The sequence below is a fragment of the Equus przewalskii genome, chromosome X (genome assembly GCF_037783145.1).
Source record: "Equus przewalskii isolate Varuska chromosome X, EquPr2, whole genome shotgun sequence".
NCBI lineage: Eukaryota > Metazoa > Chordata > Mammalia > Perissodactyla > Equidae > Equus > Equus przewalskii.
The window spans coordinates 18,942,014-19,086,192 of NC_091863.1; the positions used below are offsets into that span (position 1 = coordinate 18,942,014).

Consider the following 144,179-nt stretch of genomic DNA (forward strand, 5'->3'; position numbering starts at 1 on the left):
TCTCCCTATCTGTCATCTCTCTGGTCATTTTCTCTCTCCTCCACTTCTGAATGTTGAGTTCCTTGGGGCATGGACGTGGGTGGTGGCATTAATCCCAAGAGCGGTTGAGTCCCGTTCTTCTCCCAACACTCCTGGGCCACATAAGGCCCAGAGCAGGACTCTAAGCCACTGGCTGCCACAAGCCCAGCCCCTTTATGTGGGAAGGTTTCTGAGGCAATGGGTTTCTGCCCTTTCCCCGTCCCATTGTGTTTCTGGCAGCAGCGCTGGCAGGTACGCGCTCTACTGCGACTTCTCGGTCACAGACTCGTCGCAAAGCCCGCGGGGAGAGCAACAGCTCTGCAGGATCCCAGGAACCCCTGCTGCTCAGAACAGGGCGTCGGCCTCGCCTGGGAGCCTGTTGGAAATGCAGAGTCTCAGGCTCCATCCTGGACCCACCGCACCCGAAGGAACTTTTTCACAACATCCTGGGGGGATTTGTGTGTTCGTTAACGTTTGAGAAGCTCCGTTCCAGAGCGCAGGCTCAGTTTAACCTTTTTATTCATAATCCATTTTAAAAATCTGCCCGTGAAGTCATTCTTTACAGCAAAAATTCCCCAGATCCTCACCAGACCAGATCATGTAACGCTCTGACTCTCTTTACTACCCACTTCACTTTCCTGTGCATTTTCCCCTTAGTATAATAGTATGACCATAAGGTGGGGGCTCCATTGCCAGGGCACCCAGGAGTCTTACATCCATGATTCACACTTTAGTTAAAACTTAATTTTACTTGTTCAGATTCCTGCTGTGTCCTTGGCTTGCCTCACCTTTGGGAGAATTACGAAACTTTCCACATTTCTGCCAGCTGCTTCTTCCTGTTTTGTTCTCAATTTGGGGTGTTTGTTTCTATTTGCTTGATGTCTGTATGCAAAAACAAGCAAAAAATATTTGTGCTTCTTGTAAACACAGAGCACAATTCAAATTTGTTCCATATGAAATTCTCTGATGAGGAATTCTTACGTCCTGTATTTGGTGAGAATATTTTTGCTTTAAACTGTAGTGTTGAATTATCACTTCTTTTAGCATATTCATTTAACATATTTTGGGGTAAAAAGTCATTACGTCATTGAAAAGAAGTCTTTGTTCACAACGTGGTAGATTTTTCAAGAGCTCCTTTAGCAAATATTGCTAACTGAAAGGTCATTCTGTAAGGTAGTTATGTTCTTGGCAAAAATGAAAAAGTATGAGCACATCAGGAGTTGGCCAAGGAATGGGGAATTGGGAATTCTCTTCTTCTGCTGGAGGAATGTATATTAGTATAGTCATTTTGGAGAGGAATATTGAAAATGTGCCATATCCAGCAATTTTACTTCTTTATACTGCAAGAGAAACTCTTATAAATGTGGGCAAAGATGCATTGGCCAGGATGTACTAATATTTCTTAAAGTATCATTGGTGTGTGGCCCACTCGTATCGCCTGGGCTCCTAGTTAAACTGCAGATTCCTCAGCCCTATCCCATCCCTACTAAAAATCAGAATTTCTAGGAGGTGAGGCTCAGGAATCCACATCTTTAGCAAGGTGTTCCCTTGCAAATTGAAAACCATTGCTGCTTCTTAATCATAAGTGGTCTAGTTTTATTTATTTCATTGCTTAATTATGCTAATTGTTTTATTTTTTTTTTAAAGGTTGGCACCTGAGCTAACATCTGTTCCCAATCTTTTTTTTTCTTCTCCCCAAAGCCCCCCAGTATATAGTTGTATATTCTAGTTGTCGGGTCCTTCTGGTTGTGCTATGTGGGACGCCGCCTCAGCATGGCTTGATGAGTGGTGCTAGGTCCGCGCCCAGGATCTGATCCAGTAAAACCCTGCGATGCTGAAGCGGAGCGCTCCTGGGGCCGGCTCCTATGCTAATTGTTTTGAAAATAAGTGGTGTATGGTCCACAGAAAAGTGAGAAAGGAAACCACTAGTATCTGTAATGCTTGCCCCACTCCAAAGATTCTTTGAAATTTGAAGGCAATTTTTTCTTTGTATGTTTATTTATTTTTTATTTTTTTGGTTTTTGAACTTGTTAAGGAAAATTTCTAACGTATACCCAAAGAGAATAATAAATCAAATCCTCATGTACCCATCATCCAGCTTCAACAACTGTCTGCTCATGGCCAATCTTGTTTTATTTATATCCCCCACCCTCTTCACCCTCAACCCCTGTTCCGCCCTCACCCTTCTGTTTTGAAGGCCATCTCTGAGAGTGTATTATTTTATCTGTAAATATTTTGATAATATATCTCTAAAAGATAAGGACTCTTTTTAAGGTATAACCACGTCATCATGGCACCTAAACCAAATTAACAATAATTTGTTTATGTCAGCATATATCCAGTTAGTGTTGACAACAATCTGGTCAGTGTTCACATTTCTCCAGTTGTCTCATCATTTTTTTATGCTTGTTTGTTTGAATCAAGATTGAAACAAAGTTCATACACTGCAATTGATTGATATGTCTTTTAACTCTTTTCTCATCTATTGGCTTCCCCTCTGATTTTTTTTCCTATAATTTATTTGTTGAAAGAAGCAGGTCCCATAGGGTTTCCCACCATCTGGATTTTGTCGATTGCATCCCTGTGGTATCATTGATATGTTTCTCTGTCCCCTGTATTTCCTGTCATTTGGCAATTAGAGTTAGAGGGTTGATCAGGTTCAGTTTTGGTTTTCTTGGCTAGTGGCACTGTGTATTTCCATCATGAGACATGTCTGGTTGTCACTCTGGTTAGCAGTCATTGATGATAATTGCCTAGATCCATTCACTCATTAGAGGTTGCAAACTGGTGATATTCTAATTCTATCAAGCCTTCTTCATGTATTAGTAGGAACACTTCTATTAAAAGAAAATTCCCTTCATGAGCTATTTGTTTAGCCTAAGGAACAGTTCATACAGGATAAGTGCCTGATCTTTCCCTTTACTAGTTTTCAAAATAATGAGTTGATTCTCTAATATTCTCCAAGGGTGATTACTTTTTAAAAATCAAGATATAATTCAGATGCTATAAAATTTACCCTTTTAAAGTATACAATTCACTAGTTTCTAGTATATTCATAAAGCTGTGCAACCATCACCACTAGTCAATCATTTTTAAAAGTCTAATTATAAACTCATGAACATACTTGATGTGTTTCAATGCATAGCAATTATTCTTTTTGACATTCAAATTTTTCATCTTTAGCCAACTGGAGCCTCTTTAAGCTGGCTCCTGAGACCTTTTGACACACCCCTAGTAAGCTTTGACACTTTCTTTTCGTGCTTTCTGTTATAAGGAGATATTCCTGGTTCATCTTGTACTTTTCTGCTCCAGCCCAGGAATCAGTCATTTCTCCCAGAAATCTTGGTTCCTTTAGTGGAAAATTGTATATATAGAGGGCCCAGTCTGGGCAGCCGGGGTGCTCCTTATTGTTAATCACTGTTTCCAGTCCTCACATATTGATTTTTACCTCTTTTAGGAGCTAGTTTGTTTGCTGTGTCCTGTGATTCATAATCCACGAGGCAGAATTTGGCTATTGGTGATTTTCAGGAATTAAACAATGTCTTATTCAACTAATGACCCATGTGAAAAATACTGTTTGAAAATCACCTATTTGTCAGTTATTGTTAATTTTAAAATTATTTCCCTTGGGGAGGGTGTGTGGCTTAAAGACTCAGATTAAAGATTCTTACTCGGCCTTAATTACAGCCTGCTGAAGTCCAACATGATGCAATTTGCTCATGTTACAATAAGTATGAGATAACTTAAGTATCAAATATCAGATAAATGGTTAATTTTTATACGGTGTACGTAGTTCAATAAAACTAGGGCCTTTCTAGGGGAAAGTAAATATTTTGTAACCTTTGGGATATAAAATAATGAATTACCACAACTTTATTCAAAAAGGTCTATATTTTCTCATAAGCCAATAATTTATTGTTTCCTATTTGGATTTCCATCAGTCAGTGATGTGGAGTGAAAAATCAACAGTTTCTTTTCTTTTCTTCTTCTTCCGTTTTCTTTTCTTCCTTTTTGTTTTTAACAGCTTGTTTTCGGACTAATCTTTCTCTGGAAAAATGATCGAAAGGCCTTGCATTATTTCTGGCTCAAGGACCTATAAACATGTCAGAGATCTTTAGTTAAGTTACTACAACACTGTCAAAACCTTGAGTAGATGCTTTTAACTATCTGTAATAGCTCTGAAGGAACAAATAAATTTTAACACATAACCAAAATCCCTTTGACTGCTTTGAAACCATCTATTTTGTATTCACAGCATATGCCTTTGAAATGTTCTGCTCTCAATCTCCTTAAATAAAATTTCCGTTTATTGTGTGTTTATTTAAGTGAGAAATGAAAGCACTTAAGAATGTTGTTATTCTGCCATAGACAGACAGCCTACTTATTCAGTTCCCCAAGGCCAAGCACATCTTTTTACTCCCTGTGCCCAGAATTCTGTAAGTCCCTGACACTAAAACGATGAACGAAAGTATCAATGCAAGATAGGCTGTAGTAGGTCATTTAAGGGCCAGGTGTCGGGTGCTTAATCACCCAGTGCTTGATTACCAAACGCTTTCAGTGATCTTAGGTGTTCTCAAGGTCCTATCATGAAGCTTTTCATAAACTGTATTTTGTATTTTATTATAACATTTAATGATTTCTGATCTCTGCTCTTCACACTTCCTTTGCACCTTCACTTTATCATGAGTATTTTATATTGTGTGCTTCTAGTAAAATGATTTTTATCATACTGTTTTTTACGGCCTTCCATAAATGGATTTGAAGTACAACTTAACTTTCCCTTTTGTGAAAACTCAAAGAAAAGTATAGTTGACCTCATCTGTACAATCATCTATAGAATAATCTTTTTTGGACTTCAGTAAAGTTTTATCCAAAATAATTAATAGAACTAGGCCATCCTTTCCTTGTTTCCCATCAAAGTTAACAGTCTCTTTATGTATGAAAAGCAATGGCAAAGGGCTCTTTAAAAATATCAATCCCTAAACGACTCCTGGTCTTTTAAATTGAAGAAACATCTTTTTTGCTTATGCTTCTTGACACGCTTTTCTTAAGTGCTTTATACTGGTGGACTTAGAAGTATTTGTTGGTAATTATGGAAGAACTAACAAGAACGCTGACATTAGGTTTTTGTGTTCATGCTGTTTACAGTTGCATGGATGATGAGACTCCATTCCTGACATACCATAGCATTAAACCGAGGCCCTTGGAAAGTACTTAAAACGCTGGTCATCAAATTTTAAAAATTATATTAGTGTGGGTATGCAAACTATTTTTCATTTTTTTTACTTGAATAAATATTAGTTTTATTTACCTTTCTGTGAATACAGTCTACATCACAGCCCAATGGAACTTTCTATAAACAAGGAAGACATGTTGTCATTTGTCATTTTTGAAAGGAAATTTAATCGCTTGAAAAAAACAATCAAAGCTAAAACCTTGAGAGAAAAATTACCATCCAGTACATTCTCAGGGATTTCTTCTTGCTATACCTTTGTTTTTCCTTTTTGAAAGCATTTTATAATTGTAAGATGTCTGAGGAAAAGGACAGCTTGCATTCTGGGAGTTTTAAAAGTTATGACAGGAAACTAAAATACACGTCCTCTGTATTTAAAGGCATTTCACACCAATATGCTATTTGTTTTATAACTTTCGTGTTTTTTACTGTCTAAAAATGTCTTTAACATTTAGTGAACTGAAGAAATAAAGCGTCAGAGTCCAGATTAATGTAAAGACTACACTATTTAACGTTTAACTAGGAACTTTTAAACATAGTTTGGGTCCCAAGTTCAGTATGGAAAGAGCTTAAAAATTTAAACTAATGAAAACGCAAAATACACATTTTTGGAGTTGATAAACGCTTTGTTTAATCAAATAGCTATTTTTCCTTCTCTCCTAAGTCTTTTTAAACTTTAAAAGGATTAAGTAGTTTGTAAAAAAGAATCCACACCCCATTCTGCTACCTCTCTCTATATTTATTAATGTGAAAAAAATCATTATGAAACAATTACACAAGACCTACATTTCATAGGCTCCTAAACTCTGAAACACAGATATATAGAAAATATATCAAAAATTCCTGCTTATTGCAATGTGCGAAACGAGTTTCAAAATGTAACCCTCTTCCTCATTTTTCCCCGCAAACTAATAAAATCAGTTAGGTTCTCTGACTGAACGCTTATTAAAAAAAAATCCAAAAACCTGTTTGGTAGTTGCTGCAGGATAACCCTTCTCCCCCTTCTCTCGCCCATACACCCATTTAGACTGGCAAGCCTATTTTCATTTTATTTCAAAGTTTTTTTTTTTTTTTTTTTTTTTAAAGCAAAGGCAGGGGACGGCGGGGGTTGCTAAATTTATCTTCTTCTCCAGCCACCGGGATGAAGAAAACACATTTACTGCGGGCGGGGGTCTGAGGGCCTGCAAACAACTCGAGCAGGCGCCTCGGCCAGGACCGGCGCGGAGAGGCGGTAGATCGCCGGGGAGGGCCCGGGGGGCGGCCGCGGCCCACGGGAGATGGTGGGGGGCGGCCGGGCCGGGGCTGGGAAGGGCCGCCTGCCTCTCCGCGGGGTCGCCGGACCGCGGCCCCGCGCAGCCTTTACGGCCGAAGCGGCGGCAGAGGCGCGTGTGTAGCGGCGGCGGCGGCGGGCGGGAGCGCGGAGGAGGTGGAAAGAAGGGGGGCGCTGTCACGGAGACTCCGGCCGCCGGAGACCCCGCCGCAGCGAGGCCACTGGGCTCCCCGGTCGCGGGCGGGAGCGGTGCCGAGCCGGGGCTCCAGGGGTACACACCGGGCGGAGGAGGGGGCCTATCTACCCTTCCGCATTTTCCTGGGTCTCTCTCCCGGGCGGTGACGTGACGTGCTGACGGCGGGCCCGTGCCGGGGAGCTGGGCCGCTTTTTGTCAGCTCCGAGCTCGGCCCCTCCTCCCTCCCTCCTCCCGCCCCACCAGCCGGAGCCCGGCCCAGTGCTCCAGAGAAAGGCCGGCCTGCAGCACCCGCCACCGTCGCCGACCGCCCGCACGCCCGTCCGGTGAGTTTCGGGCGCCGCCGCGGCCGCGGGGCCTAGCGCGCGCGCAGCGGCCTGGTCCCGGCCTGGTCGGCGGCCCGCAAGGCGCCCTTCCGCGCTAGGCCGGGCGGTGTGGCGCGCGGCGCCGAGCAGGCCCCGAGGAGGCCGCAGTTAGGCCCGGGGAGGAGCCCGGCTGCCCCGAGCAGCGGCGGAGGCGCGCTCCGTAAACGGGCGGGGGTTGGGGGAGGGTCGCCCGGTGGCCCGGGAGGCGGCTGAGGGGCCCTAGGTCGGCGCCGCGGCCGGCCCGGGGCACCGCGCGGGGGCGAGGCCTGGCAGGGAGGCGAAGGCTGCAGGCGTGAGGTGAAGGCCGCAGGCCGGCCGGGCCGATTTTCGCTATGTAAATATCAGCGAGGGGGGGAGGGACGGGGGACAAGATGGCGGCGGCTCGGCGCCTGCTGCAGGGGACGACTGAGGGGTTGCCGGGAGGGGGAGCCGCCATCTTGAAGGCGGCGTCTGAAGAGAAAATTCCGCTACAGTCCGTGAGGGGGGGTCGGAGAGCGGGCGGCGGCGGCGGCGGCTCCGGTGACGGGCCCCGGAGGCCCGGCGCGGCAGCGTGTGCGCGCGGAGGGGCGTGCTCGCTCCCCACGGCGGCCATTGCCCTCGCCGCCATGATGGGCGCTCGGGCTGCAGGCGCTCGGCGGCAGCGCCACCTTCCTGCCCTGCCTTCCGCAGCCCCGTGACTGGCTGCAGCTGCTTCCGCTGGAGTGGAACTCAGCTGCCGCAGGCGGCCATTGCTGCCGCCCGGCGCCGGGGACGTCTGGCCCCTCAGCGCCTCTGGCCCGCGCCTTCCCTCTGCGCTTGCAGCCGATGGGGGCCGGCTGGGCGGGTGGCAGCCCGGGCTGCTGGGCTCCTCACGGCAGATGGGACCCTGAGACGTGTTATTTTTACTCACGCCAAGTCATACGTGGCTATTAGGGTGCTTTCGATGCGGTGGTTTTCCAACAATCACTGCGTTCCCAAGCATCTGAATAAAGAAAGAAAAATGAAATTTGATGCGAAGGTTCTCACCACTCTGTTATCCAATAGGGGAAAAAGCGCAAGTTGCACAACACAAAAACCGAGGGATAAAATTTGGAAGGCTTCTCAGCTCGTTTATTTGGAAACACCTTTTTTGAAAAGCTGTTTTGAGGCTATTAGTGATGTTTTGGTAGTGTTTCCTTTTTTTCGAAGAGTAAAGAAAGCGCAGAAAGTTTTTTATCTCCTTACTGAAGGACAACGTCATGTGATGCAGTATTTTTTGTTCCTGTACTTCTCATGGTTATTTAGAAGCCCCTGTTTGATTTGAAAAATTCTAAGGTGGAATTGCATCCCTTAAGGTAGTTGTGATTGCCTGCCGTACAACTCGCCTGTAATCTCGCAGCCCCTTGTTGGCGAGGCACTGCGCTGGGTGCTAAGAAAGATTCGAAAGGTTCTTGTAATGCAGACGGTGGCTGCGAGAAGTTGTTGGTCAGAGGCAGATGAGACAAGGTGAAATGCACTTAAAGTGCTGCGGGAAAGGCACAGGCAATTACTGGGGCTTCGGAGGACCGCAAGGTTTCCATTTGGAGCGTCAGGAGAGGGTTCCTGAAATAGGTGACATTTTGAGAAGGTTACTGAAGGATGGGTAGGACTTTGTTAGGCAGAGGTGGGGGTGGGGAAAGGGCATTTCAAGGGTGAGGCTCCTTCAGAAAACAGCCAGTGGTTACACTTTGACTGGAGAAGATGGGGTCGGTAGGGGAGTGGTGGGAATTCTGGCTAGAAAAGGTAGATGGTGGAAGAGCTTGCTGGCCAGGTGGGGAGGCTTATGCTTATGGGGGAGGGCAAGGAAGCCCTGAGATGGCACGGTGATGACACACCTGAGCCGGGCTTTATATTCACTTAGCAGTTACATTGGATTAAGAAAAGTTTCAAAGTTGAGAAATAATGAGAGTAGCAAGTTGATCAGTGTTCCCACTACCGGAGTGATGATCAAGAATGTTGAGAAGTTAAGCCAATTTGGCTACTTTTTGCTTGGTCCATCTCCACTAGACAGCTGCTCCTTTTTTCTAGCCGAACTTCTCACTCCAAATCACCTTTTGCTCAGATGTAGTAAACAAATAGGGAGGGGTTTCTAATTTTTACCATGGTTGAAAATTACAGGACTAGTGCTGTGGGTTTCTTTACGAAAATGAGGAATGAAGCTGTAGGTATTCCCACGGTAATTTAAGAAGTCAGTTTTGAAAAGTGGATTAGAAGAGTAATTACTAAAAAGGCAGTGGCCTTCAGATGGCCTTTTGCAATCCCTGTTCTTCCTGGTGAGAGTAACCATCTCTTTGTTTGAGAAGGTAACTAAAGCTGTTTGCTAAGCCAGGCCTTCTCATGTTTTGATTAATATTTGACTATCCTAGATGCACATTTGGGGAATGTGTTTCCTAGAATTTTAAGATAGAAATCTGTAGGTAGCGTTAACTATTCTTTAGAAACTTGTTTTTCCATTTTCTTAGACTGCCACAGGTCAGAGCAGTCATGCTCCAGGTGACGGTGGGAGGGAACTGGAGGTTCTCATGTTTATCATAAAGGGCCATGGTTACAAAAAGTTTGAGAAACAGTTCATTGTAGGAGGCCCAAGTTGCTAAGGCGGGCTGTGGTTGTTGAGGTGGTAAAGGTAAACATAAACTCAGAAGAACCAGTCGCTTTATATATCTTGATAGCTGGGAAAGACATGGAAGAGTTAAAAAGAAAAAAGAGAATTGTATTGCTGCACGCGCAGTACAGCAGCGGTAGATGTTCTAGAACGGCAAGAGTGAATGTGCAAGATAGATTGTTAGACTCAAGTTGTATAATTAAGAAGAGAGATAAGTGTATAGTTTAGAAGGATTTCTATCCAAAACAGTTAAATATACAATGCTTTTTGCCTGAAGGGTAGACCTTGATGCTCTGGAAAACTGACTGGTGGAGCACCTTATTACCCAACCATCCTGGATTAATGAAGCGTTAGTTTTTAATTTATGCATATGTTTCAGATAGATGTAAGTTTCTTTTTTTAAAAACCAGCTCACAGTGCATTAAAAAAATTTTTTTTTCCACATTGCTTTTTGTAAATGCTTCCTCTCCAAGCACATCTGGACTTGTCAGTGATGACCTTGTTTGTATTATTTGTGTTTACGCACACTGGTGATTCCAGACTTTCTTTTTCACTCTTAAACTCCTCAACCTGTCCTTGAAACTCCTCAGCCTCAGCAGAGATGGCCTAATCTTTTACGAAAACCAGAAAGACCACCATCTGATCTAAGCCATTGAGTTTCCCTCCTTCCACTTCATGTTCTTCCTCCCTCTGCCTAGGCTTTCCTCCTGTTCTCTCACTGCAGGAAGAATTGGCCTCCTTGAGGCCCAGCTGCTCTGCCTGTGTGCTGCTCCCGTCCCAAAGGACAGCGCTCTGTCAGTGATTCTGCCGCTTGCATCATTCCCTCTAATCTGCTGGTGTCTTTCGCTCTCCTTGTAAACATCTCTAGATTTGCTCATCTTACAAAAACCTCACCTCTTCTCTCTCCTTTCACCAGTACTTTTCTTTCTTTTCATCCTACTTATTCCTAAATCCAGTATTTCCCAAACTGGGAAACTGTTCCACAGCATGTCAGCAGTGTGTCATATAAAAGTGTTCTGTTTCAGAAACTCTCTGTGCCTTCTCTGTCTTCTACCATGGGATTTCACTCAAGGTCAATCCTCTGTTGTTTTTTCTCGAATCTTCTCCGCTGATGTTGGTGTCCTTTAACGTGCCCACCCTCTCTTCTAGTTTCTCGTCTAGCATTTCCAGTGGCCTACTGACCATCTCCACCCAGGTGTCCTCTGTCTGAACATGGCTGAAACTAAATTTATCTGGCACATAGTAGATGCCTAGTATATTTATTGAAAATCTTTTTTTTTGGTAACCCACAGCCTCTAAACCAGCTAGCTTTCTTTCTGTTAATAGCACCATCATTTTTCCGGGCTCATTGTTTCTTCTCTGTCTCGTGTAACAATGTGGACATCTTTAATTTAGCATTTAACCTATTATGTTTTAACTGTGTGTTTATATTTTTGTCATCTTTTCAAAACGCTGTAGAGACAGGTTCTCATTTGTTCTTATCTCTGAGCAGTACCTGGCACATGGTCATTATCTCTAAAAACAATTATCTCAATTATTGGGTGGAGAGAATTTTATGTAGTTAGATAGTTTTCAACTGTTCGAGCCTGTGTCCTTTGACCAAGGGGTGTACGTATTAAGGCACACCACCTGAGCTGAGTGACCCCCACCCCACCTCCACTGCTTAACTCACTGAAGTTAATGTTGCCAGTCTATTCTTACTCCAGTCAAATTATTTTTCCAAGCAACTTTTTATAAAATCCAGGTATCTTGTAACTATATTTTACTCAAAGGGAGGTACACTTTAAGGAAACTAAGTGGCTTGAAGTATACAGCCATTAGGATTTTAAAAAATATATATTTAAAATTTTTAATTTGTGAACTATTTCAGAATTACTGAAAAGCGAGTATTACCCAGATTTAACAAGTCTCAATATTTTATTACGTATTTGCTTCATAACTTGTTTGTTTAAAGAAAGAAAACCTCACAAATCCAGTTAAAGTGTGCTCACCTATCCCTTTCCTGTCTCGTCTTTGCCACAAGTAACCACTGTCCTAATATGTATGTACCAAACACAATATCAAGTATGGCTCTCTGTGTTTTAACTTTACGGAAATGGTATCCTACTGTGTGTGTCATTTTGTATGTATTTTTTCACTTAGCAGTGTGTTTTTGAGATTTATCCGTGTTGTATGTGGATCTAGTTCAGTGGTTTCTCAGAGTATGCTCCAGGATTTCCCAGAGATCCCTGAGATTCTTCCGGCTGTGTTCTTCTGTACGCTGCTTGAGTACTGTACAGAGGTCACACGGCACATGATGTCATAAGAGATTGAAGCAGTTCTGGGAATCCAGCTGTCCTCTATTAAGCCTGTCTTTAAAGAGAGTTGCAAAAATGTAAAACAATGCTACCCTTTCACTAGTTGTTTTTTTGTTTTGAAAAAGTTATTTTAAAATAAATGTTATTTGTGTTTATATACAGTGGGTTTATAATTTTTTATGAATTAATAAATATTTTGTAAATGTTTCAGATTTAATTTTTAATATAAATATCTATAGCTAGAACCCACGTAAACAAAAACTCTTTGGCGTCCTCAACTTTTAAAAATGCAAAGGGGTCCTGAGACCGAGAAGTTTGAAAACTGTTGATGGAGTTCATTCATTTTACTTGTATTTCAAAGTATAAATATACTGTGGTTTATTTATCTCTTCTTACGGAGGGGCCATTAGGTTGTTTGCAGTTTTCTGCAATTTCAAATAATGCTACTGTGGACATCCTTATACAGGGTTCTTCTCTCTTGGGATTATAGAAATAGAATTGCTACATTCAAGAGTCTGTACCTTTGTCAGCTTTACTGGGACTTGCCACATTGTCAAATTGTATTCCATTTGACACTCCCACCAGCTGTGTATGAGCCTCTCTTTCTCCAGACCACTGCCAAAAGATTAGACTTTGCAATTTTTTCGAATCTGTTGGATATAAACGATATCTCATTACTGTTTTCCTTTTGCATTTCTTAGATTACTAGTGAGGTTGAGCTTTTTTTCCCACGTATTCGTTGGCCGTTTGAATTTTTTGTAACTTGCTTGTGCCTATCATTGGTCCATTTTTCTATTGGATTGTTGCCTTTTTCTCATTGGTTTATGGATATTTTTATATTCTGAACACTAATTGATTTGTAATTATACACACTGAAAATACCATTCCCTGGTCTGTGGCTTATCTTTTAGCTTTGTTTATGGAATATTTTTTGTGTAGAACTTCTTAATATGAAAGGAATCAGTTTTGTCAGGGTTTTTTTTTTCACTTATGGCTTAGGTTTTCTTGTGTCTGCAAGAAATTCTTCCCTTACCCCAAGATCATAATGATACTGTGCCTTTTCATATTTAGGTCATGAATTCATCTGGAATTTTTTTTCTCTATTGTGTGATGTAGGGATCTAATTTTATCTTTTTAATGTGGCTTTGCCAAGTAGTTCAGCCTTTCTCCCCACTGATTAATAATGCAACTCTTGAGGTTTATCATTTTCTCACATATACACATCTGTTTCTAGTTTCTTGCTTTTTGTTTCATTGGTCTGACTATACTACTCTGATTTAATAATGATGCCTTTATAATTCAGTCTTAATGTATGTTCTTTTTCTTCAGGATTCTTAAAGCTATTTTCCTCCCTTTGTTTATTTTTGGGTCAGTTTGTCAATTTCTATGGAAAACTGTTGGATTTTTATTATATTTGCATCAAATTTATAGAATAAATATATAGATACATATCATAGACGTATGCTAAGTAGTGGAGCTGCGATTTGAATCTGGCCATGCTCTATTGCTTTTCATAACATTCTTGCACAAACTTTTGTTAGATTTTTTTGCTAGATATTGTGTAAGTTTTGTTAATAGAATTTTCTTTTAGTAGTTATTTCTATTTAGTTATTGCTGATGTATAGGGAACACTGTGGACTTACATGTATTGATCATGTAACCTTGCTGAACTCTCATATGACCATATTTCATAGATTCTGAGATGCACTTTTCCCCCCTACATTTTAACATCTCTGAAATCAAAACAGATCTTCAATTGATGGTGTCCTATAATCACCGTTGTCTTGGCAGCAGTCATGATATAGTTATCATTGCCTGCACAGGCACAAACTTGGTCAAGACTTTTCATTTTGTCATCACTTAAATGAGTATGTGTATCGTTGTGTTGTTATTTCATGCCAAACAATACAACTGAAGGCAAAAGAAATTGCAAAGTGTGTGTCTGACTGGAAAGCAAATCCCATAGATAATAATGGAGCATTTTAAGGAATGCTGTATCACGGACACTCTTGTCGGCAGAGGACAATATTGTTGGGCAAAGATTGGATAGCATTGGGTAGAAAAGCAATCCATAGTAGGACCCTGAATATCTAGTTTTAGGGGTACCCTACCAGTTTCTTTTGCTTTTATTTTTTCTTTTTGTATATGCACAAGATATGATAAAAATATGTCTAAGTCTGAAAGAATTGTCTCTAAATCTAAAATGAAAATTCTAGATAATAAAATATGGCATCAGTGTAATTGGCAATTTTTTTTTTAGTTGTATGTGAAATAAGGATACATCTTACAATTGGTATCTTTAGATTCAATGAAATGTGGGAGTAGTAACAGTTTATAATTTTTTTTTGTATTTTCTAAGTAGTTGTGTGTCAATAATGAAGTTTTATTTCTTCTTTTCGATTCCTTTTTGCCTCATGTTTGTTTCTTTCTTTCTTTCCCCCTACATTGACTAATGCCTCTAGCACAGTGTTGAATAGAAGCATTGATAATGGGCATCCTTGCCTAGGTACTTCAGTGGAATGCTTCTAATATTTTATCATTAAGTATGGTATTGTAGTGGGGTTTTTTTAGAGGGCATACATATTATTTATCAGTTTATGTTCTCTTCTACTTATCATTTTAGAGTTTTCATCATGAACAAAAGTTGATTTTGTAATGCTTTTGCCACATCTATTGGTGTGATGCATTCATAGATTTTCTGTTTTAAACTGTCTTTGGATTCCCTGGATGTTTGCATCCCTTTGTTATTGCCATGTACTTTGCCTTTCTCATGTAGTCTTTGTCTTGTTTTGATAACAAGGTTATGCTGACTTCGTGAGATGGGCTGGGAATATTTCTTTTTTGAAACACGTTGTATTTAATAGAGATAATCCGTTTCTTGAAAGTTAGATAGAATTCATCTGTGAAACTGCCTGGTGTCTTGTCTGTGAGTTGGTTTTTGATTTATTAATAGTTTCTTTCATGGTTATAAGTCTTTTTGGCTTTCCGTGAGTTTTTAAAATTTATACAAAATGAACGATATTCTAGAAAAATACAAATTTTCTAACATTGGTATAAAATAGAAGTTTCTCTAATGACTAAATTGTCTAATTTCATTAATTTGTTCCCTTTTTTCTGATGAGTACTGCCAGTAGCTTGCTTGTATTAAGACTTTTCAAATTGTTCTTTTTATTGACCTTTCTGTTTCTGCTCATATGGTTAATATTCTTTCCTTCTACTTTATTTGCATTTATTCTGACATTTAAAAAATTTAAGTTGGAGATTTAGCTCATGCGTATTTAATCTTTCTCTTATAATATATGCTTTTAAAACTATAAATTTTCCTCAGAGCTATAACTAGATGCCGTGATTTTGACATGAATTGATTTTTATTGTTTAGTTCTAAATATATTGTGATTTTCATAGTTTTCCTATTGCCCATTAAATTATTTAGAACTTTGTTTTCACATTTATGATATATATATATATTTTTTGCTGTTACTATCTGTGACATTTATTTCTAATTTTATTGCATTATAGTTGGGGAACATTGATTGATATGTAAAAATCAAATGTATTTCTCTACACTAACAACAGACAATTTGAAAATCAAATTTAAAAGTTGGTACAGGAGCCGGCCCCATAGCATAGTGGTTAAGTTTGTGTGCTCTGCTTCGGCAGCCCGTGGTTCACAGGTTTGGATCCCAGGTCCGGGCCTAGCACTGCTTGACAAGCCACACTGTGGTGGCATCCCACATAAAATGGAGGAAGATTGGCACAGATGTTAGCTCAGCGACAATCTTCCCCAAGCGAAAAGAGGAGGATTGGCAACAGATGTTAGCTCAGGGCCAATCTTCCTCACAAAGAAACAAAATGAAATAAAAAAATAAGAATAAATAAAGCTACTAGAATTAAAAAAATAAATTTAAAAAAAGCCAGTACAATTTATAATAAGGTCAGAGAACGTCTAATACCTTGAAATGGATTCAACAAAGCATTCTAAGACCTTTAGAAAAAGCCTTACTAAGAGAAATGAAAGAAGAACTAAATTAATGGGGAGAGATACGTTGTTCATGGATTGGAAGTGTCAATATTATAAAGATGTCAGTTCTGATATAAAGAGATTCAATGCAACTTCAATCAAAACCCCAACAGGAATTTTTTTTTGATAGATCAGTTCTCAAATTTATATGGAAACGTGAAGGGCCAGGAATAGCAAAGGCAGTCTTGAAAGAAAAATGGGAAGACTTACACTACCATTATATCAAAGCTTATTATAAAGTTATAGTGATTAAAACAGTGGGCACAAAGCCAGATCAATGGAACAGAATAGAGTCCAAAAGCAGACCTAGATGTATAAGGTCAGTTGATTTACAACAAAAGTGTACTGGGATTTGGGCTGAATGTAGAGGGTAATTAAGGGAGAATTGATACTACTGATCCAACAGCAAAATTGATTTCTCTACATATTTGTCTTTTTTTGTAATTCCATTTAGTAGAGTTTTCAATTATTCTTATCAATAGGATTTCCCATTCTTAAGTGTTATGTAAGAAAGTTTTTGTCTTCAAGTATATTAATTTTGTACCAGCACACTGGTACATACTGATTAATTTTTCAGTTTATTCTCTTGGATTTCCTAAATAGATCATATATAAATAAGTACAATTTCTTTCAAGTAATAATAATTATATCTTACGTTTCATTATCTTACCTAACTGCATTGGCTATCAATTCCCATACAATCTTAAATAATAATAGTGTTAATGGGCATCCTTGTCTTGATTTTGACTTTGGAAGGAATACTTTTAGTGTTTTACCTTAGTTTTATTACGTCTTTTTGTAATACTTTTTGTGATACTGACATCATTCTCCCATCCAAAAACACATGTTGTAACATGAACTAGTTTAAGATTTGCATATACTTGGGTATTTTATAACAGCTTTATTCAGATATAAAATGAACCCTTTAAAATGTACAGTTCAGTGGTTTTTAGTAGATTCAGAGTTGTGCAGCCATCACCACTAATTTTAGAACATTTTATCGCCCCCAAGAGAAACCTTGTGCCCATTAGCAATCGTTCTTCCCCCAGCCCCGCCCCTGGCAACCACTAATCTGCTTTCGTCTGTATAGATTTGCCTATTCTTGACATTTCATATAAATGGAATCCTATAATATGTGGTCTTTTGTTTCTGGCTTCTTGCACTTAGCATAATGTTTTGAAGGGTCATCCATGTTGTAGCAGTATTAGTATTTCATTCCTATTTATTGTCTTTTTTTTTTTAACAGTTAAGAAAATATCCTTCTATTCCAATTTGAGTAGTTTGTTGTAGATAAAAAATAAATGTTGAATTTCAACTTTTCAACATCTATTAAAATCAGGATTTTCCTTTTTTGATCTGTTAATTTGGGCCATTACTTGGCTCCATCCTTGAATTCTAAAATAATCATACTTTGTCAAGGTCTATGTATATACATGTGTATATATGTTTTTACATGATGGATCACATTTGCGAAGACTTGACTTGGGGATTCATAATTAACCAAGTTTGTAGTTTAGTTCTGTTATTTTTGTTAGGTTTTTAAAAAATGGTAAATTAGTTTTGTAAGAGGAATTGAGAAAGCTTTCCTTCTCTGTGCTCTGGCATAGTTCGGATTGCTTTGGGGAAAGCCTGGAGCTTTTTGAAAGGGTAATAGACAACTTTCTTTTTTTCCCCCCAATTTCATCGTGATTGGGTTTTCTATCTCTTACTGAGTTAATACTGATAACTTGCATTTGCCCTCAATGTACTAGCATAGAATTATGGACTATTTTCTTACAAGTTTTTTCATTTTTTTCTGTATTTTTTTTCTTTATCATTTCAAGTTATGTATGTTTGTGCTTTTCCCCAGTTTCCCCTCCTCTTCTAGCTTATTATCTAGTGGTATTTTACTATCTCTCCAAACCCCTGAAAAAGGCCAGGTTTGGGGTTCTGGGGGGGGGGAGATATGAATTAGCTGCTTCCCTAGCTATGCTCCAGGGAATGATCATGGAATTACTGCTGCTGCTACTCAGCCTGGAGCTCATATTCAATGAGCGTGCCCATTGTTGGTCATGTTAGGAGCAGGTATATTGCAAACCAGCCCCTGCATTGTCCAGCCTGTTCTTTTTTTTTTTTTTTTAGTGATTAAAGGATTTATTAAGTTATAGTACAAAACATACTGCTAATTGCATTAGCAAAAGATCACTGTGAAAACACTCCATAATTCTGCAACTGTCAACTTAAAAATTAAAAAATTTGTTATAGTTGTTGAAAAGCCTGATGATATATTCTTGCTGGTGTTTAAGATGTACAGAGAACATTGTTAGTGTCAGCACTGAGTTTACAGAACCTCACAGACCCAATGTAATGTATTTAGGAAAAGCAATAACAGGAAGCATGTGTTCCTGTAGGTGAGGGAAAGAGTAGGGTCAGTATTAGTCACGTTGGTGATCTGGCAAGACAGTAATTTTAAGAAGTTTTGTAGTTTAAGAATATTTAAAGTAGTTTAAAAACTGTAAAGCTGTAACACATGGTTTTTACAACTAGTTACTAGGAAACTAAGGAAAGTACTTATTAGCTTGAATAAAAGTAACATGAAAGCAAGAATGCTTTAATTAAAAAAAAAACCACCCCAAATTCTAATGCATTATCGGAAAGTTTTTCTAATACAAGGAGGCATATTGCTCATTGAGAAGGAGTTTGATGAGAAAAGCACTTACTAAATTAACAACTATGAGATGACCAGTTCAGGGATGAAGTAAATGCCCAATTTTGGGAAAGATGGCAGGTGCAAGAAAAAGGAAAAGGATAAGAAAACAGTTTCGGATAATACCGACCCTTCTTCATCATGTATTGCATTTGACAGAAATTAACCTTTTAAAAAGTTTTCCCAGACAGTTTTACTTACTTTAACTATTCTGTGTATAATGTAGTTTAAATTAATCTCCACTTGATGTTATGTCAAAACACTGCCTTCATCCTTTGATCACGTTAAGTGTTTCACACGCTCCACACCAGTACACGTGCAACTAAAGGTAGAAGACTTCATGAGAATAGATTTCTGTTCAAAATCTCAGCAGAAGCTAATAAACTATTTTTTAAAAATTTCACTACAAAATCAAAAAGAGTGATCCAAAGAGATGAGTTGTACATTATGATATACAGTAGAGTGTTGTGTAATAAACATGGGTTGATAAATGATTGAGTGCATTAAGTAGCAATATTTCATTAAGGAGGCTGTACTGCGTTACATATCGAAATCTAGTTAGAAAGTGTATGCATTTCCTAACATTGAGCTACAGTCTTAAAGACAAAGGCACTTCAAAAGTGTAGTGCTTAGTGTTCGCAGCACATCAGTACAGCTGAACTCAGAGGGTATTTTGGCAACTCTTAATCTGAGCTTGAATAGGGGCTTTAGAAAAATAAGGCTTTAAGCAGGCTTGTCATTTTAGGACCAAATTAAATAGATTTTGAAAGTTTGAACTCTTAGACTTTAAACAGAACCTCGAACTTATTGATTGGCTAAAAATGGTTTTATGGAAAAAACTAATCTGTAACAAAAACTTGGCATTGAATTTTTAAGCAACGTGTACAAAAGTTTTAAGTAGGACAGGGCAAGAAGGGATGGGGCTCTGACATTTACCACAGCAAGCATTTTTCTCCTCTTCTTGATGCGGGGGGGGGCAAGGTTGTTTGAAAATAAAATATTATTTTCTTAGGGAATGGAATTTGAATTAAAACTATTAGATTAATATTAATTATGTATATATATATCTCTTTCCTTATTTTTTGAGTATTTGATCTGTCAAGTATTGACGAGTTGTAACCTTTCACTACACTATTGATTTTTTAAATTTCTGTCTCATAGTTTTTTTGTTTTTACATATTTCCATGCTGATTTATTTGATACATACAAATTCATAATGACTTCAAATTCAAGATAGACTAGAGAACACACACATTTACTTTTCCTTCCTTTTGAAATCACTTTGAGGAAGAAATATAAAAATGATAAAAGTAAATCCAGAGAAACAAGAAAACCCAAGAGATATGCCACCTGAAGACCAGAATAGGATGAATTTCTGGTTGAATAAAGCAATTGGGAATCACTTAATGGCAAAACCCTGGAAAGCTTAGTAACCCTGTGGCCCTATTCAGAAAGTTGGGAGGACCATCCAAAAATTGTCATTCTGCGTTATCCCCAATGTCAAAAGTAAGGATATTCTCAGAGAACATCCTAGAGCAAACCATGGGCACAGCCAGATAATTAAAGTTATGGAAAGCTAAGCTACTTACCTATCAGTATAGATGTTTCTAGTGGTTTTCCTTCTGAGGTAATGCCAGAAATTTGGCTCTCTGAATTGCAAATTCGTCCATAGGAAATTCCAAAGTGGATACCACGGGGAGAAAGGTAGAGGCAGTGCTTAGGTAGCTTGTAGCTATCCTGAAGAATATTGAACCTCCAGTACCTGGAAGATGTGATGCTCATCCACCGTTAAAGGAAGCGTGGCTGGTTACGTGGTTTCTTTCCTTCCCATGGACTCATTCTAGACAAGACCCCTGGTCAGAACTTAGGTTCATTGCTAGGCAAACAGGGATTCTCACTTGGGCTGAGGAAATACACCCCAGCTATCAGAATGTAACTCTAGCCTAGACCCTCATCTACAAGTATGAATGGACAACCTAGAGGAATCATGCTTTTGAGGAAAACGAGCACTCTGAACGAGAGGCACCAAATTCAACCAACTGAATAATGAAATGGCAGAGGAGACAGTTTAATATAGGGTACAGAATAAACTTTAAATCCTCAGAGATATTTGGGGATATATTATATCCACCAAAAAAAAAAAAAAAAACCCAGAAAAGATTGCTGTGAAAAAGAAAGTTAAGTTTATTTAGTATTAAAATATCTTTTAAATAAAAATTGGGTAGATGGAGTGAAGATCAAATTAGCTAGCTTAGAATAAAGAGTTTAGGGGTTCTGAGAATGTAGTAGAAAGACAAAGATAGAAAATATGGGAGGAAAGTTAAAGCTATATGGAGGCTAGATTTAGGAATCCTTACGTCCTATAATAGAAATTCTAGTAAGACTGAACAGAGAAAATGGAAGAAATTATAGAAACAACAGAAGAAAATGTCTGAGAGCTCAAGTCTTGATTGGAAGGGCCCGCAGCGCTCTGGATGTAAGACAACCAGAGCTTATTAGAGCGGTAGCAGTGAAAATAAAGAGGACATGATGAATTTAAGAGTTGCTGGCTTTGAGACAAATTTAATTTAAGGGCTGCATTGGTAAGACAAGTGAAATATAATTCCAGATTTGAAAATTAGATCTCTGAAGAAATGATGGCTAACATTGAACAACATAGAAAAAAAAAATTGGGAAAGAAATGTAGCTTAAGGGGGAAGATATTAATTAGCCTTGAAATGTACATTTTCACCAGTTACAATTACCCTCTAAGAAAAATTCTGTTGTAGACAGATCTGCTTTTGTTTGCCTTTCCTGCAGCTTGAGCAATTCCGTCTACCATGTATAATACAATTTGGTTTTCTGAGTGTGACTTAGGGAGAGGACCTAGAGTTGAGTCATAAAATTAAAAAGCGTTGAGTTTTTGAGAGACCAAAAGCAGAAAAGTGATTCTTTTAGGTATATTAGCTGCAAAAAGCAAAGTGAATATATAGGCACCCTGTTAACTTCCCAAGAGGGAGATGATGAAAATGTCTAGGCATCAGGAGATAGAAAACAGAAATAAATTATATTCATTATCTCTAAGATAGATAAAATGTCATTGCTATGCCTATTTATTTGCTCTGGTATTTTTATTGCTTTATTTTAAGAAATGGAAGAAAATTTTTATGAGTTTCCCGAGTTTCTCTCAATCCATTATTTCTCTTAAAACTGTATGTTTTTCTATTGTGAATTCTTCCACAGTATTTTCAGGATCATGATTCCTGCAACCAAGAAGAGAATATTTTACTGAGCTTGAGGTGGGAGTGGGGTCCCAGAAGTGTTGTGAGGGCATTTGATAATCAGACTAAACGTTACTGTGTGTTAACCCAAATTGTTAGAGTCTTGGTTCTCTGCACCATTCTGCTTATTTGTCTTCAGATTCAACTGGTCTCTAGGCTTGGTTCCTGCAGCAAAGGTGACTTTCAGTCACCATGTCAGCGCCTGTTCCCTGTCCTTACTTTTTATCGCAATCCTGAGAACTCTTCTTAATAGGTTCAATTCCAAGAACATCGGCATCATTTTGATTGCCAGAGAGATTTACTTCTAACTCCACAAAGGTTACAAAGTTAAGTGTAGGCATCTCTGCCTGGAAGTACGAAACATAGTTTTCCCCGATTTGAGTTTTTATAATGATGAAATAGAAGGAAAAATAACCAGTCAAAACTGTTGAACAGTTACTTCTCACTTAAGTCAAAATAAGGTGAGTGGACACCCTTCATTTGGGCCAGAATATCTGTTAGGAAATGGATATGATGTAAAATGATGGGAATAATAGCACATAAGTCTGATATGGTAGTTTGGTTTAATATTTTTGAGCACCCTGACTTGGGAGCTGCTGAAACTTTCTGAGCAGGGGAGCACCGTGATCAGCAGAGGCTTAGTCTGTCGGCCACAGGCTGAGGGAGGGAGTGCCTCAATATTTGGCAGCAGCCCTTACTTGTAATAGGGTTCCTGGTCTTGTTGTGGGAGTAGCAGAAAGGGACAAAAGGCCAGTTGAGAGGCTATTTTCGTTTCCCCAGGGATCAGGAAATATGAAGCTAAGAGTGAATGGTGACAGTGGGAATAAAAAGAAAGGGATAGATTCCTGAGAAGTTGTGGAGAAGGAATAGACAAGGTCTGACAACCTGACTGAATATAAGCAGGGAAGAAGGAAAAGGCCATAGCAGTCATGTCAGGAGAAAGTTTTTTATCCCGATGAGGATATTCAGTCTGGTGGAGGTGTTAGGTGCTACCCTGAGTATGTGGATTTGGGGAATCATCTTTGTGTAAATGGTAGTTGAAACCATGGAATAAAGAGAAAGCAGAAGAGGACCGAGTCCGCCCCTGGGCAAAGCTGCAGTAATGGTTGAGGGGAGGCAGAGTAAACAACAGTTGGGAAGGCGAGAGGAGATCTCGGGTGTCACTTAAAGAAACTGAGGAAGGAGAGAATTTCAGAATCGAGGGGATTGATTATCTGTCAAACTCTAATAGAAAAGCTGAGGAGGATGAATGCTGAAAAGAGGAGTTATTGTGTAGGGTGAAAATTTTTAGAGCTGATGGGATCGGGTTTATGTAGGGAAATTGAGGAGAGGGGCCTTAAACACCTTAATTAAACCCATTTATTGCCTTCTAATTGGCTTAATTTCATAGAGTAGTATGTCATTATGCTTAGAAGATTAATTTACGTTTATCATTTTGTAATTACATTTTTAAAGAGGGAAAAAGAATAACGGCCAGAGGTGATTTTTGTGGGGAGAGAGCGGTGAGAACTTATGCAGAGTAGGTACACTTTCCATTTTTTGAAGTTGAAAATTTTTTTGTTTGTTGAGCCTTTTAATTTGAAGCAGTTTGAATAAATAACATGAAACATGTTCTTTCTTGAAAATGAATAGGATATATCTCAGAGTTGACATGTTGAAAATCCATTTATTAAGGTTAATTCTCATGGATATTTCTTTAAGGAATATATATATAAGTTTAGCATCTGAAAGTAGGACATATAAATAACCATAATTTATAGCAAAAAAGCACAATTAGAGAAAAAAGAAAAAGTGCTGTGCAAATTCAGAGAAGGGAGAGATCATTTTCAGCTCTTTGTTTGTAGGCAAGGGGATTTGGGGGAAAGGTCCAAGCAGAGATGAGAGGGGAAACGTGTTCCAAGTAGAAGAAACCCTGAGCCAAATATAGAGTTGGGGTCTTAGGGGTCATTGGGCATTTTTGTTTGGCTGTGTGCGGTGGTGGGAGGAGGCACTTGAAGGAAAGTTAGGGGAGATAACTGATGGAAAGATAGTTTGGTGCCGGAACTTAGAAGATGATAGGAATTTGAGCTTCATCTGGAGGTAGCAGGGAGCCCTTAAACATTTTGAACAGTGGAATGACATCACCTAGTTTATGCTTTAGAAAAATGACTGTTTCTGTTGTTTGAAATTTTAATAAGAAGCATGCAGCACTTATATAAATGCAGCACAAATAAAAAATAAAAAGAATCCCATGAATGTGCTGAGAAACAGAGTAGAGGGAGCAGGGAGGGGAGCAAAAAATGATAAAGGTAAAAGGAAGATGTATATAATTTAATCCATTTAAGTTGGATTAGAAAGTGAGAAAGTAGAGATAAGGAACCTATGAGGAAGGAGGTTTATGCAATACTTACAACATGAGAAAACCACGGTCCCTGATGTCTGCTCTTTTGAAACTGTGATTACTATTAAGTAGTCTATTATTTAATTGCTGAAGTTCTTTTTGTTGTAAATTTTTGGCTTACATAGAAAAGGGAGTGTTAAGGTTATTGGGATGTCTTGCAAAAACCCAAGGTAGATAAAGTTCTGTAGCTGGACCTCAGAAAGGTCTAGAAGCAGGAGCTAAAAAGCTATTGGTAAGCCTCCCCTCCCTGCTCCCTCTACTCTGTTTCTCAGCACATTCATGGGATTCTTTTTATTTTTTATTTGTAAACTTTATCTCACTAGTCTAAGCCGAAGTTGGAAAAAGGCCTTCCTCAGCTCCTATCTTCCAGCCACCAGAAGAGAGAGAGACTGAGATTGACTGACCCTTGCTCATGGTTTCAGATTCTCAAGGATAGGACTTTGATTTTATTGTGCTCAAAGATGAACTTAGTTTTACCATTTTATAGCTAGTGCCAATCAGCTATGTCCAGGAGAGTATAAATACACTGTGGGAATTTGCTTCTCTAGATTGGAGGGTTAGTTAAGAGAGGTCATTGTGAGTTAGGCAGAAATCCCAAAGGATGTTTACTACAATTATGAACTTCATATTTTTACTGTTGCTTAATGTATTGGTTAAAAGATAGCAGACTACATTAAATTTAGAGAAGTAATATGAAAATCATACAGAAATTTCCACCCAGTAAGCTACAGAGTGTGTTTAAATTGAACGCTTATAAAACCAGTTATCCTTGTGGGAGTGTCGGGTGTACAGACTGAGAGGAGACGAGAGTACTGGGGTGCTGGAAATGTTCTGTATCTTGATCTGGGTAGTATAGTGGTTACGCAGGTTTATGTGTGTGTCAAAATTCATCAAGATGTGTGCCCTTGATGTTTGTAAGCAGTATCTCAATTAAACAAAGTCTAGGCAAAGGTGACTTGTTTGATTTATCTGCCTTCCTTTGTCATATAGATAGATGCCCATATATCATTTTGATAGATGTTCTTCTGTCATATAATTTTGAGTGTTTCAGAAATCTAAATATCATGATGACATTTTGTTTGTTTCATTTTTTTTGTTGAGTTCATAATAGTTTACATCAATGTGAGATTTCAGTTGTACGTTATTTCTTGACTGTCACCACGTAAGTGCTCCCCTTCACCCCCAGTGCCCCCCCAACCCCCCTTCCCCTAGTAACCACTGAACTGTTTTCTTTTTCCCAGTACTTATTTATATTCCACATATGAGTGAAATCATATGGTGTTTGTCCTTCTCAGACTGGCTTATTTTGCTTTTCATAATTCCCTCTAGGTCCTTCCATGTTATTGCAAATGGGATGAATTTGTCTTTTTTTCTGGCTGAGTAGTATTCCATTGTGTGTGTGTGTGTGTGTGTGTGTGTGTACACACACACATCTTTAATCATCGGTCGATGGGCACTTGGATTGTTTCCATGTCTTGGCCATTGTGAATAGTGCTGCCCTGAACATAGGGGTGCATATGTTACTTTGGATTGTTGATTTCAAGTTATTTGCTTAGATACCCAGTAGTGGGATAGCTGGGTCATATGGTATTTCTATTTTTAGTTTTTTGGGGAATTTCCATACTGTTTTCCATAGTGATTGCACCAGTTTGCATTCCCACCAGCAGTGTGTGAGGGTTCCCTTCTCTCCACACCCTCTCCAACATTTGTTATTTTTGGTCTTAGTGATTATAGCCATTTTAACAGGTGTAAGGTGGCATCTTAGTGTAGTTTTGATTTGCATTTCCCTGATGATTAGTGATGTTGAACATCTTTTCATGTGTTTATTGGCCATCTGTATATCTTCTTTGGAAAAATGTCTGTTCATCTTCTCTGCCCACTTTTTGATCGAGTTGTTTGCTTTTTTATTGTTCATTTTTGTGAGTTCCTTATATATTATGGAGATTAATCCCTTGTCAGATATATGACTTGCAAATATTTTCTCCCAGTTGGTGGGTTGTCTCTTTGTTTTGATCCTAGTTTCTTTTGTGTTGCAGAAGCTCTTTAGTCTGATGAATTCCCACTTGTTTATTTTTTCTTTTGTTTCCCTTGTCTGAGAGGACATGGTATTTGAAAAGATCCTTTTTAGTTCGACGTCAAAGATGTACTACCAATATTATCTTCCAAGAGTTATATAGTTTCAGGACGTATCTTCAAGTCTTTGATCCATTTTGAGTTTATTTTTGTGTATGTTGTGAGATAATGGTCTACTTTCATTCTTTGCATGTGGCTGTCCAGTTTTCCCAACACCATTTATTGAAGAGACTATCTTTTCTCCGCTGTATGTTCTTGGCACCTTTGTCGAAGATTAGCTGTCCGTAGATGTGTGGTTTTATTTCTGGGGTTTCAGTTCTGTTCCATTGATCTGTGTGCCTGTTTTTGTACCAGTACCATGCCGTTTTGGTCACTATGGCTTTATAGTACATTTTGAAGTCAGGGATTGTGATCCCTCTTGCTTTGTTCTTTTTTTCTGAGGATTGCCTTAGCAATTCGGGGTCTTTGATTGCCCCATGTGAATTTTAGTATTCTTTGCTCTATTTCCGTGAAAAATGTCATTGGGATTCTGATAGGGATTGCATTGAATCTATAGATTGCTTTGGGTAGTATGGACATTTTAACTATGTTTATTCTTCCAATCCATGAGCAAGGAATCTCTTTCCATCTCTTTAAGTCATTATCAATTTCTCTCAGTAATGTCTTATAGTTTTCATTGTATAAGTCCTTCACCTCCTCGGTTAAATTTATTCCTAGGTACTTAATTTTTTTAGTTGCGATTGCAAATGGAATGATATTTTTGAGTTCTCTTTCTGTGAGTTCGTTATTGGAGTATAGAAAAGCAACTGATTTTTTGTAAGTTGACTCTGTACCCTGCAACTTTACTGTAGTTGTTAATTATTTCTATTAGTTTTCCAATGGATTTTTTGGGGTTTTCTATATATAAGATCATGTCTGCAAGCAGTGAGAGTTTCACTTCTTCACTCCCTATTTGGATTCCTTTTATTCCTTCCTCTTGCCTAATTGCTCTGGCCAAAACCTCCAGTACTATGTTGAATAGGAGTGGTGATAGTGGGCATCCTTGTCTTGTTCCTGTTTTCAGGGGGATGGCGCTCAGTTTTTGCCCATTGAGTATGATGTTGGCTGTGGGTTTGTCATATATGGCCTTTATTATGTTGAGGTAATTTCCTTCTATCCCCATTTTGTTAAGAGTTTTTATCATAAATGGCTGTTGGATCTTGTCAAACCCTTTCTCTGTATCTCTTGAGATGATCATGTGGTTTTTATTCCACAATTTGTTGATGTGGTGTATCATGTTGATTGATTTGTGGATGTTGAACCATCCCTGTGTCCCTGGTGTGAATCCCACTTGATCGTGATGTATGATCCTTTTGATGTATTGCCGAATTCGAGTTGCCAAAATTTTGTTGAGACTTTTTGCACATGACGTTTTTAATATATGATATAAAAAAAGTAATACTTGCTTTACTTTTTTCCCTAATTTAGGAGCTGTGACTGATGAGAATTAAAGGCCATGGATGAAGATGGACTTGAATTACAACCACAAGAGCCAAACTCATTTTTTGATGCAACAGGTATAACTACTTGGGTTGTTCCACTTCCCACCTACCACATTTGGAGTTGTTTATCAAGTGGACAAATTGTAGACTCTTGCATTGATATACACATTTAGTATCTTGTTATCCTGTCGAGTGTACAAATGTTAAAGTGAGCACATTATTATTCCCCTCCTTAGAAATTTGACTCTCTCACAACCAACTCTCATATTCTTGTCAGTAACAGCAGCAGTATCGAAACCTTAATGTTATCTTCAGTTATCTCATCTTGCCTAGTTATAGCATTAAGTCCTGTTAGTCCTCCCTTTGAAAATGTTCCTTGCTTACATCTCTTCATTCTACTTGCTACCACATTGACAGGCTCCGTCATCTCATTCTTAGTCTGCAATAACTTTTAAATTATTTTCCTTGCCCTTAGTCTCTTTTATCTAGCCCCCAGTCAGAGTACTCATTGTGAAATAACACATGGATCGTGTCATTTCTCTGTTTTCCATTACCCAGCAAGTAAAATATAAACCTAAGGCCCTCCACGTTCTGACCCCATCCTACTTTTACAACTCTGTCTTTCACAAGTTGACAAAAGGAGCCTTTTGCTTCAGGAAGATGGAGCCTTACTTTACTCCCCAAACCATACAAGGAAAATTAAATTCATGTAGTTCTGAAAATAGAAAAAAAAAATTATTCACAATTTTGGATTATTGATGGTTCCAATTATATAACATCATAAAGTGATTATGCTAGGTTTTATAATGTAAAATGGTTTTATATCACAGTAACTAGCTACCCTTATAAATAAAATGTTAACGAGTTTTCCAGTGGACTTGAAATGATTATATTGCAGTATATTAAGGAAACAGCATTAACTTTATCAGGAAATTAAATATTAGTGATTTTTAATTTTAACTTTTCTTCAGTCTCTAAATCCAGTGGGGATATGTTTATTTTTCTTAACAATTTGGGATAATCTTGACTCATACTAGGTAATTTCAGTTTGATAATGATAAATGCAAAGTTATAATTCTTTCTTCATTAGAACATTAAGTATAATTAATGTGCTTGAAAGAGAGACTAAGCTCTTTGGAGAAAAGCGCACAGTATTTGCTAGCTTAATCTTGCCACAAGCAAGCCTTGGTCATGGGCTAAGTGGTAGATTGAAGGGCTATTGCATTTTAGCCCTGATTGTTAACACTTATGGTGTTTGTTTATCTTTGAGCAAGTCACTTAATCTGCCAGGGCCTCCGTTTTCATATGTCCTAATAATAATGATACCTCTCATTACAGTTTTTCAGAACACTTCCCATACATTCCCATTTGATCATCACAACAGTCCTGTGAGGTATGCATGGCAGATACTACTATCCTCATTTTACTGATGAGGAAACCGAAACTCAGAGGTTAAATGACTTGCCCAAGGTCACAAAACTAATAAGTGTCCCAACTCTGCTCTCTGATTTAGATTTTGTAACCAGTGCTCTTGCCACTAAATGCTTTCATCTTCACGTCTGCAAAATGGAGATTAGTGATTTATTGCTTGTTGTTAATATTGAGAATATTGAAAAGAAATAAATATAAAGCATTTTGTAGAAGTTCTATGGAAATTAAAGCAAACACACTCTTTTTATTATTTCTAGATGTAGTTAAAATGGCTTTAAAATTTCCTACATTTTTTAAGGTTCTTTGGCCTTTATTGATCATTTGTGTTTGTTGAACAAAGCCATGTGTCTTTCTGAGGGCCTGGCTAGTGACACACCGTTGATGAGTTAGGGAACTGCTTGATCTCAGTCTGGTCTGAGTCACATCCAGAAGCACTAAGTGACTGAATAGCTTATTTTTAGGTAAGACTTTTATAAAACTTCGTTTTCTTTTCTCTGGACCAGGAGCCAAGATACTGGATTTGTTTTCTTTTATGTTGTGTTACATTATGTTTTTAGCAAGGATATCTGATTTCGATTTTGATTTGTGGCATTCGTTCAGAGTAATAATTAGCGAGCACCATAATCTGTGCAAACTGTGTGATCTTGGTGAAGTCATTTAATCTCACTGGGCTTCAATTGATTCCAACCCTCTACCTTCATTCCTTAACTGCAGAGTGGACTAGAGTAGGGTTTCTTATGTTCTGAGGAACCTCCTGGGGGATTGGGGTCTGGGGGCTGGGAGGAGGCCAGATGGAGGTAGAGTACCCTGTGAAGTTGGGGCGGACCCTGCTCCAGCTAACCTCTCCCTCCACCGCTCCAGAGCAGCTGCTCTTTTATTCATTTTATCTATCCACAGAGACTCCTTAACCAGTTGTCTTTCCTCCTTAACTGTGGCCTTCTAGCCCTTTTTTCATTTATGCCCTGATCCTTTTATATCCTAGATTCAGAGGATTAATTTCTAAATTTCCATAGTCATAAATGGAGGATATTGTATCAGAACAAAGGGGCAGAAAACAACAAGAATGGAAGGGAAGTAAAATAAATACATGGGAGAGATGGAAGGGAGAAAAATGAGTTGAGGAAAGATGGAGCAAGAAGGAAAAGAAATGAGAAACACATATAATGGAAAATGGTATATTTGCCACCTGAAGTTGCTTTACTTATTCATTTTTATAATCATCCCTTCTTATGTATATGGGTTTAATTTTAGTGAGCGGAGAATTCTATTTTCATGAATATTTTTCTTTTATGACTGCCTCAATTGCTTTGTTTTTCTGTTATTTCCTCATCTATTAATTGATGTGGGATGAATACAAAACTTCTGTTTCTGATATGATTCAAAAATAGATTCCCTCTTTATTTCTTTATCTATCTTAATGTTTGAGAAAACTGAGGAGCTAGTCTGTTTTCTTGGCAGAAATTAAATCACATTTACATTAATTGAGGTCGTCATGCATACCTACTTGAAATTTGTGATTTTAATTTTTTTTTTTTTTAAGGAGCTGATGCTACACACATGGATGGTGATCAAATTGTTGTGGAAGTACAAGAAACTGTTTTTGTTTCAGATGTCGTGGATTCAGACATAACTGTGCATAACTTTGTTCCTGATGACCCAGACTCAGTTGTAATCCAAGATGTTATCGAGGACGTTGTTATAGAAGATGTTCAGTGCCCAGATATCATGGAAGAAGCAGATGTATCTGAAACGGTCATCATTCCTGAGCAAGTGCTGGACTCAGATGTAACTGAAGAAGTTTCTTTAGCACATTGCACAGTCCCAGATGATGTTTTAGCTTCTGATATTACTTCAGCCTCAATGTCTATGCCAGAACATGTCTTGACGAGTGAATCTATACATGTGTCTGATGTTGGACATGTTGAACATGTGGTTCATGATAGTGTAGTAGAGGCAGAAATCGTCACTGATCCTCTGACAACCGACGTAGTTTCCGAAGAAGTACTGGTAGCAGATTGTGCCTCTGAAGCAGTCATAGATGCCAATGGGATCCCTGTGGACCAGCAAGATGATGACAAAAGCAACTGTGAGGACTACCTTATGATTTCCTGTAAGTCTTGGGGTACGGTGATTGTCAAAGAAATTTTTGAAGGCTGTCTTTCCTAACTTAATTTCAGGGGTGAAATTTTCTTGACTTTCATAAAATTAAAGTAAATCTCATAGACCTGCATTGTTGTTTCAGTTTGGAGCCTGTAAGATAACTCAAAGTTAAGAAAAGTGAAATGGTGCAGAGTAAAGAGCTGCTTCTCTATAAGGACGCAATAGAAAGATGAGATGTCTTCAGTCTAGAAAGACAAAGACGGAAAGGAATAGAACTGAACTTTGTGAAATCGTGAAGGATGTCATTAGGCTGTTACCAGCCTTTATTAGAATTAGGAACCCTCTTGAAACTTAAAAGGAGTTTAACTTGGAAAAAAGTGTATAACCGAACTACTTATATTCTTGTATATGGATGTACGCTACTATTTATGTAATACTTATATACTCACTCTACTTATATAATATATAAAATGCTATTTATATAACAGATAGCATGGAAAAGAGCTCTGGAACAGGATTGAAACATAAATGATTCCAAAGCATGATTTCAAGTATGATGGACTCATATTAAGTTATTGAAGAAAAGTAAGGTGTTTTGGAACATACGTTAGTCTGAGAGGGCAGCTGTGTCTTCTTGTGACATATTTTCTTGGTATCACTTTCAGAGATAAAATCGTCAGTTGGATAGACCACAGTTTTGACCCAGTATGGAGATTCTTATGCCTTTAGGAACTAAACTTCAGACAAATAAAGACTTACAGACCATTTGCTTAGATAAATTCACAAGACTATTTGCTTTGCTTGAATACCCATTATAATACAGGAATTTAATATAACATATAGTAGAGTCCACCAGCACTTTAGGAAATACCTTTTAAAAGTTCTTGAGGTTTTAGAAATCAATGAATTCTTTGTGTAAAGAGGAAGAAAACACCTTCATTCAATGCATCTTTATTGGGCCCTTACTATGTGTCAGACATTGTTCTAGGTAGTGCAGAAATGGATTTGTGCTAAATAAAAAAAGTACCTGAAACCATTATCCTTGGAGAGCTTACAGTCTACTGCTGGAGAAAAAGATAGGTTACGCTGTGATGCAGAGGTGTGACTAAATTACTGAGGAGACAGGAGGGAGTTGCTGACCTTTGAACTCAAGGATGAGTTCTGGTTTTACAAGTTAAAAAAGAGCATGGGTGGGAGGGAGACATTCCTGGCAAATGGTATAGTATGTAAAAACGGTCCTGGCCTCTGCTGGGAATGGTGGGAACTTTAGGATGTACTTGTATATCTTTGTGCACTTTGTTTAATTCCTTAGAATAAATTTCTAGAAATAGAATTGCTGGATCAAAGGGTGTACACGTTTACAAGTCTGGTTATATTGTCTCAATATTTATTTTATTTTTTTGGTGAGGAAGATTGGCCCTGAGCTAACATCTGTTGTAACTCCTCCTCTTTTTGCTTGAGGAACATTGTTCTTGAGCTAACATCTGTGCCAGTCTTCCTGTATTTTGTATGTGGGATGCCGCTACAGCATGGCTTGGTGAGTGGTGTGTAGGTCCGTGCCCAGGATCCTAATCCATGAACCCTGGGCTGCCGAAGTGGGGCACGTGAACTTAACCACTACACCACTGGGCCTTGCCTCAATATTTTTCCTAATATAACTCCTTTCACCAACTTTATGAGATTGTCTGTTTCCCTACACTCTGACCAACACGGAGTATTATTTTCATTTTTAGTTTTTGCCAATCTGACAGGGGAAAATATGGTATCCTGTTTCAAGTTTGAATTTATTTTAGGAAGATAATCCTGGTAGTAATATGGAATAAGAATAAGCATAGGTGAAGGAGAGATTAGTGGCAGAGAGTAGTTGAAATGGTTCGTGTATGAGATAAAGAAGATCCTAAGTACCTTCATAGTAATGGGGACAGAGAGAGGGAGCTGGATTCAAGAGAGATTAGGAAGTAAAGTGGATGAGGTTTGGTAACAGATAGAATAGGGGTGGGGATTTGAGGGAGAAAGACTTCAAGGAAGACCCTAAGACTTCTACCTTGGGAAATTGGGTACCTGGTCATGCCATTACCTGAGAGGAGGAATAGATTTAGTGAAAAGACAATGATTTAGGCCCTGTTAAAAGTTTGAGTTGCTTGCTGGGGACAATCTGGTGGATGTTTTCTCTAGGCAATTGAAAACATGAATTTGGTGCTTTTGAGAGAGTTTGTGGCTAAAGGAAGAAATTTGGGACAACAGAATATAGGTATTATCCTATGTGGAAATGGATGGTGGTCCCCAGAGAGTGCTTGTAGAGTAAGAGTCAAGTATGGATCCTTTGGGTATTTAAGGAGTAGGGAGAGGAGAAAAACCTGTGAAAATCAGGAGGTTTTGGGAATAGGAGGAGGCGAAAAACCTTTAAAGAGTGTTTTTAACACTGTAAGAGAGAAACAATTTCTAGAAGTGTCGGTCATTCAGGAGAGTGGGCTTTTTCGTTGGGCAATTAGGAGGTCATTGGTATCTTAATTAGAATAGTTTCCATAAAGCATGGGCTGATGAAGGGGAGATAGAAGAGATGAGCCGTAATGGATTGAGAAGTTGGCAGAGGTGGAGTACGTGAAGTGGTTTGTATAGATTGCCGTTTTGATCAGTGAAGGGATAGAAGAGGCAAGAGTACAACTTTTGGTGGTTGGCTGGATGGTGAACATGTGTTGAGCACATTTATAGGCTTATGGGTGCAGAACACAAACCATTGGATAGAGACGGACTGAAGATAAAGGAGGGGCTAAGAGATGGAGCAGGTTCCAGAGAAGAGGAAGGAGGACTGACATGTGAGTCCTAGGGAGGACGAGTGAATCCTCCTCTCGAGACAGGAAGGCAGTTAAGGATGGGGCCCCTATCCATAAAATTGGAGAGCCAGGGATGGAAAGTAAAAGGAGTGGTTGAGTGTTGGGAGCTATTTTCTCTGTGCAGCAAATTCACCTGCTAATGTAGAAGGACCTGCAGAGGTTGGGTGGAAACTGAAGGATAGTGGCGAAGGGTTGAAAAGCCTTTGCCTTATGGGGATGAGCTGGGGCAGGAAGCTAAGAACTTATAAGATAGATGGCTGAACTTTATTGAGGGGCCAGCTGAGATTGGGAGTCTTAAGTTTGTATGTAAGACACACTGTTTAGTATGAAAATGTTATTTTTAAACACCACTGCCAGATTTTCAATCACAAGACCAGGCAACCCAGGACAAGGCTGGAGAAAATAGGGAGTTGGCTTCGTCATGCTTTGTGAGGGGAAGAGGAGTTGGTGAAACACTTAAGAGAAAGCAGTCTCTGTTCTCTTTGATTTCTCTTTTTGTTTTCTGCCTTCTTCTGTCTTAAACTTGTTTGCTAAGGAGTAAAATGCATGGCATTGGTTTGACTTTTAGCTGCACACTATCTTTTGCCTTTATTACTGTTTTAGGAAGTTCACCCCTCCCAGAAAGTCATTAAAAAACCCTGAAGTTGCTTTAGTAACAGTTGACGTAGTATACTAGATTCCTGTATTACAGAGTCCAGACTTGTAAAATTTTCACTGAAAATCTTATAATCATCTTTCTTTTAGGCCCTGGGTTTCTGCTAATTTACATAGATTTTAACGTTCCTGAAAAAAGTAAATATGGATGAACACAAACTGCTATTGTAGTATATTTTAGTATATTTTATATATGTATATATAATATATAGTTTAATAATACAATGATAATTTATTCCTTTCCTTTTAAGATAGAATGTCACATCCAAGCTTGAAGAATACAAGAAACACACACACGAGTTATCTTACTCTATTTTACTATAATGAAATAGTTCGGTTGGTTTTAAATTGGGTTTAGAGATGGTGACTTTTGGTAATATCTTTTGTTTTCTCTATTATACAGGCACTTTGTCACTGTTTTTTCCTCCCCTCCACACCATCATTCCTTTTCCCTTCAAAGTAATGATCATGGTATAACATTTAATTTACTGTTGGCTTTGGAATGAAACCAATTGAAAGCCTTGGAATTAATTAGCATTTTTCTTGTTTCAACCTCCCAGTAAAGATACTTCTTTTATCCTGCATTTTAGCTTACACAATATATTGATTTCACAAGTTTGGGATTGACAGAGGCTTTGTGGTAAGTGTATAGAGGAACTGTGGCCCGATTTTATCTGAGATAGAGAGTGCTGAGATGCCATTATTAGCGGTCAACTTGAATGCTTTTCATAATATGAGAGATGATGGTGTCTCTGAATTCCTATGATATTTATTCATCACTTCATAAGTCAAAGAAGAAAATGAACAGAAGTCCAAATACTCTTTAAAAATTTCAGTAAGTCGTTGAATCTGAGAGCCTAATAAGCAGCTTTTATAAAGTTTTTAGTGTCTATCTTGGCAGATTTCTTCCCTCTGAAGGTCTCATTTAAAATGATAAAGTATCAGTCCTCATTCTTTATAGTGTCATGGTAGTGTATATTGACACAAATGCTCGTTGTCACAGTATGGCTGCCTTTGAGGTCAATTCATCTAGTCTTTGCAGTCTAGATTATGATTCTTTCTAAATTGATTGTATGTTTCTTGAAGACAGGAACTGTCTAATGCATCTTAGTCACTTATGTGTCTTCCCCATGAAACTCTATACATATTAGGTGTGAAATATTCGTTGAATAAACGAATATACGAATACTGTAGCTGAAAGTCTAGATATCATGCCTCATCCAAGGTATTAATGATATATTTCTTCCCTGCTACTGGTTCTTACTTATTCTGGTCAGGCTAGATATCGTGTTACTGCTTTGTGGCACTTAGGAATTTTCTGGCGCTCTGAGAGGTGGAGTGTTTGAGTCATCCACTTGTTACTCAAGTTATTTCTTAGTTCTCCTTTAATCTGAGACAGCTGCCAGACATCCCTAATTTCTTTGCAGTGGTCTTCAGCCTCCTGGAGTTTCACTTTGCAGCTGTATAATCAAGATGCTATTTTGTGAAACATCAGTTTGTACAATGGGGAAAGTTGGAGGAGATCTGGTGATGATGAGTCAGGCACTGCCTTAGAACAGCTGCAGGAAACAAAATATTCTTTGGGTGCCTCTGATATTAACATGATTAATGAGATGTCCCTCTAGATCTTGTTGACATTGCCTATCTTTTAATTAAAACAGTTAGGTAGAAGATGAGTGAGAGTTAGGTGTTCCTTTCTAATCCTATATTCAACTTAAGTGTTGACATAAAGGTTTTTTGGGTAACAGCTTTATACATGTACCGTACAATTCATCCATTTAAAGTGTGCAATTCGATGGTTTGTAGTGTATTCACAAACTTGTGAATCATCACAATCTTAGAAAATTTTTGTTACCCCAAGGAGAAACTCCATACCCTTTAGTTATCACTGCCATCCACCCTCTCCATCCCCTCCAACGAAGCAACCCCTACTGTACTTTCTGTCTTGATAGATTTGTTGATTTTGGACATTTCATATAAATGGAATCCTGTAATATGCGGTCTTTTGTGACTGGCTTCTTTCATTTAGAATAATGTTTTCAACGTTCATCCATGTTGTAGCATCCATCAGTACTTCATCCTTTTTTATTAATGAATAACGTTCCGTTGTATGGGTATACATTTTAGTCCATTCATCAGTTGATGGACATTTGGGTCGTTTCCACTTTTTGGCTGTTATGACTATAATATCAACATTTGTGTACAAGTTTTTGTGGACATATGTTTTCATTTCTCTTGGGTATATATATGAGAGTGGAATTGCTGGGTCATATGGTAATCCTATGTTTAGCCTTTTGAGGAACTGCCAGACTGTTTTCCAAAGCAGCTGCACCATTTTACATTTCTACCAGCAGTATGTGAGGGTTCTAATTTCTCCACATTCTCTCCAGCACTTGTTAATACTGTCCTTTTGATCGTAGTCATCCTAGTGGATGTGAAATGGTATCCTGTTGTGGTTTTGATTTACATTTCCCTAATGGCTAATGATGTTGAGCATCTTTTCATTTGCTTATTGACCATTTGTATATATTTGGAGAAATGTCTGTTCACATCCTTCGCCCATTTTTAAATTGAATTTTCTTTTTATTATTTAGTTGAAAGAATTCTTTATATATTCTAGATACAAGTCCTTTATGAGATATATAATTTGCAGATATTTTCTCCCATTCTGTTGGTTGTCTCCAGTCTCTCTCTCTTTTTTTTTCTGCTTTATCTCCCCAAATCCCCCCAGTACACAGTTGTATATCTTAGTTGTACATCCTTCTAGTTGTTTCATGTGGGACACCGCCTCAATATGTCCTGACGAGCAGTGCCATGTACACGCCCAGGATCCGAACCAGTGAAACCCTGGGCTGCCGCAGCAGAACACATGGACTTAACGGCTTGGCCATGGGGCTGGCCCCTCCAGTTTCTTGATAGTGTCCTTTGATACAAAAAAGTTTTAAATTTTGATGAAGTCCAATTTATCTCTATTTTTTTTCTTGCTTGTGCTTTTGGTGTCATATTTAAGAAATTATTGCCTAAGCCAAGGTCATGAGGAGTTACACCTGTGTTTCCTTCTGAGAGTTTTATGGTTTTAGCTCTTACATTTAGGCCCTTGATCCATTTTGAGTTTATTTTTGTACATGGTGTGAGGTAGGGAGCTAACTTCATTCTTTGACATGTGTATATTTGGTTGTCCTAGCACCATTTGTTGAGAAGACTATTCTTTCCCCATTGGATGTTCTTGGCATCCTTGTTGAAAATAATTGACTGTAAATGTGAGGGGTTTATTTCTGGACTCTTTAATTCTCTTCCATTCATCTATATGTTTGTCCTTATACTAGTTTCATGCTGTCAGGAGTGGGTAGTGAATTTGCAAAATTTACTACCCTAAATATTAAAGACTAAATTTTAAAGTCCAGGCAAAAATGCATAATTCAGTTTTAAAGGTTTAGCAAAATTAATAAGTGATGGTGACATAATACATTCTTATGGAAAGCAAGGGTCCCTGGATATGTGTGCATACTACCTTTTTTAGTAACATCAAAGGAAAAAACTAATATGCCTCTTGAGCATGGGGTCATTCCTGCCAAAAACTGAACACTTGGCTAGAGAGTCTCTATTTTGTTTTTTTGAGGAAGATTAGCCCTGAGCTAACATCCGCTGCCAATCCTCCTCTTTTTGCTGAGGAAGACTGGCCCTGAGCTAACATCCGTGCCCATCTTCCTCTACTTTATATGTGAGATGCCTGCCACAGCATGGCTTGCCAGGTGGTGCCATGTCTGCACACGGGATCTGAACTGGCGAACCCCGGGACGCTGAAGTGGAATGTGCCAACTTAACCGCTGCGCCATCGGGCTGGCCCCCAAGAGTCTCTATTCTAATGTAAACATATATGATGCTTCATTTCTAATCCACATTTTAGTAAAATATGTGCTTTCAGTTATTTTAAGGAGTTTTAAAAGAGATTAATAAAAATTATAGCAAATAATTTAAGTTTAGAACCCTTTAAACTAGTTTGGATAAGTGAAAATATCACCATTTTCAACATGTTGATTATAAAATTGGAAATTTTATTTTGTCCAGACCATAACTTTATTAAAACTTTGATGACAGCAAGTGTGGAGTAGTAGTATAGCTGTCTTCTCTCCATTTAGTTATTTTTATATTTTAAGGCCAAAGAGTTTTTCATGAAGATAAAGTTGTATCTGAAGCCCTATTTTTCTACAGTATGCAAATGCTTTTATAAAAGCTGAATGTTAATAAGTCGTTAGATTGATTAATTCTTAACTAATGCTTATTGAACTCTTTTGGTCTGCTGGCATATATATATAATTTAAGTCCATTTGAATTAATATTTCAAGGAAGAGCTCAGGTGCTAACGTGTGCAAAATGCCTTCAGACTCATCAAACCCGTCTTCTAATGAGCTTTGTATCAATTGGCATTTCCATCTGAAGACGTAATGAAGTTTGTTTGGTGAGGGGAAAAAACGTTTTGGATTGTATTTGTGGTTTGATTGCTATCAAGTCAATGTAGACAAGTTAAAATTTTTTTTAAAACTTAAGCTTTTTTATACCAAGAAAGATTATTTAGTTGGAGATTTGTAACAGGTTGGTAACAGTAAAAATAGGTAACAGTAAACCTTCAATAAATAGTATCTGTGTGCCAGAACTTAATATACATTATTGTTTTTATAACAACCTTATAAAGTTGGTGTTATCATCATTTTACAGATTGAGTAACTGGGGCTCAGTTTAACTTGTCCAAGGTAACATAGCCACCTAGCATTAGGGCGAAGATTTGAAATCAAGTGTATTTTATTCCAAAGTGTCCGCTCTCATATTGCCTTTCTTTGTGTGTGTGTGTGTGTGTGTGTCTGTGTATGTGTGTATAAAGTTAATACTACAAAGCAATAAAGTTTGGGATAAGTAGTGCTTATTGGTGGATGGAGGAGGTAAAGAATTCCAGTGATTACTAAAATTTACAATATTATTGAATGCCCAATTTCAACAATGTTAGGAAATAATGGGGGGGGGGCGCTTAAATATTTTCTTAGTTAACTTGTTATAGCAGAAGGCCCCCAGACAGTTTCCAAGCCCTATGCCATTGTTTTTCTACCTAAAAAATGTTATTTTCTTTCAAATTTGTTTACATGAGGAAAAGGAGTCATATATAAACTATTATTTCTACTCTTGCCCATGTTTCCTCTTCTTCTGTCTTCATTCAAAAACATTTATTGATCAGCCGCGATAATCTAGGAACCTTACTAGCTGTTAATCAGTGAAAGTATCTGACTTTTTAGAGTTCACAGTCCTGGAGAGAAGACAAACAGAAACAGGTAATTACAGTTGAGTGTGAAAAGATATATAACTGGCTACACAAAGTATTTTGGAAGCACTAAGGGAGGAAATGGTGGGAAATTTTGGGTACACTTGAGTGAGCTAAATGCTATGAAAGCGTTATAAACCAAAGTTCTGTGGAAGCTTCGTTGAAGATATGACTCAATTTATTTCATCTCTACTCCTATCCATTTCCCTCCCTCCTGTATGGTTTGGAAGCAAATTCCACGTATCATTTTGTTCATAAGTATTTCAGTATATAGTTCTCAAAGACAAGGATTTTTTTTTTTTAAGATTGGCACCTGAGATAACATCCATTGCCAATCTTTTTTTTCCCTCTTCTCCCCAAAGCCCCCCAGTACATAGTTGTATATTCTAGTTGTGAGTGCCTCTGGTTGTGCTGTGTGGGACGCCACCTCAGCATGGCCTGATGAGCAGTGCTATGTCCGCACCCAGGATCTGAACCAGCGAAACCCTGGGCCGCCAAAGCAGAGTGTGTGAACTTAACCACTCGGCCACGGGACCAGCCCCCAGACAGGGATTTTTAGAAAAATGAAACAATAATGCCATTATCACATCTTTAAAAAAAATAATTTGGGGTGAACTCAATTTGAAGGACGAATAAAAGTTTCACTGTGTGGCTGAAGAGGGAGGAATGGCAGAGAGGAGAGTATGTTTAAAGGCAGGGAGATGTGAAAGATCTTTGAGTGTTCAGAGACTTTTTCTTTGGTGTGCAAGTAATGTCTTTGGTCAGGAGAACGGAAGAAATGGTGAGAAATAAGAGTGGCGAAATAGGCAGGGCCCAAATCATAAAGGCCCTTGAATACACTAAGAAGCCTCTTTGTCTTTTTGATGTGGAGAGCTGTTAAAGGTTGTATGCAGATTAATAACAACATACTTAGATTTATAGTTTAGAAAGGTAATCTTAATGGCAGTGTTGAGAGCGCATAAGGTAAGAAGAAAATCAGAAACAAAAAGTCCACTATGGGAGGTTGTTGTAGTAGTCCAGGTAAGAAACAGATGATGATGGTTTGAAATAAGGTTCTATCAGTAGAGTTTGGCCGATACTGCTTCATGACATGTTTAAGAAGTAGAACTTGGATTAAATTTAGGTTTGAGGAAGAGGGAGAGTTTGAAGCTCCCTGCCTGGTTTCTGGCTTGTGCAGCCTGGCAGATGGCAAAACCATTATTAGAGGAAGAGCACATTTAGATGTGCTGAAGATCTGTCTACAGGGTTGCTGCACATAGCTGTCCACTGTACAGCTACCGTGTAAATGGCACCCCTGCGGACATGGAGCCTGGTGGCCCTTGCCTTCTAGTTTACACGTTTTGGCCGGTTGGTCTGATATTAGTTCCTAATTAAGCACAACTTTGGTCATAGTAGACATCCAATAAAAAGTGGTTCAGGGAATGAATGAATATATAAATCCAAACCCCTGTGTTTAATGCAAAAACTCTGAGGATCCATACAATCTGATGATTTATCTATTGATTCTAGGGGCTATTAGCACAGGAGACATGGTAAAATATTTGTTTATTTCTTTGTTCTGTGGGCTGATTGTTGGATGTGTATGTATCTTACCATTATTTTTATATATGTGCTTTATCAGTTTTGTTTCTTAAACCATTTGGTAAACCAAAGAATAACATTTTAGAATTTTAAAAATGCGTGTCTACATGGGACTATTTCTGAAATGAGAAAAGTCTTATTTACTGAACTAAGAATATTTTAGAGATATGTTGATCAAACTTTAAGCTTGTACTGATAAAATTCAAAAAGGTTTCTGTTAATCCATCTAAAATTCTTGTGTCTTTATTGTAGGTACTCTGAGATTTATTTAGAAATCAACACTAAAAGAATTAAGACTTTTCATTTAATGTTCAATCTGGATATCAGATTTATGCCAAGAATAAAGTGCTCAAATAAGGCAAAGATGTTGTAGTCCTCCCCTGCCCCCACCACAACAAAGACTGGCTAAAAGGTCTTAAATCTTGAAAGCCTTAGAAGTAACTGGAGCTTCAGATTGGCCTTATGACTCATAGTTACTGTTTATCTGCTTGAGACCTAGACAGAATCGTCGGACAGCTTGTCCTTTGCACAGATCTGTGATTACTTTGTGGGATAATGGGAGTGGGGGAGGGGAAAGAGAGAGGAGGAAAGAGGGAGAAAGAGTACATGCCTCTCCTTTCGGGGTCTTAGAGAAGCAACACGGTTTGTGGAAACAGCACCTGCAGCTTAGAGTCAGCCAGCCTTCCATTTGGATACCAGCCCGCCTGCTCACTAGCTGTACGAATTTGAGCAAGTTATTGACTTCTCTTTGGCCTTGGTTCCCTTATTTGTGAAATGGCAGTAATACTACCTGCAGCATGGTTGTGAGAAGTAGAGATCATGTGCACCAGGTATCCATCACAGAACATGCCCGTCAGTAACTGCTAGCCATTGTTATTGTCCACACAGTCTTTCTGTTGGTGGCATCCACTGGGCTAGCAAGACTAACTCTGGACTAGCTTCACTTAAGACCTTCCTATTATCTGTCCCATCAGGGAATTCTTGAGTAAAGATAGTCACTCCTTTCCTTTTCCCCTGCATTTATAGTATTAAGAAATCAGTTCTTGGTTAACTAGGTTTAGTTAACTATGTTTTAGACCAATTCAGTGCAATTCGGCAAATGCTTTTTGTTAATTATATCTCTGACATGCCAGAGATCACTGTAACTTAGGACAGGCACTTGAATGGCTCTGATCCTTTAATTCCCTGTCTACAGAATGAAGCTAATTTCAACAATTTTTTTAACTTCTTCAAGAAAGTTTCAGGGATTAAAGGAAATCAGATTATAACCAGTTCTTTGAAATCTTTTATAGGCTATATGGTAAAAATAAGATGGAATTTTAACCCCAGAAAAGAGGGTTCCTGAAGAGGAAGGTAAGAGAGGGAGGTCTAAACGTGAAATTTTAAGTCTCTTTATCTGCTGGAACATTTGCTGCATGAGCAGAATGCTTCCTGCAGCTTACTGAGTCTTTTAGGTGCTCTGGTTTCACATCTACAAAGAGGAAACAAAACACCTAAGTCGTGGGATTGTTGTCGTTGATTTCATGGTAAAATATAGGGAAACCGCTTACAGTGTCTGCAACGTAACAATTTCTCATGAGCCCAGGTGTCCTTTTAGGAGGAACTATCCGTCCATGGTGTATCATCACTATTAAATAGCCACCCGCCTACACAGGAACCCTTAGGATGTTGAATACTATCAAGTTTTTATCCTGCAGTTTTTCTTTTGGTTGGATTTTGGGTTTAGAGGTTAAAAAAGATTGAAGTGATTAGGTAGTGAGACTTTTGAACTTGCCGGAGTAAGTTAGAACAGGCTCTTGGTTCAGAGAACTGAATTCTCTCTGACAGCAATACTGAGGTATGGTCTTAGGAAAAGGACTGGTTTCCCTCCCTGCCCTCAATCCTAACACTCACTTTAGAAAAGATTTGCATATTCAGACTGTCCCTTGAAGTAACTTATTTAGGAAGTAAAATCGTCTTTATTTTTCTTTCCAATTAATCTGTTTCAAGATCTATCAGGTAGCTTCCGGGTCTGGGAAGGCTGGGATTTAGGGACTCAATCCTTGTGGGTACTGGTCATAGGTTTATAGATTTCAAGTTTAATTAAACTTTGAGGAGCCAGACCCGTGGCCGAGTGGTTAAGTTCACGCGCTCCACTTCGGTGGCCCAGGGTTTCACCTGTTCGGATCCTGGGCGCAGACATGGCACCGCTCATCAGTCCCTGCTGAGGCGGCGTCCCACATGCCACAACTAGAAGGACCCACAACTAAGAATACACAACTATGTACCGGGGGGCTTTGGGGAGAAAAAGGAAAAAAAAAATCTTTAAACTTTGTCTTTGAGACTGATTCTATCCTCATAGTGCAGGTTTTCCTTAATTGTTTATGCCGTCTAAGAAACATATCCTCAAGTTTGACTGACTTCTCTGTCCAATTAGGTTTTTCTGTGAGCGCTCCTTTTCCTGGTGACTCGCCTCTTGAAGCTTCCTATCCTGATCCGTTCTGGAGTAGTTGCTTTCTAGGCTTACTGTAATACAGACATCTTTCTGAAATTTTCCTTCTCTCATTTCATGAGATTAATTCACTGTTTTCTGGATCCTTGCGTGACTTTCTTAATTTACTCCCTTATTTTATGGGCCTACATATTGAAATAACTTCCTAAGGAGTATAGATTTGTATACTAAAAATATTTTTATTCTGCCCTTAAACTTGATTGATAATTTGGTTTAACAACAGAATTGTAGGTTGAAATGAATTTTCCCTGAGAATTTGTGTTGGCATGTTTTATCATCATCCAGCATTCAGTGTTACAGTTTAGGAGCCTGATGCCATTTTGATTTTAATTCCTTTGTGGGTGTTTCTTTTTCTTTCAAAAGCTTTAAAGATCTTCTCTTTATCCCTAGTGGTCTGAAATATCATAAGGTTGTGCTTAGTTAAGTGTGGGTCTTTTTTCATGTGTTGTGTTTTCATGCATGGTGAGCGCTTTGAATCTGAAGATTCATTTTCTTCAGCTCTCTGAATTTTATTTAATATATTGCAAGAAGAATTTCTTAAACAGAGCAAGAGTTTATTCCAACAATTGTCTAAACTTGTGTGTTCCAATAGAGTAGTCATTAGCCGCATGTGGCTAATTAGAGTTTAAATGAATTAAAAGTAAATAAGATTTGTCTAGTTCCTAAGATGCACCAGCTACGTTTCAAGTGCTCAGTAGTCACATGTGGCTAGTGCAGATATAGACCATTTCCATCATCACAGAAAGTTTTATTGGTTAGCACTGGCCTATAGGCTCAGCAAAATTGCAAACATCATGTTCTCTTTTTTAAAGATTTTTTATTTTCCTTTTTCTTCCCGAAGCCCCCAGTACATAGTTGTATATTTTTTTAGTTGTGGGTCCTTCTAGTAGTGGCATGTGGGATGCCACCTCAGCATGGCTTGATGAGTGGTGCCATATCTGCGCCCAGGACCCAAACCGGCGAAACCCTGGGCCACCAAAGCAGAACGCACAAACTTAACCACTCAGCCACAGGGCCGGCCCCAATGTTCTCTTTTTTAAAAATCAAAGAAGAGATACAGAGGTTCAAAGGATATGTTATAAGACATTAGAGGCAAATAGAAAGTAAACTGACAGAATTCAGAAAGAAGCTGAAGAGAAAAATAAAAATATGATCAAGATAAAAGCTACTATAGAAGCAACTGTAAGAATAAATATGCCTCAGTATATAACTGGGGGCAGAAGGACTGGGCTTTAGGAAATCACAAAAATGAAATGATAAAAAAAAGTAAAGATACAAAAGTGATAATGGAGATGGATAGACATGGGAGACAGGTAAAGGAGACAAACACATAAGTATAATTCCTGAAGAAAGGAATAACCAATGAACTATAAAAATATTTACTTATTAATTTTTTTGGTGAGGAAGATTGTCACTGAGCTAAACATCTGTGCCAATCTTCCTCTATTTTTTTCTTCTTTGTATGTGGGGTGCTGCCACAGCATGGCTTGATGAGCGGTATGTAGGCCTACACTCGGGATCCAAACCCATGAACCCCAGGCCGCCAAAGCAGAGTGCGTGAGCTTGACCACTATGCCATTGGGCCAGCCCCCTAGAGAAACATTTGTAATGCAAGAAATTTTCCTGAAATAGCGATTGAATCTTTCTTGTTTCAAGAGATTGACAAAATGATAAAACCACCATTATTCCACCATCACTATTAAAATCATAGTGATGTTTAATGAACTTTAAGGATAAAGAATTATAGGGACATCCGCACAGAAATACTCAGTGCTAGAAGACAGTGGAACAGTGTCTACGAAGTTTTGAGAAAATATAACCCAAGAATTTTATACCTAGACAATTTGTTCTTCAAGTAAGGGTCATGGACTAACATTTTCAGGTATTCAGGAACTCAGAGACTGTAGCACCCTTTTAACCCTTCTTGACAGCCCTGTTTGGTAATGAATCTGTCAAACCAAAGGATCAATCAATAGAAAGAACTCTAGAATGGAGAAACTGTGGTAAAAGGATTGGTAGTGAGTATTGAATTCACTTAATATAAAACTAACTATAAAATGTTTGGGAAGGAGAGGTGTATAAATATGTTAATTTGTACATCTTTCCTAGTAGGGTGACAGTAGATACTAGCTTTAAAATTGATTCATATTATAAGCAAAAGATGACATTGTTTTTATAATATTAATTTTTTCTATCTTTAGAGGGTTAAGAACTAATGACTAAACGTTTACTTTAAGATCAGCATTCGTATATTTAACAAATGAATGTTGCATGCTGACCTTGTGTCAGGCAGTATCATAGGCACTTGGGATACATCAGTGAACAAAATGGATGACAGTGTCTTTCCCTCGTGGAGATTATATTCTAGCAGAGGTACCCAGACATAAATAAGTGATGTAGTGTAAGTGATATGTGCTTGGGGAGGAAAAAAGAGGGAATATAAAGAAAATTTTGAGTTGCAAACGTAGTCAGAGTTTGCTGAGAAGATGACATTTGAGCAGACACTTAATTTTGCGATGTCTGATAGACATCAAAGACAAGTACAAATCTGAGTTCAGGAAACAGGACTAGAATGGCAGTGCGAAATTGAGAGTTGTTAGCATATAAATGAAATTTAAGCTGTAGGACAGAGTGAGATCACCGAAGGAGTGATTGTAGATAAACCCAGCCCAAGGACTAAGCCCTGCGGTTTGCAACATTGAGAGAGAGGAGGAGACTCCTCCAAGGACTGGGAGGTGTGGCCAGTGAGGGAGGAGGAACCTGAGAGCTTGGGGCCGGGAAGCCAAGTGAGGAAAGTGAATCACAGAGAGTGCTGCTGCGGGGTAAGTCAAATGAGTGCTGAGAATGGGCGACCTTGTTGAACAGTTTGGTGAAGTCACGGGCCTTCTTGAAGTGAGTTTAGGGGATATGGAATGACAAGAATTGGAGGTGGTGGAGAAATGGGATCAAGAGTTTTTGTTTTAAAGGGGGCAGAGAATAGCTTGTTTGTATGCTTATGAAAATGATCCAGTAGAGGTGTGGGGGGAGAGAGAGGCGAGGTGCTGGAACACTAAAGAAGGGGCAGGCTTTAGCTAGGAACACAGATGTTTTGTCTATGGTAACAGGCCAGGTTTAGTTGCTGGTAAGTGAGTAGGTGTGGTAGTCAGTGGATCATCTCTTATCTGATTGTTTCAGTTGTTCTCAGTGAAGTAAGAAGTGAGATCACCTGAGAACGAGGATGGGAAGGTGATATTAGAGATTTGAGGAGAGAGGAGAATGTGGAAAATAGGAGAGCGGGAAAGTAGCAGAAAAGGCCCACTTCAGGTTCGGGGTCATGAATTTAAAGTGAAACAGTCAGCGGGGGTGGGTATGTGTGTTTCCAACCTGATTTAGCTGTATAGGTGCTGGTGCAGAGGCGAAGCGGAAAATTGCATTTAAGCCAAGTTTGTGGTTCTGCCAGGCCAGTATGATGAAATGAAAAGAGGGCTAGGGCCAGGGAATGAGAGTGACTCTGGGATGAAAGTTGTTTTTTTGTTGAGTTCAAGTAAATTCTAATGTAACCATTTTTGTTTAAAAGCATGCTATAATATCTAATTTTCATTAAAAAAAACTCTGTTCATTCTTTCTTCCGTCCTTTTATTTATAAATATGCCTAGAGAAATGTCTGAATAATTATCTGTAAATTCTACTGATGCTTCCAGGTGGTAGGATTTTGAGCATATTTTAATTTCTTTTTTATACTTTAAAAATACTTAACAAATCTGTATAATTTCTGCAACAAGCAATATATATGTATTTAAAGCAAAGTTGAAAAAGCATAAAAGAATGGAAATAAAAACATGTTTAAGTTCAGGGCACATGGCGTAGTCTGGGGGCTGCTGGGGGAGACAAGACTGAAGGGAGAAGGCAGTTTGGTCAGAGGTTGGTTGCTATACTGTGAAATGTGTATTTTACTGGGTAGGAAATGGGGCACCATTCTGTGCTAGAGATTAAGGTGACTGGATCTTTGTTTTAGGAAAGCTAACTGAGGGCATCGTGGAGGGGTGTTTGGTGGGAAACCTGGGGAGAGAGATCAAATGGTAAAGATGTCTCTCTTTATGATGTTAATTTAGACAAATTCATTTCCACTGCAATCCAATACCATATATTTTTCTATTTTGGCAAAAATTATAATGAACTTTGTCTAGAAGCTTAGAGAGGTGAGAATAACAAAACAATATTACTTATTTCATAAGGTTGTTGTGAGGAGTAAACGGTACATTTTAAGGGCTTAGCATCATGCTTGGCGTATGGTATGTGGTCAGTAAATGTTTGTTGTTATCATTATCTATCACAACCACCATCATTCCTTATTATATGGGTTCTCCGTGAAATGTTAGATCAGCATTCTTTTAACAGACCCTTGTAGTGGTGGCACCACTGCCCCCAGTAATTTTTCTTTTTCAGGAACTACTGGGCTTTCTGAAATCTTAATGAACTATGTTTTTCGACACGATAGTATTTATTAGCATTGCAGATAACCATCCCCTGGTTTTCAGTCTTCATGGGGTTTTACTGAAGCTCCCTTGAAGCAGGATAAAGTACACCTATATTTTGCTATTACTAATGAGATCGTTGATAAGTCAAATTTTTCTTCAGTTTTGAAATTTAAAATGCTGAATGAGATGTACAGATTATTATTATATATGGCTTGAGGAAACTGATGCCAATTTTATTTAGAAAAACCACATAAACTGGGAAGGAAATTTACTAACATAATGATGGAATCTCTGGTTGGTGGAACTATTAGTGATTTAAAAAAAAATACTAAATTTTATACAGTGAGCATACATTTCTTAAAAAAAATCAGAAGATGAAAATAAAGGTCTGGGTTCTAAATACAGGCATCTCCTCACTCTCCCACCCCTCATTTAGTAGTTCACTGACTTTGGGCAAGTCACATACCATCTCAGAGCCTTTATTTCTTTATCTGGAAAAGGTGAGACTCAAATGAAATAAAAGTGCATAGAAATGCTAAGGAAATTGCAAAATGCCATGCAAATGGTAGTTATTATTAGAAGTAGTCTTAATTTCCAGAAATTATGCTCTTCTATTTTGGAAAGGCCTTATTCGAAAGCTCTAGTCCTTCATTACATCAGAAAAAGGCATTTATGCAGACATCATACATATGATGACTCAGTTTTATTGAAGCCTTCTTTGTTTTTAGACATTCATTTTTAATGGTAGCTTTAAAATCAGTGAAATTTTGAGTCCTTAACGGGAACATCACAGTGGCTTTTTTTTCTTAAATCTCTTCTGTACTATTTCATATTCGGACTAATTTCATAGGTTGAGTTAGTGAGGCAAATTCTCAAGGTGAAAATCTGAAGGTGAATTCTACTTTTGTTTAACAGTGGAATACCTTTGCTCGCCTCTGGTAAGCCTGTATATTTGAAACGTGTTTCCCCTCACATTTATGAAAGCAAACAGAAAGATCTTGTACTCCAAGTTACAGGTAAATACGTGACATTTTGCAAGCTCTAAAATGATTAGATTTTCTAGTCATCAAAGGTTTTATCTTAATGAGTACTGACATACTAACGTACGCAAAAACAGTTACCCTGACCTTTTTCTCTGTAAACACAAGGACATTTGATTTTCCAGTACCTGTTAGAATCAGTTTTGACAAAGCTTGCCAAAAGAGGCCATGTTTCATCAACAATATCAAACTGTTCAGAGATGAGTTAATGTAGCAGATTTATTCAGCACTCTCTTGCTAGTTTGGTGAGATCTTCGTCCTTCTCATACGACCTCAGTTTGAAATTCAAAACCCACCTTTAAGAAAATAACATTGGCGTAGTCAGCTGAGTATGTCATAGAAATATTTAGCTTTGAAAAGCATAAGTACAAATCAGGCCAGAAATAAGGATATAGTGCCAATTCTTTCCCCCTACAAACCATTTTTATAAAGCATAGTCAAGATACTTGAATTTGGGTAGTTATGTTCAGGGTTCAGGGAACCTCTCTTTTTGTAAACTACGAAGAGTTTAACCAGCTGATCTCTTGGAACCTTCATTTTGTTAAGCTTGTCTTACTTCAGCTCATTTTTTCTAGCATCTCAAGCTCTTAGCCCAGTCTGCCATTCTCTCACTGGTAACCAAAGCCCTTGCCTCCTATTTCATAGCCCCGGCTGGAGCCACCAGCCATGAACTCCTCCGATGTTCTGCATTACAGCCTTCTCCCCTTCCCTAAACACAGTGTAGCTTCATTCTCATCCATGTTTACCCCCTCAAGTCTCAGAAGAATAGTGTATTTCTCCTACTGAAGGAAAATTCCTTCAGCGTTGTGCCTACTTTTGTCTTCCCCCTTTTCTTCTGACATCTTGATCCAGAAATTTCACCATGTTCTTTGGCTTCAGCCTTGCACTTTCTATTTTCTCTCACAGACTGAGCTTGCGTGAGTATTTTTATCAATTAAACAGAAAACTCCTTGACCCTACAACCCATTCTAGTTACTGCCCCTTTGTTCTCCATCTTAAAATTAGATTGAAGAAATTCACAGCTTCCATTAAATCCTCAACCCACCTTAATCTGACCCCATACAGCCTTCACTACAACTGCTTTTCACTGGGAACATCAGTGACTTCCAGGTTACTACGGTCAGTACAGACATTCCTCCTTGACTTGTGTTCATGCTGCATTATTGCCAGCATGGTGTAGCAAAAATGACCATCTGAGCTTGTCACTGCTCTGCTTAAAAGTCTCCCAGCACCTCCAACAGAGGTTCTCAAAACTCTGATCAGGATCCTTGGGCAAGGTACCTCTAAATCTGTCTGTATTATCAGATCCCAGCCCTGCAGATTCTGATTCTCTAGTACTGGTGGGTTGGGGCCTGTGTTTTTAGATTCCCTAAGAGATTTTTGATACCTGACCAGATTGAGAAACCTCCAGCCTACCAGGATCAAGTCTCTGAGCCCCTCTGCCTGGTTGCACAAGGCCTTCTGTGACCTGACTTTGGCTTAGCAGTCAGCCATATTTCCCACCATACCCTGCATGTCTGCTTGTCTAGGCAAAATCATCCAATTTTATGTGAATCAAGTTAGAGATGATATTTGTAAAAAGGGCTTTTGAAAATGGTAACATTTATTTAAGTATCTGCTATTATTATTTGTAATGTGTTTCCTGCCTTTTTAGTGGATGATGCTGGTAAAATAGAACACGACGGTTCCTCTGGAATGACCATGGATGCAGAGTCGGAAATCGATCCTTGTAAAGTAGATGGCACTTGCCCTGAAGTCATCAAGGTGTACATTTTTAAAGCTGACCCTGGAGAAGATGACTTAGGTAAGAGGAAACCTTCGGTATGTTATACATCCTGATCCAAGCACTTCAACCTGATTACTTTTGGGTGGTTTAAATTGAGAACATTTGAAATCTTTTCTGAAGATAACTTTTAAACAAGGATTCCAATGTAGCAATAGAAAAGTATGTGAGATGTAATAAGTGAAACAGTTGGAAATGAAATTTTTACATAAATCCTTGGATATGTCATCTTCTCTGATAGGCGGCACCGTAGACATTGTGGAGAGTGAGCCTGAGAATGATCATGGAGTTGAACTACTTGATCAGAATAGCAGTATTCGTGTGCCAAGGGAAAAGATGGTTTATATGACTGTCAACGACTCTCAGCAAGAAGATGAAGATTTAAGTAAGTAGGTGGCCTTTTTGTGGGAGAAAATTTTATGTTCCTGTAGCTTTTTTTTTTTTTTTTTAATATGGCCAGTATTTGAGGGAAACAAGTAGCGTTATTGTAGAGATGATTATGCTGGGATATTCCCAGTGACCCGTTATGTATACTTAGAATGTTGTTTTAGAAACAAATTATGGTGAAAGCCAAGAAATGATTCATTCAACAAATATTTATTGAACGCTTACTGCGTGAAAGCTGTGTTCTAGGTATATAATATTTGAACCTTCTTTCTACTTGTTTATTAACTGAATTCAAATGAAAATATCTTTCCTGTGATCTCTGTAAACCTAGTCACAAAAATTTATGTAATTTTCTACCTAGACGTTGCTGAGATTGCTGATGAAGTTTATATGGAAGTGATTGTAGGAGAGGAGGATGCTGCTGCAGCAGCAGCAGCTGCTGCCGTGCATGAACAGCAAATCGATGACAATGAAATCAAGACCTTCATGCCAATAGCATGGGCAGCCGCTTACGGTGAGTCACAGAGCAGCTCTTAGGATTGAGTTGGTTCTTGATCATGAATTCATGATAGGAAAACAGTTTCTGTGGTCTTAGGTTTAAGAAATCTGAAATACCAGTAACCCTGGAAGGGTTATTTGATTTGAACAAGAGTAGAGGAAGATTATAAAGTCTACTTTTTGTCTTTATTTTTAACAGGAATTTCCTTCATGTGTTTATTACGTAGAAGGAAGTACTGCAAGAAGTACACAGGCTTTCAAGCTGAAACTTTTCATCTTGATTATATCTGGCCCAGGACTTTACAATTTTGGGAAACAACAAGGGAGTCCATGGGGCAAAACGCTGACATGTGTTTTTTAGATTTGGAAGCTAGGCATTTCCTACAGTCATGCTATAATAAATGTCATAAACCCATTACCTAGAATGGGGAATTTCTGTCATTCATGAGTATCATGGCTTACTTTTCGTTGTTATAGTTAGTAAACAATCCCTAATTCATTATAATTTATAATACTGTATAATTTTGTTTTTTAATGCGCATTGTTAGGTAATAATTCTGATGGAATTGAAAACCGGAATGGCACTGCAAGTGCCCTCTTGCACATAGATGAGTCTGCTGGGCTCGGCAGACTGGCTAAACAAAAACCAAAGAAAAGGAGAAGACCTGATTCCAGGCAGTACCAAACAGGTGAGGGCGCACGAGTCCACAGCGCAGCGTGCTTTTCGAGCTCTCAGATGAAACTCTAGTATGTATCCACAGAGGTGTTGGGATGGCATTTTAGCTGCTAGACCACGTGTAGCTTTTGTGTATTGAATTTGAAAATATAATTTTAAGAATTCAGTGATATTCATGAATGATTTCCTTGGATAAAAAGAAACAGGAAATGGATCAAACATGGATGAAAAAAATTCAAAATTCAGGTGATTTTTATGTGGAAATGAAAAGAAATCCCTCAAATATGTTGCAATATTAACTTTTTTAAACTAAATCATATATTTAAGAATCTGATTATGTCAGCATAAAGCAGGCATAATTTACAGAGCAGCAGGACAAGTATTTCAGTTCATGTGACATATTCCTGTCTATTCTTGTATACTGATTTGCATATTAAAATTTAAGCTTTACTATAAATTGACATAAATTATGGTTTTTGGAATAACCAAAGCAGAAATTGTGATCACAAAACTATGAATAAAGTTTCCAGACGAAGTTCTCTTTATGATGAGGTTGCTATTTCTCTTATGTTGAAAAATGGTAAAAGGAATGTTAAGTAGCAAATAGCCTAACTTAGGAGTACTTGCTCAGTAATGTCCAGAACACACACTTTAAATTCTTGAAGAAACCAAAACAGAACTTGATTTGATCACTCATGCTCCTTTCTTTTCCTTTCTTAGCAATAATTATTGGCCCTGATGGACATCCCTTAACTGTCTATCCTTGTATGATTTGTGGGAAAAAGTTTAAATCGAGAGGTTTTTTGAAAAGGCACATGAAAAACCATCCTGAACACCTTACCAAGAAGAAGTACCGCTGTACTGACTGTGACTACACCACCAACAAGAAGATAAGTTTACACAACCACCTGGAGAGCCACAAGCTGACCAGCAAGGCAGAGAAGGCCATCGAGTGTGATGAGTGTGGGAAGCATTTCTCTCATGCTGGGGCTTTGTTTACTCACAAAATGGTGCATAAGGAAAAAGGAGCCAACAAAATGCACAAGTGTAAATTCTGTGAATATGAGACAGCTGAACAAGGGTTATTGAATCGCCACCTTTTGGCAGTCCACAGCAAGAACTTCCCTCATATTTGCGTAGAATGCGGTAAAGGTTTTCGGCACCCGTCAGAGCTCAAAAAGCACATGCGAATCCACACTGGGGAGAAGCCGTACCAATGCCAGTACTGCGAATATAGGTCTGCAGACTCTTCTAACTTGAAAACGCATGTAAAAACTAAGCATAGTAAAGAGATGCCATTCAAGTGTGACATCTGTCTTCTGACTTTCTCAGATACCAAAGAGGTGCAGCAACATGCTCTTATCCACCAAGAAAGCAAAACACACCAGTGTTTGCATTGCGACCACAAGAGTTCGAACTCAAGTGATTTGAAACGACACATAATTTCAGTTCACACAAAGGACTACCCCCATAAGTGTGACATGTGTGATAAAGGCTTTCACAGGCCTTCGGAACTCAAGAAACATGTGGCTGCCCACAAGGGTAAAAAAATGCACCAGTGTAGACATTGTGACTTTAAGATTGCAGATCCATTTGTTCTAAGTCGCCATATTCTCTCAGTTCACACAAAAGATCTTCCGTTTAGGTGTAAGAGATGTCGAAAGGGATTTAGGCAACAGAATGAGCTTAAAAAGCATATGAAGACACACAGTGGCCGGAAAGTGTATCAGTGTGAGTACTGTGAGTATAGCACTACAGATGCCTCAGGCTTTAAACGGCACGTCATTTCCATTCATACGAAAGACTATCCTCACCGTTGTGAGTACTGCAAGAAAGGGTTCCGAAGGCCTTCAGAAAAGAACCAGCACATAATGCGACATCATAAAGAAGTTGGCCTGCCCTAACAATACTTCTGCAGACATTTGTAGAGATGTTGGCCTTAAAACAGAAAATTCATTTTAAAGCCAACCAGTCTCGTTCACATACAATACTGTATATTGATTTATGCTGTGTACAAATAGAATTATTGCTTCTAGTTGACCTTTTTTTTTTTTTTTACATTTTGTTCAATAGTGTGTTCTGAATTCTATTCAGTTTGTTTAATAAATGGGGAAGAGCAGCAACAAGCAAGTTGCTTTTAATAAAGTAATCCCTGATTCTATATGGAATTTTTCTATCTTAGAAGTTTTATATTTATTTAAATATTTACCTTGCTTACCTTGATGGTACTCTTCTAAGACCATTTAACATAAGGTAACTTTAGATTGGTAACTACAAAAGTATTCGTGTTGACTCATTTTTCCCCCCCCATAAATTTCTCACAATAAAATTGTCAGAGACATCTACTAACATAAATGGGAGATTTTACGGTCAGGTCTAATTATCCTAACATGGAAATCATTTACTCGTCTTGCTTACATTTTCAGACCACATGACAATGACAGTTTCCATTTGAGCTTTTGCGTCCCTGGCATCACTGAGTAAAGAGCAGTGGCTGGGTTCGTGTTTACTTTTCATTTTGTTGAGCAGACAAAATACACTTTTTGGGGGGCTTTCTTTGGAGTATTTACATCTTTTGTCAGCATAGCAAACTTTTAGAAAACTTTATTGAAAAATTTTGCTTGATCCTGTTGTATTTTGATTATTCTGTCTGTGCTGCCTTGTCTTGGAATGGTTGTGTACTACAAATGAGACTTATTGAGGACTGCATTTTGGAATCACCTAGAGGTAATTCGTGGCTCATAGGATCTTTTGCAACTTTATATATGTAAATGTACCCTGAATTATATATATGCACATATATATAACATGTATCTGTGTGTATTGCTTATTTACATATTTATACACACAACCCCAAGTAGTAGTTGTTTAAAATCTATAATGAAAAGTATTAAATTTACAATAACATGAAAGATGCAGGGATGCATGAGAGAGCATTTTGTAAGTCATGCTCTTCAGAGAGACTACTCAGGTGAAGAATTAGAAGGAAAATAAGGACACTAGTATTTTTAAAGAATAAAGGTATTTTCTTTTAAATATCTTTGGTAATGGAAAAATAGAAGTTAAGATGTTTCTAGATAGGATGTTTTCATACAACTTCAGCTCCATGCCTTTATATTTTTCTGAAAAGCTAGTGAGTATCCAGACGTAACTCCCTCACTTCTCTCTGAGAAGCCCATGAGGGAACTCTGTGTCACCAAGTGAGGGGGACTAAGGAAGCGATGGCTTCATGTACCAGAGAATGGGTGCTAATTATGACACACTTGGCAAGTTCAGCCTGCTCTATTATTTCTTAGTTACAGTTAGCAAACTTTAAAAAACACTCATGTTGGCTTTGATTAGAAGATAAAGGTGTGTTTTAAGTGCATGAGGAAAATCTGAGGCCTTATTTGGAATGTCACCAAGTCTTTTCACAGTTTTTTCTTTGAGAGTTGACATTTTTTAACAAACAGTTCTGAATCAGGCTCATAAATTCATAAAACGAGCTCTTGTTATTTAGAATTTATTTATGTTAAGATGAATCTTGGAGAACAGAAAACAGTTTTGGGGGTCCCTTAAATTGGCTATCGGCACATGAGTATCTGGCACACTGTGGGCGATTTAGGACTTTCCTTTCTACTTGTTAGCTGCCTTGCCACTTCATTATGGTACCCTAGCCTCTTCATGCTGTTAGGTTTTTACCTTTCATCCTTCTTTTTGCCATTGATACTTATATTGAAGACTGATATTTATAGAGTTAGAGATCTAAATATTTGATGTTTGGCAAGCCTGTGAAGTGCTAGGTGATTTAGTCCAGTTCTAAATCAAGTGCTTTAGGCTGGTATGGGCTCCAACCTGAATGCCAGTCAAAGCCAAGGCATCGATTTATCCCAGTGGGAACTCCTGTGCCCTCTTGGCCCCCATAACATGGCTTTTTTTTTAAGTAACTTACAGTTACGTGATTCATTGCCCTGCAGTACTATTCTTTGAAAGCTCTGTCTGTTTTTTTGTGAGAACCTTTAAAATCTCCCTTCCTTTTTATTTTTCCCAGAAATGAGGTAATACACTTAAATGAAAGTGGAAATTTATTAATTTTAAAACGTCTTGTAAAATTAATACAGAAAATATAAATAATTGGTCATTTAACTATATTTTTTTAAATAAACTGAAAGATAAAGAACACAACACTTTACACACTTTATATTTCTCTTACATAGTCTGGAATCATACACAGTTCTTTTCTTTTTAAAGCACAATATTGAAACCTTTAAAAGGTATTTAAGGGTTTGGTCAAGTGAATATGATAAAATGTATTTGTCTGTATAAAGAGAAAATGAAATTGTAGTCACTGTTATGTACTGACATTAGTTACAACCTAGTTTTAATTCTTAAAACAATTTTGATTAGCAAAGCTAAAAAAATGGATGTTTCAGTTAAATGTTTTAAAGAGGTACAGATTTTTACAAGGACATAATATAAGTTATTGTTCTGTAGAAATATCCTATTAAATATTGTATGTCCCTCCCTCTGTACACTTTGTAAAAAAAGTAAAATACATAAAAAGAAAATCATATAGGGATGTGTGACATTATTGTAATTGTGTACTTGAGAATAACGTGCAAAAATAAAAATCAGAATATTTTCCTGTTAATGAATGTTTAGTCTATTTGATACCAGTACTAAGTTAATGCTTTTTCTTAAGAAAAAAATGTACAGTTTTTGTAAACCTAATAAACATCAAAAGCAGTGTATTTTTATTTCCCCATTTCTTAATTCCTTTTATGCAGCAGTGGAATGCAAAATGCTTGATTGCTTTGAATTTTGTGACTTGGATGCAAATACTGATAATATTTCAGCCCTGTGAATTTGCAAGTAATATTTCAGAGAAGTTGAGGTGATTGGTGAGTCCTTTGATGAGCATGTCCTTGAAATTTATTTTTTCTTTTATCTTCATAAAGGATTTGTTTTATTAGCATCTCCAGTTTCCCTGAGATAAAATTCCCACGCCTAAAGTGGTTTTTGAGAGCACTTAAGTTCATTTCAGTATCAATCTACAGCACGTTTAATCAGTGCGAGATGTCCCCACTTCCACAGCAGAAGCCCTGCCCTGGAGTTACGCCTTTGTGCCCAGTTTGAAGGGCTTTAGTGGGCACTAACATACCAGAGAATAGTCAGTGTCATGATAAACATCAGAAGTTAGGTAAAGTTATCAGGGGTCAAAAGAGAATAACAGGATGGGTTTGAGCCACCTTTGGTTTTTAAAGATGAGATCCTGCAGTTAAATTCAACTATGTCAGAACAAGTGTTTGCCTAATTTGGAATAGTAAATAATCAAAACTTGAGGTAAACCGTCAAGAGAACATGGTGAACATCACTGTCCAGAGCCATAAATCAGACAAAACCATAGCATGAAAAACTTAGTTGTAATATAATGCCTGACATAACATCTTACCGGTTTGTGATCCTAACCAGTCAGATAATGTACTGCTCTGTTCTCTGGGAATCTCAGTATTAATAACTTCCTTTATTTCTCACAAATTCTAGGATTCACGTAAGGAAAAGCTTAACCAGTCTAAATCGTAGGGGGGGTGATGCTTGAGAGCAGTGGCTTTCTTTCAAAGTGGCTAGGCAGCAGCGGCAGCATCACGATCACCTGGGACTTGGTTGAAGATGCAGATTCTCAGCCCTGCCCCAGACTCACTGAATCCGGAAACTGGGGGTGGGACCCAGTGATCTGTGCCTTAGCATGTCCTCCAATGATTCTGGTGCATGCTCACATTTGGGAAACACTGTTTTAGAGCACTCGAGGAACTTAAAAGATTACTGGTGCAACATTTTGTGTGGTAGACAAGAAAATCACACACACACACAAAACCCCAGAAATAAGCAGTGAAGATGAAATGGGGCTCTACCCTCAGTTGACCCCTTTGAAAGTGGGAGCCTGCCAGTCAGTAAGTATATCCTTTGGTACACATGTAAGTAGCGTGTACTTCCGAAATCTTGCATGGCCTCCCCTAAGTTACATTCCTCAAAGGTAAATAGAATTCAGAGGAAGATTGAGTAAGTGAAAGAGAAGGGCTGAAAAGTATGTATGCGTGCGTGTGTATGTGTAATTAATTGGCCCAGCGTTACTTAAGTAATTCGTATCTGAGAAACCATTTTGCCACATTCTTCAGCTGTTTAGATAAGGTCAAAATTAAGTTTGCCCTTTTGGATTTTGTTTTATCTTTTGTGTATATATTGTTTGCCTTTTTCATAAAATACTTCTTGGATTTGTTATATATTACTCCTGTTATTTTTGACATCTTTGCTATTGTAAATAAATTCCTATTTTGTTTTAAGTTACCCTAGTGGAGTGTTGGCTATAGACAAGGCACACACACACACACAAATGAGGGCGCTTAAATCACACAGATAATACATCCCTGACACGGTATGAGCTGGAAGTGATGCGACCCCTGCTAACACTGGTGACGTATTGCTGTTGCGTATAGGTATGACGTCTGCACCTGCTCGGACTTTAAAATCATTTTCATGACCTCTGAGATGGATATTCTTAGTCTACCAAGTTCGAGGTAAAATTCAAGAATTATTTTCCTTTACTTGGTTTTTCCTATTCGCTTGGTCTCTCATGTTACTTGTATTGCTGGTATTGGTGAACACAAAGGATTTGGCATTGTGACCTGCTGATATTTTAAAGCCTCTAGAATACTTTGCTACGGAAAACCTGCTTAGGAATTTGAGATAAGGCATTTATGCATTCATGATGTGAATTACCACAGAAATATCTAAACACATTGACAAAAATAGAATAACTAGACCCATGTTCTTTTGCTCTCCGAGAGGCCAGTTTCTGCTTTTCCTTCATGCTTAGGTTTGGCTTTAAATGCGGAACCCATTTCCTTTGGCCTGAGCTGCTTTGAAATAAGGGGAGGTATTGCAGAGCTGTCTGTTGGGGTTTGGGAGGTTCTGATGACACCCATCCTCCTCTCTGGGTTCTAACCACATTGAGAATAGACACAGGAAACCACCAGTGGTGTGTGTGACTTCATCTAGTGAGTCTGGACTGGGAGACCCAGAGGCTGAATCTCTTTCTCCCAATCTAGGCCTTGACCGATGCAGCCGGCCACTCGAAGCTGTGGCACCCGCCTTACCCTCCGTGAGCTATAGAAAGACCGCCCGGGCTCCTACCACAGATGCGGAGCAAGTGGGAGAAGCAAGTGGGAGAGAACGGCTGCGGCGTCCGCCCTAGCCCTCCCGGGCTGGGACTCCCAGAGGGCAGAGAAGAGTCCCCTTAGGCCGTTCTCATAACATCGTAAGGGTTAGTCCAATTCTGGGTTGCCCTCTGGCATATCCCACTAGCAAAGTGTGAGGCTTTTGCCTTTAGCCTTGCATATTCGTGTCCGTTTTCCTGTATTGACGTTTACTGCCCCTTTTAAGTGGTGGTTGTGACAGACTTCCAATGGTTTAGTCCCCGTTTCTCCCAGGGCAGTATGCTTTAATTTTTCTTCAGAAAAAGAACTTTTAAAGAGCAAATATACTTACTATACAAAGATGGAAACCTTGCAAGTTACGTTTATTCCCTGTTTTCATGACAAAATTTGGAAAAATGATCACCCACAATGCCACTTGGTTTATTAGTGGTGTTCATTTTTGTGCTTTTCCGGTCTTAGTCCATACACGTAAATCTTTTATCTGTCTTGTGACTCGATTCTATTCTATGTTCAGTGATTTTCTTTTCGAACATCAAGTATTTCCGTATCTATTGGTTGCCTTTACAAAGTTTTTAATGCACATTCTTTTTAGAATATGGAAAATTCAGAATGGTACAGAGAAGAAAGTAAAATGCTTTCCCCCCTCAATCCCATTACCCAGAATTTTATTACCCTTTAAAAAATATCTTTACTGAGTTTTAATTTTATTAGATTTTTCAATTGCAAAAATACGCGTTATTGTAACAAATGTTGTACAACGCAAAATAAGTATAAAGACAATGATCTCACCCCCACACTTCCTCCAAGCCAGTTTCCTTGAGGTAATCCTAGTTAACAGACTGTGCGCCTTCCCTCCGTGCTCATACAAACCTATACAGAGGTAGGGTCGTGCAGAGAGCAAGAGGAGATGTGGCGAGATTTCAAATTGTTTGACCAAAATGAGGTTACATATCGGTGCGAGTCACTTAATATATCACATCCATCCCTCTGGGACAGTGGACTGAGATCTCTCTCATTCTCTGTGATAGCTAAATATCTTTCCAGAGATTGGACTCCCCATAATTTAGTCAACCATTCCCCTTTGATAGACATTTGTGTTGTTTCCAGATTTCTGCCACTACGAGAATGCTGGAATAATTATCCTTGTGCATATCATCCTTACATACTTGTGCTTCGATTTCTATAAGTTGGACTCCCCCAAAATGTGATTGCCAAGTGAAAGGATATATGCTATTTTAAAAAATGTGACTAGATAATTGCAAATTAGTTTTTGTTAGGATGTAAATTCTAGGAGTGCAGGGATGTTTATGGTGTGTTCATTGCTGTTCACCTACAACAACATGGTGCACAGCAGGTGCTAAAGAAATATTTGTTGGATGTTGAGGTTTTCAGGGTTGTAGCAATTCACACTGTCACAGCAACATAGGGGAGGGCCCATTCCCTTCATTCTTACAAACAGTGGGTGCTAGAGTCAATATCACAGGTAAAAGAATCTATACATGCCCTCATTGTTTGTTTGGTTTTTTTTGAGGAAGATTAGCCCTGAGCTAACTGGTGCCAATCCTCCTCTTTTTGCTGAGGAAGCCTGGCCCTGAGCTAACATCCGTGTCCATCTTCCTCTACTTTATGCATGGGACGCCTACCACAGCATGGCTTGTCATGCGGTGCCATGTCTGCACCTGGGAACCCAGCGAACCCTGGGCTGCCAAGAAGCGGAACGTGCCAACTTAACCGCTGTGCCACCAGGCCGACCCGCTATCATTGTTTTAATCTGCCTTGACCTGACTCCTAGTGGAGTTAAGTAATACCTTCGTATGCCTAGCAGCCCTTTGAGTTTTCTCTTTGATGAATCACCTGTTCAAATCCCGTGCCCCATTTTCTATTTAGTCTTTTGTATATTTGGCCTATTAGCTTTCTTCTACATTTGCTGCACATTTTTCTAGTCTATGGTTTATCTTGTTATTGTTTATATATACAAAAATCTTTAATGTTTGTGTAATCAAATATGTTTATTTTTTTCTCTTTATGATTCCTGGAGTTTCTTGTCCTACTTATAAAAAGGTCTTTTCTACCCTAAGGTTCAACAAATATATGCCTAGCTTTTCTTCTGATATTTTTACTGTTCTAATTTTATTTGGATTTTTATACAATTAAAATTATTTTGGTATATGTTGTTTGGTAGGGGTCTTATTTCTCCTTGCTCTTGGTTAGAGAGCCAGTTATTACAGTGCTGTTTATTAAGCTGGTCGTCCTGTACCCCGTGAACTGAAATGACGCCTTGTTACCTGTTAAGTTCATAGATCCTTGGGTTTATTTCTGAAGTCTATTCTGTGTTACTAATCTATTTGCTGTTCTTTTGCTGATGCCATATTGTTTTACTCACAGTCCCTGTGGTCAACTCTAATACCTAGAAGGCAAGTCCTTTCCTTCTTCATAGTTTTCTTGACATTTATTCTTCCATAGAAACATTAAGATCATTTTACCCAGTTTCCATTAGATTTATTGGGACTTTATTCAAATTGCATGAATTTTTAATATTAAATTGAGCCTGGTATTTTTATCATATTGTCTTCACATCCATGTTCCTCTATTTATTTTAGTCTTGTTTTACATTCTTTAATAAAATTTTATTGCTTTCTTCATATAGGTCCTATACTTTTCATAAGTACATTATAATTTTTTAGCTACCTAGATACTGCTAGTATTTAGAGAAAAGCTATTGATTTTTGTATGTTTTTCATGTACCCAGCTACTTTACCACATTAACTTCCCAATTCTAATTGTGCTTTAGTAATCTTTTGAATTTCTGTGTGCAGTCATATTGCAAAAAGATGCCAATTATTTCCTTTTTGCATCATATGTTAGCTAGAACTTCTAAAACAATGCTGAATAATATATATTCTGGCAGGCATTTCTGTGTACTCCTGCCTTTAATGGCAGGACTTCAGTATTTAACCACTTAGCATAACGTTGATTTTGGAAAATAGTGTTTACCAAGGTTAGTATCCTTCCATTATTTTACTTAGAGATTTTATTAGGAATGAAAATATTATCAAATGTCTTTTAGCCACCTATTGATATAATTACTTGATTTCCTCTTTTTATTTGTTGATGTAATGAAGTATATTGAATTACACTGATAGATTTTCTAAAGTTAAGCCATACTCACCTTTCTAGGATAAAAATACCCTACTTAGGCAATTTTTATTGTTCTTTAAATACACTGTTGCCTAAATTGGCTAGTATTTTATTTAGAATTTTTGTACATATGTTCGTAATTCTGGTGTTTTCTTGTTTTGTACTGTTGTCATCAGGTTTAGATATTGGTGTAACGTTAGCTCCATATGATAAACCTGGAAACTTTTCTATAATCTGGAATGGTTTAAAAACCAGAGGCACTATCTGATTTTTAAGGATTTGATAAAACTCAGTTGTGAAAGTATTTGGGTCTAATGCCTCTCTATAAATGGTAAGTCTTTACTTTTCTGATCTCTTCTACATTAATTGGTCCATCAGCTTTTCTTCTTAAGTAAATTTTGGTATCTATATTTCCCTTGGAATTGCCCATTTTCTCTCGATCAGTACTTCTCATATATTAATGTGCATACACATCACCTGGGGGATGTTGTGAAAATGCTCATTTTGATGCCATGGGCCAAGGGTGGGGCCTGTGATTCTGCGTTTCTTGCAAGCTCCCTGGAGATGCTGATGCTGCTGGTCCACGGACCACATGGCCCAAGCCCTCTAAGAATTCAGTGCTTCTCAATTTTGGTCGAACATCAGAATCCTGTGGGGCAGTCTTTGAACTTCCCAGTGCCTGGGCCACACCGCAGACCAATTGAATGAGAATTTCTGGGAGTGGCGCTCAGGCATCAGTAATATTCCAAACCCCTCAGGTGATAACAGTGTGCAGCCAGGGTTGAGAACCACTTTTCGAGATTTTCAATTTATTGCCATAAAGACACACACAGTATTCTCTTATGATTATTTTATTCTCTTTTGTTTCTGGCTATATCTCCTGTCTCATTCTGCATTTTGTATATTTTGTTTTCTCTCATTTTTCTTTAAACAGGCTTTCAGAAGTTTAGTTATTTCATAAATATTATCAAAGAGACAGCTCTTAATTTTGTTTATTCTTTATATATTTTTTCTATTTAATTAATTTCCTCTTGTGTTGTTGTTAATTTTCTTTTCCTATTTTTTGGTTCATTTTGTTATCTAGTTAAAATGTCTTATGTTTCATACTTCACTTATTTTTATTTCTTTTTAAATGAACTCCTTGAAAGCTGTGCATTTCCTTTAGTATACAACTTAACTATGTCCCACTGTATATGAATTGTTCTTTTTCATAACTTTCTTAATAGTTCTACACATCAGTTTTGATTTCCACTTTACAGTGCTGTTTAACTTCCAAGTAGTTAAAGTTTTATTTTATTTTTTTGGTGAGGAAGATTGGCTCTGAGCTAACATCTGTTGCCAATCGTTCTGTATTTTGTATGTGAGATGCTGTCACAGCTTGGCTTGATGAGCAGTGTGTAGGTCTGCGCCTGGGATCTGAACCCGCGAATCCCAGGCCACCAAAGCAGAGCATGCAAACTTAACCACCAGGCCACTGGGCCGGCCCCCAAGTAGTTAATGTTTTTATTAATCTCTTTAGTATTGATCTCTAGCTTTATTGGTTTGGGTTCAAAGTATAGCCTGTATCACTTCTACAGTTTTTGGAATTTTTAAAGTTTTTTTGGGGGGGCCAAAGCATAATATTTTTTTGGGGAAATACAGCACAAGCATGTTAGTATAATGTGTATTTTTCCATTTCTGGTATAAATTTATGGATGAAATTGAGCTTCTTGATTATATTTTCAAATTCTCTATATCCTGGCTATCTTTTGACTACTTGATTTTTTCACTTTTGAAAAAACTATTAAAATCTCCCATCGTAATGGCATTTTATTCAGTTTCCTTGTATTTCAAATTTTGCTTTATGTATTTGACATCTATAGATTTTTGTCACATAGATGTGTGACATATCTTCTTCATGATTGTACCTTTTACAGAACATCTGTTTCTGTCCTCTTTAACATTTGATCTTGAATCCGGCTTTGTCTGATATGTCTTTTCTATTTCAACAGTCCTTTCTTATCTCTTATATTACAAATCCTCAGTCATGTTATCGTAATCTATTTGGACATAAGTGTCCATTGCATGATTTATTGCTACTGCTGTTTCATATTCATTTCATCTGTCCCCATTTGACATCTCTGTGCTGAATAAATTGCCGTTTGATTGATGTATATACTTCATGTATATTCCCTCATTTTTGATATGTGGGTGTATATTCTTTCTGAGGCCTTGACTACCCCAAAATATCCACTTTTGCCTTGAGAAATGGTACCTTAGTTGGGAGGTGTAAACTTTTAGTCACAATTCCTTTTCTTTCACAGTTTATAGATGTTGTTTCCCTGTTTTCCAACTTCAGTTTTATGAGCAGTCTGATGCTAGTCTGGTTCTCTTTTGTGTATTGCCTCTTCCTTTGTTTTGTGAAGTTTATATGACTTTATCTTTGAACTCAAAAAGTTCATTAAGATCCATCTAGGGGTGTGTTTCCTTTTAACCATATCTGGGATTTGTTATTTGTTGAGCCCTTTCTTCCTGATGACTCAAGTCTCTCTTCAGCTGAAGGAAATTTTCATATATTATGTGTATAATGATTACTTCTTCGACTGGCATTTTGCTTCTTTGGGCATTCCTAGCATTCACATAGAAGATCCCCTGGATTTGTCTTGTCACCATCAAATAGTATCGAGAAGAAAGAATTTCTTTAATCCCACACCCAGCATGTGGTTATTATTGTACTGAAGACTTTAAATGTTTGAAACCGATGCCTCTTGAAGCAAGAAGTAAGAGTGGTAATGTTTGTAAACGTGTTGCTTGTCCTGATGGGGTAACAGTGGTCCTGAGTCTCTAGTAGAAGGAACTTCAGCTAGAAGTTTCCCATCATAGAATAACAGCGTTTGGGGTATCCCTTTTGCCTTGCTTTAAATAAAGAAGCCTGTGAAAAAGTCTTAACTTAATGCTTAGCACATAGTTAGTGCTGGGTAAGTGTTCCCCACATCTTCCTTTCCTGGTATGTTATAAATCTCGTTAAGCAAGCAAGAATGAGAGCATTCTTGTAGCAGACACTGCCATTGTCCCCGAAAATCTTTCTCACCTTAATCGAATTTAACATGCAATGCCAAGCTTTGTTCCAAAGTGGACTAGATTATACTTCCACTGGTAAAATCTGAAAATACTAGGTTTTGGTAAGAATGTGCAGCAATGTATGAGAATTCCCATTGTTACGCAGTCTCACCAAAGCATATTTTCAGACTTTCAAGTTTTGCCAACTTTGCATGTTAAAAAACAGAATTACATTGGAGCCAGCCCTGATGGCCTAGTGGTTAAAGTTTGGTGCTCATGTGACCCAGGTTTGCTTCCCGGTCACAGAACCACACCACTCATCTGTCAGTAGCCATGCTGTGGTGGTGGGTCACATAGAAGAACCAAAATGACTTACAACTAGAATATACAACCATGTACTGGGGCTTTGGGGAGCGAAAAAAAAAAAAAAAAAAAACCAGGAAGGTTGGCAATAGATGTTAGCTCAGGGCGAATCTTTCCCTGCAAAAAAAAAAAAAGCTCACTTAAAAAAAAAAAGAAAAAAATTACATCTAAGCCTTAGCGAACATATCCCTACTTATGAATAACATTGAGCATCTTTTCACATGTTTATTGATTATTCGTGTTTCCTCTTTTGTGATATGCCTGTATAGATCTTTTTTTATGGCCATTTTCTGTTGGGTTGTTTGCCTTTTCCTTGTTGATCCACACACATCCTTTATATATTCTTGGTATTAGTCCTTTGTCAGTTTTATGTAATTTAACAATCCCTGCAAATATCTTCTCTTGCTCTGTGGCTTGCCATTTACTCTTTCTATTGTTTCTTTTGATGAACAGAAGTCTTCATTTTAAAGTAGTAAAATTGAAATACTTTCATTATGATTAGTGCTTTATGTCTTAAGAAAGCCTTCCCTTCCCCACAGTAATGAAGATATTCTCTGATGTTATCTCCTAAAAGCTCTATAGTTTGACTTTTCACACTTAAGTCTTTAATTGACAGAGTCAGTTTTAGGATATGTATGAATTAGGCATCCAATTTAAGTTTTTTAAATTTCAAATTGATACAAGTTCAACTCTTTATCAAATAACCAATACTGTCCCCACTGATTTGCAGAGCCAGCTCTGTAATATATAAAATATTCCTACATATGTGGGTCTGTTTCTAGGCTCTTGGTTTTGTTCCATTTGTCATTTGTCTTTTTCAGCAACTATACCACACTGTTTGAATTACTATGGTTTAAAAAAATCTTTATTGAGATATAATTCACATACCATAAAATCTACCCATTTAAAGTATACAATTCAATGCTTTTAGTATAATCAAAGAGTTGTGCAACCAGCACCATGATCTAAGTTTAGAATATTTCATCATCCCAAAAGAAATCTCGTACCCATTAGCAGTCACCCCTAATCCCCCCTCCTCCCAGCCTCTGGCAACCATTAGTCTGCTTTCAGTCTCTATAGATTTGCCAATCTGGTCATTTCAAATCAATGGAATCATACAATATGTGCTCTTTTTGGCTGCCTTCTTTCACTTAGCATAACGTTTTCAAGGGTCATCCATGTTGTAGCTGTATCAGTACTTCATTACTTTTCATGATAGAATAATATTCCATTGTAGGGGTAGACCACATTTTCTTTATCCATTCACCAGTTGATGGACATTTGGGTTGTTTCCACATTGTGGCTATTATGAATGATGCTGCTATAAGCATTTATATACAAGTTTTTGCATGTTTATATGTTTTCATTTCTTTGGAGTGTATACCTAGGAGTGAAATTGCTGGGTCATTTGGTAATTCTATGTTTAACCTTTTGATCATCTGCTATTTTCCAAAGCAGCTGCATGATTTTGCATTCCTATCAGTAGTGTATGAGGGGGCCAATTTCTCTACCTTCTCGCCAACACTTGTTATTGTCTTTTTGATTATAGCCATCCTAGCGGGTGTGAAGTTTTATCTCATTGTGATTTTGATTTGCGTTTCCCTAATGTCAAAGGATGCTGAGCATTTTTTCATGTGCTTGTTGGCCAATTGTATACCTTCTGCAGAGAAACATCTATTGAATTCTTTGCCCATTTTTTTTTAAGATTTTATTTTTCCTTTTTCTCCCCAAAGCCCCCCGGTACATAGTTGTATATTTTTAATTGTGGGTCCTTCTAGTTGTGGCATGTGGGATGCTGCCTCAGCATGGCTTGATGAGTGATGCCACATCCATGCCCAAGATTTGAACCAGTGAAACCCTGGGCTGCCGAAGTGGAGTGTGCGAACTTAACCATTCGGCCATGGGGCCAGCCCCCTTTGCCCATTTTTAATTGGGTAATCTGTCTTTTTATTATTGAGTTGAAAGAGTTCTTTATGTATTCTGGATACCAGTCTCATGACTTACTATAGTTTAAAAATAGTTCTTACATTTCTTATGGTAAGTCTACCCATTTTGTTCTTTTTCTTCATGGTGTCTTGATTTCTTGGTCCTTTGCAAAGTCCATATACTATATATTTTGGGAACTTATTGCATGCTTACAAATATATCATTCTTAATATTTTCCTTTAAAAAATCTTTTTACTTTTAACCATCATGGTTTAGATTAATCTCTTATAAGCAGTATATAAGCAAATTTTTAAAATTTCATTTGGCGGCCGGCCCATTGGCCAAGTGGTGAAGTTCAGTGGCCCAGGGTTTTGCCAGTTTGGGTCCTGGGCACAGACATAGCACTGCTCTTGCTGAGGCGGTGTCCCACATAGCACAACCAGAAGGACCTCACAAGCCATGCTGAGGTGGCATCCCACATAGCACAACCAGAAGGACCTATAACTAGAGTATACAACTATGTACTGGGGGACTTTGGGGAGAAGAAGAAGAAAAAAGAGAAGATTGGCAACAGATGTTAGCTCATGAGTCAATCTTTAAAAAAAAATTTCAAGCGTAAACAAAAGCAGTCAGAATAGGATAACAGGCCCCTGTTTATCCATTATCCAGATTCAATAATTATCAACATTTTGCAATCTCCTTTCATCTGTCTCTCTCCTCCCATTTTATGCTGGAATGTTTTAAAGCAAATCCTAGATATCATGTAGTTTCTCTGATAAATATCCAAGTATGCTTCTCAGATGGCAGTAAAAACATATATAACTACCATGCCATCATCAGATGTAGGAACGTTTATAATAATTACTTATCACACATTCAATCCATATCCAAATTTCTCTAATTGACTCTTTTATTCTATAAGAGTTCTTAACCCACTCACCCAGCCTTTTTTTATGGAATTGATTTTTCAGAGAAACCAGGTCATTTGTTATGTGGAATGTCTCACAGACTGTATTTGCCTGATTGCTCTCTCGTGATGTCATTTAACTCGTTCTTCTGTTGCTCATATTTCTCGTAAATGGGTAGTTAGATCTGAAGCCTTGATCAGATTCATATTCAATTCTTTTGGCAAGAAGCCTTCATTGGTGGTGTTGTGTGCATAATATTGCATCACGTCATAAGGCACATAAGATCTGGCTTTCCCACTTTTAATGATGCTAAGATTACTGAGTAAATTTAGATGTATATTTACCTTTCATCTACTTACTTGCTTTGTTTTGGTTTTATTGTTTTTTACTACTCCATTTTTCCCCTTCTGTTAGTCTGCAAATAAAAGAAGTTTCTTTTACTATTTTAATAATAGTTACCCTGGACATTACAACATGGTTCCTTAGCTTATCAAAGTGAAATATTAATGGGTACTTTTACACTTCTCTGAGAAAATGTAAGGACTATAGAACACGTTGACCACATTAGTTTCCCCAACTTAAATGCTACTGTTGTCATATATTTTAATTCTCTGTGTGTGTTAAACCCTCTATAACATTATTGTTTTTCGTATATAAGTCAATGTTCATTTCGACCCACATACGTACTATTTTTGTTGCTCTTTTCTGCATCTCTGATCTTTTCTGTGCTATCATTTTTGTTCTGTCAGAAGAATACTCTTTAGAGTTTTCTTTCTTAAAAAATATATATATATTTTTTTGAGGAATATTATCCCTGAGCTAACATCTGCCACCAATCCTCTTCTTTTTGCTGAGGAAGACTGGCCCTGAGCTAACATCCATGCCCAAGTTCCTCTTCTTTATATGTGGGCCGCCTGCCACAACATGGCTTGACAAGCAGTGGGCAGGTCTGCACCCAGGATCCAAACCAGCGAACCCTGGGCCACTGAAACAGAACATGCGAACTTAACCACTGCACCACCAGGCCGGCCCTAGAGTTTTCTTTACTATAGGTCTACTGCTGGCAAATTTGCTCAGTTGCTGTCTGAAAATGTCTTTGTGTCATCTTATTCTTGAATGATGTTTTTGCTAGATATAAAATTGTAGGTTGGAAGTTACTTTCATTATATTGTTTTCTGGATTCCATTGTTCCTATTGAGACATCACCTATCAATCTAACTATTGCTTCTTGGAAGATAGTCAGTTTTTTCCCTTCTATGTGCTTTCTTCCCCCCTGTAGTTTCACTATGATATGTCTGGGTGTGGATTTATTTTTTATTTATCCTGCTTAGGATTTGTTGGACTTCTTGAATTCAGAGATTAATGCCTTTTGTTATCTCTTCAAATGTTGCTTTTTCTCAGGGCCGGCTCCGTGGCCGAGTGGTTAAGTTCGTGCGCTCCGCTGTGGCGGCCCAGGGTTCGGATCCTGGGCACAGACATGGCACCGCTCGTCAGGCCACGTTGAGGCAGCGTCCCACATCCCACAACTAGAAGGACCTGCAACTAGGATATACAACTATGTACAGGGGGGGTTTGGGGAGATAAAGCAGAAAAAAAAAAAGATTGGCAACGGTTGTTAGCCCAGGTGCCAATCTTTAGAAAAAAAAAATGTTGCTTTTTCTCCATTCTCTCTCTCCTTCTGGGAGTCCAATGAAATATATGTTATGTCTCCATATTGTATCTCCTGTGTCTCTTATACTTTTTAAAATATGTTTTCCATCCTTTATGTCTCTCCACACTTCATCATGGATAGTTTCTTTTGATGTACCTTCCAGTTCAGTAATTCTGTCACTGGCTGCATATTATCTGCTCTTAACCCTACTACCATTTTTTTGGTCTTGTTTCTTTTGCTCAGCATGATTATTTCAAGACTCATCCATATCACTGCATATCTCAATAGTTTATTCCTTTTAATTGCTGAGTATTATTCCATTGTATGGATATTCACTTGTTGAGGGACATTTGGATCACTTTCAGTTTTAGGCTATTACAGATAAAGCCATCATGAACATTTACGTATTTGTGTGGACATATGTATTCATTTCTTTTGGGTAAGTGGAATGACTGGTTTGTATGGTCTATGTTTAACATTTTAGACACGGCCAAGCTTTTTTTCCGGTGTGGTTGTACTATTTTACAATTCCACTAGCAGTGTCAAGAGTCCTGGTTGCTCCACATCCTCACTAACACTTGTTATGGTCAATCTTTTAAAAATTTTAGCCATTCTAGTATATATGTAGTGGTATTGAATTTTTTCTCTTTTTATTTCATTTTTAAATAACATACAGTACAATTGACCTTTTTGGTATAAAGTTCTAAGAGTTTTTTAGAAACTAACATATAGTAAAATTAACTCTTTTTTTGTTGTTGGTGTACAGTTCCTTGAGTTTTAACAAATGTATATATATCTGTGCAACCTTCACCAGAAACTGGATGCAGAAAAATTCCATCATCCTAAAAATCTCCCTCAGACTTCTCTTTATAATCACATCCCCATCCCACCCCTAATTCCTGGCAGCCAATAATCTGTTCTCTATCACTATAGTTTTCCCTTTTCCAGAATGTCATATAAATGGAACCACGCAGTATATAACCTTGGAGAGTGGCTTCTTTCACTCAGCATATCGCCTTTGAGACTCATCCATGTTGTTGGATGTATCAATAGTTTGTTCCTTCTTATTGCTCAGTAGTATTCCATTATAAGGCTATATCACAATTGTTCATTCATTCACCCATTGAAGGCAATTTGGGTTGCAATTATGATTTGAGTTGCTATAAACATCCATGTACAGGTTTTTGTGGACGTAAGTTTTAATTTATGTAGGGTAGTTACCTAGGAGAGGGATTTCTGGGTAATGTGGTGAGTGTATGTGTATAAGGAACTGTCAAAACATTTCCCAGAGTGGCTGTACCATTTAGTATTACCATCAGCAATGTATGAGAGTTCTAGTTGCTTTGCATCCTTGTCAGAACTTGGAATTGTTAGTTTTATTTTTTTTAGCCATTCTAATAGGTTTGTAATGCTATCTCATTGAGGTTTTGATGTGCATTTCCCTAATGACTGGTAATATTGGGCATCTTTTCAAACGCTCATTTGCCATCCATATATCCTCCTTTAGTGTCTGTTAATGCATTTTGCCCATTTTTAATGGAGTTGTTTTCTTACTGTTGAGTTCTGAGTTTCTTTATATATTCTGGATACAAAGCCTTTGTTGGGTATGTAATATTCCAATATTTTCTTCTATTCTGTAGCTTATCTTTTCATTGTATTAGCAGAGTCTTTTGCAGATCAGAAGTTTTAAATTTTTTCAATATTTTCTGTTCAATATTTTGTTCAATATTTCAATTTTTTCTTTTGTTGATTATGCTTTTGATATTATACCTAAGAACTCTTTGTCTAACCCTAGATTGAGAAGATTTTTATCCTATTTTATTTATAGCTATACAATTTAGATTTACACTTATGATCCATTTTGAGTTAATTTTTGTATAAGGTGTGAGGTTGAAGTTGAGATACTTTTTTTTGCATCCAATTGTTCCAATACCATTGGTTGAAAAGACTATCTTTGCTTCATTGAATTGACTTTGTACCTTTGTCAAAAATCAATTTGCCGTATTTGTGTAGTTCTCTTTCTAGACTCCTAATTCTGTTCCATTGATCTACATGTCTATCCCTCACCAATACCACATTGTCTTGATTGCTGTAGCTTTATAGTAAGTCTTAAAATTGGGTAATATGAGTCCTCCAACTTTATTTCAAAATTGTTTTGGCTATTCCAGTTCCTTTGCATCTCCATATAAATTTTAGAATAAGCTTGTTTATATCTTCAAAGATTTCTGCTGAGATTTTGATTGGAATTGCATTAAATCTGTTAATCAACTGATGATAGCAATCTTAATTTTATTGACTCTTCCAATCCAGGAACATGGTTTTCATTTACATTTTTTAATTTTTAGCATGCAGATCCTCTACATTTTTGTTAGATTTCTACCTAAGTATTTAATTTGGGAGTTATTGTATGTGATATTGTTTTTTAAAATTTCTGTTCCAAGTAATTGTTCATTATTATCATATAGAAATATAATTGACTTTTGTATCTTGGCCTTGAATCCTGCAACCCTTCTAAATTCACTTATTAATTCTAGGAGCTTTATATTGTCAAATCATTAGGATTTTCTACATGGACAATCATGTCATCTGTCACATGTTTTACTTTTTACATTCTAATATCATGCAACTTATTTCTTTTTCTTGTCATATTGCACTGGCTGGGACTTCCGGTACAATGTTAAATAGAAGTAGTGAGAATGGAAATCTTTGCCTTTTTCTGATCTTAGGGGAAAAGCATTCACTCTTTCAGTAATAAGTAGTATGTTAGCTGTGGGTTTTTTTTTTTTTTAAGACTTTATTTTTTCCTTTTTCTCCCCAAAGCCCCCCGGTACATAGTTGTATATTCTTCATTGTGGGTCCTTCTAGTTGTGGCATGTGGGACGCTGCCTCAGCGTGGTTTGATGAGCAGTGCCACGTCCGCGCCCAGGATTCAAACCAACGAAACACTGGGCCGCCTGCAGCCCAGTGAACTTAACCACTCGACCACGGGGCCAGCCCTGTTGTGGGTTTTTTTGTAGATGCCCTTTCCTTTTTATATATTGTTGGGTTCAATTTGCCAAATTTTTGTTTAGAATTTTTTTTGAACTTCAGTACCCCTTCATATGCATAAAGAAACTCCTGGAGCATTTACAGTTAACATCAATCTTGTGGCGCTTTTATTGCCTTGGGTTTGTGACTCCAAGGCCTAGCTTTGAGTCCTGGGGACACACACCTTTCCAGGAAATATGGCTGGTTTGCATCAACCCTGGATCACTACTCTTTGCTTTCTTTAAATTGGTGAAGTCCCATGTTGTTGATAAAGGGAAACAACCATGAAATTATAGTAGTGAAAGGCCCAGGAAACAGCTCTCTGGTACAGGTCCTTGATTTCAGGCATATGAGTGTGTAAGTTATCCTGGGCTATCAGCAGCCTTGATGTTCTTTGACAGGAAGGAAATACTTTTCACTTGGGTAAGGGAGGGGGTTATTACCTAAAAATAGCTCTCTCACTGGGTAGAAGCTCCTGACTAATTCTACTTCGTGTATGGCATTATCAAGCACCTCCCTCCACTCACACCCCCAGGTTGAGCAGTCCTGTTTTTAGTCCTTGACATCCACTAAGGGTTTACCCATTGAAGCTGCTTTAAATGGACCTTCCCTGTTCAGGCAAATGTCCTGGGATTGCATAAAAATCCAGACTCCAGGATTTGCTTCAAGCACCTATCAGGTACCCCCCCCACACACCCTTCCCCATCATCTGTCCTTCTTTAGCCTCCACTTAACTTTGTGTCCATCTCCCTTGCCTCAGGCACCCTGGGATGCAACAGCACACTGTCAACCCACTGGCTCACTTAATCCTGTTCTTGATCTTTAGACTTTCTAGTTATACAAGCCAATAAATTCCTCTTTTCATGCTTAAGTTCTTTAGAATTGGGTTTTTTTTTTTTTTTGAGGAAGATTAGCCCTGAGCTAACTACTGCCAATCCTCCTCTTTTTGCTGAGGAAGACTGTCCCTGAGCTAACATCCATGCCCATCTTCCTCTACTTTATACGTGGGATGCCTACCACAGCATGGCTTTTTGCCAAGTGGTGCCACGTCCGCACCTGGGATCTGAACCGGTGAACCCCAGGACACAGAGAAGCAGGACGTGTGAACTTAACCCCTGCACTACCGGGCCGGCCCCTAGAATTGGGTTTTTAATCTCTCAAAATGTAAAGAGCCCAGACTAATACAGAAATATTATATAAAGTGTATTGAATACCAGACTAAGCAGTTTGAATGTTGATTTGATAGGGAGAGGAAGCCCTTGAAAAAAAATTTTTTTTTTGAGGAAGATTAGCCCTGAGCTAACATCTGCTGCCAATCCTCCTCTTTTTTGCTGAGGAAGACTGGCCCTGAGACAACCTCCGTGCCCATCTTCCTCCACTTTACATGCAGGACACCCACCACAGCATGGCTTGCCAAGCAGTGCCATGTCCGCAACCGGGATCTGAACTGGCGAACCCCAGGCCGCCACCGAAGTGGAACATGCGAACCCAACCACTGCGCCACTGGGCCGGTCCCCCTTGAAAAATTTTGAGTAGACAAGTGGCATCCTTTTATTTATTCAATCAGTCAAGAAACATTTATTGAATGCTACCATGTACCCTGTGCTGGATCATGGGTATCCACTGGTAAACACAACAACGTGATCCCTGTCCTGAGGAACTCACTGTTAATTTCATTTAGTAAATAATGTTTGCTGATTATGTATAAGACACTGTGGTAAGTGCTTGTTGACGATCTTTTCCTTTATATTGGGGTGTTTAGACCATTCACATTTAATTTGATTATTGATATGGTTAGGTTTACAGCTATCATCTTTTGCTAGTTTTCTATTTGTCCCATCTGTTCTTTGTTCCCTTTGGTTTTTTCCCCAGCTTTATTGGGGTATAATTGACAAGTAAAAATTCTATATATTTAAGGTATACAATGTAATGTTTTGATACACATATACACTGTGAAATGATTACCACAATCAAGCCAATTAACATATTCATCACCTCACATATTTACCTTTATTTTTGTGGTGAGAGCATTTAAGATCTACTCTCTTAGCAAGTTTCAAGTATCCAATACAATATTAACTATAGTCACTATGCTGTACACTAGATCTCCAGAACTTATTCATCCTGCATAACTGAAACTTTGTACCTTTTGACCAGCATCTCCCTATTTCCCCCACCCCTTAGCCCCTGGCAACCACCATTCTACTTTCTGCTTTTATGAGTTGACTTTTTTAGATTCCACATATAAGTGAGATCATGTAGTATTTATTTTTCTGTGCCTGGCTTATTTCACATAGGATAATGTCTTCCAGGTTCATCCATGTTGTTGTAAATGGCAGGATTTCCTTTCAAAAAAAATTTTTTTATTGAGGTTATGATAGTTTACAACATTGTGAAATTTCAGTTGTACATTATTATTTGTCAGTCATCTTATAGGTGCGCCCCTTCACTCTTTGTGCCCACCCCCACCCCCTTCCCCCTGGTAGTAACCACTAATCTGTTCTCTTTGTCCATGTGTTTGTTTATCTTCCACATATGAGTGGAATCATACAGAGTTTGTCTTCTCTATCTGGCTTATTTTGCTTAACACATCCTTTCTTTTTTAGGGCTGAATAATATTCCATTATATATATATATAATGTTATATTAAATAATGGAATATATTTTTATTATGTAAATAATACAATTTCTTCATTCATCCATTATCCATTCATCCATTACGGACACTTAGATTGTTTCCATATCTTGGCTGTTGTGAATAATGCTGCAATGAACATGGGAGTGCAGATAACTCTTCAAGATACTGATTTTATGTCCTTTAGATAGATACCCAGAAGTGGGATTCCTGGATCATATGGTAGTTCTATTTTTAATTTTTCGAGAAACCTCCACACTGTTTTCCATAATGCCTGCACCAGTTTACATTCCTATCCAGAATGTGCAAGGGTTCCCTTTTCTCTACATCCTTGCCAACATTCATCTTTTGTCTTTTTGGTGATAGCCACTCCAATAGGTGTGAGGTGACCTTTCATTGTGGCTTTGATTTGCATTTCCCTGATGACTTGTGATGTTGAGCATCTTTTTGTGAACCTGTTGGCCATTTGTATCTTTTCTTTGGAAAAGTATCTATTCAGGTTTTTGCCCATTCTTAAGTTGTATTATTGGTTGTTTTCCTATTAAGTTGTATGAGTTCCTTATATATATTGGATATTAACCCCTTATCAGATAGATGGTTTGCAATATTTCTCCTATTCCGTAGGTAGCAGCATTTTGTTGATTGTGTCGTTTTCTGTACAGAAGCTTTTTAGTTTGATGTAGTCCCACTAGTTTATTTTTGCTCTTTTTGCCTGTACTTTTGTTGTCATAGCCAAAAAATCATTGCTAAGACCAATGTCAAAGAACTTTTCCCCTATGCTTTCTTCTAGAAGTTTTATGGTTTGAGGTCTTACATTTAACTCTTTAATCTAGTTCAGCTTAATTTTTGTGTAAGATAAGTGTCCACTTTCATTCTTTTGCACATAGATATTCAGTTTTCCCAACACGATTTATTGAAGAGACTATCTTTTTCCCATTGTGTGATGACTTCTTTCAGCTTTTGTAAATCTGAAAAAGTCTTTATTTCCCTTCATTTTTGAAAGACATTTTCACTTGGTATAGAATGGTAGGTCGACTGTTTTTCCTTTTAATATTCTAAAGATGTTTCTCCACTGTCTTCTTGCTTGCATTGTTCCAAAGAAAAATATGCTGTTCTTCTGTTACATAACAGTTTTCTAATTGCCTGGCTGCTTTTAAGATTTTCTCTTTATCACTGGTTTTGAGCAATATGATTATGATGTGTCTTGGTTTAGTTTTCTTCATGTTTCTTGTGCTTGGGATTCATTGAGCTTCTTGGATCTGTGAGTTTATGGTTTTCATCATATTTGGAAAAGTTTTTGGCTATTAACTAATCTGCTATTAATCCTATCCAGTGTAATTTTATCTCAGACATTGTAATTTTCTTCTCCTGAGGCTCAATTTCAGTCTTTTAAAAAATATATCTTCCAGGTCTTAAGTTTTTGAGTATATGAAACACTTTTATAACTCTTTTAATGTTCTTGTCTACTAATTCTAACATCTGTGTCATTTCTAGGTTGGTTTGATTGATTGATTTTTCCTCCTCATTCAGGTTGTATTTTCCTACTTCTTTGCATGACTAGTAATTTTTTTTGAAGAAGAAGATTAGCCCTGAGCTAACATCTGCTGCCAATCCTCCTCTTTTTGCTGAGGCAGACTGGCCCTGAGCTAACATCCGTGCCCATCTTCCTTTACTTTATATGTGGGACGCCTACCACAGCATGGCTTACCAAGTGGTGCCATGTCTGCACCTGGGATCCGAACCGGCGAACCCTGGGCTGCCAAAGTGGAATGTGCACACTTAACCACTGCGCCACCGGGCCGGCCCCAACTAGTAATTTTTTAATTGGACACCAGATATTGTGAATTTTACCATATTGAGAACTAGATAATTTTGTATTCCTATAAACATTCTTGAGCTTTATTCTGTGACACAGTTAATTGGAAATAATTCAGTCCTTCAGGTCTTGCTTTTAAGATTTGTTAAACAGGACCAGAATAATGTTTAGTCTAGGGTTAATTATCCCCACAACTGACCCAAGATTCTTCTGAATACTCTGCCAAATTCCCTGTGAATTTTGAGGTTGTCCAGTCTGGTTAGTGGGAACAGGCAATATTCTTGGCCCTGTGTAAGCTCTGAGTACTACTCCTTCTAATCTCTTCTTTTGGTTCTTTCCCTGACCTTGGGCAGTTTCCTAACAAGCTTGTGTTGATTAGCACACTGCTGGATACTCAAGAGGGACCCTCTGCAGATAGCTGGACTTCTCTCTTTCTTTGCAGTTCTCTGTCTCTGGAACTCATTCCCACAGATTCTAGCCATTTTGATCTCCCCAGATTTTCGGCTTTGTCTCCTCAATTTGGGGAGGTCGCCAGGCTATGCCTAGGTCTCCTGTACTATGACCTCAAAACCCCTGGCAGCGATCCTAGTGCTCACCTTGTTTGTTTCCCAGATCTCCCTATTGCTATCATTTGTTGCCTAATGTCCAGTGTCCTGTAACCCAGTGTTTTACGTATTTTTTCCATCTTTTAGTTGTCTCAGATAGGAGGGAAAATTTGATCCTCATATTCCATCTTGGCCAGAATCCTCCTAATAATTTTTGATGGAATGTTTGACATTGTGTTTGAAAAATTATAGAGATAACTTGATTCTCTGTAAAGTGTTATTTTCTGGTAGAATAGTTTTACTTTAGCTTCAGGCTGGCAGCTGAGAGGCAGTTCTCCTTAATATAGTCAGGGATTAAACTGATTTGAAGTTGGGAGTAAGTTTTTTTGAGAGCTTATTCATTTCTGATTCATCCTTATTCCTAATATATGGCCCTTCAGGGATTCCAGCGGAAAACATGGAGTATTTATCAGGGTCTCTTTTCCTTGGTGGATCCTAAACTCTTAATTTCCCCCTTATCCCTTTGAGACTATTGGAAGCGCTGCTCGGCTCCTCAGTCTATGAGTCATCGCTTCTGCTAAGCTTCTCAGCCTTTCAGCTGCTTTTTTAGAATCAGTGAATGCCTTGAAGGGAAAAGCAGCCAGCAATGAATATTGGTCTCATCTTTGTGTGTTTCTCATCTCTTTTTTTATCTTGGCTTTCAAGTCCTCATTGCATTGGCTTTGATACCTTGAAAGATTTATAAAAATATCTTACCTAGTTTTTCTGGTTGTACTTGGTGAGAGGGTTGGTATGCAACAAGTTCACTATTGCCAGAAATAGAAAATTTACCTTTCATTTTGTTGTTGGTTACTTAATATTTTACTTCATCAAGGTGTTTGCAATTTGCATTCTGTTCTATAATCACAATTTCCAGTTGTTTAGTGTTAGTTCTAAATTTATATAGATATGTTCATCACCAGTCATTTTACCATTTTTGAGCTCTTTATTTGAATCATTGGATTTTTTTCTCTAGGAGCCTCATTCTCCTGTTTCAATTGGCTTGCTTTCTCTCCAGGTCTATTTGTGCAGCTGCTATCCTTGAATTATTTCTACTTATTATTTTCCTGGTTATACTTACTGTTTCTTTAATATTATGTCTTTCTCTTTCTAGGCTTACACAGTCACATGCTGGAACACATCCTCTAAATTCCTGAAAAGGGTTTGGAAGATAAACTTTAAGTCCTTGCATGTCTGAATATGTCTTTATTCCGTTCTCACTGTTGATAGTTGAAGCCATATTCTTTCCTTTCTTATAGCATTTAGAAGCAGTGATGAGAATTTTGAGAATAATATTATTCTAGTTCTTTTGAAGGCAGTATGTTTTTCCTCTTTGGGAATTTTAAGGATTTTTTCTTTATTCTTGGTGTTCTGATATTTCGTCGTAATAGCTCAGATAAATATTTTAAAACTTATCCTACTTGGCATTTGATTGGCTCTTTAAATATGAAAACTGTCTCTTTTTTTCACCTCTGGGGAATTTGCGTCTCATTTCTTTTATCGTATTCTCCCCTCTATTCTCTTCAGCTACTCTGGAACTTTCATTAGATCAGTGCTGATACACTGGATCTGTTCTTGTTCTCTCAACTTTTCTTTTACATTTTTATCTCTTTTGTTCCCCTTTTGCATTGTGTTCTAAGAAAATCACTCAGAAAAAAATTGTTCTTCAGTTAGAGAGTTTTTTGATATTCAAATTTTTATTTTCCAATCTTTGATTTGTTTCCTAACAGCCAATTCTTGTTTTATGAATGTGATAACCTCTCTAATCTTTCTCTAGATATTAATAATTAATTTTAAGTCATTTTCTATGTGCTACATCTATTCTTAATAATTTTAATTTAAGTCAGGGCTTTATGTGATCCATTTATTGCAAGGCATCCATCCCAAGAAATCTAGGTCAGCAGCCAACATTCATGATGAGTAATTTACAGCTTTACTTGGTCTCTTGAGAAAAACCAAAGAGGAAGTGCATTTTTAATACCTACCTAACATCTTAAATATTCCTTCTCCCCACTGCTGCTTCCCCAGTACATTTTTCACTGCTGGTAACAGATCTCTAAAAATCTCTCCCGTTATCGTTTTCCAACCCTCTCAAATCCCCCCTAATATCTAGTCCATACAGCTTCTCCCCCCACCGCCCCCCACCTTTGCTCTCCTTCCAACTTGGAATCTCTATGTTCTTTACTTTTTTTTTTTAATCTCCTTGTGCTTTACCTGGGGATTCTCCACAACAAAGGAAAACCCAAGAGCTGCAACATGAAGAAGAGTCTTTCTCCCTTAGAAACTGAACCTAGTGAGGTAAGATTGTGAATACACAGATTATAAAATTGTCATCCCTGTTAGACTTTTCCTGAGCAAGTATTTGAAGGTCTCTGTAAAGAGAATCCTGGTATTTAATAGTGGCACCCAGAGACTATTCCTTCTCCAGTTCCATCTCCATCCTTCTCCTGCTGGCATAAGTTTAATTACTTTTTTGGCATCCTGGAGGCCATGCCAGGCTGAGCCTGACTGAATTCATCACAATTCCTTCTCACAAACCTTAGAGCCTGGGAGTGGCACACTCCACAGTTTCTTCCCTGTGTAACCAGAAGATGAGGAGATGCTAACCAAGTAGATAGCTTCATGTCTGTAAGCTGCTGCTGGATGGTTGTCTTGCTTAACAACCTGAAACAAACCCAGGCCATATAGAACCTCCCAGTGTTTGAAGGTAGCATTTTAGGTTTCATTTCCATCTGTCTGAGTTTCCAAAATGCCAGGGTATGAGTGACCAAAAACTCACTGACACCCCACTTGTGACTTATCCTGTTCAACTGAAAGCAAATTAGTGGGTGTAGTCTCCCAACCAAACTCTGGGGAGGGGGGCCCTGCTCAGGTTTCAGACCCTGCTTTATCCAAACCCCTGGGATCTTGCTTATCTTGGGTCTGATTTCGTATTTTTGTATCACTTCTCTCCCCTAGACGTACACCAGAATCTTCAGTCTGAGCTTTATGATTTAATCTTGGTTTTGGAGAACAGATATGGTAACCTTTTTCTTGTCCTCAGATTAGTTTCACCAACAGTGAGAATTCTGAAGATTGTGATGTCTAAGATGGCTTAATAAATCTTGACTATAAATTAAGATTACAGGTATTTAATCTGAATCAGAGGCTCTCAACTCTAGTTGCACATTAGACTCACCTGGGATCTTTTAACAAGTTCCTGTACACAGGACTCAGCTCAGGCCAATTGAACGTGAATCTCTCAGAGAGGGGCCAAGCCATCAGTCATTTTAACAAGCTCCTTCGGTGACTCATTGTGCAGCCAAAGCTGAGAGTCTCTGCTCCAGGTGCTTCTGGCCCTTCTAGCCTTGCTGTCTTTTTTCCCAGGAGATGCCTGCTGGAGGAGTTGTTCCAGTCTGAAGAAGTAGGTAGCGTCCTTTCCCCTTCGTGCTAACATGTGCTAATAAATTTGGCCTATGAATTGCAGCCATTGTCCATTCTGTTATTCTCTCTAGGGCTGTGAAGCAGCTCTCAAAAAACACTCAAGAGGCCGGCCCCATGGCCTAGTGGTTAAGTTCGGTGCACTCTGCTTTGGTGGCCCGGGTTCATTTCCCAGGTGTGGACCTACACCACTTCTTGGTGGCCATGCTGTGGTGGTGGCCCACATACAAAATAGAAACTTGGCATGGGTGTTAGCTCCAGGAAAATCTTCCTCAAGCAAAAAGAGGAAGATTGGCAACAGATTTTAGATCAGGGTGAATTTTCCTCAGCAAAAACAAAAAGAAACAAAAAACAAAACAAATAATCGATCAATTTGGTGAGCTAGGGTCTACGAACAACCCTAACATGGGAATCACTTATTTGATGCTCTGTTCTTACAGCTTCTACTCTTGTCCCATTTCATTGGCATCTCTAAGCACAGATCTAAGTCTTTTGAGCTGGTACCTTAAGAAGTACTTCTCACTAATTGACCATGCTTCTGGTAGCAAGGATTCCACATCAGTGATTTCGAAGCCTACATCTTCACCAGCCTCACAGAGGCTGCTAAATCCCAGGGGGCTGATGGCACTGGTGGAGCCTAGGAGGGCCCTGAATGAATGCAGGCATGTTGGTCACAAGACCTCTGTCTCTATCCAGGAACAACTTCAATTTCTCAAGAAACTGGACACCTGTGGAGGTTATGTGTTAAATGACATCTGATTTACAACTTCAGACTTTCTCAATTTGATAGACTTACATAATGCCACATATATTTGATTTTCTCTCCAATATATACAGTTCTAACGGCACATTCTCCCCCAAATTTGCCACTCTGACTTCAGACCTCACAATGTCCCTCTTTTGGGCTATCTAGGGTGAATGTCAGATCTATCTTGGCTTGGGTCTGGGCAACTCCTGTTCTTTAACATCATTGTTCCGATAGTTTGACATTCATGATGAAAATGTTGTCCTGTTCATGTTTAACATGAAAGTTTTAACCTGAAGTCAAGGTGCAATCACATCTTAAAACCCAAAGATGACTTATAGTGCCCCACAATGTAGTCCAGGCCCTACGCCCTCATTTTGTCGGGAAGGGATGAGACCGTCAGGAACTACCCCATGCATGACCTTTTCCTCTCTTTGTCTTCACTTGGGAGAAAGCAAAGTTTCGTGAGTGATTGGAGAGGTAAAAGATACATCATATCCACACCATCAGCCAAGCAAACACACAAAATTGGTTCTTTACTTCATAATCCAAGCCATATGTAGTCTAAAGAAGAACTTGGTAGGTTGTCCTCATCCATTCAACTCATCTTGTACATCTGTGTCCAGTCCTTCTGCTAGTAGAGAGCAACCTCCTTGAACCATTTCCAATATCTTCGCCCTCTCCCCATGTTCCTTAACCTTTTTATCATCTCTGTCATGGACAATCAGTTATACTGTATTCCATCCAATTCTCCTCTTGGATGAGGGAAGAGAAAGCTTTAGGTCCTGATGGTGGAAGTGGACAGTGGAAGAGTTCATCATAGTGCCATGACCTGTGAGAGAAATAGTTACAAAGCAATGAGAAGTTTCTGTGGGAAATAACTTCCTGTTGGTGTATATTTTGAATCTAATTATGCTGAAAGAGTTCATGTTTCCTTCTCAGCTTTTAACTACATTTTTTAAAAAGCCTCCTCCTATTACCTCAGCCTTGAGATGTTTCAGACTCCTCAAGGTGGAGTGGAAAGGAAACACACACACACACACACACACACACACACACACAACTATCCCTCCATAAATACCAGAGGCAACTCTGGTATTTCTTATCTTGGCTGAGCTTGGTGGCTGTCTTTCATGGCAATGGATTTCCTCAGATGTTCTGTGATTTTTGCATGCTCATGTTTGTGTTGGAGAATTCCTGCTTGTATGGCTGTGACGCCGGCTCTGATTACGGAGCTTTGTTCTTAGGATTATGGGGCTGGGGTAGAGTGGGGGATGTTTGGCTGCATCTCTCTCTGTTGGGGATTGCTGGCTTCCTAGGGCAGTTTTAGACAGAGAGTACATGTTGCTGCTGTCCATTGCTTAGCACAAGCCCCTGGAGAACGTGCGATGAGAGCGAGCGAGCACTCCATATGTAGTCTTCAAATTAACCACCCAGAAGATTGCTCAGCCCCATGGGAATGTCGCTTTTGATCCACTAATAAGTCACATACTATACGTTGAAAAACACTGCTAGGTGACCCTTAATATTTATAATAACCCAGAGATTTTAACCATATGAAGAAAAGTTTAAAAGTTAGTTGATGGTACAGCTATTTTTCTGGAATTGCAATATTTTGTCAGGCACAAATGGCCACATGTTGTTGAATTTATCAGTTGTGATGCTGACTTGAGATGTTCTTAGTTTAAAATGACTTCTCTCTTAGTAATACTCAGATCCTGGCTTACACGCAAAAACTTCATATGTTGTTATGATATAATTTGCCACCATACATGTCAAAATCTGCAACAAAATTTGAAAAAGGAAATCACAGACATCACTTAGAATTGTAGCTGAATTATATTATTTTTCTTTGGAAATTAATCATCAATATGGTATATGTGATAATTTCCTACTAACAAGAATATTTGATTGGCTGCTTAAATCTCTTTATTCCCAGGGTAAGCATGTCAGAAGGTACTGTTCTCAAGGGAATGGGTACCAGCTTATATTGAAGGGTACCATCTACTGGATTTACTATTATTCTCTCTAACAACACCAGGAATTCTCATTCAGGACTCTTTTGGATACTAATATTTCCTCCATTCTTGGGGCACTCCCTCCCCGCCCCCACACTGGCCCCATTTTAACACAACATAAACAGAGCACAAAATTCCCATGGGGCTGTGGTAGCAGCTTTTGAACTGGATCCCAATGATGCTTGTCTTTCCTTGAGTATGCGCTGCACTAGTCACTGGCTTATAATGAATAGAAGCAAGGGGTGTCCCTTCTGAGATTAGGTTACAAAAGACTGTGATCTCTGTCTTGGTCACAAAATGTTTCTCTCTGGTGCCTCTTGCTTGCTTGTTCTGATGAAGCCAGCTGCCATGTTGTGAGCTACACCATGGAGGGGTCTATTTGGCAAGGAACTGAGGGCAGCCTCTGGCCAACAACCAGTGAGAAACTGAGGCCCTCATTGGAACTGAGATCCTCAGGCCAAAGCTTGTGAGAAACACAAGTCTGCCAACAACCTCGTCAGTGAGCTTGAAAACAGATTCCTCCCCCTTAGAGCCTTCAGATAAGACTGCAGCCCTGCAGTCTCTTGCTTACAGCAGCACGGTGAAGACTCTGGTTCCTGACCTGCAGAAACTGAAGAAATAAATGTTGTTTTGAGCCATTAAATTTCAAGATAATTTGTTATGCAGCAGTAGATAACTAATTCAAGGGCCAATGCTGGCTCACTAATCTTGATGGATTTTCAAAAGCTTCAGAAATTTCCTGTTTGAATTTGGCTTAGTAAGCTTCATAAAGACTTTCTACTGTGCTTGCCTTGTTAACCTGTTAGACTTTGCGTCTCCAGGGGAATACTCCTGGAAGCTTCTGGAGCCACTCAGTCTATAGGCCTGCAAAGAGGATATCACAAAAGGCAAATCTTTATCATACACCAGGTGAGTGAGCATTTTAAGGTAAGTAGACTCTCCAGAGTAATTATTAATTTTCAGTTGTAAAAATAAAACAAGAACACATTCTTCTGGTGAAAATAAGTACATTACAGATAAAGATAAAGTCCTCTTTGACAGTAACCTGATCTAGATCCCTCTTCTCCCTGTGTCTCCACCCTTTATTATGAGTTTGGAGTAAATCTTTCTAGAACTTAAGAAATTTATATAAACATGCATGTGCTTGTTTTTACAAAAAGAATACTGTCTTGCAATATCATTCACTTTTTTCACTCCTTGCTTTTTTTTCACTCAACCATCTCATCCAGTTTTGAAATCCCTGTTGATACATGTGGATCTAGTTCATTCTTAGCAATGAAATGAAAACACCGCATTTTCCTTCTCTATCTTGTACTGATGACCTTAAGGTTGCTTCCAGATCTTCACTATCATCCACAATGCTGCGGTGAACATCTACCTGTTTATGCCAGAGTGTGTTTTTCTGGGCCAGCCACCTAAGATGGGAGACGCTGGGTCATATAATATGTGCATTTTCAGTCTTAGTAACACTGCCAAATTGCTTGACAAAATGGCTGTTCAGTTTATACTTCCTGCAGTAATGAAATTGCTTGTTTGCCCTAAACCTTGCCAAAATGTCATATTTTCCAGTCTGGTGGGTGAAAAATGATTTCTCAGTGTTTTAGTTTGCATTCCCCTGGTGATTAGTGAGGCTGAAAATCTTTTCATATAGTATTTATTGGAGATTTTTCCCCTTTTTATAGGGCTCCTGTGAGAGCAGTTGTGTATGTGTCTAGTGGGGGTGGGAGAGTGTGGGTTTGAACTTGAACGCCAGCTACGCGGGGGAGTTGCATACCAGTTCTGAGAACATCAGCTGCCCATTGCTGATAGCACTAGGAGAGCCTGTGAGAAACTGAGATCACATGCAGTCTCTCCCTTTGGGATGAGGAAGAGCCACTGGTTTCACCTAGGACATTAGTCTGGAGAGCTACTGGGGTCAGCCAGTACACAAACTGCTTGCCTCTTCCTGATACTATTGTGTGAAAGCAAAACCGAGGGAGTTAGGATATTAGCTTGATTAATCGCCTCTGATTGATGCAAAATATGTTGCTGCCACTCTACGGGGGCAGGGCAGAGGATGGATGGAACTCAGGGGGCTCCCCTGGGCAAAAGTTGATGGAAGACCACCAGATGCCTAAACAGGCAGGGCTGACAAGGGCATAGACTCTCAGGAATTAAAGTTTGAGACACCTCACACCAGCAAGGCGAGAGGAATTAGAATTATGTGATGGGGGAGGGAAACCTCACAACTAGTTGCAAAAACAAAGACTGATTGCTGATCCTCAAGTTTTCTTCCTTGCCAAATATGTATGTTTATATATTTTAAAGAATTTCTTATATCTTTGACTCCTTTCTCAATATAGATGAAGTTGGATAAACTTGCTATTTAGACCACGTGTTACAGAATTGTGATGGAATTAGAAGAGGGATAGATCTGATCCAAAGATCTTTATCTTGCAGCTGGATGCAGAAACTGAGGAGACTTTGGTGTGTCTCTCTTTGGGAAGTGTGAGCACATTTTATGTTGGATGGGAAAAATCACATTATTTTAGACAGTAGGATTTTGGAAGTGTATATATGGGAAGACGGGTTATGTGAATAATGAGTGACCAAAGGGATGGACTTTTGTGAGGGGAGGGGGTACCACCCAACACTCATTCGTCCTTCCCACAGCAAGCATGATTACTTCTGGGCAATTCCCTAGGTGTGTACAATCTTGGTGGAATGACAAATTGAGGATCTGGCAGAACTCCTGCTACAGAAACTAAAGAGGCCCCTGAAGGCTCCATCTGCCAGATTCTTCCTCTAATCTCTGCAATAGAGCCAAAGTGTCAGCATGTTGCCTAAAGTATGTGAGGGTGACTCAGTCTTCTGGAACTTTTAATCCTTTAATCCTAAACGGAGTGAAGCAAATCAATTCATTCATTCCAGTGGCTGTGCTGGGAAAGATTGTCAAGCCAGTCCAGTTACAGAGACTCTCTGGATCTCCCTGGTTCGGTTTTGTTCCATTGGACAATGTACTTCAATTTACTTATCCATTCTCTATCAACATCTGGGGCTGCCTCAAACACTGCTGCTAAGAACATTCTTGCACTTCTTTTGGTGTTTTGTTCACACATTTCTCTTGAGCACATACCCAGGAGTAAAATTGCTGGGTCGTGGTTGTAACAGAGATTAAACACCCATCTTTGACTTATTTAAGTCTGATGTTAAACGGTGTTTTTGCCTACTTCCAGGACCATGTAGGGGCCTTGAAACGTTCCATTTATACCCCCTCCTGACCTATATGCCATTGTAGTTGTGTATATAAGCTTCTCAAAACATTATTATTGTATTGTATTGTGTAGTCAATATTAATTTAGAACTCCCCACATATTTACCCTTTCATTGCCCTTCATTCCTTCCTGTGAATCCAAACTTCATCTGGGATCATTTTCCTTCTGTCTGAATGACACCCTTTAGAATTTCCTTTAAGAAAATTCTGCTGGTGATGAATTCCATCAGACTTTTGTCTGAAAATATTTTTATTTCACCTTCTTATTTTTTTTTTTTTTGAGGAAGATTAGCCCTGAGCTAACTACTGGCAATCCTCCTCTTTTTGCTGAGGCAGACTGGCCCTGAGCTAAGATCCATGCCCATCTTCCTCTACTTTCTATGTGGGTCGCCTACCACAGCATGGCTTGCCAAGCAGTGCCATGTCCGCACCCGGGATCCAAACTGGCGAACCCCGGGCCGCTGAGAAGCAGAACATGCACACTTAACCGCTGTGCCACCGGGCCAGCCCCCTTTCTTAAAGAAGATTTATGGCACCTGAGCTAACAACTGTTGCCAATCTTCCTTTTTTTTTTTTTTCTGCTTTTTCTCTCCCAATCCCCCCAGTTCATAGTTGTATATATATTTTTTTAGTTGTGGATCCTTCTAGTTGTGGCATGTGGGACGCTGCCTCAACATGGCCTGATGAGTGGTGCCGTGTCCGCACCCAGAATCCGAACCAGCGAAACCCTGGGCTGCCGAAGCGGAGTGCACAAACTTAACCTCTCGGCCACGGGGCCGGCCCCGACCTTCGTTTCTGAAGGATATTTTTGTTGAATAAATAATTTGAGAAGTTATTTACTCTTAACACTTTGAAGGCATCATTTCATTTTCTTCTAACTTGTTCTGTTGAGAAATTGTCAGTCTCGTTATTGCCCTTTGAAGGTAATTGTTTTTTTTGTGTGTCTTCTCTTAAGATTTATTTCTTTGGCTTTTGTTTTCAGCCATCTGACTATGACGTGTCTAGGTGTGGTTTTCTTTGTATTTATCCAACTTCAGATTAATAGTAATTCTTGACTATATGGCTTGTGTATTTCATTAGTTTTGGAAATTGCCAGCCACTCTCTCTTCAAATATTGCTTCTGTCCCATGTTGCCTCTTCTTTCCTTCTGGGACTCCAATTACCCGTTTGTTAGATCTTTTCATTATAACCTATATGTCTCTTACACTATTCCTGTATTTTCCTGTTTTTTCCCCCGTCCTTTGTCATAGATTTTGTTCTCATGGCTTATCTCCCAGTTCATTAATTATCTCTTCAGCTGTGTAAAATATGCTGTTAAGCCCATCAACCAAGTTATTCATTTCAAGACTGTATTTTTTGTTCTAGATTCTCATTTGATTCATTTCATAGTTTCTAATTTTTTGCCAAAATTTTCAAATCTTTTAATTTTTTGAGCCTGTTAATCATAGTTATTTTTAAATTGCAATCTAATAACCTCATTCTCTGGAGCTCTTGTGGTTCTGCTTCTCTTCTGTTTTATTTCACATTTATTCTTTTTTTTCTTTTTCTTCTAAAGATTAGCCCTGAGCTAGCATCTGTTGCCAATCTGTTTTTTTCTTCTTCTCCCCAAAGCCCCCCAGTACACAGTTGTATATTTTAGCTGTAGGTCCTTCTAGTTGGACTATGTGGGATGCCGCCTCAGCATCGCTTGATGAGCAGTACTAGGTCCGTGCCCAGGATCCGAACCGGCGAAACCCTGGGCCGCTGAAGCGGAGTGCATGGACTTAATCACTTGGCCACAGGGCTGGCCTGTCACATTTATTCTTGAAGGATACTTTCACTGAGTATACATTGTTAAGTTGGCTGTTATTTTCTTTCAGCTCACTAAAATTATCTTTCCATTTTCTTCTGGCCTGTTATTTTCGTTGAAAAGTCCACTGTTAGTCTGTTTTTTCTTTGTAATATATCTTTCTGCAGTTTCACTGGTGATGTTGACCTTGATCACCTGGCTGAGGAAGTGCTTGTCAGGTCTCTCCCCTGTACAGTTACTTTGCTCTCTTTCGATACCGTACCCTTTGGAAGCAAGGCTTTAAGCACAGCCCACATTTAAGGGGTAAGGAGTTAAGCTTTACCTCCTTGAGGGGGAGCAGCTACATAAATTATTTGGAATTCTTCTGTACAGGAGATTTGTCCCCTTCCCCCGTTAATTTTTTTTCAATTGTATCTATCAGTATGGACTCATGGATATTTATTTTATAAATAGAACTTTAAGTTATAATTCACTGCTACATTATTTGTTTTGTTTCTCTTGCCCAAATCGTTCCAGCTTTGGCCATTGGGAGCTCCTTCAGGTTGTCTCCTGTGTTCCTTTGACATACCCCCATCATTGTGTTTTTTGAGCACTTCCTTACTTTCTGGAACTTCAAGGTGCTCCAGGCTCATCTAGTATTTTTTCTGCCCCAGTCTAGAAACAACCATTTCTCCAAGGAGCCTTGATTCCTTTTATTGGAGAATGGTATTGGAAACCAAGAAGAGTCACTTTTTGTAGTTTTTTCTTCTTGCAGATATTTTCAATCATGTATTTTATTTCTTTAAGTAAAGTAAGCATTTTTCCCCCAGTTAATCTCTGAAGTTTTGGTAAGTCTAATTCTGCAGTCTATTGTTTCAACTGGTTCCCACTCATGGCGACTTCTTCTCCTATAAGTTTGGTTACTTTTTACTTTCTGCTGGTTACTGTACTTAAAAAATTCTTTTGGAGATTCACTGAAGCCTAGAATGAAGCTGCTTTTCTCCACGAAAGTTCTGCTTTTGCTTTTGCTTCTTGGGGCCCTCCCAATCTGGAACCACTTTAAGTCAGGTACACAGCTCTAATTTCCCAGAACTACTCAGGCAGTGTGAACTGGAGATGCAAGTTCACGGTCACAACTTCGCAGGAAAGCATTTTTTTCCTTTCCTTTTTTCCCTTTTCTAACTATCACCAAGCCAGTGGGGTCCCAGCTTAACACAGGGAAGGCCTCCCCTTACTTTCTCTACCTTGGGCAGGCCCTGACATTGTTTGATGTCCAAATTTCCACATTAAGCTGCTAAAATCGAAGCACAAGTGTTCCTTATTAGCAAGTCCCTTGGGGTAAAAGTGATTCTGTGCTTTGAAACTATTCTTTTCTACAGGCTCCTGCTTTCTCTTGAATTTTGATCTGGTATTTCCTTACTTTTTCATTAGCTTTTTAGTACTCTTATGATTTAAAAAATCGTATCCATAATTTTAGTTGTTTTCAGTGGGATGATTGGTAGAAGTAATATAGCCCATCTTTCCTGGAAATAGCTTTTTCAATCTAGGGACTCCATTTGTCTTCAGTTCTGGAAAATTCTCTGATATTATCTCCTTAAATATTGCTACTTCCTGATTCTTTCTAGTTTCACTCTCTGGAAATTTCATTAAATGTGTTTCGGTGCCTCTCAATCTATCCTCCTAGCTCTTAATTACTTTTTCCTATTTTTAATCTTTTTATTACTGTGCTGCCTCTGAGTGAATTCTTCAGCTCTGTCTTCTAAATTGTGAATTCACTTTTTGCACCCATTGCTTATCTCATTATGTCGACCATTTGTCAGTTTGTTCTCAGATTCATTCCCCACCCTACTCTGCCCTGTTCTATATTTCAAAGGACTACGTGTCCCATGACCCCTTCTGGGTTTGGCCAACGGGAGGTATTGGTAGATGCTTGAGGGAGAGGTGGGGAGAAACTAGGATATTTCTCTCCTTCTGTCTTGGCTTTGGGCAATGTCTCCTCTGTGCTTCCATCTCCTGCCAGGTAGCTGCACTTTCCGCTGTCATAGCTCCTGCTGTGGTTCTAGTTCCCATCCAATGGCTCAAAATGCTGGGTTCGGCTAACACAACTTCCTTCTCTTGTCCCTTCAACCACAGGGGCCGTAGCAGCTTCCTGCTGTTTTTATCTCTAGGATGCCTTATCATCCCCTCTTAGCTTCAGTTCCTCCATGGCCTGTGTAATAAATTCCTTGTATTAAGTTCCCTCTGTTGAAAATATCTAGAGAATTGTTCTTTTCCTGACTGGACCTTGAGTAATACGCCATCTAAAAATTATTTTTCTTTTGTTTTTTAATTTCCAAATTTTTCATCTGTTCTTGAGTCATAGCCACCTGCTTTTGTTTGTTGATTTTAAATACACTTATTTAAAAACCCTTTCCAGATTGTTCTATTATTTCTGCTTTCTTTTATGTGACTCTTCTCATACGTTGGCTTCATTGGCTTCCCTTAGCGGTGTTGGGTTTCCAGGGCGGCCTGTGTAATTTTCGTTTTGAATGCTCATCTTCACGGAGGCTTTTTTTTCTCTTCCATTCACTGTCCCTGGAAAGTGGTTTTATGATCGCTTTAGCCCAGTGTCTTGAGGACAAAAGTCAGTGGCTCAGGGCTTTTGCTCTGTGGGCACATCACAGCTCCAAAGCAGGAGCTCACACAAAATGGTGGCTGGTTGTGCAAATCTCTCTGCTTTCTTGCTCTACTGCAAGCGAGCAGTTGGTTTCTAGCTCCACTTCCACCCAGAGAGGAAAGACTTGTTCAGTTGGCAGATATAGCTGGGGGAACATGAGCACAGAGCATCAGTTTTCCCCACTGTGAACGGGGTGGGCGGGGTGGTTCCTCATTCCTTGGTTGGAATTGAAATTCCAGACTTTACTGTCTGGGTCAGTTCCTACCTGGTCACTATGGGCCCACACGTTAAGCTCACGCTTACTGCTGTGGGTTTCCACTTCATTTCTGGTCCATAATTTTAAAAATCATGCCCCTAAATATTTCCTGAAACACTATATCTATCATTTTTACATTTTTGAGACTGAGTGAGGGAAGTTTAGCATATAGTCACCCTGAGTCAACACAACTCTTAACCACAATATAGTCTAAAGCCTTGCCGCTCAAAGTGTGGTCTGTGGGGGCAGCCCCGTGGCGGAGAGGTTAAGTTCGCGCGCTCGGCTGCGGTAGCCCAGGGCTTCGCCGGTTGGAATCCTGGGCGTGGACATGGCACCACTCATCAGGCCATGTTGAGGCGGCGTCCCACATACCACAACTAGAAGGACCTGCAACTAAGATATACAACTATGTGCCGGGGGGATTTGGGGAGATAAAGCAGAAAAAAATCTGTTTGAAAAACAAATCTGTTTAAAAAGTGTGGTCTGTGGAGTGTGTTTTAAATGCAGACTCTCAGGCCCATCTGAGACCTGCTGAATCAGAAACTGGCCTGTAAGAAAACCCCCAGCTGACTTGTATACACATTAAAGTTTGAGGAGCACTGGTCTGGTGGTCAGTCCGTTTCTGTATAATCAACTGGGACAAAATGAGGCCCTTAGAAGCTGTTACTCCCCTAACCCCACCTCTTCTTCCCTCTCCCATGACTTCCATGTTGATATATCTTGAATTTTAGTTACAGTTTGGTGTTAAAGACCATAATCTTTATAAGCAATAATAATTTAGATTTACCACATATTTTACGGATTTCTTTGTTTTTCATTGCTCCTTGCATCCCATTGCTTCTTTTAGTTTCATTTTTCTCCTTGTTAAACTTCTCTTGGAACATCTGGCATGATAGCATTTTTGAGTCCTTGCAACCTGAAAATTTCTTTATTTTGCCCTCAGTCCTTGATAATATGAATGGATATAGAATTCAAAGTTCAAAGATATTTTCCCTCTTTTACTCTATTATCTTCTTGCATCCATAAAAAAAGAAAAACAAAAAAGAAACCTTTTTATTCGGAAAAAATTAATCTTATAGAAAAGTAGAGGGAATCATAGAATGAACTCCCATGTATCTGTCACTGGACTTCAGAAATGATCAGTATTTTTGCATCCATTTTGCTGATGGGAAATTTCATGTCAATCTCACTCTCATTTCTTTCAGGTCTTTTTGTTTTAGTAGCTTTTAGGCAGCTCTTCATCTTTCTTGTTCCAAAAATTTGCCACAGTGTCTAGATGTGGGTTGTTTTGTTTTTTAAAAAAAATACTGATTAACACTCAGCAGTCTCTCTCTCTCAATCTAAGGACTTGTTTGAGTTCAATTCTGGGAATTTCTTGACTATCATTACTTTTTGAATGTTGCTTCAATTATCTCCTTTTGGAAATAACTTTAAGAGAAATCTCGTAACTGCTGAACATTTCTCCATGTGTCTTTACAATCCTCTTCATTCTTTTCATCTCTATCTCTTTGGGCTGTGTTCTGGGAAAGTTCCTTAGTGTAACCTTTCAGCTGACTAATTTGTCCTCCCGCTGGGCACAGTCTGCTAGTAGCTGATATCTTCAATAGCTACATGGTTTTTTTTTTTTAAAGATTTTATTTTTTCCTCTTTCTCCCCTAAGCCCCGGTACATAGTTGTATATTCTTCGTTGTGGGTCCTTCTAGTTGTGGGACGCTGCCTCAGCGTGGTTTGATGAGCAGTGCCATGTCCGCGCCCAGGATTCGAACCAACGAAACACTGGGCCGCCTGCAGCGGAGCGCGCAAACTTAACCACTCGGCCACGGGGCCAGCCCCTTCAATAGCTACATGTTTTGTTCCTCAGCTTTTAATATTTTAGGGTTACAATGTTTGGTTGTGGACTTCTCTCTTGTAGAAAAATTCTCTGGGGTACATGCTGAGTGGAGATGGTTTTCCAGTGGGCTTAATTTGCAGAGGGGCCAGCCACAAAGGAGCATGGTGGCTGCAGTGTGAGCCCTGGCCTTCCAGCGGCGAGGGCCACCATATATCTTAGGTGAGGGTCTTAGTTGTAACTGACAGAATCCAATGGGTACTTTAAACAGAAAAGGTATTTTATTTCTACTTTTTATTGAGAGATGAAATAAAGTACTTCAGGGGTACTAATCCACTATATACCTCAATTAACTTTTACATAGGTATACACTTGTGTCATCACCACCCAGATCGAAATATAAATTATCTCCAGCCTTCCAGAAGTTCTTTGTGTCTCTTCCCAGTCAGTATTCCTTCCCTCCCTCCCCTAGAGGTAACCATTTCCTCTGATTTCTATCACCACTGATCAGTTTTTCCTGTTTTTGAACATTATATAAATGGACTTACACCATGTGTACGTGTCTGACTTCCTTTGCTGAGCATAAAGTCTATGAAATTTATCCTTGTTATTGTGTATATAACTTGTTTGTCCTTTTATATTGCAGTGTAACATTCTACTGGATGAATAGATCACAATTTATGTATCCACTCTCCTATTGATAGACATTGGGGTTTTTTTCCAGTTTTTAATTATGCTGAATAAAGCTTCTGTAAACATCCTCATTTGCGTTTTTTGGTGAACACATGCATTCATTTCCTTTGGATTACAAACCCAGGAAAGAAATTATTAGGTCATGGACTGGGCATATGTTTAGCTTTAGTCAATCCAGACAATTTTTCCAAAGTTGGCTGTGCCAATTTACATTCCCATCAGCAATGTATGCGAGTTCCAGTTGCTCTGCATCCTTGCCGATACCTGGTATTGTGGATCTTTTTATTTGTAGCCATTCTAGTAGGTGTGCAGTGGTGTCTCATTGCGGTTTTAATTTGCATTTCTCTGATGAGTAATGATGTTGAGCACTGTGACAGATTAAGTTTTCCAAAGAAAGTTTCAACAATATCTCCCATCCCACATGATCTTACAATGTAACCTTGACACTCTTCCCATTGAGAGGTAGAGACTGTGTCCCCTCCCCTTGAATTTTGTGACTGTGGTTGAAGTGGTAACATGTGACTTCTGAGGCTAGGTCATAAAAGGCATTACCCAGTTCTTTTGGGACACTCTTTTGGAGCCTTGAGCTTCCACATAAGCAGTTCGGCTAATCCGAGGTCACCACGTTGTGAAGAAGCCCAAACTAGCCCATACAAAGAGACCATGTGGAGAGGCCCTGAGACTCCACGAGAAGAGAAAGATTCCCAGTCAGCCCCCAGCTCTAACCACCATTTGACTGAGACTGCATGAGACGCCCCAAGCCAGAACCTCCCAGCTAAGACTTCCTCCAATACTTGATTGTCGTTTTAAGTCAGTGGCTCTCAACTAGGGGAGACTGTGCCCCTAGGGGACATTTGGAAATGTCTGGAGACATTATTTTTGGTTGTCACAACTTGAGTGGGGGCTCTTCCTAGCATTTAGTGGGTAGAGACCAGGAATGCTGCTAACATCCTACAGGATACAGGACAGCACCCCACAACAAAGAATTATCGGGCCCCAAATGCCAGTTGTGCCAAGGCTGAGAAACCCTACTTTAAGCCATGTAATCTACTAAGTTTTAGGGTGACTTGTTTCACAGCAAATGTACTAGAATAAGCATGCAAGCAGAAAGGGAATTTATTTAAAAAAATTAGATAGTTTACAGATCTCTGAGAGGGCCAGAGTGTTGGGCTTAAGACTACTCAGCCAGGAGTAATGGTCAAACCACACCATCAGGTGAAGACCACCAGACATGGACCCACAGCTCGCACCTGCAATGCTGAGGACTGGATACCAGAACCTCTGAATGCTGGAAGCCAATGCCACCCTCACCAGAAAGCAGATTCCACGTGCTTTCTGCTTCTTCACATTGCTCACTTTTGCATCAGTCTTACTTCAGTACGTCTGATGGATAGACCCTAGGTCATGTGTGAACCTATCTGCAAGGGAAGCTGACAAGGCAAGTTTTCTGGCTTCCACCAGGGAGGCAGGACCAACATAGGAAGGGTGTTCCAAAGATGCTGGGAAGCCACAACCTTGACAAAATTCCCTGACAATATGTTGTTTTAAGCATGTTGTAAACATGATTGATGATGGCTGCAGAATAGCACACATGATGACTGTACCACAACTCACCAATTCTTTTGTTAACACTTTTGGATTATTTCTAGTTTTTCTTTTACCTTACTTTAAATAATGCTGTGATGTTATCAGACCTTTTGGGTTAGAAATTTTACTTTAGAGATTTCTTTTAATCCCAAAGAAACAACAACAACAAAACACCCTAGCTTATTGTACAAAGGTACTTATTGCTTTAATATTTATAACTACTGAAAACTGGAAATAGCTCAAGCATCTAAAGCCATGGAATGACAGACTAATTTGTGATATAATAACAAACCTCTAAGATTTCCCGGGATGGTATTAATTCCAGATATTAGCTCATGTTGTCTCCATCTGTTTGTTTATGCTCAGTCAGGCCATGTGTCCAATTTACCTTGAAAAATGTGGTCCCTGTGACTACGTAATTTTATTATAATGGAATTTTACAATAAAAATGATGACTATATGTTCTACTGGGCTAATGCATGGAAAGTGGGTACAAAATGTTTTATGAAAAAACAAAATATAGAGTCTCAATATGTTCCTTACAGCCAAGTAAAATTAGTGTTTGCATAATGTGAAGGGTCACAAGAAGGTTGCTTTTGGGTTTGGGTTTGTTAAAGTTGTCTCAATACAGAAAAAAAAAGGAAATTCCCCAGTGTTTATATTAACTCCCAGCATCGGAAGAGCTTGCCCAATAGGTGGCACTACTGGATAAGAGCAGATGGAAACTTTTCCAGGCCGCCTTCAAGCAGTGTTCTCAAACTTCCATGCACATCCGAATGACCTGGTTAAAACCCAGATGCTGGCCCCTTCTGTCAGAGGCTCTGATGTAGTAGGTCTCCGATGGGACCCCAGAATTTGCATTTCTAATAATTTTCCAGATGAAACTGATGCTGCTGGTCTGGGGACTGCACTTGAGAACCGCTGTCTTCGCACATGAGGAGCTCCTTGGAGTGTAGAAGAGTTAGAATGGGCCTTCCTCTCCCCTTCCTCATAGCGGTCCCCCAGCCCATCCCACTGCCATGTTCACCTCGTGGCATAGAGAAGCAGGGCCAGCCACGCAGAGGCCAGGTGGGGGGCGCTGCTTGACCCTCTACACCCCATCTTCCATTCGAAGGGAGCAAATGGGCAAGATGGAGGAAATGCTCTTCATCTGTTGCTTTCTGGAGGCACTGAGAAACCTCACAGTGGGGTCCAACACAAGCCAACTTGGTGAATTAGTGGTATCCCCAGTTCCTACCCAATGGACAGGATGGGGTACCTCCTGTCCTGCAGCAGGCATCTTGGGGCCCTTTGTGCTCTCCTCTTCCCTCCCTTCTGTGGACACTCATCTTACTATGAACCTAAGCCTTTGGATTAGCTCACTCCATGCTTTGTGTGTCTTGTGCTCTAACTACCGAATAAAGAACTTGCCCCTAACTCATAGAAATTCAAGCAAACTTCAGCACTGGATTTTTTTTTTTTAACTCTCTCCTCAAACTTTCAACCTCTTCTCCCCCTATCTTCACTCTCTCAGTTGAGCTTGACCTTCCTTTCTACTTCACTAAGAACATGGAAAGAGTTAGAAGAGAACTTCCACAAGCTCCCAGCTCCACAGCTACCCTCCCCGCTGCATCTGGACCCATATACTCTACTTCCTCTCCAAACAGATGGAGGACATATTTATGCTCCTGGCCAAGAACAGTCCTCCACCTGTGACTAGATTCCATCCCCTCTCAAGGCCATGGCTACAGCAATCCTCCTCTCTCTACTGCATCACCAATTTTCTCCTATTCCTGGACCATTTCCATCAGCATACACATGTGCTGTTATTTCTTCTATATTAAATAATAGAGTTGCTTCTGTTCACTATCTCCGATTTCTCTGCTTCTATTTCCCCCTGAGCCCACCCAATCAGGTTTTGTCCCCATCTCTCTACCAAAACTGTCCTAGTCACAAATGACCCTCGCATTGCTAAGCCCAATGGTCACTTCTCAGTCCTCAGCAGCAGCATTTGACACGTTGGTAACTTTCTCCTTGAAACACTTTCTTCCTTGGCTCCCACAATACCCCGCTCAGCTGTTTTGTCTTCCCTTTTTGATCACACTTTCTCATCCTGTTTGCTGGTTTCTCCTCATCTTTACAATTTCCAAGTGTTGAAGTGCCCGCAGTTCAATCTGTAGACGTCTTCTGCTTCTACCTTACTCTCTGGGTGATCTCATTTAATGTCTCAGGGCTTTAAATACTGTCTACACGCTGATCACTTTCCAATGTATATCTGCAGACTGGACCTTGCTCCCAAACTCCAGATCTGTACATCCAACTGCCTGCTTGACATCTCCACTTAGAATATGTCCTAGGCACCTCCCTTTATCTGTCTCAAATAGAGTCTTTGCTATACCAAGCCCACTCCAAGCTACTCCTGCAAACTTTACCACCTCGGTTAATGGCAGCTCCACTGATTCAAGCCAAAAACCTCGATGTCATCCTTGATTTTTTTCTTTCCCTCACAACCCATATCCAGTCTGTCAGCAAATCCTAGCTCCATCTTCAAACTAGATGCAGAATTTAACTACTTCTCCTTGACCTTTCTCCCTGCCCCGACTACTGCCATGCTGGTCCAAGGCGGCACCATTGTCTCTCACCTGGATTACAGAAATAGGCTCCCAGTTGGTCTGTCTGTTTCTGTTCTTGTCCACCTGAAGTCCATTCGCAGCACAGCAGCCAGGAATCTTGTGAAAATCTAAGTCAGATCCTGTCACTCCCTTGTTGAAACCGTGTCCTCCATTTTCTTCAGAATAACACCCAGGTCCTTATGAAGACCTACAAGGCTCCACATACTCCACCCCCTGTATTCTGATCTCTTCTCCATTACTCTCCCCCTTGTTCACACAGCTCCAGCAGCGTGCCTGGCATACTCCCACTTCAAGGCCTTTGTCCTTGCTTCTCACCCTACCTGGATCTCTCTTTCCCAGGTATTTACTTGCATGTCTCACTCTCTCACTTTCTGAAAGTTTTTTCTCAAAAGCCCCCTTCTCAGCAGACTTTGAGCAGAGCAGATTACCCTCCATAATGTGGGTGTGCTGGTTCACAAACTAGCCTCTGTACATGGAGGGCGAGGAGAGACGGAAGCGAGAGGCAGGCCACTCCAGATTAGTAGGTGGCAGGTTAAACAAGCAAGGGAGCTCACATACGAGGCTTGTCTTGGGCGGCCACAAGGCAAGTTGATCTCTGCGTCTGCCCGCCAGAATCTTAAAAGATTATGTAGAGGCCTTAACTGGGTTCGGTCACGTATACCGTCCAGCTGGTCTCAACAACACATTGCTCTCTCCAGACTACATCCTTGAAACCAGCTCCTAGTGTGGGAACAGCGGGCAGAACAAACATTCCAAGGATGGGCGTGGGGGTGAGGAGGATCTGATTGCCCGGGTCCAGCTCGAGGGTCAACCAGCGGTCATGTCCTTTTGATGACTTCCTCTAACAGGGTGGGCCTCATTCAATCAACTGAGGGCCCTAAGTGAAAAAGACTGAGGTGCCCCCAGGAAGAAGGAATTCTGCCTCCAGACTGTCTTCAGACTCAAGACAGCAGCATCAACTCTTCCCTGGGTCTCCACCCTGCTGGCCTGCCCTGCAAATTTCAGACTTGCCAGCCCCCACAATCACGTGAGCCAATTCCTTAAAAATCTTTCTCGGGCCGGCCCGGTGGCGCAGCGGTTAAGTTCGCACGTTCCGCTTCCCGGCAGCCCGGGGTTCGCAGGTTCGGATCCCGGGTGTGGACATGGCACTGCTTGGCACACCATGCTGTGGTAGACATCCCACATATAAAGTAGAGGAAGATGGGCACAAATGTTAGCTCAGGGCCAGGCTTCCTCAGCAAAAAGAGGAGGACTGGCAGTAGTTAACTCAGGGCTAATCTTCCTCAAAAAAAAAAAAAAATCTGGGCTGGCTCCGTGGCTGAGTGGTTAAGTTCACGCGCTCTGCTGCGGCGGCCCAGGGTTCGGATCCGGGGCGCGGACATGGCACCGCTCATGAGGCCACGTTGAGGCGGCGTCCCACATGCCACAACTAGAAGGACCTGCAACTAAGATATACAACTGTGTACAGGGGGGGTTTGGGGAGATAAAGCAGGAAAAAAAAAAAAAAAGATTGGCAACAGTTGTTAGCCCAGGTGCCAATCTTTAAAAAAAAAAAATCTTTCTCATTCTTTCTCTCTCCGTCCTGGTGTTTCTGTTTCTCTGCAGAACCCTGACTGATACAGACTTTGGTTCCCTGGCCAATTTATCTAGAATTTCAGTATCCATCCCCCGAGATTTCATATCCCCTTCTCTGCTTTATTTTTTCTTCTTAGCACATTTCTAAAATACTACATATACTTCACTTTCTAAAAATACTACATATTTTCCTCCTTTATCTTGTCTATTGTCTGTAAATGACTAGGATGTAAACTATTAGGAAATGGATCTGTTTGGGGATTCTGGAGGATCAAGAGTATATAATGAAAATAGCAGTCACATTTATCATGTATCTACCACATAGTCAGTGCTAAGTAGTATTTGTTAAACAAATGAAAGAATATGTGACTCAATGAATGAATGAGTGATTGATTGAGGAGATGGCTGATAGTAGAGTGGCTCCCTGAAATGACACCCACTCAAACCTATAAAGCTTTTGACAGTTTGGGGGCATGAGAAAATTCCCAATATCATTGCTGGGCTGCGATGATTTGCTGCCATTGGATAAGGCATGACAAGACCTGTTGTGACTCTAATAGCTCAACTGAGTCACAGAATAGTCCCTTTTTAAAAGCCCATCTTGAAGAGGGAGGGGAAGGTTCCCAGGAAAACTATTGTTAAACTGTCATTTCCTCTTCTTGGGGGGCAGTTTTTGGAATCTGCTTTTCATCTACCTCAAGCTCAGCTAAGGGGGGTGACAAAAACCCACGGTGTTAGTGGACTGGATACCCCATCCGGATGGGGCAGGTGTAATCTTGACCTTGTCATCTTAACAGGCCGCACTTATCCAGCACATCTCTGTGCTCCAGGCACAGCTCTAAGCACATATTAACTCACTTAATCCCCATAACAACCCTAAAGTGATAAGAACTGTTATCATCCTCATCATCTCCAATTCACAGGCAGGAAGCAAGACGCTAACAGCTTGCCTGAGCTCACTCAGCCAATACTGATGGAGAGGCCTGAATCAAGGCAGCCCCAGGGCCCCTGCTTTTAACCATGACTCTGTAGGGAGAAGCTGTCATCAGTGTGTCACTGACTGAGAAAATAGGTCTGTAAGGGTCAGGTTGGGCAGAGGTGCTGAGAATCTTGATTTTTTTTCTGTTTTTTGTTTTTTGGCGTAGGAGTTGACTAGAGAATAGTAAATTTGCCAACCAGGCAATTGACAAATTTGCTGAGCACCCACTATGTGTCTGAGAGAAAGGAATAAATACTCATTCAAAGAGGTTTACAGGCCCCCTCCATGCACTAGACACAGCTGACAGTCAAAAGTGAGTAAAACAAGGCCCCTGATCTCAAGGAACTTCCACTCCAGTTAGGAAGACAGAATTTACACCAACGACCCAGATAATTAACAGTGCAAGACAGCAGTAATATTGGAGACATCCCGGCAAACAAAGCACAGTCTCACTTCTCCGTTACACGGTGAGCTCAGAAACGATTGGCGCAGCAGGATTCGGTCAGCGCGTATGCGATTTGGGCAGGAGCCACTGCAGGCGGGCGCAGTCATGGGCCTGGGCCTGGGCCTGGCGCAGCTGGAGGGCCCAGCTGCATTGAGAGAGGTTCTCTTTCAGTGAGTGCCCTGGACTAAAGCAAGAAAAGCAGCTGGGGCCAAACTGAAGTTATTTAGGACTATGGCCCTGGACTATGAGCGTTCTTTCCAGGCCAGAGCCAGGGAAAATCCTGAAGTTTGAGGGGGCTTATGTACCCCCTTTCTTTGAGAGGCATCATGTCATAATAGGAGGCCCATGGGACTAAGGGTCAAAATATCTGACTGTAGCCAGAGCTTCAGCACTTATTAATTATGTGATGTTGGGCAATTCATTTAGCTTCACTAAGCCTCAATTTCTTCATCTGATAAATGGAGAGAATAATGTCAACCACCTACCTTCTCACAGGACTTCTGTGAGGACCATACGAGATGATGCTTGTGAAACTACATCATAAATTCAAAGTCCTGTACAGTTTTTCGGGCTCATTATTCTCATCGTAACCAGCATGAACTTCTCCACAAACTTCAGTGTGTACGCGCATCGCATCTCTTATTTTTCCAAGTTCAATTAGGATGGATTCAGGGCCACATGTGCCAGGGGGACAGAATATCCATCATCAAGCTCTTGGGCCCCTCCATGCCCCTCCAGGCAGTCTGCGAACATTGTGGGCCTCATATAGTCCAAAGGGAAGATCCCAGCTGACTGTCACTTGGTGCTGGCATTGCTGTGGTGGTAGCTGCTGCCTCCCAGTGTCACAAAGAACACCAGTCTTCCATAGCTGCTGACCAATGCTGTCGGCCTCGCTGCTGTGATGTTCCCCGGGACAGTGTGTTGCATTCCCTCAGTGATTTGCTCAACCCTGGGTGCTCGGCTCATGGTACACAGGCTTCCATAGGTCACAATTTTTAGTGTCTGGTCCCATCAGCCACACAAGTTGGTCCCCATGAGTGCCCTGATGCCCCGGAAGTGCTGGGCTCAGGCTGGCCCAGGTATCTATGCTTTGTAAAATTCACAAAACTACTGCCCCTTTTCTAGTCGTGGGGGTCTCAAGGGCGCTAGCGGCCTCCTCCTACATCCCCAAAGACAACGGAGGGGCCGTACCCTCCCCCACCCTCTCTCAAGATTCTAGATTGTCTTCTGCACTACCCCCACCCCCACCCCACCAGGCAGTTTCTCTCCTTTGACCCTTAAATGCAAGAGACTAACTGCCCCATTTTGTGGACACCAGCACTTAGTTTTCTCCAAGAAGACTCAGCCTTTCAAAACACAGTAGGCTTATTTATATCACACATCCTCCCCCTCCCTATTTCGAGAATTATCTTCCCTAAGGTGGTTAAGGTGACTAGATGACTGAGTCCATAACCCAAGTTTATCCTCTGACAGGACATGGTGCTATATATATATATTTTTTTCTTTTTTTTCTAACTCTTCTCTCTCCTCCCTCCCTCGATATCCTCGGACATTCTGTGCTCTCCCACGGATTTTTCTGCAGCTTTTCTTACTCTAACAAAAGCAGACATCACTAAGAACCTGGTGTGAATTAACCTCATTTGTTACCCCTTTTCCAAGACCAGTGATGTTTCAGAATTTGGCTCCAAAGGGAAAATCAATTTTCCACAGGGCTGAAAGCTTAGGCTTTAAGCATTCATATGGCATACATTTAAAAAAAATGACAGCTTCATTGAGATATAATTCACACAACGTACAATTCACCCACTCCAAATGTACAATTCAATGGTGTTTAGTATATATATATGTGTGTGTGCAACCATCACCCAGTCAATTTTAGAACATTTGCATCACTTCAAAAAGGAACCCTGCATCCTTTAGCTATCTCCCCCTCCCCCCGATCCTTCCCAACTCTGGGCAACAACTAGTCTACTTTCTGTCTTGATAGATGTGCCTATTCTGGATATTTCAAAAAATGGAGTCCTACTATATGGAGTCCTTTGTGACTGGTTTCTTTCACTTAGCATAATGTTGTCGAGGGTCATCCACGTTGTAGCATGTGTCAGTACTCCATCCCTTTCTATGGCCGAATAATATTCCATTGTATAGATATACCACACTCATCTGTTTATGAATATATGTCCATTCATCTATTGATGGACATTTGGATTGTTTCCACCTTCTGGCTATTCTAATAGCATTGCTATGAGCATTCATGTATAAGTTTTCGTGTAGACATATATTTTCATCACATGGCATACATTTTTTAAGCACCCTCTGCCCAACCCTGTGTTCACAAACAGATGGAGAGAGGTCATTTGCTGTCTGTTTCATGGCTTGGCATCTTCACTGTATGACAGTGGATGCTCCTGCTTTCCCTTGGCTGTCAGGCTGCAGGCGAGGATCTCACAATCCTGGATCCATGGCTCTGCCTTTTGCAGTCCTCTTCCAGCTAACTTCCTGGTATTTTCTGTGAAACTGAATAACAAAATTTGTCAAAATTACATGCAAATAAAGCATCGATAAGTATTTAGCTCAATAAATCTTTGTTAAATAAATGAATGGTGTGTTCGATGATCTCTTGGGTCCTTCTTTCACGGACCAAAGTGCATGAGCATCACGGCAGTCATTTCAGTGGCTCTGAGGCCTCTTCTGCCCCTGCCAGGGACAGTTGTGGTCCAGGGAGCTGAGGTTGCCAGGAGAGCAGCTTTCAGAAAGCACAGCATTGCAGTATCCATGGTTTTGCAAAAGGAAGAAGAATTGCGAAAAATTAAAAAGGCAATTTTGGACTGGGAATCAGAAACCAGGATTCTGTAGACCAGCCAAGAGCTATCAGTGTGACCTTGAGAAGTCAACCACCTCTCTGGGCCTCTGTTTTCTGGTTTGTAGTAAAGTAAGATTGGATTAATGGTTTTTAACTATTTTTTGGTTAGCAAACTCCTTTGAAATTCTGATGAAAGAAATGAACTCTCTCTCCTTGTAATGCAGAGCTACACAAAAATCTGTGTATTGTTTTCAAGGTCTCTCTGCAACTCACCCACAGGCCCAAATTAAGACCCTAATATCATGCCCCAACATGATCACCATGGTCATTTCCAATTCTTAGTGATGGAAATTTCAGAAATTGTAATGTCTGATTTAGGGAAAATTTGAAGGGTATAGAGTCACTCCCAGAGCCCTTAAATAGCATGGCCTGAGGAAACTATTCAGAAACCCTGCCCTAAATATAATGTTTTAAGTTTAAAATGTGAAGTATGTTTCCCTACTGTGAGCCCAATTACAATGTTTGATTCTTAGCAGTAATTTTTACATAATAAAAAGGAATGTGCAGTATATTATATATTTCCCCCAAAGCCCCCAGTCCATAGTTGTATATACTAGTTGTAGGTTGCAGTATATTTTTAAATGGTAATTCTATAATAAACTAGTTTGCCTATTGTACCCAAACAACCAAATGATTAATTTACTTTTAAGGGAGTATGTTTCAGAACCGAGACAACTGGGTGATAGACTGTGAAGGTGACTGAGTGGCCCTCGATCCCACAGGTTTCTCTGTTCCTCATCCATCCCTCCCATTGTCCCCAGTGCTCCAAACTCAACCTTAACCCACCTATGAAGCTCCTTTCCAGGCTCACAGATCCAATACTGCCCGAGACTTCATGGTGCCCCCACCCACTGGGTCCCTAGATGTGGCCTTACTGGTTTGGCAAAGCAGTTGGTTTGGTTGAACCAATCAAGTTTGACCAACGACACCACTCAGGTGGCCTTGACCTCAACTCACATAACACCTTCAGCTCTGGGGACAGCACTCCTTGAAGACTAGCAAGAGTCATTTTCAATGGCCACCAGGAGAATCTGACTTATTTAAGGGAGAGTACAGAAAGGCGATAGATAAATCTAGCACTTTTGCTTCTGAACTCCAACCAGCAAATGGAAGTCACAGCTCCTCTCTTTGGGCCATGGGGTTGAAGACAAGAAAACAAAGTAACTGCAGAGAAGCAAGTGCCTGTGACTGGAGCAATTCCTCAGTTATACGCATTAATCAGGGCAACGTTAGAATGGAATAATATGGACTTCAATAGAAATGTACGTTACAGCCATTGGGAGCCAGATGACTTCATCACAGCTAATGTTATTACAATGAATATAAAAGGAATTAATGATTCACCATTTAGTTACTTTCCTCCCTTCCCCCAACACCTTTTCTTTGGCTTTAACAAACTGGTCTGGAGCCAACTGCGACATCAGTTTAGTAATGACTTTAAGCACCATTTACGCTGCTATCATGGCAATTTAAATTGTCACTTTCTATTAAAAGGTCTACCTCAGAATGGTTTTAAGTGAAAGCGTTCCACACTGACAGTGCAATTAAACAAGAAAAAAACCCTTTTCTTGGGATGTCAGTGCAAACGTATTTTAAATAGTGGTTCAGCAGCGCCTTGCTAATTTAAACTACAGTATTGCTTTCTATTAAAGAATAGAAGCTGATTTAGGCTTTTTTTTTTCCCTCCTCGTACTGTGTGACAGTTTGAATTGGCACCGTGTCCCAGTCAAAGTCCTGATGTGCCAATGGGGTCCCTGAACCTGAAGTGTACCCCTCCCAAGGCAGGCATTAAACAGAAATCATTTCCCCGTGTGATGGGGAAGCGTCACCTCTCACAGCATTGGCTTTTAAAATTGCCCTTTTCTGCTCCGACATGCCTTTTTCAAACTGTGGCCCACTTGCTCATCAGGGAGAGAATTGTGAGTTAGCAGGCTGGGGGCTGCTTCATCAAGAGGACAACTTCCTGATTCAAAAATGGACAGTCAACTCCAGGGAAAATGTAGTGTGGAAAATAATTCTGAGCACAGGTGTGTGAGCTTTCTCTCTCTCTCAGATTTCTGAGTTTCGATCTCGAGGTGCGTTATGCATTTCCCCAACCTCTTCTGCAATTCAGCTGAGGAAAACCACGTCAGGCGCTTTCATCCTCGAAGACATTTTAACACATAAATGACAACGGAGCACAAATGTTGAACGTGCCAGTATAAAATAACACATTTTATCCACCTCGTTTGTCTTCTGGACTCCCGTAGCCCCAATAGTCCATAATTCCCAGGCATTTGGCTTACATAGATTCCAGCTATCAGAGAGAATAACACAATTACATTCTTAGGTGTTAGTGCCTTAAATTAGAAGTTAAAGAATATTTGAACAGCAGGAATGGCTGGCATTTTATTTTAATGGTCTTGAAGCATTTCCAGCCTCTCTGAGACTACCTTATGTCACGAGTAATAGTCTTGCTCTGAAGCACATTAGCCTTACCAGGAGTAAACGAGACATAATATTTAAGTTGCTTCTGTTACATTCTCAATTGATACAGTTATTTCTCTGAAGGACATCGAGATAGCATCTTGAGAAAAGTGTCCCGATGATGGTTATAGAGATGCAATTTTTTATGTCTACACAATTACGTTTCTAACTCCACCACATTCCACACTTGACTGCCATGGAAAAGATGATCGATGTAAACCCAGTCCTTATGAGAATAACACATAAGCTCCTGGGATCGAAACTCATTTTTATTTTACAAATTAGGCAAACTTTCTTTCAGTTCCATTTTCTTCCTGTTAATGTAGCAGGCATTTGTATTCAACCCTGGGCAGCTGGAAACGAGAAATGGCCTACTGATTTGGAGGCTTAGAGGGAGCAGGAGAGAGTCACCCCAAAAAGAAGTATTACTAATTGAAAGGGGAAGGTGGAGGGAAGAAGAAGAGAGACCCAGAGAAACTTTCTTTGGAATGACGCACATAGAGAAAGTGGCGAAATTATTAAAAACCCAGAAAGGGACATAAAGATGTACACACAAGGAACACAGGCCAGTTTGGGAGGCAGCTGGAGTCACAAATCTCAGTGGCACCAGTTCTTTCTACTTCACTCACCATTCACACTGTCCTCAACCAGATTCAGAGATCCTTGAGAGCAGGGCTGCGTCTTACTCCTCTTTGTATCTCAGACAGCCCCCAGCCCCTGGCCAGGAACGTGGCAGTATGCAAGACCAAAACATCAGCTCTCAGCTGCCTTCTCTCCATGTAAAAATGAGATTCTGCCCCCTCCTATCTGGAGGATGAAATGGAAATACTTAGATGCTATGGGAAATATAAATGAAAATACAAGTTTAAGTAACAGTCTGGTAATAATAGAAGAGATGTCTCCAATTTTAGTATCATTTCGTGACATTGCAGGGCTAATTTCATGGAAACTTTCACACAGGGCCTTGAATGGCTTGCCAAAGTTGACCTGTGAAGTGAACACTTATGTGCAAATTTAGGTTCAAGAAAAGAAAGGAAAAGAAAACAGTGGGGTTACTCCTGCCAATGGTGTCGGAGGGCTAAAGATTGAGCTAAGTCAAGATAAGTCAAGCTACAGGATGCTATCCTCACAGTAAATCAAGGAACTCACTCCGTTCCTAATTAAGGAGACTTCCAGGTGCATGGAATTAGACGACACTGATTGATTAGAGAACTGACTAATTGGTGTCCGTTCTCACCAATCCCCTTGGCCAGCTAAGTCGCCTCCTCCTGAAAAGTTGTATTTACTTCCTCCCAAACACGTGATTCTTTTCAGCTTTCCAGCAGCATTTAGAGGATGACATGTATAGGTTCTTTTAGGACCCTGGAAATGTAATTTATAGAAGGTTAGAGGCCTAAACTTATTTAAAATGGCGGAGGCTTATTTTCTCTGCACAACTATCATCACAGTCAATTTTAGAACATTTTTGTCCCCCCTAAAAGGAAGCCTGTACCCTTTGGCAGTCACTCTCGAATCCCCCTTCCCCCAGGCCTAAGGAATCACTATGCTACTTTCTGTCTCTATGGATTTGCCTATCCTGGACATTTCATATAAATAGAACAATACCATATGTGACCTTTTATGTCTAGCTTCTTTCACTTAGCATGATGTTTTCAAGGTCAGTACTTTCTTTTTATTGGCAAGTAATATTCTATTATACGGATACACCATATTTTATTTATCCACTCACCATTTGATTGGATTGATTGGATTGAATTGTGTCCCCCTCTAAATGAAATGTTGAAGTCCTAACCCCCGAGTACCTCAAAAATGTGACCTTATTTGGAAATAGGGTCATAGGAGACGTAATTAGTTAAGACGAGGTCATACTGGAGTAGGGTGGGTCTTTAATCTGATATACCTGGTGTCCTTAGAGGAAAAGAGACACACAGGGAGGGCACCATGGAAGAACAGAGGCAGACTGGAGCGATGCAGCTGCAAGCCAAGGGACACCAAGGAGAGCCAGCGCCACCGGAAGTTAGAAGAGGAAAGGAACCCTTCTTCCCTAGAGCCTACAGAGGGAGCCTGATTTCAGACTTCTATCCTCCAGAACTGACAGAGAATAAACCACTACGTTTTAAGCCACACAGTTCGTGGTACTTTGTTACTGCAGTCCTAGCAAATGAATGTAATGGGCATTTGGGTTGACTCCACTTGAGATTCTGTTTTAATATTGTGTATGTAGAACGTATTTTGAAATAATGCTTTTAGCCCATTCTTGCCCATTGTCTCAGTTAATCCACATAACAAACTTGCAAGTCAGGATCAACCCTTCCCATATTTTCGATAAAGAAACTGAGGCTCAGAGAAGATAGTAAGGGGCCTAGCCGGGATCTAAACCCAGGTCGTCCAATTCCAGGTTCAGCACTCGATAAACCAGAGTGCCGAGTGAGCAACTCACAGCAGGAGAGACAGCTGTGTCAGATAGCACGTTTCCTTAAGAAAGCTATCACAGCAACGACAACAGCTAGCATTTACTGAACAATTTACCAAGCGCCAGGCACTGTGCTAAGCACTTTTCTGACATGTGGCAGACACTGCTAGTTGCCTACACAATATTTTCTTCCTCACTAAGAGAAACCTAAGCCATTCAGGGTTGCAATGGTACTGGCTGAAAATTACACTTCCCATCCTTTATCTCAGGCAGGGGTGATCAAATGCCATGGTTCTGGGCAATAAAATTTATGTAGAAGTCACTATGGATCTCCAATGTGACAGAGACAGCTGTACTCCCAAAGATTCATATTCCCCTTCCATGGCATAGAGACTCTGCGGGGCGGAACTGTGCATTCAGGGACTATATTTTCTGGCTCCCCTTACATCTATACGAACGCATGTGACTGAAGTCTGGCCAATAAAACGTGAACAAAAATATAGTACCCCGATTCTAGACCGACTCCATAAGTCTTCCTACACAATTCTCCACGCTCTGTCTTCCTTTGTATACTGGCAGGATGTTCATGCCTAGTATGATCCTGGAAGCCCCATATTCCAAGTTGGTCCTTGCATGATGCACTGAGCAGAGCTGCATCCTATCTTCTCCCCAAACCCCCACCCTCTGCTATCAATTGACCTTGGCAAGAGTGAGAAATAAACTTCTATTGTGTTAACCCAGTGATGAGCAGCTTGTTTGTTACAGCACTTAGCCTGCCCTGACTCAAACATCTGGGAAAAGTTTTGCTCTCTTGATTTAATCATCACCCTTTCCTTTTTTTTTTTTTTTCTTTGCAGTTAGGAATATGGATGTGATGGCTGTGGCTGCAGCAGCTACCTTGGGATCAGGAGAGAAAGGATATGGGAACTGCAAAGACCTCAGCTCTGAAATCTTTGAGCCCCTTAACCAAGGCCAGCACTACTTACCTCTGGGCTTCTTGGTGAGCGAGTAAAACTAATCCCTCAGTCTGCTGAAGCTACTATTAGTCAGGGGTTCTGTTGTTTGCAGTCCAGCACAATCCTTAACTGACACAATCCATTATTTCAAGTAAACCTCACCCAACTCTTCATTGGCAAGTACTGTTATTATTCCTATTTTATAAGAAATTAAATATTGGAGAGAAGGGAACCCTTGTACACTGCTGGTGGCAGTGCAAACTGGTGCAGCCACTATGGAAAGCAGTATGGAGTATCCTCAGAAAATTAAGAATAGATCTACCACATGATCCAGCTATTCCACTGCTGGGTATTTATCCAAAGAACTTGGAAACACACAGGCATAAAGATACATGCACCCCTATGTTCATTGCAGCATTATTCACAATAGCCAAGACTTGGAAACAACCTAAGTGCCCATAAAGGGATGAATAGATAAAGAAGATGTGGTATTTATACACTATGGAATACTACTCAGCTATAAAAAAAAGATACATGAACCCCTATGTTCATTGCAGCATTATACACAATAGCCAAGACTTGGAAGCAACCTAGGTGCCCATCAAGGGACGAATGGATAAAGAAGATGTGGTATTTATACACGATGGACTACTACTCAGCCATAAGAAATGATGAAATCCGGCCATTTGTGACAACATGGATGGACCTTGAGGGTATTATGCTGAGTGAAATAAGTCAGAGGGAGAAAGTCAAATACCATATGATCTCACTCATAAGTAGAAGATAAAAACAACGACAAACAAACACATAGCAATGGAGATTGGATTGGTGGTTACCATAGGGGAAGGGTGGGGAGGGCAGAAGGGGTGATTAGGCTCACGTGTGAGGGGATGCATTATAATTAGTTTTTGGGTGGGGAACATGATATAATCTACACAGAATTCAAAATATATTATAATGTACATCTGAAAGCTATATAATGTTATAATCCAATTTTACTGCAATTAAAAAAATAAAAAATTTAAAAAAACTAAATTAACTATTTTGTTGAAGATCACACAGCTAGTAAAGAGGCAGAAACCAGGGTAAAGCCCAGAATATTAACCAGTATACCATATGGCCTTTAAGGAAAACTTTTTACATGTCTATTCTTCTATCTTGCATGACATTGTTCCACAAAAACTTAAAATCCTACATCCAAATTCAACCACTTATTTTTTATTCAAATATATTGACAGGTCTTCTTCTATAGATTCAAGTATCAATTTTGGAAGACAATGCTTCATAAAAGTGGGCATAGGACAGAGAAACAGGCTGCTTCATCAATGCGACATTCAATCAGAAATACATCATCATCTGAACTTGCCATATTAGCAATAAGTAAGATTGATCACATAACAAAAGAATCTCTTGGTGGCTGAGTCATTTAGTCTGAAAAAATGACTCAAAGGCAGCAACTTTCAATAACCCATCGAGCTTTCAGGCTTAGTACGTATTTATTCTTTTCTTAATCCAATTCACCTCTTAGAAATAATTTGTCATGCTTTGATGCTTAAAATATACTTATTCTTTCCTTGATCCAAAATTCATCTTTCTGCGGCATAAAAGTACTTCTCTTCTTCCTTCTTTTGCCCCCATACGGGGCCAGTTCAACGCCTGGCAGCATCCAGGAATTAAAGAATCAGCCGAAAGCCTGGATCCTCTGGAGATAAACTAGTCGTAAGGAACAAGTAGAAAAGACAGCCAGGAGGGGGTGAGGATGAGCATGCCCCAGTAGACAGCTTGAATTCTCTAGTGGATATATTTCGAGGTGTCTAACCAGCCAAAAAGCCAGTGATTTCCCGTTATCTGGAACTTTCCCTCCAGACTCCCTCACCCTCGCCCCCATTTTTCAACGTGTTCCCCGTTGGAGGGAGTGTTTGTATATGTATTCCCATCTCATTGGCTACAGTTGAGCACCTAACCCAAGCTAGGGCCATCAGAATCTCTTTCTCAGGAAATCAGGAAGTTCAGTTCTGCGAGACTCAAGCTCCATTTGGGTTCTAGGACAGCACAGATGTAAAAGCTCAGAAACCGTGAGTGGCAGGTGTGCAGAAAGCTGATCTGCAGAGAAAGAAGAACGAAATAGCTGTGCAGGGCAAACAGAAGAGAGAGAAATGCAGAAGTGAGCGCGAGGCTTACCAAAGATTATTTGTCGTGGGCTAATTTATCTCTGATAGAAGGGGAACAAATATTACTTAAAAGACAGGCAGTTATAAAAGGAGTTGACGTACTGCCACGTGCACCATCGCAATGTATGTGCCCACACAGAACGAACAGGTTTCAAAGATTGTTTGCAGTTGTGATTTTCAGAAAGCCGCGGCTTAGAATCTCCTGGAGAGTGCTTTTAAAAGACCAATGTCCAGGCTGCCCTCGAGACCAATGAGTCAAAATCTTTGGGAGAGGGTCCGGTTACCAGTGTTTTTCCTTCAAAGCTCTCCTCAGGTTATTCCAATGTGCAGCTAGGGCGCGAAAACCACTGGTAAAAAGCAATTTAAACACGGCTCATGAGATTTAAAAATGACCATTTTGGTAAGCAGCCTTCAAGCAATGAGTCTAAACTAAGCAATATCTTGCACCTACATAAGGCAAAATTTGTCTTGATGTTCCTGAGTCCTTTTTCATACCAGAAGGTATTAAGTGTGTCCATCATTCAACGGCAGTTTTTCAGAAGGAAATCTCCCTAAAGTAAAACCCACCAGCCAATTTCCAAACTACCAGTTGATCGACGACTTAATGTCTTACTTTTCAGCTGATTGATTCTACTAGAGAAGGAACCATCACTAACCATGAAAAATTTACAAGCTTTCCTCACCGCAGTGTCAAATGGAAGCTTCTGGTCGGCCTCAGTTTGGAACAGTCAGAGGTTTGCAGAGCAAGCTGTTTTCATGGTCGAGTGTTTCACACAGCTTGGCTTAGGTCAGAGCCACGTTCATGGGAACCCTGCGGCTGCTGAACTCTGAAATTTCCTGATTAAGGAAATGAGAGGAAATAAGTCATTAACCAGCACCTACGCGCAGCACACCAACTTGGGGAGCTCTTTTTCTCTTTCTTCAGGAGAATTAAAAACAGAAGATGCTGCTGTTACAATTCCCTGAAATAAGATGGCAAAACCGAGGATGAACATTTAACAGCTGCTTTGGAACTGATTCTGGGAAGAAACAAAAAGCTGCCTATGGTTTCGCCACAGTTAAAAAGCACAGCTTCTCTGTGATTCATCTGAGGTCTATAGCGTGCAAACCGAGCCAAAGAACCGATGCCAAGAAAAGACAATGACAAAGGGAGAGGCTTAATCATCGTGACGGTTGCAATTATAATTAAATGTAAACTTGAGAAGGCCAAGGTTTGGGCAAATGGACCAAAAGCTGTTGTTAAATTTCCTTCCCCACTCAAAGGGCTTCCAACTTTAACATATTATTAATATTTATAAAATACAAGAAAAGAAAATAATATTATTTTAATAGCTGGTATGCGAATTTTTCTTAGAAGGCCCCTTTCTTTTTTCTTTATTTTCTTTCTCTCTCTCTCTCTCTCTTTCTCTCTCTCTCCCCACCTCCCTCCCTCCCCCACCCCTTTCTCACTTCTCCCCTCTCCCCCTCTCTCTCTCTTTCCTCCCTCCCTTGCTGTCTCCCTTTCTCTCTTTTCTGCTTGCCTTCCTTCCTTAAACTTTTAAAATAAGCCTGTTGAGAGTAGAAGCGGAGATGGCAAGAGGTGGAAGTATGAGCAGAACTGCCTGGCAGGAGACAAGGAAAGGAATCTGTGTTTGGAACCAGAGAGGGAGGGGAAAGAGAAAAGTAGGGCAAGGAGAGAGTGGAGTGCTCAAGATGGCTGAAGACTGGGGGAGTGCTGTGTAACCCCCAAACCTTTAGTAAAGTTCTAAACTTACAAAACGCACGTGGTGCAAGGCGAGTTGGGGATCTTGTGTAGCATCTGGTAAAGGGTGTGACCTCTGGCAAGTCGAGGAATCAAGAACACACAGAGGGACAACAAATCAGGACCATGAAATAGAGAGTTGAGAATTTGCAGAGATTATGGGGAGGGCTGTGGACTCTCATTGTGAAACTCGGGGTTTCAGCCAGGTTTACCTTAATCTCCCAAGGCCAGACAGGCTTCATCTGGGATATATTTGCAAGGATTGGGATAAGTTTTTCATTTAGGCTACATGGCTATGAAGCCATGAGTGGTTCTTCATCGAGTTCTGTGCACTGTATTTTTTAAGTCATCCCGGGAATGATTATCAAGTTTCTATGGGGTATGGGGATTCCCAATGCACACTTCCCAATTCTGACCACATCACGTGTCAATCCAACAGGTTAGACAATATCTATCATCGGCCCAAACGTTAATCCATCAACCTATTAACTCAATAAGCATTTTGAATACTTTCTATGTTTAAGGCACTGTACTAGGCACCTGGGGGTAGACAAATATGAACAAAACAGATCCTGATCTCAAGGAGCTTAGTCTAGCAATGACAACTGTAGTGAGTTGAATTGTGTCCCCCACCTCATTAGGGTGGGCCTAAATCCAATAAGTGTGCTTATAAGAGACAGAAAAGAAGACACAGGAAAGGTGGCCACATGAAGATGGAGGCAGAGAGCGATTAGAGTCGTGCTGTTACGAGCCACGGAATGCCAAGGGTTGTCAGGAGCCACAGAGACCAGGAGAGAGGCATGGAGCGGAGTTTCCCTCAGAGCCTTTAGGGCAAACCAGCCCTGCCAACACTTTCATTTTGGACTTCTGGCCTACAGAACTATGAGAGAATAAATTTCTGTTGTGAAAAGCCACTCAGTTTGTGGTTATTTGTTACAGCAGCCCTAGGAAGCTAATACAGCAACTTGTACTGAAATAGCTAGGTGTCATTAGGAAAAGAACAGAAAATAGCAAGTGTTGATGAGGATGCGAAGAATTTGGAACCTTTGTGTGCCATTGGTGAGAATGTAAAATGGTGTGATCATTATGGAAAACAGTATGGACGTTTCTCAAAAAATTAAAAATAAAACTACCATATCATATGCTATCATATCTGGGTATATGTCCAAAAGAATTCAAAGCAGGATCTCGAAGAGATATTTGCACACCCATGTTCATCACAGAATGATTCACAATAGCTGAGAGGTGGAAGCAATCCACCCAAACGTCCATTGACAGCTGAATGGATAAAGAAAATGTGGTCCATCACATAACGGAATATTATGCAGCCTTAAAAAAGAAGCAAATCCTGTCACATGCTACAAGATGGATGAACATCAAGGACATTATACTAAGCAAAAGAAGCCAGTCCTAAGAGAACAAATACAGTATGATTCCACTTATAAGCAGTATCTAGAGCAGTCAAAGTCATAGAAACAGAAAGTAGAAAGGTGGTTACCCAGGGCTGGGGGAATTAGTGTTATTGGGTCCAGAGTTTCAGTTTTGCAAGATGAAAAACTTCGAGAGCTCTGTTGCACAACCATGTGAACATACTTAACACTAGTGAACTGTACACTTAACATAGTTACGACGGTAAATTTCATGTTATGTGTTTTTTACCACACACACACAAAAGCTGAGTGCGAGGCAGAAAGGGGTAAATGCTGCAGTAAAAATATGGTAAGGTGCTTTGAAAATTCAGATGGGGAAGAGCTGACTTGGTTGGTGGGAGTGCAGGAGAGGAAGCAGTTCAGAGAAGGTTTCATGGTAGCGGCAACATTTGCGATGGATCTTCAGGAAAAAAATATGATTTTGACATTCAGGGATGGTGGCAGACATGGAATAGGGCAAAGCACCTATATGCAAATGACCGAGTTGAGTCCTTGAGTTGAGAGCGGTGCCTGGGACTGCTACTCGCCATTATGGTGCCCTTGTGCGGAGTAGAAAAAGATGCTGCTTTCTCCCGAGGGCGTGACTCGGCCAGCAGAGTGTGACTGCGTTTCAGCCGGGGACGCTTTTGCAGTTCACATTCTGCAGAACACAACTGGCTGTCCTAGGTCCATACGCTGAGATAAGAAACTCTGTTTGGGAGGGAAGATGAGCTCAGCTTGGGGCCTAGCGAGCTCTGTGTGTCAGCAGAACATCCAGGCAGAAATAGGAAACAGAAGACTGAAAATGTAGGACCAGAGTTTGGAGGGAAGTTTAAGATTAGAAGTATAGTTTGGGAATCACTTTCATGCTGTTAAAACTCCTATAATAAATTGGTCACATGGTACCAGTTACCTCCGCACATACTTCTTCCGGAACACTCCTGTGGCCACCAAAGAGGCAGACCGCGCCCTCTGGTGGACATACGAAAGCATTCCTTATCAACACCCCTCACCCTGACTAAATAATTTTGAGCAACTACAATTCAAGAGCATTCCGTTTGAATAGGCATCTGATCCTTGCTGCCAGGAGTGCTGCATGGGTCTGTTCGGCCGTGGCTGTGCCAGACACTGGGGCTCCTCTCTCCTCCCTGAAACAGTCTTCCTGCTGACTGTCTGGGTCCAGCAAGAAATCATGCACACTGTTTACACTTTCTTCCACACTAAGGTGCTGAGGGAGGCTAGGCCAGCAGAAATCCTGAGAAGTCCTGTTACTCTGCCCCTTATAGCCTAGAGGCCAGCCAAGCATGGGGAGCCAGTGTCCTAGCCCCTTTTCTCTTAGGTCTCACCTGGTCCCTCCAAGGCAGACAGCCCCTCCCAAGAAGAAGCTTCATCCAGCTTCATCTGACCATCCCCAGGGCAGAGCAGGAGAGCATCCGCTTACAGGAGGAGGAACAGAACTTTGATCCCCCCACTCCCTCGCTGAATATTCCTCCACATTCTACTCCCCTGGGGTAGAAGGTGAGTGAGGGACCTCTTTGTGTCAGTTTGCCCTGAATCCTGCCAGAGACCCTCCGCGACGGTGAGGGCAGCGGGTAACAGCAGAGAGCTTGAAGACCGCAACCTGCTTTACATTTAATATCTAACTTGACCCTCACAAACAATTCTACATGTTAAATATTATTTCTCCCACTTTACGGTTGAGGAAACTGAAGTTCAGAGAGGTTACATAACTTTTCAAAGGTCATCCAGTAGTAAGAAATGGACCGAAGCAGAACTTACCATTTTTTTGATATACTTCACATACCATAAAATTCAGTGGTTTTTAGTATATTCATGAAGTTGTACAACCATCGTCACTATCTAATTCCAAAACATTTTCATCACTCTAAAAGGAACTCTGTACCCGTTAGCAGTCATTCTTCATTCTCCCCTCTGCCCAGCCCCTGGCAACCACGAGTCTGCTTTCTGTCTCTATGGAGTTGCCTACTCTGGACATTTCACACGGATGGAATCCTACAGTATGTGGTCCTTTGTGTCTGGCTTCTTTCACTTAGCATCATGTCTTCAAGGGTCATCCATGGTGTAGCATGAATCAGTACCTCATTCTTTTTATTGGTGAATAATATTCCATTATACAGCCAGACTACATTCTGTTTAGCCATTCATCACTTGATGCACATTTGAGTTGTTTTCACTTTTTAGCTATTATGACTAACGCTGCTATGAACATTCATGCACAAATTTTTGTGTGAACATAGTCTTTCAATTCTCTTGGGAATACACCTAGGTGTGGGGTTGCTGGCTCATACGGGAACTCTATGTTTGACTTTTTGAGGACCGGCCAGACTGTTTTCCAAAGTGGATGCACCATTTTACATTCTCTCCAGTGATGCATGAGTGTGCCAATTTTTCCACATTCTTACAAGCAAAACTGATTTTCAAACTCATTTGCTTCCTCCCTCCCTCCCTTTCTCCCTTAAATATATATTTATTGCTTACTGTGTGCCAGGTCCCGTGCCCAGCACGAGGATTCAAAGATAAAGATGCCACTGCGTCCATACTCGAGAAATCCTGAGCCCAGGGGAGACACGGCATATTTATCTTTGCACAGGGGTCCCTGCCTCACAAACTTGCACAGATGTCCCGGCCTCAGGTGTCACTTCTTGCAAAATAGAAAGATGAAGTGTAAAATTCAAGCTAATAATTTTACATTTTTCTCTATTTAGAATGACATTAAACAGCAAATAAAAAACGCCATGACAAGTGGAGAGAGAGAGGGAGAGACTGTGGAAGAAAGGAAAAAGCTCAATGTTGAAGTCGTCGTAATGGCACTTATTTGCTGCTTTTTGAACAAGAGGTCTCGCACTTTCATTTTGAGCTGGGCCCCGCCAATCCCGGCTCGGCACCCGCCGAGCCGAGCGCTACAGCAGGAGGGCACCGCAAAATTACACAGCAAAGGGAGGGGCGAGGAGCTGGGCCCCCGATGGAATGCACCACACCCTGCACTTGATAGTCTGGGAAATTATTTAGTTTGGGAGGACAGGAGGGAGCAAAGGCCCTCAAAATGCTTGGGTCTTTAAAGTTTCTTCTCCAGAGTGATAAAGGATGACACAGGATTCAGTAGGAACCGTTGACCATATGTAGATTCTATTTTAAATTTATAAATGAGATATAATTTGGAGCCAATTGCTAGTTTATCTCTCAATTTCAAACACAAGAAAGTCTTAGCTGGTCTTGCTCACTGCTGACATCCTTTAGAGGGTTGTTTAAAGGAGACCATAAATTACTCTGATTAGATAGTCCCTTGAGCTGTAGGGAAAGCTAGATAGAAGTGATGGTAGAGAAAACCAGCAAGAGGGGATGTCTGACTTCTTCCCTGTCCCATCGCATTGATAGTACCTTCTTTACACAAAACTTCTTTGTGTTTTTTTTTTTCATATGTATATATTCAGGATCTAACCACTTCTTTTTTTTTTTAAGTATGCTTTTTGGTGAGGAAGATTGGCCCTGAGTGAACATCTGTTGCCAATCTTCCTCTCCATTTTTTTTTTCCTCCCCCAAAGCCCCAGTACATAGTTGTATATCCTAGTTGTAAATCCTTCTAGTTCTTCTGTGTGGGATGCCGCCACAGCATGGATTGGTAAGTCGTGTGTTGGTCCATGCCCAGGATCCAAACCCTGGGCCGCCATAGCGGAGCGTGCAAACTTAACCACTCGGCCATGGGGCCAGCCCCCCTTTTTGTTTCGTGATTCGATTTCTATCATTTTTGTTATAAATGGACTTAAAAATTTGGTGGAAGATGCGGACACATGCCCAAGGTCACTTAGCTGGTAAGCAGAAGACCCAAGGCTAGAATCTATATCTCCGTAGTTTTCTTTTTATTTGGAAAGAGAATTGCCCTGTATTTTTATAGACTATTAAGTCATTTTTGTAAATATCATTTTGGGGCAACATATTTTTATTACACTGGGTCTTTTTTCACTTTAACTACTGAGATATAAACCCCTGTCTGGCCCAAAAAGTTTAGTTTACACAAAAACATTATCATGGATTTTATTTAAGACTTTGAAAAAGTTCTTCATTGGCAGTTTTATTAAGCATTAGACAAGAACTTAGAAAAGCCCACTGTCTGCTTAATTCAGCTCTTCAAAAGAGTTTCACTTAGGAATATGTGTTTCCATCCCAGAAATGATTAGTGGATGATTAAATTACGAGAGGAGGGAGAATTAACATTTCAAATAGAAGGGTACATAATGAGAGAGTTTGAAGTAGAAGAAAATTGCTCACAACTAGAATAGCATTTTGAACAAGAGATAAACTATTTATGTATATTACCAGTTTCAATCATTATATTTTGGGCTCCTTTTCAGCTCTGGCTGGTCTTTCTTAACCTGCAGAATGCTTAAATTTTACTGTCCAGAGTTTTGTTGGAGTTATACTGCTAAAAATAGAGGCACATTGTTCAGATGGAGCTCCCCGAGAAGGTGTGCCCCAATTAGATGGCACAGGAGCACGATAAAACTAGTGTGTCTTCCTTCTCTCTTTTATTCCTCTTCTTGTTACTGGGTCCAGAGTGGGTCTGGTCTGTGGGGAGATGCACTTGCTGATGGCCTTCACCCACAAGGACAGAAAAAACATTCAGGTTCTGCAGCCCGGGAGAGCCAGGCAGAACTCTAGCTACACACAGAAGCTCTAAGAGGCCAAGGGCATCGTCTAGGTAAAGCCAGGCAAGCCAGGTCGGGCATGAGGTTTTGTGACATATCAGTATGAGACAATCTCTTTGGGACTTGATCCTGCTAACATGGCGGTCATAGAAATCATTGAAAACGCTCAGGGGTAAAACACTGGAATATTTTTTTGATTTATCCATTCATCTCTCTGCATATTGAAGAAATGTTTAACATCTGCCAGGGACACCTACGGGGGCCACTCAGTCACCCTGGCAAATCCACACACCTGGAAGGGCGAGGGGCTCACGGGTGACCCTCAGCCATGAGGATGGGCCCGTGGGTAAAGACTCCCCTCTTCCAGGTTTCAGGTGGGTCATTCTGAGGTGGGTGTTCTACAGCCCCGAAGGTGGGCCCCCGTGTGGATGAGCCACTCTTGCTAAAAGAGAGAGGTTTCCACAGTGAACTACCTGTACACGGGTTGTTCCCTCGGAATCTGCATTTAGGGGGAACTGAAGCTAAGACTCAGCATTGGGATCTCTTTAGAAAGACTGGATCAGGGCAAGGGCATACTTGAAATGCAGGTGCTATCAAAGGACACTGGCAGACACAGAGCCGAAACAGCTTCTCCCCAACACCTGGGAGCGGACTCCCAGTGTCTCCTTGTGCATCTGTGAACAACCAAAGTTATTCTCTCGACCGATCCAGCTGGTCAAGGGCAGGATGCCCTGACTTGTGTGGACCTGGACCCCACAGATTAACGTCGTGCGCGCTGACTTTGTCTGCCCTTGGCCAGAAGGAGGGACTGGGAAAGTGAAAAACAGCCCTGCTGGCAGCTAGGTCATGATGTTCCCAACTGAAGATAAATAGCACTCGTGGAAAGTAAATAATGTCCAGAGCAGGCCGCTGCGTGACGGTCTTTGGAACTAGAGAGAGACAAGGCCACTCCTCAACAAGGAAAATGATTGACCGTCCCCCACCGTTGACTAATAAGACTCATTGCTGCTCCTTTATCAATGACAATTCTAGCCCCTTCTTAATCTCCCCAGTTCTCGAATAAAAATTAAGATGCTCAATTATTGTATTGCTTCTGCCTCTTGACAACATGGAACTCAGAACATATCCCCACTTCCTTAAACTCTCCTTGGAATCTCTCAACACCTGCCTGAATCCTGTACTAACCGCTCCCCATTCTTTCTTACTGAAACGCCCCACGGTTCCCCTGCAGCGAGTTCTTTTGAGCTGCAGCAAGCTAACTGAGCGGACTTGGCTTTGACTCCAGGTGTGCTCCTGGTGGTCTTAAGTTGGCAGGCATCTGCACAGGCCTCTTTGCTTACTGCCAGCTGATTAACGTCGGAAGAGATGCTGGGGAAAAGAAAACAAATGTCACTATTTTCAAATAGCTGTCATTTCCTCTTCTCTCTCCTCTTTCTCCGACATAAATTTTGTCTTTGCCTTTGTTACATGGAATTGATCTGTAAGTGACTTCTTTTGTATACGTGCAAAATAGCGTGCTAAGAGCTCCCTGTATGTGTCTCAGAGTCAGTTCACACCTGGTGGACATTTACTGAAGATGTGGCAGTAACAGCAGGCGTCTTCACTGTGGCTCATATAGTTGACGCTTTAAATTCAATATCCTACATCTCTCTTTTTAAAATGTCCCTTCGTTATTTCTTCCAACTTGGGCCCCAGCTTTCCAATGAATTGCTTAACTCTCTTTCTTCTTCTCTTCCTTGCAGCCCACCAGAAAACAAATGAACAAACAAAACCCCCAAACTCCCAAACTCCAAAATGACATCAAAAAAGCCTCCCACCTTACTAAGCAGAGAAATTTATCGCATTCAAGCCTTTACCCCAATACTCAGCTCCTTTGCAGATTTAAAGACTCATTAATGAAGGAGAAATGGAAACTAACCAGAATATCCAGTATAGGGAAATAGTTAAGTATAGTGCATCAGCCGAGTGGACTATCTTGCAACGGTTAATAGAGGCAATTAAGGCAACCCAGAAACAAGGAAAATTATTTATGAAACAATTGTTTATGAAAATGAAACATAATACAAAAAATGGCGAACAGCATGATTACAACTGGGCAGCAACCATCCATGGCTAGCTCAGGGCCTCAACCGGGTAACAGAAGGGATTTGTACTTGCTATGACTTGATGGCGTGAGCGGTGGGCCCATCAAGGCTCTATCTGCATGAGGGCTACAGGAGCCTGACGGATAGGATCAGGGCTCGGGAACAGGGTGAGGTGAGCGAGGCACTTGCACAAAATTGAAAGGAGTGCCAAACAAACAACAAAATTTCAGCCATCAAAATAGAAATATTTTAATGCAATATTTTTAAAAATCAGAATTAAGGCAAAAAAAAGAAATCCATGATGAACACAGTATCAAAATTTTAAGTGAAGATTCGACCCCGCACTTGCACAACTCTGAGTGTGAGTCCCTCACTTGCCTCCCCCGCGTCCTAGCCCTGGTAAGGACAATGACTAGCCATGTAGCGCCACCAGCTCTCTCCTCCCTCTCGGACTGAGCCCCGTGGAGAATAAGGGCTACTCCTTACTAACCCCAAAAGGACGGAGGGTCCAAATGCACACACTTGGTTAGGGAATGGTTGATCAGAGGGAAGATATTTCCATGTAGTCCAACGATCTTTTAGGGGCTGGGACAAGGAGATATAGCAAATAAAGTGCCCACCATGCAAAGCTCCATAAAGAACTACTCTATGAATGCAGTCTAGTTGGGTGACTCTTGGAGATTCTTAGAGTGCGAAATGGAGGCATGTCTGAAGCAGCAAAGGACATCACTATAGCAACCTGGATCCCTGGGGTCCCACTGTCCTTGTAGGAGCAAAGGCTGAAGAAGGCACGTGATGTTTGTGCAAAAAATACATGTGGGACAAACCAGAACCCCCCCACAGAGCCGGAAGGCAGGCATTTGGAGATTATGTTTCTGTATCTTCTGTAGGTTGGGGGCAGGGCTGATCTAGAAAGATCCAGTTTTGTAATTGTTGTAAGCCTATTGAACAGCAGGCTGGGGTGGCCTGTAGAAGCTCAGATTCTATATGCAAATATGCAAGGACTAGATGGTCATGGCCTTGAACAAAAATGACTGTGTCAGAGAAATAGTATAATGCTTGTGAGAAATCTTTTAAAACTTTTCTTAGTGTTTTTATGTGATCTTTTCAACTAATAAAAGGGAAAAATGAAGAAAGTATCACATCCACGAGGTTACCTATGTAGAACCTGGCACCATAGCCTAGAGTCCAGCAAACTTAAATGACAATATCTCACGTAAGTATCTGAGCATGAAATATCTGTGGTTTTACTGGAATCAAGAACTTGGTTTTCCTAATGGGGTTCTTACTAGAAAACACTAGGTCAGGTTTCTGTGAAGATAAAAATGCCTGCAGGATGAGGCCTAAAATAAGCATTCTGTACTAAAATGTAAAATAAACTAACAAAAAAACCTATGGCCAGTGATTCTAATATGTAGCCAAGGCTGAGAACCAATGAGACCAGCGCTGTTCCACAGAACATTCTACAGTGATGGAAATGTTATAACTGCACTGTCCAATAGGGTAGCCACCAGCCACACGTGGGACATGGGGCTAGTGTGACTGAATTTTTAGTTTTGTTCGATCTTAAGTAGTTTAAATTTAAATGTAAATAGCCACACGTGGCTAATGGCTGCTGGACTGAACAGCACAGCTCTTGTGCAGTGGTGTTCAAATTTTGGCTGCCCTCAGAGTCACCAGAGGGAGGAACTTGGTAAAAACACAAAGGTCCAGTCTGCATCCCACTGCAACAAGCAACTCTGTGTTCTTTATTAGCGTGCCAGGGGATTTCCCATAGCAGCACTGGGCAAACTTACTGGGCACCTTGGCAAAACGCAGATTCTGATTCAGTAGGTCAGGCATGGGGCCTGAGAGTCTGCATTTCCAACATGCCAATGCCGGTCGACAGCTCTAGATTTTGGTTGTATTTGTTTCTTTTTAAGGTAAATTCCTGAGTGGATGGTGTTAGCCATTTCCAAATGTTCTTTTCATTTAAAGTTTTTTTAATTGAACTATAGTTGACATATAACATTGTGTAAGTCTAAGGCGGACATGTTGATATGACACATTTATACATTGCAATATGACCGCCACCATAGCTTTAGCTAACACCTCCATCATGTCACATAATTATCATTTCTTTTTTGTGGTGAGAACATTTAAGATCTATTCTCTTAGCAATTTTGAAGTTTATAATATAATACGTATAGTTGACCATAGTCACTATACTGTGCATGAGGTCCCCGGAACTCATTCATCTTCTAGTTACAATTTTGAACTCTTGAATAACATCTCCCCAATTCCCCCACCAGGGGAAGAGGGGGTCGGGATGTCAGCTGCCCTTTGGCTTCCCTCATCCCGTTCAAATCAGGCCAGCTACATTTTACCCTCCCGCCCCAATTCCCTACACATCGAAAATGCCAGCAACACCTTGAAGAACAGGAAGAGGTAGAAATCCAAGGTAAGTGGCATCCTGATCATATCTGTATTTTATGCAGTACATTATTTTTCTTTCATAATTTACTGCCTGTTCCAGAAGAAAGAGAGCCTATGTGTGTGTGTTGAGGGGAGCAGTCAATATGCAGAGTGAGAGTGCTGTTTCGAGAATTTACTGATTGCCACAGATCATCGTGACTGAAAAACAAAAGCTCTGCACAGCTTATGGCACAGAAATGAGATTTGTCCTGTATTTGCCAGTATTAAATAGTTGCATTTCCTATAGATACTAGAAAAAATTCCCTAAAATTATTGCTAAAACTTGACAGTAAGTATAGATTCCTGATTAGTCAATAGAAGAGAAAAGGGTATTTTTAGTGGGTCAGAAACATTACATTGTCTTAACATGGGCTGACTTTTTAAGTCTCAGGAAGTTAAATGGATCTTTTAATGGGAAATAATGGGCACCCTCTTTTCATTTCCACATACTGGTGTGTTCCACAATGTCACCCATACATCGGGCAGCTGCTCCTTTCTTAACAATACTCCAAGCCTACAAAACTCCCATTTAGATAAAAAGAACCTAATTCTGCACTGTGCATCTCAATTACAATCTGTTACAATTTGCAGATGCAGGAGAATGGAGAGCTGTGTGGAAAGGCCTGCATCTCCCTCAGCCTGTGGGGAAGGGGGTGTTGTCTTCCAGGTCCTGTGTTCTCTGCCCCTGGAGCTGGCCCTGGGTGGGGAGTCTGTCTGACCACTGTTGCTGGGGTCACTTTGACCTCTATATTGATTGAGACCTCCAGAAATTACCTTCGCCCGGCTTCCTGCTCTCCCCCTACTTCTTTGGCCACTCCGCAGCCTCCCATTCCAGCTTATTCTCTTCCCAGCCTGTAAATGTTGCCATCCTTCAAGACTCAATCCTAGGCTTTTTCTTTATATATTTAGCTGCTATGTTGCTCGGGACATATAAGTTTTTGACACTTGCTCCTTAAACTATGCCTTCTGTTGTCCCACAACGTCCCCCTTCAGTCTCGTAGGTTCTTTCATCTTCAATTCCTCCTTTCCTGATAATAATATTGCCACTTCTGTTTTTTATGGCATTGGCCTGCTAACTCTTTATTTATTTTTAATTTATCATGATTTTTTTAAATTGCAGTAACATTGGATTATAACACTATATATCTTTCAGATGTACATTGTAATATATTTCGAATTCTGTGTAGATTACATCATGTTCACCACCCAAAAACTAATTATAGTCCATCCCCTCACACATGTGCGTAATCACCCCTTTTGCCCTCCCCCCTTCCCCTATGGTAACCACCAATCCAATCTCTGTTGCTATGTGTTTGTTTGTCGTTGTTTTTATCTTCTACTTATGAGTGGGATCATACGGTATTTGACTTTCTCCCTTTGACTTATTTCACTCAGCTTAATCAAGGACCATCCATGTTGTCACAAATGGCCGGATTTCATCATTTCTTATGGCTGAGTAGTATTCCATTGTGTATATATACCACATCTTCTTTATCCATTCCTCCCTTGATGGGCACCCAGGTTGTTTCCAAGTCTTGGCTATTGTGAATAATGCCGCAGTGAACATAGGGGTGCATGTATCTTTATACATTTGTGTTTTCAGGTTCTTTGGATAAATACCCAGCAGTGGAATAGCTGGATCATATGGTAGATCTATTCTTAATTTTCTGAGGATACTCCATACTGCTTTCCATAGTTGCTGCCCCAGTTTGCACTCCCACCAGCAGTGAACAAGGGTTCCCTTGTCTCCACACCCTCTCCAACATTTGTTGTTTCCTGTCTTGTTAATTACAGCCATTCTGACCAGAGTGAGGTGATACCTCATTGTAGTTTTGATTTGCATTTCCCTGATAGCTAATGATGCTGAGCATCTTTTCATATGCCTGTTTGTCATCCGTATATCTTCTTTGGAGAAATCTCTGTTCAGATCTTTTGCCCATTTTTCAATTGGGTTGTTGGTTTTTTTGCTGTTGAGCTGTATGAGTTCTTTGTATATTTTGGATATTAACCCCTTATCTGATATATGGTTTACAAATGTGTTCTCTCAATTGTTAGGTTGTCTTTTTGTTTTGTTGATGGTTTCCTTTGCTGTGCAGAAGCTTTTTAGCTTGGTGTAGCATTTGACAAGACACAGCATCCATTTATGATAAAAACTCTAAATAAAATGGGTATAGAAGGAAAATACCTTAACATAATAAAGGCCATATATGACAAACCCACAGCAAATATCATTCTCAATGGAGAAAAACTGAAAGCTATCCCTCTAAGAACAGGAACCAGGCGAGGATGCCCACTGTCACCACTCTTATTTAACATAGTATTGGAAGTCCTAGTCAGAGCAATCAGGCAAGAAAAAGAAATAAAAGGGATCCATATTGGAAAAGAAGAAGTGAAACTGTCACTCTTTGCAGATGACATGATTTTATATCTAGAAAACCCTAAAGAGTCCACTAAAAAACTTCTAGAAATAATAAAGGAATACAGTCAAGTTGCGGGATAAAAAATCAACATACAAAAATCGGTTGCATTTCTATAAACTAACAACGAAGTAGCAGAAAGAGAAATTAAGAATACAATCCCACTTACAATTGCAACAAAAAGAATAAAATGCCTAGGAATAAACTTAACCAAAGAGGTGAAAGATCTGTACACTGAAAACTATAAAACACTGTTGAAAGAAATCGAAGAAGACACAAAGAAATGGAAAGATATTCCTTGCTCTTGGATTGGAAGAATTAACATCGTTAAAATGTCCATACTTCCTAAAGCAATCTATAGATTCAATGCAATCCCCATCAAAGTTACAACAACATTTTCACAGAAGTAGAACAAAGAATCCTAAAATTTATATGGAACAGCAAAAGACCCCGAACAGCCAAAGGTATCCTGAGAAAAAAGAACAAAGCTGGAGGTATCACACTCCCTGATTTCAAAATATACTACAAAGGTCTAGTAGCCAAAACAGCATGGTACTGGCACAGAAACAGACACGCAGATCAATGGAACAGGATCGAGAGCCCAGAAATAAACCCACACATTTATGGACAGCTAATATTCATCAAGGGAGCCCAGAGCATACGGTGGAGAAAGGAGAGTCTCTTCAATAAATGGTGTTGGGAAAACTGGACAGCCACGTGCAAAAGAATGAAAGTAGACGGTTACCTTACACTGTGCACAGAAATCAACTCAAAATGGATTAAAGATTTAAATGTAAGACCCAAAACCATGAAACTCTAGAAGAAAACATAGGCAGTACACTCTTTGACATCGGTCTTAGCAGCATATTTTCAAGTACCATGTCTGACCGGGTAAGGGAAACAAAAGAAAAAATGAACAAATGGGACTACATCAAAATCTTTATTTCTTATAAATTATAATATAGCTGGGTTTGGTTTTGTTTTTTAAACTCATTTTGCCATTTTCAATCTTTTGATAGAATTAAGTCTATTTGCATTTACTGAAATAACTAATAGACTTGATTTTATTCCTTCCATGTTGTAAATATATCATTTTGCTTTAATGGTTCTTTTTTTCGTTTTCCTTATTTTTGCTGATTTTATTAAGTTGCTATCCATTCCATTTTTTGTCCTTGCTAATTTGGAAGTTCCATCGCATTTTTCCATTCTCTTAATGGCAACTTATTATTCTCCGGTATTCTTAATTGATTGCATGTTTTGTTACCATTATTTGAAAAGAAGACCTCCCAACTGTTTTCTCACCTGGTCAGTCTATTTTTCCTTGCACCCCCTACCCCAAGAAGATAAGACTGTGAGACTATTTTAATTCCCTTCCCCCTTATTGCCCTAGTTGAGAAATTTCAAATGCTCTTTCTCCACTCTACTTCCATGCTTACCACATCCAATGCCTAGGTTTTTCTGAAATAATTTAGTTCTAGATTATTATTAAAATGGTCTTCACAGCAACCTCTTTTGTTTTAAGAATCTTATCTATGGGCCAGCCTGGTGGTGTAGTGGTTAAGTTTATGCGCTCTGCTTCGGCAGCCTGGGGTTTGCAGGTTCAGATCCCAGGCACAGACCTGGCACTGCCCATCAAGCCATGCTGTGGTGGCATCCCACATACAAAATAGGGGAAGACTGCCACAGACGTTAGCTCAGGGACAATCTTTCTCAAGCAAAAAGAGGAAGATTGGTAACAGATGTTAGCTCAGGCCCACTCTTCCTCACCAAGAAAAAAAAAAACCCTTATCTAGTACTCATATTATATATTCCAAGACATTCTAATTGATTTAGATTGAGCTACATATTATTTTCAGAAATCCGATCTTCATCCATTTAATTTAAACTTTAGTACTTGAAGCCTCTTCGTTTATTTGTTGTTTGGTTAGAATGATTTCCTGAGTATTTTTCCAAATAGCTCATGTGGCTGTTAAAATTTCTTAATTCTTAAATAGTTCAAAAAAATTTTTTTTACCATGACGGATGAATGAAACACTGGCTTGGTATGGGGTTCTTGGGCTTCAGTCCTTTGTTCTCTGTAGTCTCTAGATGTTATTTCAACAACTCCTAGCTTCTAGGACTTCCAGTGTTGCATATGAGCAGTCCAATACTCATCTCACTTCTTTTTATTTGTAGATAACTTATTCTTTCTGAGTGAAAGCTTAAGATTTACTTTTTATTCTTGAGATTTATAACTTTACCAAGATAAACCTGTGTGTATATTATTTATTGTCATGATAATGCTACATAATGAACTACCACAAAAATCTCAGTGGCATTAAATAGTAGGCATTTATTGGTAATTTGCACATCTACAAATCTGGGCTGGGCTTGACACTAAGATTCAGGTTGGGTCCAGGTCTGCCTGATGTCCTTCTCATCCTCCTTGGATCAGGAGCCTCCCAAAGCATGGCAGAGAGCCATGGCAGAAAGCAGAAGCAAAGGAAGATGAGCTCACTACACAGCTGTAATTCAAACTTCTGCTTGTATCATATCTACTAACAGTCCATTGGCCAAGGTGAGTCACATGGCGAAAGAGTTAGAGAAGTACAATCTGCTTACACACATTCGAAAAAGGCAAGGGAATCAATACTTGTTAAACGGTAATCTAACCTACTATAATGTGTAGATTATCTACCATAATTCTCACGGAACCTACCGGGAACTCGGTGCACTTTTATAATCTGTAAACTTGGGTTTTTGTTTTGTTCGAGGAAATTTTCACTTATTACTTGCTTACCCCGCTTCTCCTCCATCAGTTCCTATGTCTCCTTCTTGATCTCCTAGTTTTGCTTGTTACCTCCTGGATCTATCCTCCAAGTCTCTTATCTTTTCTTCTCTATAAATTCCGTCTTTTTGTATTTTTGAGACATTATTTTTGGAGATATTTCTTTCCCTTCACCCAGATTACAAACTCTGGCCTCAGCAGTAGCCCACCTCTCCTTTAATTTATCTAATGCATTTTTAAGTTTGAAATCATAGCATCTAGTTACAGAAAGTTTGTGTGGGGGGAAGGGGTGTATATATAGGGTGATCAACTTATCCTGGTTTCCCCAGGACTGTCCTGGTTTTACCATTGAAAGCCCCTCATCCCTGAAACTCCCTCAGTGCCAGGCAAACTGGGACAGCCAGTGACCTCAGTACTGTACTTGAATCTCTTTAAATTACAGTTTTAGTTTTTAAAAGTTGTTATCTGTCCTCCTCTAGCAATTCTGTTTTGCAGAGCGCCCGTCCTGTTTGATCTTCCTCCTCCCAGCTGCTGAGAACGCTTAGATGTCTTGTTATTTTTCTTTATCTACCATACCGAGACCATTTGGGTAGCATCTGTCACACACCAGGGCTTGGAATGAATTGAGTCATCAGTTTTATTGGGGGAAAGGAAAACTTACAAGGCGAGAGTAGCAAGAGAAGAGAAGGCACAGGTCCTCTTCCTTTCATCACCCATTAGAGAAGAATGCCAGTGCCACCTCACGGTCCTGGATACATAGGATGGGTCCACGTTCCAGTAGAGGGACCTGCACTCTTACTGCTCTCCTTGTACAGAATGAGCATGAGAACTCAACCTTATCAATGAAGGGACACACAAACTGCTTGAGGCAGTCTGGAGTTGGATGCTAGCTATTTAAAGGAATTGTCTGGGAATTCCAGTTGCCACCACCTGAAGTCTGTTGGGAGACACTTCTCCATGGGCTTCTCTTGTTTCTTCTGTCCTATGAGCTGAGGCACTGACAGTCTTTATTCTGGACTAAATTTCCAAGGAAGTTTGTACAGGGGACTATCTTAGGAAATAGAGATAGTGTCTCCCTGTAGAGCCAAAGACAAATTTGTTTGTTGACCAGTATAATAAAGATAATGTCTCCCTCTAGAGCAAAAATTGGGTAGGTTTGCCTGCAGCCCCCTTTAAAATATTGGTATTTCCTAAGCTTAGCTTCCTCCCCTGTGACACACATCCACGGCACGTGCAGCATCTACTTGGGCCCACCTCTGTGTTGCCCCCATGGGTCTTGGGGGAGAGGGGGGTAAGGGAACTAATACAAACATGAAACTCATGCTGCCTGTTGTGCTATGAATAATCAAGTCCTTCGTCTCTGACCCACTGTTCTTGTGTCTTCTGCCAGCAACCATGAAACTAAAACACACTAACTTGTTAGCTTGCAAGCAGGGTAAAGTCTCAGACTCTTCACAGTTCACGACGGAGCCCATTACAAGTGACATGCCCTTCTTTCAGGAAGCTGGGTTCGGTGGAAGCCCCAATCCCCACTCTGCTCCAGCCCCAGCTGATTGTGGTCCAGGCAACCCAGAATGAGGTCACTTTGGGATAATGCTTATTCAATACAATGGATAACTGGCAACTACAAGGTGTTTGATAATCACTGATCTTTAGATGGAGGAAGCCCCAGTCTATGGAAGAGTTGTCTTTCAAAGATTTATTTATGGGCCCGCCCCGTGGCTGAGTGGCTAAGTTCCTGCGCTCCACTTCAGCCGCCCAAGGTTTCACCGGTTCGGATCCTGGGAGCGGACATGGCACCGCTCATCAGGGCATGCTGAGGCGGCATCCCACATGCCACAACTAGAAGGACCTACAACTAAAATACACAACTACGTACTGGGGGGCTCTAGGGAGAAGAAGAAGAGAAAAAAAAAGGAAAAGACTGGCAACAGATGTTAGCTCAGGTGCCAATCTTTAAAAAAAAATTATTTATAAGTATTTTCCCATGGAAATAACTTGATAAATGGCAGTTATACCTAGCCTGAGGTATTCCCAGACTAGCTCTCTAAGCTTATTAAGCAGGTTCAGCTTAGTGGTTAAGACTATGGGTTCTGGAGCCAAATCGCCTAGATTCCAATCCTGGCCCCTAACAGCTAGATGTCTGACCTTTGACAAGTTACACTAACCTCTGTTTCCTCACTTGAAAATGGAATTAACACTAACCACCAACAGGGTCATTTTGAGGATTAAATGAATAATGCATGCCTTGTCAGCAACTCCTTTCCAAGCTGCTGTGATAACCATTCCATAATCTGGCCACTATGTACAATTTAAGCAAACCTGATCGTTACCTATAGTCGTGCTCACATAACAGGTACTGTTGGAGATGATGCTTATCATCTACTTCGTTTCCCAGGGGAGGAGCTTCCATCAGAGAAAGTATACTTTTTTCTTTTTTAATAAAGATTTTTTTTCCTTTTTCTCCCAAAGCCCCCGGTACATAGTTGCATATTTTTAGTTGTGGGTCCTTCTAGTTGTGGCATGTGGGACGCCGCCTCAGTGTGGCCTTACGAGCGGTGCCATGTCCATGCCCAGGATTCTAACCAGTGAAACCCTGGGCCACCGAAGCAGAGCACGCAAACTAACCACTTGGCCATGGGGCTGGCCCCAGAGAGCAAGTATTCTTCACCTGGGGTCCATGGACACTTTTAGAGGATCTGTGAACTTACTGGGAAAAGAAAACCTCTTATATCTTTATTATCTCTGACCTCTAACTAAAATGTAATATTTCCTACAAATACAAATACAGATAAACCACAGTAGTATTAACAGTGTCTGTGAATTTGTATCGAATAGAAATCACAGACATTTTCCTATGACAGTTCACTCGTTGTAAATCTCTCAAAGTATTATTTATGCTCCAGCACCACTTCGAAATTATGGTATTATTAGTCCCACCACTAAATCTTATTATTTAATGCATGAACAAAGAAACACACATATTATCATAAACTTACTTATGTATACTTTCAGGGTTGTACTTTAGTGTAATCGGTTCCCCTTGAAGTGCCATATGTTTGATTTTATGCACATAAAAACATTATTCTGAGAAAAGATCCATACGCTTCACCAAGTGACAAAGAGGCCTGCCCAGGGGTTAAGAAGCTCTTCACTAGAGGAAAATTGCCCTTGCCCTGCCCCCTCAGTTCTCCCCAGTGAGAGGGCCGGACCCACGAGGAGGGCTCTGCAGATCCCCAGGCTCGCCTGTGAGTGAATGGAAGACTCTCCCCAATCCCGGGGTGCAGTATTAGGAAACCTGCTTCATCCAGATCTAAATTATGTCCTTGAATATAGGAGCGTCACGTATGAAGGGAATATATTGACGTCCAGCTGTCTGACTCCTGAATCTCTTTCAAATGGTTCCAAACTATGGCAGAGATGTCAGTTCTCAGCTCCCGTCAAACACCGACATACAGCTAGTGACAGACTGCAATTTGTCGTTTCACCCATAGGTCTTGCGGTCTCTCCAACCATGTGGTGAGCCCACTGGGGAGGGGTCTCTGTCTTGCTCTCAGTGAGACAGTGGAGAGGGCAGTGTGGTAAAGGACGTGGTCTCTGACCCCAGGAGGCTTGGCTCCAAATCTGGGCTCTGATACTTCTCAACTGGGTGGCCTGAAGCAAATTACTCAAGCTCCCAATGCCTTGTTTCCTCATCCATAATTGTAATTTCCTTATGGGGTCCTTTCAAGGACTGAGCGAGTTAAAACGTAAAATAGAACAGTGCCTCGCACGTGGGGAGAACAGAAGGAAAAAAATCTTGTATTTCATAGCCTAGGTGTTTTTCAACATGCAATTAAAATAGCTAAGTACATTTTCCCTGCAGATGAAATGCTGAAGTCCTGGAGATGAAGAATGATTTTATTAGATTTTATGGGAGAAAGTATTTAACTATGTGGAACATTAGTAAGACTCTATCGGTAAGAAGAAACTCAGTTTGCTCTAAAAAACAGGTGATCGTGGTGCTATTTCAGGAGGCAGCGCACAGCAAAACCCGACGACAATATCAGTATCTGCCGGGAGGTGGGAGAAGCGGGAACGGGACCTCAGAGACAGCCTGTCCATCAACGAACCCGTCTCTGTTCCTTTTAAGAAACAAACAAAAGTTTCTTAGGTGAATGGGGCATTCTCGCCAAGGTCTTCTCAAAACAGAAATCTAGAATGGAATGACAGATTTTGTAACTTATCATTCAGACATAAGTACAAATTCTCTGTGCAGACACACATACCTGGACGTCATGGGCTGAGCAATAAATACTCTTCTCTCTGGAATCTTATTTCTACCATCTCCTTGGTCTGTGTCCTGACCTCTGTCTTGTGGTAGGGTAATAAGCCACTAAAATCTTGAGCCCTCTGCTATTTCACATTCTCTACTGTGTACTCATCTTTATATATGTAACATTCATTATTCTATTGAGGCTTTATCATACTGAGAATCTAGCTTAACTTGCTGAGGGATAAAATTACATGAGTTCTGAGTAAGATCTAGATTCTGAAGAGCGATTTTACTTCTCTGTGGGAGCTGTACACTCCCCATTCCACCGAGGGCCTGACACAGGATGAAGCACCTGGGAAGTCCCCCCTACATAAATGTTGAATAAATACACACTCTGGGATTTTATTTCAAGGGTGATGCTCTTTCTTCTGCCTCATAATAGCAGTTGCATCAAATTTCCAGCCTCAGTGCGGATCATTAGAAGGAAATGAACAAAGACCAGCAAACCGTAATCTGAAACAAAGCTGAATTTAATTGCTTGACTGTGAAAAGAGCACCACATTGGTCGAGAACAAGTACAGCTAGTGTCTCCAGGTAAGACTTGAAAGGACCAGAAAGAGGGCAAAAGGGCGGAAGTACATCAAATGTGGTGAGGTTCCGAGTTCAGGTCTCTGGTTGGCTCCCGAGGCAGAGGAGCCTAAACTCTCTTCTGCAGCTGGTCATTGCACTGCTTCACTTCTTAACAGCCCAGGCACCGTTCCCAGAGACGTCCAGGATGGGTCACATAAAGCTTAAATGGGCTCAGTGTCACTCGGGTGGCATACCTGACGCGTTTGCTTGAAGTCAACCGACATCTTCCCTTAAGAGGATCGGCAGCCCTTTAGTACAGCCGGGTTGCCTGAGTTCCCTGTCTCTTCATTCGTCTCTTTTGGAACTGCCAGACCAAATTTCCTTTTTTTCTTAGGGCAAAAGGCAGAGAAACATACATGCGTACTCAGAAAAATAAATTTTATATCGACAGGTTGCCTTTCAAAGTTGTAAGAGAGCAAAATACAAGAGGCACTGAGACAAATACTTGCATACAATAGTTCATCGCAACGTTATTCACAACAGACAAGAGGTGGGCACAACCCAAATGTTCATCAGCACATGACCGGATAAACAAAATGTGGCGTATACAACCAACGGGATTAAGCCATGAAAAGGAATGAAGTACTGACGCATGTTACACTGTGGACGAACCTCAAAAATGTTACACCAAGTGAAAGAAGCCAGACATCAAAGGTCACAGACTGTGTGATTCCATTTACAGGAACTATCTAGAATAGGGAAGGCCATAGAGACGGAAAGCAAATTGGTGGTTTCTGGGGCTGGGGGAGGGGAGGATGGCAACCGAGTGCTTAACAGCTACAGAGATTTCTTCTGGGGTGATGAACATGTCCTGAAATAGACAGAGGTGGTGGTTGCACCAACAGCGTATATGTAGCAAATGCCTCAGAACCGTATACTTTAAAATGGTTGTTCCTTATGTAAATTACATCTCAATAAAAAAAGAAAGGAAGAAGGGAAAAAAGAAAACACAAAAGCCCAGAGATCTCTTGAGTCCCACTGAAACCAGGAAGAAGGACGAAAAGGTGAGGGTGCAGGGGCTACTGAACTGATGCTCCTGAAGGAAGTGAGGAAGGGGAGAGAAAGGACGAGAACGGGGTGGGTTCCACTTTAGAGTCTCACAAGGTCACCAGCACTTGAAAAGCAAACAAACAAAACTCAGTTCCAATGTTCAGCACTTTGCTTTTCTGCGAATAACCCAGAGTCCTAAAAAGGGTCTATGATTGTATCAGGAGAGAAAATGAGATGTCTCAGAAGTGCCTTTTCAAGGCCAGTGGTTGAGGCCTGGAGGGGCAGCCGAACTTGGTGGGGGGGGCACCGAGCGGAGGTGGAGCCTCTTAAAGGGCTGGGGACACCCAGCGAGCATGTGCGCCCAATCCATTCCACACCCTGGGAGTCTCCAGGTCCGTAATACAAGTTGGACAAGCATCATTTTTTGGTAGTTTTAACTTTTTTTCAAAACACACTTGTAAAAATTACGTTTCATACACTGTGTACAAACCTTTTAAACTAAATAAACAAATACCAAAGTACATTCTTCTGAACATGTTTCAATATTTCACAGGTCGCTTCAGCACATATTTTGTACAGTGAAACCATTTTTCTTCAAGAACTATGGACCTTCCGGTCACATCTACAACGTGGAGGAACCTTTAGGACATGATGCTAAGTGAGATAATCCAGTGACAAAAACACAGATCCTGTGTGACCCCACTTCCATGAAGGATCTAAAGCAGCCACACTCAGAGACAGGAAAGAGAATGGCGGTGGCCAGGGGCTGGGGGAGGGCACACGTGGAGCTGGTGCTCAGGGGACATATAGCTTCACTTCGGCAAGAGGAAAACAGGCCTAGAAATCTGCGGGACAACAATGCGAATATACTGAACATCATGGAACTGCTCACTTAAAAATGGTTAAGGGGCCGGCCCCGTGGCCGAGTGGTTAAATTCGTGCGCTCCACTTCAGCAGCCTGGGGTTCACCAGTTCAGATCCTGGGCGCGGACATGCCACCGCTCAGCAGGCCACGCTGAGGCGGCGTCCCACATGCTACAACTAGAAGGACCAAAAGCTAAGATATACAGCTATGCACCGTGGGCTTTGGGGAAAAGAAAAAGAAAAAGAAAAAAGAAGATTGGCAACAGTTGTTAGCTCAGGTACCAACCTTAAAACATTTTTCTAAAAACTCTCAAAAGAATGGTTAAGATGGTACATTTTATGTTAAATGTTTTTTAACTCACTTAAAAAATTTAAAAACTAGCCATCCTGTTAAAATAATACTAATTGTAACCTGATTGGTGTGGTGGTTTTCTTGTTTTAGAGAACTTATAGGCCTCAGGAGTTTGAGCCTAGTTTGGAGTTGGGTACACGTTACATGATGATGATAAAAACAACTATGTCAACAACCGCCCCCAAAGCAATGGCTTCAGCAAAACACCCCAGCTTATTAAACCTCTTCCTTGTTTCTAGGTGAAAAGCCTGGGGCTGCGCTTCAGTATCAAGCTTGCACATCTAATAATGGGAACGACTGACACATTAGAAAAACCACAAATGAACCAAAAACTCGGGACTCATTAGGCTCGATGCCCTGGGATTTGGAGAAAGAGAAAATAACGCACCTCAGGATTTGGGAGGGGTTGGCGGGCCTCTATTCGCTTTACCTTGTGACTGGCTTGCTGTCTGTGGGCGCCGACGGGGCTGACCTGTCTGGGCTGCTGCTGGTGCCACAGCCACTGGGGGCTGCAAGATTCTCAAGTGTTGTATCTGCAGCAGCTGCTGCTGTGGCTGCTGCAGGTGTCGTGGCTGCTGTGGCTGCTGCTGCTGCTGTGGCTGCTGCAGGTGTCGTGGCTGCTGTGGCTGCTGCTGCTGCTGCTGCTGCAGGTGTTGTGGCTGCCGTGGCTGCTGCTGCTGCTGTGGCTGCTGCAGGTGTCCTGGCTGCTGTGGCTGCTGCTGCTGCTGCTGCTGCTGCAGGTGTTGTTGCTGCCGTGGCTGCTGCTGATGCTGTGGCTGCAGCAGGTGTCGTGGCTGCTGCTGCTGCTGCTGCTGCTGCTGCTGCTGCTGCTGCTGCTGCAGGTGTTGTTGCTGCCGTGGCTGCTGCTGCTGCTGCGGCTGCTGCTGCTGCTGCTGACGGTGTTGTTGCTGCCGTGGCTGCTGCTGATGCTGTGGTTGCTGCTGACGTTGCGGCTGCTGCAGCTGCTGCAAGGCAGAGGAGAGCTGGACTCTCTGCAGAGGAAGGCTTTGCCCAGGTCTTTGCAGGGCAGGGACAGGCGGAGACAACACAATCACCTGGGGCTGCAGAAAACTTCTACTGACGTTAACGACAACAGCTTGCTGGGCACAGAAGGCCGTTTTCTGACTGGCTGAACCTTGTGCACTTGCACCCTGTGACACTAGCTGCTGAGGATGCGAAGTGGAGGGCTGCTGACCCTGTAGCTCTGGAATCAGCTGATAGAGGTGCTGCTGCTGCAGCTGCCCAGGCAGCTGCTGGGTGTTCACAATGAGCGAACCTGGTGGAAACTGGAGCAGAGTTAAGGGCCTGGCACCTGGAGCATCTTTTAAAATCACTCGAACACCTACTTGAGAATTCGCTTGCAGGGCAGTGGGTGGCGCTTTTGGTGGCTGGCCTCTTAAGGGCAGGTTGCTGGGCAAGATTCCCGCGGGAGCTGTGGCCCGAGTGGCAGAGCCCTGCGAGGGGTTGGGAGCTCTCACCAAAGCGTGGGTTCCGGGAACAGAATTCACCACTTTGATGACCCTGACACCAACGGGGCTGACCCTGACCTGGGTGGTCACCTGTGTTTGTGATGAGCCAGCAGTGGACTGGGCGGCTGCAGGAAGCGTGCTAACTCGACTCACTTCCACAGGGGAGTTCTGGGGAAGACTTGGTGGCTTAGAAGCAGGAGCAGGAGATGCAGACTTAGGAAAGCCGCCTGCCTGCTGTGGAGGAAAACTGCTGGCTGAGGAACTCGTGCCTGAGCTCGAGGGCAGCATGACGGGCGGCGGTGGAGGTTGGACTTCCTCCCCCAGGACTGAGGCCTGAAGCAGCACGGTCTTAGGCCGTTCTGTTTCCTTCCCTGGAGAAAGTGGGCTGAGACTGGCTGAGCCACTGGAGCTGTGTGACACCTTGACTGGACAACTGCTGTTCTTCTGGACCAATTCCTCGGGCCGAATGACTACCGTCCCAGCATCAGTCTTCGACCCAGGCATGAAACTCTTTGAATGGTCACCTCTGGAGGGGTGGGGGGGAGACAGCTGTCTCTCATATCTGGCTTTTTTAGGTGACATTTCTTTCCCAGAGATAAGTGGATCATTAAGCGAGCGCATGAAGAACATCTTTGTATCCCGGTACTGATCGCCTGCTTCCCATTCAAATACAGAATCATCTCTGACTTCATGGGCTGGCCAGCCTGTTGGCTGGGAGTCATCAGAGCTCACGGACTTCTTCCCTGTAGCATATTTCTCCACATCCACTTCAGAAGGTACGGCCAAGTCACAGGGTCTCTGTTCCCACACATCCACATAATTCCCTGCTCCAGAAATTTTGAGGTCATACTGCTCACCTGCGTTACTCTCTTTGCTTGGTTGGCAAGAAGTCAGTACCGTTAGCTCGGGCGGAGGTGGGCCATGAGACAGCTCCTGCTGCCGACTCAGAGCCGGGCTCGAGCACCTCTTGAAGCAGCGCTTCATTGGGTCAGTGTTCATCTTTTGTTTGTTATAAAGCAGACTGTTTGCAGTGCAGGCTACTGACACAGAAGGATCAAGACACAGTGGTTCAGCTGTGGCTAAGATCAGCTGGCTCTCGAGCAACAGTTTGTCCTCCTGGGTCCATGTCTGGCTGTCGCTGGTTAGGGACTCTACGTCGCAGGCTAACGTCTGCATGGTTGGTCGTAAGAGAATGCACCTGCTCTGGTAACCAGGGGCCTCCACGTCACTGGACTGCCTGTAGTCCCGTATTTCTGCGATGACGCATCCACAGTGAAAAACGTTCACCTGAGATTTTTCCAGGAGACCCACCAAAACAGGAGGTAATTCTTCTGCATCCAAGTACTGGAGCAGTTCCCCCTCTTCATAAGACAGCCGAATGGTCTCCGAATACGAGCCATTTTCTCCCCTGAGCATCAGCGAGTATCCCTGCCCTCCTGGGTGCAGATTGACCACTAAACGCGACAACGACTCTCTCTGAACAAGCTTCTCTAGCAAGTTCACGTTGCTTCGTAATTCCTCCGCAACCTCAGGCTCTCTGTCGCATTCTTCAACATATATGTCATACAGTTTCTCATAGACCGATTTTTCCCCTCTAGACGCGTACTTCCTTTTAGGAGGTCTCTGTTGGGCACTTTCGATGACACACGCCGCGCGATCCAGAGCTCGTTCTAAGGCGTGTTGCATCCTCGCGTACGACAGGGGCCCTAAAAGAAGGCAAAGCCCAAGTGACGAGCCGGTGGAAATCCCGTCCTTCCTATAGATTATCGGCCTGCAAACGCCGCGACCCCAGGCGGAGCCACCGGCCTCGCTTCAAAACGGACCCCAGGAGACCCGCCCCAGGGAAGCGCCACACGAAGTACTTGCGATCGGAAAAGCCGCCACGCGCTGGAGCCGCCACCGCGCTGAGCCTCGTGTCGCTGGGGCCGGGCCGGAAGTGGATGGGAGGGTCGTCACCCCCCCACCTACCCCCCTGCGGCGCCGCTGCTGCGCCTGCGCCCTCCCCGCCGGCGGGCCGCTGCCCCCTGCGGTGGCCTGCGGGCCGGGGCCGCGCTCCCTGCTGCGAAGGCTGCTTTCCCACCCGAGGCCTGGGCCCGCCGGGCTTTTTCTCTTCGTTCGCCATCAACAGCATGCACGTCAAAGCACAAGCAACCAACAAAGAAATCCATGCTTTTCTGGTACGCTTTTAGTGCATGCGGTTTTCGCAGCAATGCAAGCGTCGGGAAAGCCGTGGAAGGCGGTCATTTCTTTTCTTGGCCCGAACTTCACCAGGAGTTGTTCACTGTTTTTAGAATCTCTCGTCCTCTATGGCAGGGCTGCTCCCGGTGTCCATCACCAGGTTAACGCCGCCAGAGAGTCCACTTCCGTAGCTCCTGCCTACGCGGACGCTCGCTGTACTCGCTGCAAGTGGCAGGATCCTTCACTGACGCTTCCAGTGATCTCCTGCCCACGGGTTTCATATAGATGTGCACAAAACGTGGCATTCGTATACGCAAGTACTGCCCCTTGATCTCCCTGTGTATTACAATAAGGGCATTTTGCAGGTTTTTAAAAAGTGGGGGGTGGGGGGTCCCGCCTGTGGCTAGTGGTGAAGCTCAGCTCCACTTCGGCAGCCAGGGTTTGGTTCCCAGGGTCGACCTGCATCACTGTCAGTGGCCATGCTGTGGCAGAGGCTCACATACAAAGTAGAGGGAGATCGGAACTGATGTTAGCTCAGGGCAAATCTTCCTCAGCAAAACATAAAATAAAATAAATTTAAAAAGTATGTGGGAGGAAGTTCCTTTGTCTATGAATTACAGTTCAGGATTAAACTACTTGTTTTAAAAGGTGATTTGCATCTGATGGGGTTGAGAACTATTGTTCCAGGCGACGGCAGTACATTTTAAATGATTCCTGTAGCTGTAGACCACAAATACAGTCCTAATGATGGATTTGGAGAGATGTGATGGAGTCTTAGATAATTTATGAGCCATTGTCTTCCATTAGTTCCGTTGCCTTGAAAGCTGCCAGCCTTCTTGGACAAGTTTTTCAAAGAATCTCTTGGTGTTTAGATGCAGACATGATGATAGTACAATATTCCTAGTAAAGTCGCACAAATGAGAAGAATCCAAGACAAATTGCCAAAACTCTTGAATTACAGACTGCTAGAAAGTGTGTATTTTTTAATCGATAGCAATTATGATAATTACATGTTACAGTAGATACAGGCTATTGAGATAAGATTGAAAACTCCTAGACGTGAGAGTCCCTTAAACATGCCCCTTGTTCAGGAACAGACAAGAATCATTTCGGACCGCCATACCGGTGGTTTGGGCGGATGGACACTCGTGGAGTGCCTCCAGGGGCTTGAAATCAGTTTCTTGACCCTTGTCAGCATGCCTTCCCTGTCTCTCTCTTCCCCGCACCTGTCCAAATTTAGGCCAAGCATGAGCCTGGGGAGCCGAATCCTGCTTTGCTGTCCAGTAACCCAAACATCCAACTTGAATGAAGCGGGAAGTAGTGAGATGAACGTGAGCTCTGACCCTCATTCAAAGCACCGCCTTATTCTTCCAACTGGAGTAGATGGACTTAGCTGCCTCCCAGACCCTGGCAGGCTGCTCACCTACCATCCCGCTAGCTTCTGTCCTCAGGGGTTTGCTGTGTGTTGGGTCTGACAAAGTGCGAATCTGTAACAGTATTCCATTTGGGCAGAGACGCTAACAGAAAGGGAAAGCTCTGTTTTCTTGATCTGAACTGGAGATTTTGTTGGATGAGAAGTGGCATGGTGGCCCTGTGCCTGAGTCGGCTTGTCTTCCTCAAAACTGAAGAAGTCCCAGGGTTCTGCTGGCTGCTCCTGGCCTGCAGACTCGACTTCCCAGCTTCTTGTTGTGGCAAAGGAGCAGAGCGGGGACTTGGGTGAGGCAAGTGAGGGGCCTAGGGCACCAGATTGAAGGAGACACCCGCTCTCGGCGTGGTGCAAGTCCCATCAGGGCTGGCGCCCT

The 144,179-nt window shown here is 40.5% G+C and overlaps 2 protein-coding genes and 2 long non-coding RNA genes across 13 annotated transcripts; 1 reads left to right on the top strand and 3 right to left on the bottom strand.

Annotated features, from left to right (window-relative positions):
- Positions 1-3,927: 3,927 nt before the first annotated feature.
- On the bottom strand, positions 3,928-6,926 carry LOC139081149 (uncharacterized). Its single transcript, XR_011536206.1, has 3 exons — positions 6,801-6,926; positions 5,330-5,371; positions 3,928-4,065 (listed from the first exon to the last, which is right to left on the bottom strand). It is a non-coding gene; the product is annotated as an uncharacterized lncRNA (long non-coding RNA).
- ZFX (zinc finger protein X-linked) lies at positions 6,362-59,443 on the top strand. 10 transcript variants are annotated; one of them, XM_070605934.1, is made up of 9 exons: positions 6,382-6,482; positions 6,961-7,040; positions 27,863-27,951; positions 30,848-31,417; positions 51,430-51,579; positions 51,800-51,943; positions 52,307-52,459; positions 52,992-53,132; positions 53,840-59,443. In XM_070605934.1, the coding sequence occupies exons 3-9, from the start codon at positions 27,891-27,893 to the stop codon at positions 55,021-55,023; spliced, it is 2,403 nt and encodes an 800-aa protein (XP_070462035.1). In that variant the 5' UTR covers positions 6,382-6,482; positions 6,961-7,040; positions 27,863-27,890; the 3' UTR covers positions 55,024-59,443. The 10 variants fall into 10 exon arrangements, with proteins under 10 accessions (XP_070462037.1, XP_070462035.1, XP_070462034.1 ...); XM_070605936.1 differs by lacking the exon at positions 6,961-7,040 and having other exon boundaries at positions 6,362-6,482; XM_070605933.1 differs by lacking the exon at positions 6,382-6,482 and having other exon boundaries at positions 6,566-7,040.
- A 46,050-nt stretch (positions 59,444-105,493) lies between these two features.
- On the bottom strand, positions 105,494-114,940 carry LOC103541966 (uncharacterized). Its single transcript, XR_542594.2, has 3 exons — positions 114,787-114,940; positions 109,193-109,370; positions 105,494-105,751 (listed from the first exon to the last, which is right to left on the bottom strand). It is a non-coding gene; the product is annotated as an uncharacterized lncRNA (long non-coding RNA).
- A 21,814-nt stretch (positions 114,941-136,754) lies between these two features.
- LOC139081103 (transcription factor SPT20 homolog) lies at positions 136,755-142,113 on the bottom strand. Its single transcript, XM_070605397.1, has 4 exons — positions 139,484-142,113; positions 139,161-139,430; positions 138,218-138,359; positions 136,755-136,853 (listed from the first exon to the last, which is right to left on the bottom strand). The coding sequence occupies exons 1-4, from the start codon at positions 141,883-141,885 to the stop codon at positions 136,755-136,757; spliced, it is 2,913 nt and encodes a 970-aa protein (XP_070461498.1). The 5' UTR covers positions 141,886-142,113.
- Between the last annotated feature and the right edge of the window lie 2,066 nt (positions 142,114-144,179).

What these genes read in the sequence shown, in the direction of transcription:
- LOC139081103 (XM_070605397.1), bottom strand. Translation starts at nt 141,885, where the DNA reads ATGCAACACGCCTTAGAACGAGCTCTGGATCGCGCGGCGTGTGTCATC. An exon ending in CAGCATCAGCAGCAGCCACG is followed by an intron (nt 139,431 to 139,483) that starts GCAGCAACAACA and finishes CACAGCAGCCAG; the next exon opens with GACACCTGCAGCAGCCACAG. An exon ending in GACAGCAAGCCAGTCACAAG is followed by an intron (nt 138,360 to 139,160) that starts GTAAAGCGAATA and finishes GTTGTCCCGCAG; the next exon opens with ATTTCTAGGCCTGTTTTCCT.
- ZFX (XM_070605936.1), top strand. Translation starts at nt 27,891, where the DNA reads ATGGATGAAGATGGACTTGAATTACAACCACAAGAGCCAAACTCATTT. An exon ending in CCCTGGAGAAGATGACTTAG is followed by an intron (nt 51,580 to 51,799) that starts GTAAGAGGAAAC and finishes CTTCTCTGATAG; the next exon opens with GCGGCACCGTAGACATTGTG. An exon ending in TTCCAGGCAGTACCAAACAG is followed by an intron (nt 53,133 to 53,839) that starts GTGAGGGCGCAC and finishes TTCCTTTCTTAG; the next exon opens with CAATAATTATTGGCCCTGAT.